Raw genomic sequence first — 113212 nt, forward strand, 5'->3', positions numbered from 1 at the left:
CCAATAAAATTTCAAATTAACAAACTAAATACAAAGTATGATCAAGAGATCCCTGAATACGATGGGAATAGTGATTACCCTGACATGACCGAAACATAACATGTATGATAACCATGACTGGTAAAGGTGAATCAACTACAGTGAAATCCAGGAACCAGAGACACCCTATATCTGAAGCCATATTTTATTACTCTTACCCTTTAGTCTTGAGTTTATAAAATGTCAGACTCAAAATTTAAGGAAGGTGAAGGATTAATACAATTATAAACGCATCTTCCAAAATGATGGGAAGGTCAACTTTCTAATCAGCTAATCAGCATCAAGTCCTCTAATATTTTTGTACATGGGGCCAAAGCATTATTTAGGCAATACTGGTATTTTGTTAAGGATGTACACATATGTTCTTCTAAAAACGTAATTTATGAATCAAAATATTGAATAAATGTGGCCACCTTAGTTTAGGAAGGTAAGTTTAGGCTAAAGAATGCAGACATCGATTTAGTCTGTGTTGACCAGGTGAATTAGATGTGTAAGTAGATCTTGAAGCCGAGGTATCCTATCAGAATGGAATCATCTAAGAACCATATCGGGTTGTAAAAAGTGGTTTGTATAAATTTCAAAGGCAACACCTACTGTATTTGCCATACGACAATCTTCAAGGATCAAGTAGTAGAAGACAATTATACTTCAAACATTGATTAAACTACTGTTTCAATAATTGTTACTGGGCAATTATATATTCATTTGATGTGAACAAGAAGAGACAGATTGTACAATGGGAATGAATTCTCTTTGGCTGATATACAATACTATATCTTCAACAATTTGATAAATGACTCTCAGCTTCATCGCTTCATCCTGGCAGGAGAGTGACGGACACCATGTTGTTGGAACACGCATGACATTTGGGTCTGATCAGTGATTATAAAACCACATCATCAGACATCCTTAATAGAGTTGTGACGATATATCGTAGTATCGATAATCGTGATACTTTTTCTGACAATAAATATATCGATACTTTTTTCCGTATCGTGATATGTATCGTTGACCTTTAAATTGTGAATTTTCACCAGAAATTGACGGTTATGTCAAAATTTACACTGTTTCTTGTTACCAAGATACACTTTTTAAAGAAAATAACTAAAGATAGCATATCGTGATATGCATCGTATCGTTCTATGATAATGCGATACGTATCGTATCGTAAAATGTCTGTATCGTCACACCTCTAATCCTTAAGCTATGCATCTGTGTGCCATTGTACAAAGCAACCTTAGCAAAAAGGTGATCATAATTCCCATACGTTAACATAGACTTACAACTTGCGTACACTAAGGTTGCTTTGTACAACAGCACGCAGGTCAAGGAATCTGGAGTCTCTGAGATATCACTGATGTTGCTACACAGTTAACCAGTCTTTACCATAAAGAATTACTTGAACGTCTACATAGGGAAAACAGTTTCCTGTATACTGAAATGAGCTTCATATGTAAGTCAATAAAAAATATATGCATATCAACAGAAAGATTTCCAAAACTGTTTTGAATATTACACATGTATACAAAGCAGCCATTTTATTCACAATACAAATCACTGGCAGACACATGAGATCCAGGGATTATTGCAACCACTGTCTTCTCCATCCATTCAAACCTGCAACCATCAATTCTCTCTATAATCTCGTGAAACTTAAACCTTTTGTTGAAATTTGATTTCTCTCTTGTGTGAAGATCTGACAAATTCATAAAATCAGCATGGAGGCTTTTAAATTCAGAGCAGAAATCATACTTCTGTATCACAAAAGCTGACCCAAATGGGCAGTTCTGAATGGGGATAATAATGACTGTGCTATGTTGTGAATATGCTTCATTGTGTTAATCAATTCAATACAAGACTTTCTTGTAGGTGTGGTTCCATATTTCCAACTCAAAACTATCAAAGGCTGCCAATGCTAAAGCAGAGCTTTAACTTAGCATGATAAAGAGGAGTATCAAACAGAAGTATGACATCAGATATTTATCTCATTCTCACCCATCTGTCAATATAATGGGTATTCATTCAAAACAATAATATAAGTGATACATTATGGATAAATAATTTACTTACTGCATCACCTTTGCATCGATAAGAGATGTGTGCCATTCATAAATATTTTATTTAAACTGCACTAGATACTAGAGCTAGATCTATTAAATAACTACACATAAATATGGGAAAATCTAGCAAAAAACAATTTACATTACTATTTTAAGATGGTAACTATTATTGATAAATATTTCTTCCAGGAATTGCCTTTTTTCTTTCTTAAAAAAACAACAAGCATTTGTATTTGTTAATGCTAAACCCACATCCGAAGTCTTATAAACCTCTTAATGAGATCAAAACTGACACTGACAATGTAATGGTTACTGCTACTGTGTAACAAAGATATTCAGGTATAATGAATAAATTAAGTAAATATCGATTTTTCAACTTCTCTACAAACTGTGAGGCTGGAAGCATTCTATTTATATTTATGTTGGGGACAGACTATGATAGTCATCTTTGTACATCTACAGTCAAAGCATGCGACAAATGAAGCATTGATGTACACAGAGTAGTTCGTCCAGTAGAAAACTATGGGCAACAAAATAATGTGAGGCAAAGCTGTTTGGTAATGAGATGGGCAGTGGTCATCGTTATATCCTGGGCTATTATTTAGGTAAACCTGCACCCTAGTCTCAAGCTCCATCTCCAAGGTTCTTTACAAATTACCTGCCAATTACCTGATTATTGACGGTTGTTTTGGAGTGTGTCAGATTTTCAAGACTGAATTTTAAGATTGATGCATATTAATACCATACTCAAACAGATAAATTCTTCACGTGTTCAAGTGGTAGTTAACCTAACAATTTGTTAATAATAATTATTAGGTAATTGTATACTCCTTCTAACATGCTGTTTTCCGAGGACAAACCAGTAATACTGTTAAGAAAATATGGAAATTACAGTGTAAACCTGATAAGTAAAATTTCAAGGGACTCGCCAAAATTGTTTACTTATCAGGTATTTTACTTATCCAAACTTATAAAAACCTGCAAATGACAACCAATATGCATGTATATGTATGCATATGTAACAATGAACAACTTATCAGGGCTGGCCTCCAGTTGTCAGTGTATTGTCAACTGCAAAACGCCAGCGGGCTGTAAGTAGGATGTTTTTTTGACTGGAGACTGACACGACTGCCCCTCGGATTATGTGGTGATCGCTAATTTAGTTATCCAGTCTCTTTTGTTAAGTAATTTACTTCCAGGGACCATGAGAAGACGTTTAGTTAAGCGGTATTGTTTACTTATCCGAGTATAGTTAACCAGACTCTAATAGTGATAATTAAAGAAGAAATTTGCCGTGACCAAAGAAAAGTGTTTACTTATCAGGTCTGTTTAGTTAAGCGGTTTCCACTGTATGTAAAAACAGGTCATGTTTTTTTAAATTAAGACATCCTTTCCATCCAAAAGATTATTGAAGGTTGGCATATGTAAGTTTTTTAAGATTGAATTTCTCTTTAACTCACTGGTTTGTTTCTTAGATCCCTTGCTACGTAGCCAAGGAATCCAGTGGGTAGAAAGGTTTACTAAAATGTGAGCTATAGAGATAGAGAGGATGGATCATGGTGAAACTCGGACACTTATTTTGGGTTAATAGTGAGTGAGTTTAGTTTTACGCCGCACTCAGCAATATTTTGGGTTAATATAAAACATATATTGTGACCAATGACCCCAGCCACCCAACATATTGTCAGGTCCTATATGATATGTACCCTCAACGTGGTAGTGTCTTTCACTTGGCTAAATCATAGCTGCACAGTCTCATGAGATTCTCTCTCCTTACGTAGAAGACAAAATGAGTGTAACATAAATCACAGCATATCTTGCACTGGAGGTGGTGACTGTTTATGAAATTATATAAAGGATGCCCATTGCCAGTCTTGACGTGTCATTTGTTTGTAGAATATTAGATACAGTCTACATTACCTGCACCAGAATGATATACAGTCATCCCTCGTCATAACACGAGTTTGGTGGTCCATGGATAACCCCCCCACATCATACACAACACAGAATAAAGGCCAAGTAAAATCGTATTTTCCATGTGCATGGCATAACTGCTATTTTGTGTATTGTGCCCAGCCAAAACTATGTCGGATCATTGGAGGTGAACAATCAAAAATGAAAATAGGAACTTTTATTATGAGAGCCACAGATTACCATGCGGTTTAACCACGGCATCGCAAAGAGCATTATTACGAGGGATGACTGTATGCTGAAATAATAATCAATACATATAAACAACATTTCTAAAGTGGTAAAATAATAAATATTTAAACAACATTTTATAACAAGTGAAATAATAAACACCTTTTAACAATATTTCTCAAGAGTAAACAATACTTTTTAACAGTTTTTTCAGATTCTCAAGGGAACAGGGTCAGCGTGGCCTGGAAACTGACCTGTTTTCTGAGCAATTTGACTCCCCTAAAACTGATATCTTGCTCCTATGTCAATTTCACATATATTATGTACCATATACACTGTAATAAGCACCATGGCCTTTTAGAAAACTGACATTGTTGAATGCATATTAAAATCAAACTCAGATACATTTGTAAGTGATCGAGTAATAATTAATCTAACATCTTGTTAATAACATTTAATAGATAATTTTATACTCCTTCTAAGCTGGTGTTTTCCAAAGACACACCGTTACATTATCAAGAAAATATTGAAAGTTATGTAAAAAAATATTTCTTTTAAAAATGTTCTTACTGATTAGTCTAAAACTTGGTCAGATGAAGCATATTGGAACAAGAAGCCTAATGAAGAAGCTATGGCAATATAAATTTCCCTATAATACTAGCAACCTTTGCTGAAGAAATCTGATCAACGTTACTTTTAATGACTAGAAATTTCTGTTATAAGTGCCCTTTAATTATCCCTGTTTATGTCAATATTTGTTGCTTAATCCTGAAATTCCAGGTTCGTTTATTGTTAAACGCTGCACTCAACAATATTCCAGCTATATGGCAACGGTCTGTAAATAATCGAGTATGGACCAGACACTCCAGTGATCAACAGCATGGGCATCGATCTATGCAGTTGGGATCAAATACTGGACCAAGCTGCCTACGATTGATGCCAAGTCATCAGTCCTTATCAGTCACCCTTTCAGAAGCACAGGTTGCTTGGGATCATCTTCCACAGGCAACTCCATAGTTCCAGTCCAATTTGGCAAGGGTTAATATCAGTTATCTCCCTTACCTTGGGAAGATGGCTGAAGACCTACTGTTATCTTGAATCAGACAAATCAGCTGTCATCATAACCAACATTGACTCAACAAATATTGAACAAAACCCTACAAAAATTAACACTTTTTAAAAGTTAACCACTAACATCAATTCTATTCAAAAGAAATAAAATAACTGTATTTACACGTATCATGTATGAATCACAAATAACCATCTGCATCTAAAAGAAATGTCCTGATACAGATATCAGCAAACAGTAACTCATAAAAACAATCTATAATACAACTGACTGACCCACATACCAAATCCTTTCAACCCTGTACACTGCAAAACCACTCAAATAGCAACAACAGAAATGCATCAATTAACAAATTAAATTTCAGAAAATTGAAACTATTACAGAAGCAAACAAATTTTGTTTACAAATGGAGCATATAAAAAAATATTTCTGTTTGCAAAATGTGTGAAACCTAACACCCTTTTCACCATGCAAAGACATATATATATATAGAGAGAGAGAGAGAGTGAGTGAGTAAGTGACTTTGGTTTTACGCGGCTTTTAGCAATATTCCAGCAATATCACGTTGGGGAACACCAGAAATGGGCTTCACACATTGTACCCATGTGGGGAATTGAACTCAGCCTTTGGTGTGGCGAGCGAACGCTTTAACCACTAGGCTACCCCACTGCCCTATAGAGAGAGAAGCATTAAATGCAGAAAGGCATATCATTTCATTATTTTAATTATTATATTATTTTAATATTTTAGATTTTGTTTTCACCCTGTGTTTTGATATTAAGAAACCATTGCGGACCCTGTACATTTTGAATCTGTATCTATACAACAGGCTCAGTGTGGATAGAACAAAAACATTTGCAACAAAGTTTCTCAATTTCATAAAGGAAGCATACAATATATAATTACAACTTTCCACTGACAGAAATTGATAACTTTAAAATAACTCAAAATGATTGCAAAAGTATATAAATGCAAAAAAATGAAATGGGTGGCTACATATCAAACATCATCCAAGTTTCATACAGAGTTGGTGAAGGAAATCTCCCCAGTTGGAGTCCACACCATTGGCAATGTGGCATATATAAAATATAGTATATATATAGAAATCCCAGGATACATTTGGACATTAAAGAGTAGTGTCTTAGCAATATATACAGTGTACATGCTTAGAATGAACTCACGGTTATAACAAACTCTTTTGGTGGGTTCTCAGCGACTTGCTGTATATTCTGGTCGAAATGTGTAAAACTATAGTTCCAACATACTAAAATTAGTACTAGAATACTAGAATTTCAGTTCGTTATAGCTGTAAATCTGGAAACATTTCAGATCCATGCATGCAAATGTTTCAGAAATCATGAACAAATTCATCACTGATCATACTCTGATTCACAGAGTTACAGCACTATGCCACGGAAGTCTTTTCTGATAGTATATATACTACTCAGAAGACGTTAAGGAGGTCCGATATTGTCATGACAGACTAACTATATTCACATGAAAGAATCATGTGTTCCTGGACTTTCTTTAGCAGGATATGTGATTAATAATACATGAAGACATATTCCTCTGTTTTGCACCAGCCCTACACCTGTATGTCATAATCAAACATGACATCAACTCTTGGAATATTCAACATTAGCGATAAGCTTTTAATGTTGCACACTTCACATATGTACAATAATACTTAATATTTAACATTAACAACGTCTGATGTCAAACTAAGTAACAATGATCATGTTTATGGACAAAACATCACAAAACAAATAACCCTTTCATTACTTCCATTCCAACTTTTGTTCATAAAGGCAAAGGCCATAAATATGGAGACCAGTATACAAAATAGAAATCTGTACAAGGAAGGCAAGCATGATGAAACAAAGCAATAATATCACATTTCCAGCAGTAGCAAGGACAACATCCTCCATTATCGAGTGCATCATCCAGTCCATTAGGCTGAGGGAGAAGCAAAGTTTCCCCCGACAAAGTTTTCAAGAAGTGATGAGGAGAGGTGAGACCTTTTTGAATTTTGTTACTGAAGACAGAAGCGATGATGGAGAAAAACACTTATACTTTTTGCCAAAAATACCAATAAAGACAACTGGGCACACAATGTACTCAAACTTTTAATATAATTTCAGTTGTCAAGCATGGATATCTGTGTCTGATTCCATTGGATGGAAGAAGTTTGAACAAGAAAAATTATTTTATTTATGACACGCAAAACTATGATGCATCCCAAGAAAAATGTCCTTTCTTTACTGTTATAATACCCTTGGCCCAATCGCCAGCAAAGGTTTGTTTCAGAGGCGTCATCATCATCTGAATATCTCTCATCGATCATCTTGGACTTGTAATTTGATTGGATGCTATTTATAGCACAGTGCAGTTCTGGCTCAAAATGGTGTTGACTGGGTCCAGAATATTTGTCCTCAATGAAGAGAAACTGAATACACTGGATTGTCAAGTATGCCAGGTGTACTGCTCACAAGGTTAATGTACATTCAAAATACAAGGCAACTTCAGAAAATCATGCCATACTGTGCCACATCTATTTACAACAACTTTCGGCAGTGTGCGTGGAGAATGATATTTGTCTTAAATGCATTACGACAATATTTTGGGTAACAGGGTAACAAAATGGCCAATACTCCTTGTACTAGCATTCTTAGTTTCATCTACAAGCATCATCACTTACTAGTATTAAAGCCATCAGCATTGGAAGTTATGAGCGGACCACATACAAAGAAAGCTTAAAGCCTACTAAATATAGTTATTTAACAACAGCAGTGAAGAACTGTTAACTTAAATACCTTGTGATAGTAAAATAATGTCATGTCATCTGTACTTAAGTCCTCATATCAAACTACAGTGTCCATATTAAACCTTAGTACCCAATTTAGACCATAGTGCCTGTATTAGACCATAATGTCCAAATAAGACCATAGTGCTACATTAGACCTTATTGCCCATATTAGACCACGGTGCCAATATTAGACCATAGTGCCCATATTAGACCATAGTGTCCAATGAAAACAAAGAGTCCATGTTGGAGCCACAAAATGTAATTTTCTGAGTAAAATTGATATTTTATACTTATCCTGACTCATGCTCTTTTGCTTGTCCCCTTCCTCTTGCGAACATAGTGGAACACTTGTATCTCCTTAATTGAAGCTCCCTTCAATGTAAAATCACTAATTGGTACTCACCCACGAGTTACCTCCCCTGCCGTAAGCGCGGGAACAGGTGTCGCCACCCTCTGGCCTCATGCTTCACTCTCTCCTGATTTTGCGAGCCCAACACTTGAATTTACAGGGAAATCCAAAGTGTTATGTGGGAGGATGGAGGGAGCATTCATGAGTCAGGATAAGTATAAAATATCAATTTTACTCAGAAAATTACATATTTTCCTTATCCTGACTCATGCTCTTTGCTTGTAGAATCCACCGAGAGGTGGTGGGTAAACAGAATACTTTGGATTAATTAGTGATTTAAGTAAGTGATATTGTAATAATTTCATGGAACTTCATAAGGCATTGAGACTTAGGATATTTCCTTATAATAATCCATAGATATATACACTATAAGTGGGGTATTACCTTACTAATATACTGATATATCAATATATATATATAAACTGCTACTCTAACGTAGCTGTACACTGAATATAACTCAGTATGAGCTTAAGGTTGAATAACCTAAGCTAAATATGTACATAGCCCTAGAACTCCATGGAGTTATAAGCTAGTGAATATATGTATCATATATCTAATAATCTCATGGGGTGAATATTAACGCTTTCACGAGGGACTGTCAATTGCTGAGCTGGACCAAAGGACCGAAATGATGAATGCCAGAGACGCCCTCGGTGGTGATATCTCTGAGATAGTGATTAGCAAACACCATGTTAGATTTCCAAAAGCATCCTTCCATAATTGTATTCAATGAACAGTTACCATGAAGGGCGAGGGTGGATGCCAATACCCTGATTTCATGGGGATTTGATGCTGTTGGAGGGTCCAGTCCTGCTGCCTTATAGGCGTGCAGAAATGACAGTTCTTATCCATATTGATATGGTGGTACGAGACTTCTGTCTGATTTGTAGGCTTATAACGGGATGAACAATCTTCTGAGCGATCTTCGCCTTTGTTTTGGAACGACGCGTAAATAGATTATGAGAGCTCTGCACTGGGCATAGAGATAAGTCCAATGTATCTTGAGATCCAAGAATTGAGGATAGCGCTTAGGATGTGAAATAACCTGTCTGGTTGACCTGGTAGTTGATTTTAGCGATGAAATCCCATCTTAATCCCAGGTGTGCTGTCTTTTGATTTTCATCAAACTGTATCCTCTCATAATCTAGAGCATGAATTTCAGATATTCTGGCTGCCGTGGCGCTTGATAACAGGAAGACTGCTTTTCTGTGAGAGAAATTCAAACGTTGTCGATTCCAATGGTTCGTAATCCTCACTTGTGAGGTGTCAGAAAACTACATTCAGATCCCAAGCTGAAGCGGAATTTCCGCTTTTGGTCCTCCAATCGGAAAGCACGTAGTAAAGGCCAGTAACTCTGGTGTTCTTGTTAATTTAACACCCGCTCTCATAGAAATCACAGAACTAAGCGGCAAGATATGTTGACAATGTCGAACCTTTTAAATGTTTGTTTTGCCGTAGTAAGTAACACAAATAGTCTGCCACTTGAGGATGCGTAGCATCTCGCTGTAAAACCCTTGTTTGTTGCATAATTTTGAAACTTTGCCACTTGTCATCGCATACAAGCCACTGGCGTTGAGTATCGTAAGGCAAGCGTGACCGCTTTTGCGCCTCTGGTAGAATATCCTCTCTTGTTTAAACACATTTTAATACAGTCCATACGTGAAGTTTGAATACTTCTGGGTTTCTGTGCACCTGTTTGGTGTGAGGATGTATTAACAGGTTTGCGGCTTTGGGTAGTTCTAGTGCCGGTTGACCGATATCTTGTATTAAGGCTGGAAACTGACGCTCTGGCGGCCAATAGGGCTGACCAAAGTGAGTTGTAGGCTCTGCGTTTGGTTGATTTTCTGTAATACTAGAGGTATTATTGCTGAAGTGAAACGCGACGCATTGAGGCCTTCCCATGAAAGCTTAGAGCCGCCTGTTGCCCATGCTTGTGGGTCTGGCACTGGTGACACGTAATGTCGGTAGTTGATTGTTGAACCTTGTGGCTTAATAGATCTACTAGCGCTCCTATTTGCTTGATTATCTGTGCAAATATCTCTGTATTGAGCATCCATTCTGTCGGCGGTAGATGTGGCCGAGAGAGTCGCCTGCTAGTATATTCCTGGCTCCGGGAATGTGGCATGCTTTGACATGTAGATTTAGATCTTGGATTAATTCAACAGTTGAAAGGTTAAATTCAAAGGTTCGGCGATCTCGTTGAGCCTTGTCTGTTCACATAAAACGCCACTGTCGAGTTGTCGGTATGTATCATCAGGTGCGCATTCTGTAGAATGTTGCTCCAATGTCTTATGGCGCTGATTACAGCTTTCATCTCTAATGCGTTATGTGGAGTTTGCTTTCTAGCTGAGTCCATAACCCTGATGCCGTCCGGGTTGGAGAGATGAGCTCCCCAACCTTGGAGCGGCATCGTCCTACATATAGATGGGTCTTGAATTCCTGCTCTGCTAAACAAATCCCTTCGCAGACATTCGATTTCTTTGTCCACCATAATAGATGAGGTCTGAGATGTATCGGTAGACTGAATGGTTGTAGGTCGTCGAGATGTGTATTGATCGAAGACCTGTAACGGACGAATTGTAATCTGCCTATGACTGTCAAGTCTTGGGCTGATGTTAGAAGACCTAGTAAGCTCTGCCATTGTCGGCGGTAGCGGTGACAGTAGAGCTGGTGGAATGATCTGTTGGATCTTGAGCCAACGGTCTTCTGGTACGCACTATACGGTTGAGATTGGTGATAAATCGGATTCCTAGGAATTGCAGATCTTGGCGATGGTACTAGGTCCGACTTGTGTAAGTTTACTAACCATCCCAGCTGTGTTAGTAGCTTTATGATGTAGTTTAACTGTAGTTTGAGATGCTGTGGATCTTGATCTACTTGTATCCCGTCGTCGAGGAAGAACGCGACTGGCGAGTCTCTTGACGATGTAGATAGATAACAATCGGTTTCGTTATCCTCGTGAATAACCATGGGGCTGATGCTATTCGGAATGGGAGTACTTTCCACTGGTAATGTAACCCGCCTAGCGTAAACCGGGCGTATTTCCTGGATTCGATGTATTGGGATGCAGATAAGCATCTTGTAGATCTATACTGCCCATGTAGTCCATGGGGCTTAATCATCTGCGTCAGAAGGCGTAGATGTATCATAGTGAACCTGGGTGGTTTGTTTAAGTAAGTCTTGTTGAATAAGCTCATGTTGTAAATGAGTCTGTATTCTCCTGGAGTTCTTCTTGGGTACTAGGAAAACTGGGGAGTAGAAACCTGGTTCGATGTTTCCTTGCTCTATTACTTCTATGGCCTGCTTGGTTAGGAGTAATGTAACGCCTCTCTTAACTTTAGTAGTTGTTGTGCCTCTACCTCGAACTTGTGAGGGTTGACTGTTAGTGGAGGCTTGGCCTGTAGTGGGATCACGAAATCTGCTGCTGAAGAATGTTGGAGACATAGGTGTCTTGAAGTATTCCCCAGTTTCCCCAGTGTAGTTGAAGACGCCCACCCACTTGTGACGGGTTGTACTGGAACGGCTGGGGGTGGAAGACTCCAGTCGTTCGAACCTGTCTTTCAGCGCTTATAGTTGCGGGAACCTCTGGGTGTCCTGCCTCGTCCTGACCCTCCTCTATAGTTGCCATATGGGCTTAATTAAAAGAATCTCTTCCCTGGAACTGGCAATCTTCCTGTCTCTAGCTCTTTGTAGGCCCGTGAATTTAGATCTCCCTGAGTATCTTTGTAAGTCTGTCGAATGACACTGGCTAAGCGTGTCCATCGATTTAATCATCAGGACTTCTCTAGAATCCTTGGTGACTTCTTTGGAGACTGTGTCTATTCCTCCGTCAAATATGGATGGGGAAGACCACGGGCTGTATATAGTGGAGCTGTAAAGTTCTCACCCCAGTTGCAGGAAGCTAGGAGGCCCTTGACGACGAAGCTAAGGTCAGTGCTGCTGAGACAGACGTCCAGATGATCTGTTAAAACTGCTGGTCCTTCTTTGCATCAGTAGGGCCGAGTAAATCATTCTGTCATCTTCAGAGGTCGTGTGTTCAAATCTGGAGATAAGTGTCTCATTTATTGTTCTAGATCTATTTAGACCGAAGAACATACCTCGCCATGGTTTCTATCTGAACCAATTTCCGATCATCAATCTTGTAGTACTTGTTCTTGGCATCGGAGATCAGCTTATAGTTCTCATCGATGTCTTTAAGCTTTGAAGAAGGGTTCCATATTATGCGGAGAACTTCTTGGCTGAAATTTGGCAGATGTGGCGCCTGAACCTTTGTGGCTTTGTTAAATGCTGTATCTAGGTTCTGAGGTACCGCGCGCCATCGGTCGATTGGGGGTAGTGTAATAGCATCTGCCATCTTCTTTCATCAGATAAGTCTGCGCCTATTGCCACTCTTGGAAGGTGATGAGAGATCTAGATTATTGACCATCCAATATCTTATCTCTGCATCTGAGAAAATAATTCCTCCATCATCTTCCATTCCATCATCATAGATAAGAGGTTGTTGCTCTTCTGATGTAGGGCTGTGTGGCTCTATCTCTATATCGCTTGGACGCTTGTGGAGATCTAGTTGTAGGCTTATGTGCAGACCTGTGAGGTGATCGACGCGGTGATCGGGCGCAGGTGATCGCCTTGGTGATCTATATCGAGATAGGTTGACCTTCTTGGCGATCTATGAGGGGACTGATAGCTTCGCCAAGCTCTTGTGTAGTCCCTTGCTGATCTTTTAGATGAAGACGATCTGTTCAGGGTGTCGCTTCGCTTCGAACGCTTCTCGCTTCTTAGACGCGCGCCCGGGTCCTGGGGAACGATGATATGACCTTCGCCGAAGGCTTGCGGTGGTCTGGTGATCAGATTCCATATCTGAGTATGACGCCAAGAAGGTGATGATTCTTCCCGCGCCGGCTGTACATCTGGGTCCTTCGTCGAGGTGGTCTGTGACTTCCTTCGCCAAGGCTGCATTGTCGCGGGCTGCTACGTTGACAGATGGTGCCCCTGGGGTGTTGTTCACGCTTGGAGCCTTCGCCGGCTTCGGACCCTGGGATGGCTGCTTCTCCAGTCTATAGTGGCCTTCCATCATAATCATGATCTGTTTCATAAGATCGCTTTGGGATGATCTGCGACGTAGTAGATGGTGCCCTTTCTGCTGTGTTAGCGGTGGGGCCCTCAGCGATCTCGGCCTGACATCAGTGTAGAGGCATCAGGCTGCTTGTTGATCTCTGCTGGACGCCACTGTCGCTGTCACTGGTCAAGCTTCTTGTGGCGTATGTCGGGTATGATGATCGGCTGGTCATCGTAGAGGCCCAATTCTGCTGCTGGAACGATCTCGCCTGAGAAAGTTCTCGATGACTTCTCAGAGATTTCCCTTTGGAGGAAGACGCTGCCCTGGGGTACGGTCTGCGTTGAGAAGACGTTGAGGCCCTCTTGGACTTTGTCTGCGATGACTGGATGTCTGGAGAGGCCGGTCGCTTAGAGGTGACGGACTGCATCCCACGTCCCTCTTCCGATGGGGTCTCAAGCAGAACACCAGACGGGGAGGGATCACTCGACAGCAGTTGACTGTATGGGCAATCCGGTCGTATCGGCCATGTCTACACCTAGTTTGCGTGACCTATCTGCAACACGCCTCAAGACGAAAGATGGTATTTATCAAAGGCAGAATTGGTTAAATTTATGCAGTAACTGCAACGTGAGTCAAACGCATAAGGTAGTACAACTAGGGCATACCACATGCGGATCCGCGAGCGAAAAACGTAATCTACAAATAGTACAGTTTTTCATCAATGTAAAACTAGCTGAACAATCACGAACTCACGTGAATAAACAGTAGAAATACGCATTAATTATTAACGCAAATAACTGAAGGATACTAGCTATACCTTTATAGTAAACTATAAAAGGTAACTAACTAAGAAAAACCAAAGGATATAGTGTGTAAGGAGACACAGGCGCTCTCACATCCTGCTCACTGGGCGAAGAAGGAGAGAGTGAAGCATGAGGCCAGAGGGTGGCGACACCTGTTCCCGCGCTTACGGGCAGGGGAGGTAACTCGTGGGTGAGTACCAATTAGTGATTTTACATTGAAGGGAGCTTCAATTAAGGAGATACAAGTGTTCCACTATGTTCGCAAGAGGAAGGGGACAAGCAAAAGAGCATGAGTCAGGATAAGGAAAAATTAACGATTTCAATGGGATCATGAAGAATAATAATTTTAAATTAAATATGGTGTTTCAGTTAACATGACTTCACTGTAGTCTGTACATATAATGTACAAGGTTCTGTTATGAAACTTCAAGCCATGTTTAACTGAACTATTTTCCATTACAGGACAATATTCTGCTGACATGTGTTTTTGAAGAATCAGGCACGGAGACCAACACAATACCAGTTCAATATGATTTATAGATCAGGATCTTTTAATAACAGGTACGAGTCTAGCATTTATCAAAGATGAGGTGAGGTGAAATTGGGTTTAACGTCGTGCTTGAGAATATTTCGCTCATATGACGACATGCATGCATGTGTATGTGTATGTGCAGCTGCTTGTACTAGCCCAGACTTAAGCTGGTTTTATAGTGCTAGCTCACTGAGATACCATGCCGCAGTGAAGCATGAATACCCCACTCAGACACATTATACTGACTCCGAGCCGACCAGTCCTTGTTGTACCCATTAATGTCGAGTGCCAGGCAGGGACCAACAAGTACCATATTTTAACGTCTTTTGGTATGACATGGTCGTGGATCGAACCCGTGACTTTCCACTCTCCGAGCGGACGCTCTAACCACTACACCACGGAGGCAGTCTATCAAAGATGAGTGTGTGATAGCAGACAGGGGTGTTGCCATGCATATGTCATGATATGGTCGACGTATCATTACTTTCTTACATGATATGACACAGAATCTTACTCCTTGGGAATGACTTTTCATGACAATTTCTTATTACATTTGTATGGATGAATAAATAGCGCATGTGACCAGCTGTTAGTAATTAGAATAAATATCAAGATTGCAACGGTGTCAAAATTTGACATGGAATGAATGTTTCACAAACCTGTCTTGAAATTGGTACCTTTTAAAAATAATTTACTATGTCATGGCTAGGAAAAATACGTAAAACTACCCCTTCCCCAAAAACTTCAGATGTGTCTCTGTATAAGTCTACTTGGACTGGTGTATAAAAAAGTAAAGTTAAGTATTAAACCCAACTAATATACACTATACTTTTGTTGGAAACTTTTATAAATCTTAATGTATTAAACAAAACCTGAAACCAATCTCTATGAGAAATAATGTATCTGGACTCTATGCTTGTTATCTTTCTTGTTGATAACAGAACCTCTCTTGTAAACATCTAGCAATTTTGAGAAAAGTATCAAGACACTTTCAATTTGTTCTGAAAATACTGAAAGACCCTGAAAGGACTAGGTAATGGCCACTCGTATTGGTTGGGCACCACTCCGTCGCACTTGGACTCAAAGAATGCAAACATGGGGAACCAGACTCGGGTGCGGTCTGCGTCCTGCTGCATGAGGGAGCGGTTGTTGGCGAGGGTGTGGTAGTACATGAACAGCCTGGAGCTGAGGTAGAAGGAGATGAACACGTCGATGGAGTAGTGCTCATGGGCGGCCAAGATGAAGAATATCCCGAAGACGTTCAATACCCATGACAACATGTGAAGAAGGTAGGCCTTCTGTTGGGGTGTGTCTGAAACAAACAGGTTCTGTTTAAGATTTCATGCATTTAGTTCCATAGTTCTGGATAAGATGGGGTGTGGGTAGCCTAGAGGTTAATGCATTTGTTGAGGAACTGGGTTCGATCCCTACATGGATAAAAAAAATGTGTGCAGCCAATTTCTAGTGTCCACTGTGATATAGCTGGAATATTGCTAATAAATAAAAAAGTTCATATATCGCAGATTTTGTTAATCAAACTGCAGATTTTCTTAATCATGCTGTTGATTTTCTTAATCATACTTAGGATTTTCTAAAGCATACTGCAGATTTACCTGCAGAAAACAGAGGCATGGAAGTGGAATATAACTGCCAAGTAACCATTACAGACAGATTTTCACAAAAAAGATTACTTAAAAGTCACATGCAACGTAAAACACAACTTTGCAGATTCTGATACCTTTTGGTATTGACTTACAGATACAAATCATCAAAAATGCAAATTCAACTTTGAAAATAACGCGTTGGAAACCACCACCCCACCCCCCCCCGAGAAATCAGAGTTCAAACTATTCACTACATTCACCCCAGCGCTTGGAGTGAAAAGTGGTTTCAACAGCTGGGATGCGCTGCACTCATAGCGCATGCGCAGTGAATAGGTTCGCACAGCTTGAAAGCGGGATGTCCGGATTATAAGGTAATGAGCAGGAGTAGTCTAATCAAAACAAATAGTAAATAATCTACTCATTACAAAAAAAGAACCTCGTTAGGATCTAGATCTACTCAGCTATGCGTCAACCAGTGAGGCGTTCGACATTACAAGGCGGACAAAACCTTCGCTGGCGGTGAGTACTTGGTGAAGGCTTTGATGTGAGCTATTTTTCTAATGTTTTGTTGATATTTCACAGGCACGAGCTTTTTTATGTGTTATGACAGTAGATTGCCGATTAAACTGTTTATATCATTTCATTTGTCTATTTCACTACACGTTCTTCTTACTTAGTCACTTTCTCAGTTCGATACTAAACAGCAATGTCATTATTTAGTGTTGACAGTATGTCTAACTGTGATATAGATATGTCTTTGTCACAAACATAACTCAATGTCTGTTTTATTGACACCTATGTGTCTGCCTGCCTGTCTGCTAATGACAATATGCAATACACAACTTCCATCACTGACCACATGCAATTAGAACTTAACACCTATCAGGCTATACACCATAAACAAAACACATTGAAGTATGACTCGTGCACCAAGTTCGGTCTCTGTCACATTATGCAATTACACAGACAAGCACGTGTGATTCTTGTACACATGACATGTTATGATGTCTGTTGATTGCAAAATGTTATACACAAAAACTGAGCATGTATTTACAAAACCCAACATCTCTATATACACACACACACACACACAATGAGCTGCGAGGGCATTGGCAAATGAACCAGCCAATGAAAGACTTTGTTACACTTGAGTGCACACCCACCCACTCTGACTGGGTTCGGTATCCTGGGTGCTTCGTTTCTAGGGAAGTGAACCCAAGTACAAAATATTGCATTTTTGATTGAGATTGCACGCTTATAATTTTGTTTATATGTTTTTTCATAATCAGCAATGTCTATTATATGTCACGAATAAGTGATAACTGTGTTTTAACCATGTTTAATTTTTTGGTTGCATGTGACCTTTAGAAAAAATGGTCAATACCTACAGAATATGCTGACAATAGGAACATGACCCACAAGACTTACGAAAAGGGAAATATCTTAAACATTCTGTTAGAATTTGCTCCATGATATTTTTCTACAGCTTAACACAAATGACCAGGTAATGGTTGTCACTCAGGAAGGAACTTCGTCTGTCATACAGACCCTGAAGCAAATATATCCAAGAAATCCCTTGCAAGTCTAGAAAATGTGGCAAGTCTAGATTTCCACAGCTTCAAGAAAGTCTCAGGGCTCCTTTTCATCATATTTTATTTTTACTACTAAGAGCTTTTTTGTGTGTTAAATATGTTCATTTCAGTGACTAGTTGTTAGTCTAGAAGTAACTGTCCATTTACATTAAAAGGAAACTGTCTTAAGTTCATATGTAGACCAACAAACCATGTATCCACACAGTCAAAATAGAAATATTTACACAAAGGATTTGAGATATTATTTTCCTGTCAAGTTTGTGCGTTAATCAGAGGCAATGAGTATTAATATGATATAGACAGGCCTTTCATCATTCTTTTTGACAGACTGTGAGTGTCCGGGTAATGAGGGCCCATTGAGATGACAAACACAAATTTTAACAGTGATGCTCTAAATCATTTCAAAACCCTTAACATATATCTCTAGCTTCCAGATGAGGGGCTAAACAAAAAACATTACAAAAAAAACAACAACTCGAGTTTGGGTTATATGAAGCAGATAGATCAGCAGAATTACAGCCAATCTATTTTAATATCTGAACCATTTTTATCTGCTTACTGGCATGAACAAATGAAAACAGTTTCAATGATTTAAGAAAAACACTTACAAATGGCTATGTTGCACACTCTTCTGATGACAAATTGGACATAAACATAAATAATAACCCTCTTTTCCAATGCATTATTAAAAAACTGCAAGAAATATTCTCTGAATAAACACAATAAAATGACATCACAGTACAAGGATGATGGTATATGCTTCCATGACAACAGAACAGTCAGGTTAAATATTTCAATGCAGTTCAGGGGATAGAAAACTTTTAATCCCATTTAAATTTTCTTAACAAATCAAACTTTGAGCCCTAACTCTCATTCAAATCAAATACAGAATATCAACTGTTGGCGAGAGGGTTTCTCATTCACTTTTGTCAAAAAATAGCACTAAGCTGTTTGCTCACAGCCATTCAGTGTTTGATGAGTCACACTGACATTGCGTTGGATGATGTATACTGGAAACTAACTTGTTGTTGCAACACATCCACATGTATTTGTAAGGCAGAAACAAAAGAATTTTGGAAGTATTTGTACTTCATGTTTTCGTTTATACTACTCAAAAGACGTTCAGAATCTCTTGATTTTTTTCATATTGTCAAAGTTTATCTCTCGCAATATGACACATTAAGTTAATAATCGAGTCTGGGCCAGACAATCCAGTGATCAACAGCATGAGCATCGATCTGCGCAATTGGGAACCGATGACATGTGTCAGCCAAGTCAGCGAGCCTGACCACCCAATCACCTCTTACGACAAGCAAAGTCACCTTTTATGGCAAGCATGGGTTGCTGAAGACATATTCTACCCCGGAACTTCATGGGTCGATTTATCCACTAACTTGGGGGAACTAACTGCAAACCTTATGCAGATGAATTGCACGAGGATCATGCATCAAATTGCTGAAAGACATGTGCAAATATCATGCATGTGCACAGCTGTGTTTTGGTGTAAAGTTTTGATAGGAATTTGCCTATTTTCACTAATTTTTATCATTTATTGAACTCATGACAATAATCTTTTCAACGTTACAAATTTGTTTTACAATACATCAGTTCACGTTTTATGGAATATTTTGCAAAATTAAGTTCAGAACATCTGCCTGAAGTAAGTGGCTATATTTACACTAGTGAGTCTTACACCTGGCTTGTTTTCTTACACCTGGCTTCCGCTTGTAGAGTGCTATAGTATTTATGACTATACACAACAGTGATTTGTTCCTTTATCTGAATATGTATTCATTTCAATGATGTCTGTATTGAAAATTCCATGTTATCTTTTACATGTATTTTGGGAGACAAATGAAGTATTATCTTATATTCTTTTAAGTGGCATATGGTATGGTGTGTTAACTAATAAGTGATTACTTCCAGCATATTTGGTAATCACTGGAGCAAAACACAATTGGCACCTTTTGCTTTATGTCTACGTGCTCATTTTATCATCTGCATTGAGCCTTCAAGAGAATCAACGCTAAATTCAACCCAAAGCTTCAAACTGGACATGCTCTAAACTGCACGTAATAGCTTAAACAATCATTCTGATCCCTGATGCAATAAATTCCACACACAGACAACCCCACTCCAGATGCTGCACTTAAAGAATTAATGAAAAGTGCTGACAAAGGCTTCATGCAACATCAAGCCATCTTGCAGTGGAGTCTTGTTGAACACAATGGCCACAACACGTGTTCCTGGTTCCTCTGAATACCACAACACAGAGGCAATGACATGTGAACTTTAGACTGAATCGTCTTCACATCTGTTGCCATGGGAGCATAAAGGGCAAAGGGAGAGAACTCATCGAGGATTACCTTCTGCTAACATGTGTTCCCCATTTGTAAAGCTTACACATTCAATGGAATGGTGATGACAAAGCATACAGAATTTTCTGCTTGCTTACTCACATTAACCTGTTTATATACCTGCTGGTTACCTGGCAACGTAGAGATACTCTCAAATACATGTCATTCACAGTACACTGCAGCTATTCTTGCCCCAATCCTCTAACCCCTAATCATAAAAACATCTAGTGTTTTGTTTTCTAACAACTTGCTTTGTGGACCGGACTGAACTAAACCAATTTACCCTTTAATTTGCTACTCTAGAGATGAAATGATCTTCAAAGTAGGCCAATTTTGAATATGAAGTAAATCTTTAACCACACCAACTTTGAAAAACAAAAAAAATAATACCAGAAAATTGCTTTGGATATTCAGATTTTGTTAACTTTCAGCTTCTAGTCCACAAATCAGAGAACAAAGTAACTAATAAACAGGACTTGTAGTTGTATATATCTTCCATCTTAACTAGAAGAGGACATTACGGATGTGATAATCTCTGATCATGTTCAATGAATATTGTATTATTACTATGATTACTAAAATTATGTTAATAACCATGACTGCACAGAAAGTTTAATAAAGAAATTGGCCCTTTTCTAAATGAGATTTCTCTCATTGTCCATGACATGGTCAAGTTGCTGTCCATCATCTAACAGATGACTGGTAGGGCCACTGCTGTAACCTTGGATGCTGCTGACTGATAATAACTGTAAACAATAAATAATGAATACACACTGTTATTTAGAAAGTGGTCAAGTGTAACGTATGTTATATTTTGGGATTACACTTTCTTAGCACACACTGTTGTCACCCGTTAATAAGGTTCTCTGTATACACTTACATTCAGTGATGAAAAAGTTAAGTAGAGTTATGATGGCCGTGTGTCCACTGAACATATAGTCTCCGCAGGTCCGGACTCCCTGCAGGGTCATACCACATCCCTTCCAGATCTCAAAAGCCCTCTCCAGCTTTGTCCAGAAGCTGCCGTAAGTCTGAAAGGGAAAGATCAATTGGTAAGAGTGGGAATCACAAGTTGCTGTTCTGTTTGTACAGATCCTGTAGTCATCAATATTGCATATAACATAACAGCCTGTAAGTAATTCAGGCAAACAAGGGATTGATATCATGAGGGACATCACACTGCTGTGACATCATCATGATCATTCAAACTCTTTAAAGTTGAGTGAAGTATTCCATGTCCAGTGAGTGAGTGAGTTTAGTTTTACGCTGCACTCAGCAATATTCTAGCTATATCAATTATCATGTATATGGTGGCGGTCCGTAAATAATCGAGTCTGGACCAACCAATCCAGTGATCAACAGCATGAACATCAATATGCTCAATTGGGAACCGATGACATGATTCAACCAAGCCAGCAAGCCTGACCCCCTGATCCCGTCAACATCCAGAGATGCCAACCCCAAAGTGTTGCAAATAGTAGTTTCAAGGATCAAAATTAGTAGTTTGACCATAAAATTAGTAGTCAACTAAATACTTAAAATCATATGAGAGTAATCAAGAGTGAAGCTTTCATTTCACATTTCTCCAACAGCAGATTTCCAAATTATCAGCATTACATTTCGTCTTGTCGCCTCTTTTTGCCGAAAATGTATTTAATCGACGAAAAATGTATGTTCTTGTCTATATATCCGAATCTTAATGAATTTTTTAAAAATTTTGTAGAATTTTTAGTGCAATCGTATTGGCATAGTTTGAGGCTAAAGTTCATAGCGGCTACGATAAAAGCGTAGAGGTTGGCATCTCTGCAAGTCTTCAGACAAATTAGACAAGTTGTTCAAAGAGCCCGAAATATTATTACCGTTAGCTACCAGATCAATCTTTAAATCAGATCTTTCACTCTAATAAACTCCTCGTTGTGAGTTACCTTAAAAATATTTGTTTCTGATTGCTTAATTGTGATTTGTTATCATGGATTCCACTGACATGCAAAGTCAATGAAATATACCCTGCTTTGAAATGCCAAACTTTTACCAGTGCTAATAATATGATTTTATTACCTTAACCCTGAGAACCAAAAAAATACAGTTTGGTGAACCGAACCATGTTAAATGAACAAATCCATCAGTAGTGAGAGAGTGAGTTTAGTTTTCTGCCTCACTCAGCAACATTCCAGCTATATGGTGGCGGTCTGTCATCACTAGTGTTGGGAATTGGTTGAAATCTCACAATTGATCATTGCTTCATTACCAACGAACAATCATCGATCATCGCAAAAACTTGGTTAGCGTCATTTTTCAGATTTTCCTATCCAGGTTGTTATTGCAGAAAAGCATAACATGATGCAACTTGCTACTTTAAAGTGATGACTAATATATCATGAACATAGACTTCCTGGAGTCTTAGAGAAATATTCAGTCATGACTTTTCAGCTAGTGAAGTGAGTTTTCTAAGAATTAAACATGTTTTCAGGCCCTGACAACTTCTAAGATATGTTCCATTGTCAAGTATTTCAAAGACTAAAACAGTAGTTCCAAAATCGTTTCTGTTCGATTATGAGAAAATGTGATCGATTGCTTGGTCGTTTGGTCACTGATTATTTCAATTAATCGGAACACCACTAGTCATCACAATCTAGTGATCAACTGCATGAGTAACATTCTACTCAAAAAAGAATCAATTGGGACATGATGACATGTGTCAACCGATTCCTTAAGTCGCCTCTTACGACAAGCATGGGATCTTCACGGGTTACATCCATCAGTAATGCAATGGTGGCAACTAATAACTAATACAGCTGAATGAGCAGGATGTGCTTACCTTGCCACTACATTGAAGGTGTGTTCCAGGTACAGACAGGGAGGTGATGAACATTGTAATACATCGCAGTAGGAAGATTGTACCAGCCAATGAAAACATCCTCCTCATCAAGATGAATCTAGTAGAAAAGGAGATAAGTGAATATCAACTGAACATCATCATTAAGCTTCAGAATGACCTTGACACGTGACTCATTCCATTTGAGAGTGAGATTCAGGGAAACAGATCAAAGGGGCTTAATCAATGTAAAAGATTTGTTAGTTGTTCAGTACCACACCCTGATATATTCCAGCTATATGTCAGCCCGTAAGTCTTGGCCATACAAACCAATGAGTCACATAACTATGAATATCCAACACGGTGAGAGTACTATGACATATCATGAACCACTTGATCAAAACTGATCATCCAATCCATTGGTTGCCTTGTTCGACCAGTATAGAATGTTAGGGATCATATTTATCCTGGCAAACACATCTCGGGCTGTATCGTTTAGAAATTGAAGACCATTAATGTTTTCTTGTTTAACGCCACACTCAGCAATATTGAAGCAGTATGGGGGCGGCCTGTAAATAATCGAGTCTGCACCAAACAATCCAGTGACTGACATCATAAGCATTGATCTACAACAATTGGGATAAGGGGAGGTGAGGTGAAATTGGGTTTTACGTCGTGCTTGAGAATATTTTGCTCATTTAACGACGTGCATGCGTGTGTATGTGTATGAGTGACTGCTTGTACTAGCCCAGAATTAAGCTGGTTTTATAGTGCTAGCCCACTGAGATACCATACCGCAGTGAAGCATGAATACCCCACTCAGGCACATTATACTGACTCTGAGTCGACCAGTCCTTGTTGTACCCATTAATGTCGAACGCCAGGCAGGGACCAACAAGTACCATATTTTAACGTCTTTTGGTATGACGCGGTCGGGGACGCTCTAACCACTACACCACGGAGGCGGTCAACTGGGATACGATGACATGCATCAACCAAGTCTGTGAGCCTGACAACCCGATCCCATTAGTCGCCTCGTACTACAAGCAAGGGTTGCTGAAGACCAATTCTAACCCCGATCTTCACGGGTTTGGAAGGTTACTAGCCTATTCTGAAGCCAAAATGGTCAGTGAGTAAGGCCCCTATCAATCTGAAACAATCAAGTTCATAAGATCAAACATAAGATAATGTATGAATGCTTGCATTAACCTACCTGTGTTTGTGGAAGAACAGGATTGAACACCACATCAAAGACAGAGTTAATCCAACCAACTCGCAGGCTTCAAACGCCCATGACACGTACGGCATATTATCCAGGAAGAAGTCTGGTAAAGGTGGAAACTTCTGCATGTCAGGGACTCTGTCATGCACTACCACCATCACAAACGATGTCAAGAGAGTCACCGAAAACACATACACAAAACTCAGAACAGTCTTCCAGATCTCAGGGTCAAGGCTCTGGGAGCATCTCCCTCGAAGATTCGGACTACCCATGGCACTCTGGGCATATTCCCAGTCACTGTTGTTGTTGCTGATGTTGAGACGAGGAGGGGTGTAGATGTTGCTGCGGTTGTCACCAACTGAGCCATTGAGATGTACAAAACTGCGGAGCTCAGCCTGGTTTTCCTGATGAAGAATGTTGATCTTGATGACAAGTCGTTTGACGTCACCCAGTACTGGGATGTTGAGGGGGAGGCCGTCTCAGGTCATCTTCTGTGAGAGACAACAGCGCCAAACCATCGATCTTGTGTTCTTCGCACAACAGTTGTCTGTAGCGTGTGAAGTTGTTTGCCTGCAGCCAATATTCGACGTCCTCACAGGACCAATTGACTACGTCCGTCATCACACTGTAACAAAACAAGTTTTCGAACATTAAATGTGAGGTGAGGTGAGGTGAGGTGAAAGAGGGTTTAACGTCAGACTTAGGATTATTTCGCTCATATGACAACGTGCATGCGTGTGTATGTGTATGAGTGACTGCTTGTACTAGCCTAGACTTAAGCTGGTTTTATAGTGCTAGCTCACTGAGATACCATGCCGCAGTTTGGCATGAATACCCCACTCAGACACATTATACTGACACCGAGGCGACCAGTCCTTGTTGTACCCATTAATGCCTAGCGCCAGGCAGGGACAAGTGAATAAGTACCATAGTTTAACGATTTTTGGAATGACGCAATCGCAGGTCGAACCCGCAATCTCTACACCACTATACCACGGAGGCAGTCAAACATTAAATGTACATGAGAAGGACAATATCATGCAAATCTGAAATTCCAGTGGCCAATAGTGGAGAAATTATACAACAAGATCACACTACGATAGGTATGGTTTGATGTGTATTGTGATCCAAATATTTGCATTAATTCATCCAGAGTTTTTTCCTGTAAATAATTTTTGAGCAGATAACCAGATTCTCCCATCATACCTTGAATAAAAACTCAATAAAAATTCTGAAATTGTCTGCAGTACATTTGAAAATATTTTATGGTCCAGTTTCTTCTATGTCAGGTCATAACATGTACACAAACAGTACAATGTACACTATCTGGACCTTGTAAGTGAGTGTCTTACTGAACAGTACATGCAAGGGGAATTTTAAGTTCTGTAAGTTTATTCAGCTATGTGCTTTTTAATTTGTTTTACAACCGTAATGTTTTACATTGTGACTGAGGGTTCAGCCCCCACTAACTTTTGGCTGTTTAGCAATCTGACCATGTTGACATAATCATAATAGCAGGGAGCATAAAAAGGGGTCCCACATGACAGTTGATGGCTGTTCATATAACATACATGTCATTGTGGACAGATATTAAGCCATAAATATGTCATGTGTTGATGGAGGGGAGAGCAAGGGCGAGGCCAACTGGTTAAAGCTTTGACTTGACTTGCCAGAGATCCTGGATTGATTCTGACATTGCAACACTGTGTGAAGCCTGTCTCTGGTTTTCCTCCCAAATGATACTGCTGGCAGATTGCGTATCAAATTATCTACTTGATTTTCAACTCACTGAAAACAAAAACTGCAATGACAGTTTCCTTCTTTCTTTACTTCGGGCAAAACACCATGTACAACATGTACAGTCTTCCAGGACATTAACACTGACTGACTGACTGAGTTTAGTTTTACGCCGCTTGTAGCAATATTCCAGCAATATCACGGCGGGGGACACCAGAAATGGGCTTAACACATTGTGCCCATGTGGGGAATCGAACCCGGGTCTTCGGCGTGACGAGCCAACGCTTTAACCACTAGGCTACCCCACTGCCCCCCAGGACATTAATAGTTCATTGGACTCACATGCATCAAACTTAATGTGTCAGCATGACTTGAAAAGTTTGTTAAAAACATAATATCAAAAATATGCTAATCACTCACTTTATTCTTAACATTGGGTAAAAATGTAATGAATAATTGATTGTGGTCTAATCATACTGATAGTTATTGTAACTGCAGCTAATTTGACTATAGTAACTAAATCAATGTTTTTTAATTAGTCTTGTAAAGAATACTTTGTGAATGTCTACAACATGGTGAGAGTATACCTTTTAAAATGTTCATTTTCATAAACGATACATACACCACATAAAACACATAAATCATGTAAATGTAACGGACATGTGGATGAATATTATAGTCAAGTATTATTACATACATACATACATACATACATACATACATACATACATACATACATACATACATACATACATACATACATACATACATACATACATACATACATACATACATACATACATACATACATACATACATACATACATACATACATACATACATACATACATACATACATACATACATACAAATAAATAACACAATCTGCAACCAACCAGTGATTCTCAGCCTTGTCGACTACAATATAGTAGAAACCATCACAAAGGTCATGTTGCAATCAAACAGCTTAGCCGAACATAACATGTTGATGAATATGACGAGATATTTCCTGACCTTTGGACTAGCCTATAAAATTGAGCTTCAAACCACCTTTGACCTTACTGACCTTTGGGCATAGGATCTACTGACCAGGTGAACAACACCTTCACTGTACAGGAATGTGGGACTGGGGTATTGATAAAGAAATGGCCTTCCAAGTCTTATTACTGTCACACTGGTCAGATTGCTTGGATAAGATTTCATCAAGCATAAATAAATTCATACCTTACAAGACAGTTATCTCTCATTGGGGTTATACATTATATACCTGTTTCTAGGCAGACTTGTTCATTTGTTTCACAGCTTACATGGTTGAGAATGTGTTTGATTAAAAATAAGCCTTTTTTACATTTATTGTGGCCTTTTTATTATTGTCATACTGGTTAGATTACTGGGATAAGATTACATCAAGCATTAATGACTTCATACTTTACATGACAATTATCTACCACAGGGATTACACATAACATACATTGTGTCTAGGCAGACTAAGTTTGTTTATTGGGTTCACAGTTAACGTGGCTGATAATGTGTTTGATTAAAAATAAGCCTTTTCACTTCGTTTTTCAAGTGGTTAGTTGTAATATTTTTATCATGCGGATAGTCAAGAGATGTTTTTAGCAATTCCTCCTATCATTTAGTATACTGAACAAGTACAGATAAAAAAGAAACACTGGTCTGATGTTACCGTTATGAACAAGGTTCATTTACCGGTTTAAAAATTGAAAAATACCACATGGATATTCAAATATTCATGAATATTCAAATATCCATAATATTCAATATTCAAATATTCAAGTAAAATCATGTTTAACATTACCATTTTAATGATTTTTGTTACGGTAGAACAAGGAGTAAATTAAAATTAATTCCATTAACTATATTGTTGCTTTTGGCTCCTGCTGGCCAAATCTGTAAAAAGAAAATCTAATAAGTGTTGTCTAAAGTCATGTTGTTTAACAGAGCCCAATAAGAACAGGAAACCCAACAGCAACAGTAATTTCCTGCACCAGATACAATCCTATTACTAAGTCGTAAAAGTGAAGGATGTTTGCTGTTACAGAGAGGCCTAGAATTGCACAAGTCCCTACGGCAATAATGAGTTTAAATAATAATTTCTAGATTATAAAATAGATAAGCCCAAATTACCCATATATAAGACTTGCATCCTTGTACTGTTCGTTTATCTAGTCTTGCCTATCTTAAGGACAGAATTACAACACATCCACCGACTTATCACTTAGTACAGCCTTGAAGCAAGGCTGACAGAGCTGCATTGATTACAAGGCTCCCAGAAAACACCACTGATGGAGATTAATACACTGGGTCCATGCTAGGTAATTGATTGGAGGGCTTGGAGGCAACGTGTTTTGGTCTCAGTGGTGGGTGGAACCAGCTGGAAGAGCCACATGTTCTACTACATTACCAGGATTATCCAACACAAATAATCCTTATGTTGGAAACTGACAATATCAGATACCTCTTGCATGAAGCCTTTTGGGGTTGTAAAATATTCTTTATATATATGGTGGCAAACTTGACCAAAGCTTGTGAAATCTGATGTTTACCACCACTTAAAGATCTACAAGTCAGATACTGAATAAACTGAGATGACACTTGCCAAAAAAAAACGAGAAAAAAAATACTTTTACAAACTGATTATAAGTCTTGACTGTCACCTGTGGACATTGATCAAATGTTAGTGACAATTACATAGTTATTTCAAATAATTTGAATTGCATTTTGTTAATACAGTGTTTGCCATGAAGCAGAAAACCTGCATCTCCCTCTCATGACACAAGGAGTCATGATGACTCCTAAATATTTATGCATGGATGCAGAAAACCTGCTTATTTGACTCTCCAAAACATGTCCATGTCATGATGACTCCTAAATTTTTATGCCCAGGGCAAACACTGTTAATGACATCTGAACATGACACACAGTAACTGAGTGCATGTAATATATATGACAACTCATTTGCTTATTGACCAGCTTGACTACTGGACTCAATCTGTTCTATACATAATGACATGTCTCTTATATCAAGCCATTCTGATCGTTGAAACTTCAGCATATTATTTTATTTGTTGTTAGTGCAACACTCAGCAATATTCCAACTTTACAATATAAAGATGTATATATATATATATACATAATTAAGTATGGACCTAACAAACCAGTGATTGATATTGTGATCAAAACTCAGCGACACCTCGGTAGGATCACACACTATCAACCAAGTCTCAAAATCTGACCACTCAACCCGTTAAGTTGCCTCTTCAACCAGTCCCCTTCAACCAGCAAAGGCTGACCTACTGAACACTTAATCCATGAGGGGATGATAAATCATCATGTGAAACAGATACTTGTACTTTGAAAGGCATTTAATCATAAATACAGGCTTAACACACAAACAGTACTCACACTGATTAAACTGAGTGAGTTTGGTTTTACACCACTTTTAGCAATATTCCAACAATATCATGGCGGGAGACACCAGAAATGGGCTTCACACATTGTACCCATGTGGGGAATTGAACCCAGGTCTACGACGCTTTAACCACTAGGCTTCCCCACTGCCCCCTGATCATGCTGATTAAAGTGCACTACTACTTATTACATAACACAAACATTGATCAAAAAGGACTTACATATTAGCTTGCCACATGAATTGTCAATTTTAAAGACAAGGTTATGTGTACCACCATGATCAGGAGTATGTTTGTCCCAATCATAGGCATGATAGAGTTAACCAAATGCAAGGTAGTGTTGCAGGTACACAGCAATAATCACTAAAGGTTGACATGGTGAGATGATAAATGTGTGAGCATCAATAGTAACTGTACAAAGAGATAAAGAGTTACTATGGTAACCAACATCAGTTGCTGAAACAGAAGATTCCACAGAAGATTGAGAGGCAGTTTGCACAGCATGTGATAAAGCACACCTTAATATCAATGGCAGATGCTTTTATTCTGAATCCTATGCACTTTATATTGACTCCAAATTGTCCAGAGAATATATACAGTTGTCACACAAAAATAATTTCTGTTTGTCGCTTAAAGCTTAAATTTTTCAGCTATATGATGGTGTTCTGTAAATATCGAGAATGGGCCAGGTAATTCAATGACTGAGATCATGAGCATCGAACTAACCATTTGGGATACACACACATGCACCAAACAATAATAGGCTTGCGTTGCTGAAGACCAAATCTAATCCAGATCTAATCCATGAGAAATATATAGACAAACAGAACTCAGCATTATGTAATGGCATCATGATGTAACAAGTCAAATACACTGCTAGTCATTTGGGTTGAACACAGTATTTCAGTTACATCACAGCCATGACACGGATTTAAGTGTTGTAAAGCAAAGAGATATTGTTTGAAGATGTTCCCCACTTTGATGAAACTTATGACCCTGGCAGATCTAAGGAATAGATTTCTGCACAGGGCATGGGGATCCTTTTCATTGCGCTTACTGGCTTGGGCACTTATTATTGCAGGGATAGAAATGAAAGGTTTTTAAAGGGTGCCATGGGGCACTAGATACATCATTTACGTGTGCCTTTATAAAAATAAGTATGCCCATAACTTTCGATGAGCCAATTAAATATTTAAAAATCACAACAATTATGTCATTTCAATTTATTGTTTAATAATCAGTAAACATTTAAACCTGTAAACTTGAGAACTGTATTTTGTGAACACTATCATGGCCTGCAAGAACAGTTCAGATTCATTTGTCCTGAACCTATAATCTAACCCATAATCAACCAAAAGGAGATTTCCTGTTATGTGCAATGGCATTCAAAATGGCCACGCCCATGTAGTCCCATTTTAAGCCCTGTACTGACTGTATGGATTGGTGACCAGTGGATGTCAAAATGTAAAAGCAGATCAGTACACTCGTAGGTATGACCTCAGAGCTCACTAACTCAAGCTCACAACTAACACTTGGGATGAGATGCCTACCCTGTTAAGCATGCTGACAATGAATGTGTAAAGGGGTGTCTTTAAAGCAGGGGGTGCCAAACCCTGAGAATAGCAAAAGGTGAAAGCTGTCATATAGCTGTAATATTGTTAAAGGTCACATGCAACCAAAAAATCAAACATAATTAAAACACAATTATCACTTATTCGTGATATACATATACATTGCTGATTATGAAAAAAACATATAAACAAAATTATAAGCGTACAATCACAAATCAAAAGTGCAATATTTTGTACTTGGGTTCACTTCGCTTGAAACGAAGCAGCCGGGATACCAAACCCAGTCAGAGCGGGTGGGTGTGCACTCAAGTGTAACGGCTGCTTCATTTGCCGATACCCTCACGGCTCATTGTGTGTGTATATATAGAGATGTTGGGTTTTGTAAATACATGCTCATTTTTTGTGTATAACATTTTGCAATCAACAGACATCATAACATGTCATGTGTACAAGTATCACACCTGCATGTCTGTGCAAATACATAATGTGACAGAGACCGAACTCGGGCCATAAATCAATGCGTTTTGTTTATGGTGTATAGCCTGATTGGTGTTAAGTTCAAATTGCATGTGTTGTCAGTGATCGAAGTTGTGTATTGAATATTGTCATTAGCAGACAGGCAGGCAGACACATAGGTGTCAATAAAACAGACATTGAGTTTTGTCTGTGACAACAACATATCTATATCACAGTTAGAAATTCTGTCAACGCTAAATAATGACATTGCTTTTAAGTATCGAACTGAGAAAGTGACTCAGTAAGAAGAACGTGTGGTGAAATAGACAAATGAAATTATATAAACTGTTAAATCGGTAATCTACTGTCATTACATATAAAAAGCTCGTGCCTGTGAAATAACAAAACATTAGAAAAATAGCTCACACCAAAGCCTTCACAGAGTATTCACCGCCAGTGAAGCTTTTCCGTCTTGAAATGTCGAACGCCTCACTGGTTGACACATAGCTGAGTAGATCTAGATCCTAACAAGGTTCTTTTATGTCATGAGTAGATTATTTACTATTTGTTTTGATTAGACTACTCCTGCTCACGACCTTATAATCCGGACAACCTTCCAAGCTGCGCGAACCTGTTTCACTGCACATGTGCTATGAGCGCAGCCCAGCCCAGCTGTTGAAACCACTTTTACCCCAAGCTCTGGGGGAAAATTAGTGAATTGTTTGAACTCCGATTTCGCGCGGTTTTTTCATCGCGTTATTTTTCCACTTTATAAGTTGAATTTGCATTTTTGATGATTTGTTTCGGTAAGTCCATACCGAAAGGTATCAGAATCTGCAAAGTTGTGTTTGTGACCTTTAAATGTGGTGTTAAACAGTAAACCTAAGCAAACAATACTGGTGCTCAGTCGCAACTGGGATCCAAGGCTTAAAAGGAAAAAAACACTCAGAAGTATAGGAATCTGGATTGGCTTATATTTACCAGATTCAGAAATTGCTTTGGACTTGATTTCACATGTGTTTGGCGATAATATTGCTGCACCATCGGAGGAAGTTGAGTGAGAAACCTTGTTATCATAACAAAAGCTATAGAATACGGAAATAAGAGCTGCACCACACCGTCACATGCTATTATTGTTGATTAGTGTATCATGTGTATTGCTGATGCTGTCGTCAACATCATATCATGGGAAAAACTACATCTGATCTCTTCAGAGAATTTAGATTATGGAACAGGTGATAAAAAACAAAACTTAACTATAATCCTCTGGATACCCGATTCTACTTGTGGACTGACTGACTGAGTTTGGTTTTACGCCGCTTTTAGCAATATTCCAGCAACATCACGGCGGGGAACACCAGAAATGGGCTTCACACATTGTACCCATGTGGGGATTCGAACCCGGGTCTTCGGCGTGACGAGCCAACGCTTTAACCACTAGGCTACCCCACCGCCCCCCAGGACATTAATAGTCCTCTACTTGTGGAAGATTGCATAAATAAAGCAGTAGCCACACAAAGAAAGACATTGTTGAAGTTGTGTGATAAGCAAATAGCCTATGTATCTATGCATAACCCCAAGAATCTAGAACTTTTCCATAACTTTAGATAAATGTTCTATTTCAAATGCTGATGTTAAAATGAATTGAATTACATATGGCCAACAGGGTGCGATTTCGCTATTTACAACCTGCACTGGTGCATGTTCAATATGGCTTCTGCAGGTTATCTTCAGTAACGGGTTGCATATATCTGGTGCAGCCAACAATAAATCCTCCAACATCTTATAGCTGTAATCATGTGCTTTAATTATGAAGTAAATAACTGGAAGTAATCGTTTCTCTCGAAAATATTATTGGGAAGTAAGTGACTGGAAGTAATACGTTTCTCTCCATGACTGGTTACAAGCAGAAACCTTTGTGTACTCATTAATCAGTTACACAGCACATTCTTGTGTGTGTGCTGACATGGTAGTAACATTTTTTCTCAACTACAGGAATGATAAGGTAATAAGTAGATCTAAGCCAGTCAAAACTTTCCAAAAACAAGTTATTTCTTGAATGGAAAGAATCACGAATGTGAAAAACAACCTCGCTGAAATCATTTTTCACATCAGGTGCAAGCAATAAATCAACCAAGGAAGCACCTTACAGTCTCACATCTGCCGATAATGTTGGACCCTAATAGATCCAGTGGTGATAAGCATAAATAAAACATACACAAAATCATAGCATTTTCCTACAACTGATTGCTATTGCTGGTTATTTTGGACATTCTTGAGGTCTCACGTTTTTATTGTTACTGAAATAAATGAAATTATAATGCAAATATCATAGTTTCAACCTACAGATATTGTAATTTGTAGGTGTTCATCTTACCCTGTTTTGTGAATGTATCCATCCATATCCACATAAATGAAAAAGTCACATACATCTAAAGTTGTATTAATACTCTTGATGGTCTATCAAATGATCACATAAGGGGTTTTCCAAGTGTTATACAAAGTTGTCATATCTTACTGGTCATATGAGCCCATGTAACAACTATCCTCGGAAAGAGTTCCTTTCGTTCCCCCATATTTGTTTGGTAACATTGCTGTGTGTGGGGCCCATTATCATACAATGTGGTTCAACCCTATATATTGTTATTAATTTTGGGACTTTTAGTTATTATTGTGAGTTCTCTAGTAATTGTTGTGTTAGGTTTTGTCAATAGATTTAGTATATATTAATTTATACATATTATTTGGGATGGAGGAACGGGAGGAACTCTTACCCAGTGGAATATTGTTCAGTTGGTCCCCGTTCAGTTTTGCCCTGAATTATTCTAGTCAAGGCATTGAGGACGCTTGCGTACATGTGTTATAATGTCATAACAGCTCAGTGTTAGGGCGTTGAACAACTTTGGGATGGTTCAGTATTGAAACTGCTATTCCTGTTCGTTCTCTAGATTTATCAATGAATATATATCCAAATATGCCTTGAGGTCAATAAAGAAAGTGTACTTGTTTAATCATGATAAATACATCGTTTCACCAACTTCAGGAAGTTCTCCATACGTTGAATATGGTGAACTAACATAGGCATGGCGTAGGCTGTAAAGTCACATTGAGAGTGGGATCAAATTTATCTCGTTAAGGAGAGAGTGTACTAAAACTAAATATACAAATTGTCGAAACTAAAGACAACTTGTGTCGATATACCAACCGAATTGTCTACTGAATGTTCACAGTCCAAAATGCTGTCAACATGTGCCACACGAGTGTATCATCACTGTCATGTTGTTTTCATTGCTCGTGTTAACCGGAAGCGGAAGTTAATGCTGGTATCATGGGCATTGATATATACATTTTTTAGTCTAAAACATTTATTCGAAAATAATTTCACCAAACCATATCATACTGAATAATAATGAAAATACGTACTTACATACCGGCAACAATATATTTTGTAAATAAGAACACCCTGGTGACGTAAGAGACACCCCCAGTCCTTTTGCAGTGGTGACCTTGTTGGAAGCTTGCAAGATCAGGTATGGACCTTATGATAAATGGAATGTTAATGCAAATTCATTTAGTTTCGTTAAATGTACTATGCGTGCGTTAGTCTGCCACCAACGTTCGACTCTGGGGCAAAATTGATTGAGCCAAGATAACTGAGACAGCAAAATTGTCACGTCGGGAACAACATGGCAGTGTTGAGAAAAAGCAGGCATTGCGTTGTTGGATGTGGTAACCAGCAGGCTTATTCCAACATTCGTGTCATTTTGCCTTCTAGTGATGTTCTGTTCACTAATATAGAATGAATGGTGGCAAGTGACGTGTCATTTTTACTATGCGATCTGTCACTGCTAATATAAATGATCTTCCGAAGCCTTCTGTTCCATGCTTGATGCAGGATCCATTACAGGTGACTCGGCTCCGCCGGCTTGGAGTGTCGTTAAAGGGTTATATTTTTCTTAAATATATCGGGGTGTTGCTGTTGAATTTCTCTGATGATAGTACACTGAATCAAATATTATCAATCGTCTTTATCGCCCCTTGAGTTGCATGTCCTCAAGTATGACATTGGAAAAGCCGACATGGTTGCCTTTCAAAGGGAGGGCACTCTAGGTAGGCCCATTGAGACAAATGGCACAAGGCATTTGAACTAATGTTGTACGGACATGGGAAAGACGTCTGCCCGTATTCCCCCTGAATTTTAACGGTGAGGGAATAGAGTTATACATATTTAGGTAATATTATTTGACTTTAAGCCATAAAATACGTTTTAAAATGACATTGTGCATACAGACATTAAATAATCAGGATTAGGCTTAGTGTTAAGAGGGGATACTGGCGGATCTTTCCAAAACCAGTGGTTACTGGCGAAAATCTTTCCCAAATAGTTACCCTGATGGTCAGGCTGAAGTGACTAAAAATGAAGGTCAAGCAAAAACAACCTGTCAGGGTTACAACAGCTGGAAGTTTGCTGAGTGCAGCGTTTAAGAACAAACAAGCAAAAACAACAGCCTATATATGTTCTGCATTTTAGTAGGTGCGCTTTTTTTCTATTTTGAGTTATGCTTATCTTCACAGGGATTCCTGACACGAAAATTAATGCTAGTTAATGGCAACTAAATTAATTCATGATGAGTTCTTTGCATGTTCTCATATTCCAATTCTAATAACAATAACATGAATGTTTGGTCAGGAGTCAATTATTTACATTCCTCTATCATGTTTAAGCAGACATATTGCTGAATGTGGCATTTTAGCACAAAATGAAAACAGTCCATTCAGTTTGTTCATTTATATTATTATATTTATTTTTCTGAAAAAATCTGGATTTGTTTGGCTCATCAAACACCCTTAAGTTGGCGTATTAAGTGCAGTCAAGTTTTGCAGAGCTCAGGTATTTATCTACAACTGTACAAAAGCGAATATTCGGCTCAAGTTAAATGTCAGGAAAACTTACTGTACATGACATTGTATTGTCAGTAAAAATTCACATTTTAAAATAAATATGTCACTAGATCAGGCTACTACAGTAATAAAATTTTTGGGTTCTAAAAGTGACTTGTGTTGCACTGATCACAGGACCAATGAACCAGAGGAGGCTTTATTACTTACTATTTGCCTTTTTCCTTCGAATGAAATATTGAAATGCCCAACTATTTTAGATAGGACCTTTCACAACAATCCCAATTCAAAACAAAGTTAAATTTCGCCACGTTTGTCAATTGAGGGGTATATATTTGGAAGCCAACATAAAATCCTGTATTTGTTAAGCTGAAAAAAACGCCTCCGTGGTGTAGTGGTTAAAGCGTCCGCCCGATGAGCGGAAGGTCGCGGGTTCGATCCCCGACCGCGTCATACCAAAAGACGTTAAAATATGGTACTTGTTGGTCCCTGCCTGGCGCTCGGCATTAATGGGTACAACAAGGACTGGTCGGCTCGGAGTCAGTATAATGTGCCTGAGTGGGGTATTCATGCTTCACTGCGGCATGGTATCTCAGTGGGATAGCACTATAAAACCAGCTTAAGTCTGGGCTAGTACAAGCAGCCGCACATACACACGCATGCACGTTGTCATATGAGCGAAATATTCTCAAGCCCGTCGTTAACCCAATTTCACCTCACCTCACCTCAGCTGAAAAAGCTGGAGACTAGAACAGGAAAATATGCTGTTTTTTTGTCTTTATGAATACAATTAACTTCTTATTTGTGTTCCATTGCAGATTACAGTAATGGCTCCTCCCGGATATTCTGACCTTGGAAAATCAGCAAGGGATCTTTTCTCTAAAGGCTTTAGTGAGTACTTATGGGCTGATATTAGGCAACAAGTGGAAATATATTCTCTTGAGATTAAATCTTGAATATTTGTCCCTGCTGAATTCAGTAGCCACTGTGAGTTTAATATATTCTGCAATCACATTGCACTAAGTTCTGTGATGTTTTAGTTTTATTTATAGTGGTATTTTGTTTTTAGTTATGACTGTAAATGTTATTTTTGTGTTTGCATGTATCAGGGTTCCCACAAGACCTGGAAAACCTGGAAATTTCACCCCCCATCTTCTACTTCCAGCCTTTAAAAAAATCTTGGGATTTGAAAAAAAATGGATGAAATCATGGGAAAAGCATGGAATTATCTTGGGGTTTTTTTTATCACAGAACTGTCTATCTTACCAGTACTACAAGGGCCATCAGCATATTGGTTATATGTCAATAAAGATAGATAGTGAATAAAAGAAAAAATGTTACACTTGATGTTTGATTTAGGTTATGGGAGATAGGAGGCCATATTTTAGATATTGTTCTGTTTCGGACACAGTAATATGTGTTTAAACGTATCAAAATACCCTAGGACTATTTTGTGTCTGGAAGAAGTACTATTTGTCTGGAAAAATCATGGAATTTCTTGTCACAAAAATGTGGGAACACTGATTTGTAAATGTTACTGATTGTGTGTATGTGTCTTGTTACAGACTATGGGTTCTGGAAGCTGGAGGCTAAGACCAAAACCGAAAGCGGTGTCCAGTTCACAACCAGTGGTAGCTCCAGTAGTGACACAGGCAAAGTTAGTGGCAGTTTAGAGACCAAATACAAGTGGAATGAGTATGGTGAGTTTAACGATCCTTATGTCTTTGTTATATAGAGGTTTTTCTTTCTGAAAACGTTGAAGCTGTATTTTGATTGGAATAAGATTGAAGTTGTTTGTGACAATATTTCAGGATAAATGTTGTTTCAGGTCTGACATTCACTGAGAAATGGGACACAGATAATGTACTGAAGACTGAGATTACGATAGAAGACCAGATAGCTCAGGGATTGAAGCTTGCATTTGACACATCCTTTGCTCCACAAACAGGGTAGGAGCTTCTTCCTTTTGCCATATGTTTGTCTCTTAGAATGCCCAATGTGCTTTCCAGGTCAGGAAAGGATCTCCAGAACCTCTTGCTTGTCCAAGGAGCCTACTTAAATATTGGTGACTTGTGAAACGACAAACAATATGGTTATTTATTCACCACTGAACAATTTATGCTTTGGTAAACAAATTTGCACATTTTCATATATAAGGCCATGTCTTCAGGTCCTCACACACATTGTGTATTTCTTACATTATTAATGCAATCAAATAATTAACATTCCAGTCACATTTTACAGAATTAAGGAAAGAGATTTTGAAAATAATTTCTTAATCTGTGATAGATTTTCATCTAAAATGATACTAACGGGATCGGGTAGTCAGACTTGCTGACTTGGTTGACACATGTCATCGGTTCCCAATTGCTGCAGATGGATGCTCATGCTGTTGATCACTGGATTGTCTGGTCCAGACTCGATTATTTACAGACCGCCGTCATATAGCTGGAATATTGCTGAGTGCGCGTAAAACTGAACTCACTCACTCGCTCTAAAATGATACGTGATATTTTTTGTCAACCATTAGGCTTTTAGACATCTTTTACTAGACATACCGTGCTTATGCAAAAAAATACTGATTTATGTCATCATAAATAACTTGTATTTATTTTAAGTCATGTCTGTAAAGAGCTTTGTAACAACATGAGTTTTTTCAGTTTCTGTATGACTTGATGTCTTAGTTTTTAGCATTCATGTGTTGTATTTCAGGAAGAAGAGTGGCAAAATAAAGACTGGCTACAAGATGGACTATCTGAATTTAAACTGTGATGTAGACTTTGACTTTGCTGGTCCTGCCATTCATGGAGCTGCTGTTCTTGGGTAGGGTTCAAACCCTGCAAGGTTTTGTAAATTAACTTCACCAACCAGAGTGACCTCTGCCCTTTGTATCTGCCCAGTGATGGGCTACAATTGGTCCTTTGCTTGTGATGAGAGCTGGCTAAGTTTGGTCGGGTGATCAGCCTTACTGACTTGGTTATCTGCATGTCATCATGCCCGTATGGTCTTTGTCACAATGTTCACCCCTGGTTTTTCATTTCATTATTTACATGCTGATGTAGCTGAAATTGTGCTGACTGTCATCAAACAAAATTATTTGCCTTGTTGATTCACCTGGAAAGAAGGGATAGGGATTCAGTTTGTTTGCATTATGTGGGGTTTCTTTTGGCATTTTCAAGATGGAAGTTCTCGTTTAACATCTGAATTACAGGCTAACTAGGTCTTGTATTTCTTGACTCTTCTGATGTATAACTTTAGGTATTCACATGAGTAATGATTTATGAAAAAGTAGAACTTTCCAATATTGAAATATGTATAGTAGAGTGTTTGAATTTGAAGTTAGTTTTGATTGACTTGAGAGTATTCTGTTTAATATGGTGTTTTTAACTTTAGCTACCAAGGATGGCTTGCTGGATACCAAATGTCATTTGACACTGCCAAGTCCAAGCTGACAAAGAGCAACTTTGCCGTTGGCTACTCAGCTGGTGACTTCACCCTTCATACGAACATGTAGGTTTTGTTTCCTTATTTAGTCTTATTTCAATGATAGTGGCTTAGTCTTGGGAGGTGTCACTATTACATTCACTCTTGTCTCAACTGTAACTTTGAAAATCTTTTAAAGGTCTGAACCAGAAAGTAAAACTTTTCATACTGAAATCAGTTACCTAATTTTCTCAACTAGTGTGTTACTTAGTTCATTTAGTTATTGCAGTTTGTGTTCTCAATCAGCTAAATGTTCTAGAGAAAGCAGTAACAAATGTTTATAATCTGATGGCAAGAGATTGCTGCAAAAATGTAATGTATAGAAGTCAGGGGTGGAAATAACCCATTTGTATATCACACTGTACCTGTGTCCAGTTGACTTTCCAATGTAAATTATGTTGTTTATTTAAAAAATCAACAAGTAAATGGCCGTTACAGTGGAAAAATTATCAGGGCAAGTGATATTACATGTGCCACTGTACCGAAGTACACTAGCAATTTTAAAGTTATTTCCACCCCTGGAAGTGTTGATTATTTTGGATTACGTCATTGGAATTATGTGTATATTTTCTTCCTTTTAGCAATGATGGCCAGGAATTTGCCGGGTCCATATACCAGCGAGTGAATGATGAACTCGAAACTGGAGTAAATCTGTCCTGGACATCGGGTACCAATGCCACAAGATTTGCTCTTGGAGCTAAATATACTCTCGACAAGAACTCATCCCTAAATGTAAGCATGTTGTAAACTGTGTTAATAGTTGAGAGTGTTATCGGTTTCGTCTCGGTCATAGCGACTTACTGTCAGTGTGTATAATATTCTACCATGTCTATATTCAGAAATTCATTACAAATGGTACTTGGTTGTTCGTTGCCTTTGGCTTAATGGATCAGCATGGTGATTAGTGGGCCCTCTGCTGGCTTGAGAGTCTTCACAGCTGTCGCTTAAGAGTTGAAGTTCATTGATTGCATTATTGCTGATGTGGCACTAGCAGTATTCGCTCAATCCTTGGTTAATTGGCTGGATGTGCGGGGAAAACCCGTTATTTTGTACCCCATTTTCTGCCAGCTTCATATATTTTATTTGTTATTTAATGCCACACTTGACAACATTCCTGTTTGATGGATATTAAATGTTTGCAAGAAGTCTCTGCTTGAGTTTTGCCCAAGTTTTGAATTTTACCTATAAAAGAAATGAAAATTGGTCATGTGATAATTTCTGCATATTTGAATGATTTATTGTTATGTATTTCAGGCTAAAGTAAATAATTCCAGTCAGATTGGTCTAGGCTACACTCAGAAACTTAGGGATGGTGAGTTTCACTTTTCATATCAGTCCACCCGTGAAGATCCGGGTTAGAATATTGATCTTCAGTAACCCATGCTTGTCGCAAGTGGTGACTAACGGGATCGGGTGGTCAGGCTCGCTGACTTGGTTGACACATGTCATCGGTCCCCAATTGTGCAGATGGATGCTCATGCTGTTGATCACTGGATTGTCTGGTCCAGACTCGAATATTTACAGACCGCCTGTCATATAGCTGGAATATTGCTGAGTACGGCATAAAACTAAACTCACTCACTCATTTCATATCAGTCTCCAACAATTTGTAACATGTAAGGTTACAATTAATGGAAGTGAAATCTGAGAGAATGTGTAACAGCACAAGATCACTATTTGCTAAAATAGACAAAACTTCATTGCTATTTCTCGGTGTTTATTGCATATAAATATGCCTGAACATTTTCAAACACTATGTCATGACAAAACACGACATGATATACCCAGTGTGGCCCTTTCAGCTTTGGAGCCTATGTTTTATGGCATATAAATTACAATCAAATGCAGACACTCACAATATGTACTGAAAATAAAAATAAATAAATGAACAGAGGCACTATGTATTAGTTGCATAATGAACACTTGAACAGATACAAAGTTGCAAGTCAGCTGAAGAAGGATTGTATTAAGAAAGTTCTGGAAACTGGTTTCATAACGCTAGATGTACTGGAACCACGGGATCTTGGCCATGTTGCAGGAAAGCTAACTGATCAAACTGAAACACAGTCACTGGATATGTATTAGTGGTGGTCCGATTAATTGAAACAATCGAAGATTGGTCGCAGTGACTAAACGACCAAGCAATCAATCATGTTTTTTCATAATCGAACACAAACAATCCTGGAACACTTGTTTATCAACAATATTTTTCACAAGGTTGGGTTTGTCTGTTACATTTCATAAGCACTACAAGCTTGTTCCAAGTCATTATTAAATTTATCCTTAAAGACACCAAGAAATTTATGTTCCAAACATACTAGTCATCCTTTAAAGATGTGAAATTTTGCCAAAAAGACCAAAAATAACTACGTGGTTTTTTTCATATTGTTTGTGCATTAAAAATTTCATAAGTGACGCTAACCAATTATATTCGATGATTGATCGGTGGTAGTGAACCAGTCATCAATTATGAGGTTTTAACCAATTCCCAACACTAATATGTATGTGTTAAGGTATTTTGCCTTCTCCAAAAATTCCCTCTGTTTTAGTTACCTGGCAGTGGAATGTAACTTAGGAATTGTCTTTCACTGTTTGAACTTTTTGTTCCAGGTGTGAAGCTGACCGTTTCCTCTTTAATAGAAGGCAAGAACTTCAATGCTGGGGGCCACAAACTCGGTCTTGGCCTTGACCTTGAGGCATAGCATCTCCACCCTGACTGCCTTGTATAGAAGAAAGCTCTTCTTGCACCTTACACCAGAGACAATTGAGCTATTTTGTTTGTGGAGCATGTTCCGTCGCCAGCAGCTTTTCCAAGTATTTCTAGGATTATGGATCTTGAGCCAAACAATTGTTTTGATTCTCCCAGTTTTCTGTCAGAAAGATTGTTTGTGTGAGACTGAACGAAGTGAGAATAGTCAGTACACTTGGTCTGTAGTTAGTTAATGTTTGTGATAAATATAACATCATGAATAACACAGGCATCACGTCTTGAATCTCGAACTACTCCCTTACAGGACTTTTGTTTCCCTTTAATGCTGTGTGCAACAACTGGGATATATTGTGAAATTCATGTATACAAGAATAAAAGATTTATTATATACTCACCAATACTCTTGTAGTGCTTGAATGAGAACACCCAAAATCAGTGACAACAGAAGAAAAGTTGAGATCTGTTGACAGTAACAGAAGCTGGTTTTCCAGTTAGCAGACAATAGCATTAAAAACCGTCCACAACAGTGTAGTATAGATGGGGTGTAGTTGGTTTTCTTTAATATTTCATTTGGCAGTATCCAAGCTAAATGACTGAAAAAACTGATTAATATGAGCAAATTGTCAAATGTTTGTCTGCTAATATGTGAGAAAGGTCAGGCTATTGTGAGTCTCCAAGTTATTCCTGTTGTTCCTGAAACAACGTACCAAACAATAAAAAGAAAATGAAACCCAGTACAGGATATGGTTCTAGTGCAGAGTGATCAAGTGGATGTACTTTAATCTGGATGCAAAATTTCTTCACTTTGTCATCAGTTCTGCCAAGTGATGAAGTAGTCTCCCTTTAAACAATCATTTACCAATAATCCTTTAGTTCTGGTGTAAATAGTTTTGAGGACTATGGTCAAATTTGTCCATTTTAATGATGAGTATGATAACTATACTGTTTCTGTGTTGCTTAAACCTATATAAGAGCGGTCTGTGAATGATCAGGAATGGGAACCACACAATCCAGTGACTCACATGAACATCGATCACAATCTGACAAGCCTGATCCCTTTAGCCTCACAGGGTACCTTTACTGGACTTGAAGCACCTCAAATTGTGAAAGATCACTCAACACAGTCCCAATGAATGACACAAACAACCAATTTGTTTTTCCGTTTTGGGGGTTTTGTTTTTCAAACAGTAAATAAAAGAGGTTTGTGTCTCACTTTTTATCTTTTTAGACTTACGTTTCAACATTTTACTCTGAAGACATAATCAGAAAACAACTTGGGCTTATGTACTTCTTTGAGTGGCATTTTAGAAGTTGAGTTGATGAAGAATGATGAATTTTTTTTTATGGATATACAACTTCTTTTATTCTGCGAAGGGCGATGTTTCGACATAAATTCTGATGTTGTTGAAACGTCGCCTTTCACAGAATAAAAGAAGTTGTATATCCATAAAAAATTGTCATCTTTCTTTGGCTTATGTTGTTAATATGTATTCAATTTCTGCCTTGCTAGAGGTAGGGTTTGAGTTAGTAAACAAAATATTTGCCGTACCGCTAAGGCGTCGTTTGTTGCAGTAAAGAAGACAAGCTCTTTGCTTAATACAAAAAGGAATTAATGCGGCCATACCGTCTACAGTATGCAGTAGAAGGTTTGCGTGTTTAACGCCGCTCTCGGGAATAATACAGCTTCATGGCGATCTGTAGTCAAGACAAACGGTGTTAGCCTGTTAGGTTCGTCACCAGAATGATACAGGGGAAGCAACTCCGGTTGACAACCCGTCCATAGTTCCTTGAAGTTAGTTCGAAACATCACATACTAATTACATGGCTGGCTGAGAAGGTTTACTTTTAAGTGACCCGTGACTGTTCGCTCAAATATGATTCATACATTGACCAGTACTTCAGACAGTATGTGGCCTTATCCCAGTACCTAAGGGGATGCTGGTAACGGACGGCAGACAAGATCGCTTGGCGATTATTCCCTTCGAAATAGCAGTCTTCCACGTGTATACAATCAACATTATTTAGCACACTGATAAACTTTGATGGTGCGAATACATTGAATGCACTGAATTTGCTTATTAATGTCTATGTGTTGAAGAGTAAGCATTTTTAAAATCGCGCGAGGATGTCGGTAACTCAAAGTCTGGATGTCGGGATATTCAAGCTTCAAAATTTACCTCCACTCCACTCCACTGCTCTTTCAGCATAGTTATAATTCACATTGTACACGTTATTGGTTGGACTTTGGACTCATCTGAGCATTTGTGCAACATGTTGAAACGCAAATAACTTGCATAATATAATTCCTGAATAGCAAAGAGTACAAAAAGATTACCGAGTTTCATATCAGTAGGAAGCGGTTGTCTGGCCATTCAATAGTCACTGAAGCATTCGTACAATACCTTCATGAATTTCGTTTCAGCTGTAACGGGCTTAGTCCGTACAATTTCGTTATGGTTTGTGTGTTTAATGTTTGTTGCCAAAAATTACACTCTCCTGTTGCAAATTTTGTCTATGTCTTGAGAGAATATTAGCTACCAAATTTTTTTTAAAATCCCCTCTTACGGTAAACGCGAGCCACACTTACATTATTCTCCTGTCTGATGAAGGAGGATTCCGGTTTCTGTTTTGCCTAAGGGACGCAACTCTTCACACTGAATTGCCGTGTTATGTACGAGATACCTGCCCACGGTTTCAACCCGAGTGTCTTTGTTTTAAACTTGTTTTATTCACAATAGATGAGTGAGTTCGGTTTTACGCCGCTGTTAGCAATATTCCAGCAATATCACGGCGGGAGACACCAGACCCGGGTTCGATTCCCCACATGGATACAATGAGTGAAGCCCATTTCTGTTGTTCCCCGCCGTGAGATTGCAGAATTGGTGCTAAACACGGCTTAAAACTAAATTCACTCACATATACAGACCTGTGCATATTTGAAAATTATCGTGTGCTGTTTAATCCCATATCCATTTGATTTAGAAATCAATCGGTGTATACTGGACTGTGCTACATATATTCCTAAGAAACGTGTCTATTTCTACTTCACATTCAAAGGAAAAATTATATGCATTTTCATATTTACGTCCACATTAACATTCATCTGTGTCTTTAATTCCTAGTCCGCATAATTCACCTTTTAACTGACTCACCTTATGAACCAAGTATATGTGCTATTTATAGTTTTCTGTAGCCAAAGTAGGTTGTGGCAATGTGATAGTTTTGATTTATAAGCGTAATCCTCGGGTATTTATCAGAACAGGCTAATATGAAATATAGTGGATTAGTGAGTGAGTATGGTTTTACGCCGCTTTTATCAATATTCCAGCAATATCACGGCGGGGGACAACAGAAATTGTCTTCACATATTGTACCAATGTGGGGAAACGAACCCGGGTCTTCAGCGTGACGAGCCAACGCTTTAACCACAAGGCTACCCCACCGCCCCTATAACGGATTAAGGACGATGTCCTCAATGACTTGCCATACCACTAATAGTCATCAAAATGATTCTGTGACGTCTTTGAAAGGCATTTAGAAGATGGGATAACGTGAATCCACGCCACTTTTTGATGGATAACAAATCCTGTCACGACATTTCAAGGATACTTCTTGCTCCGCCGTCAGGTGATTCTTGAGAAGTTGTTACCGATACAAAGTGCCATGTATTTTGGAATTCTACTGTTGCTACAGGTTTTATTCTCTTAATGGTTATCTTATAAAAAAATAATCCCGCGAATGTTATATTTTTGTGGCAATTTGGAGCAATGCCATATTGTAATAAATGATCGCAGAATCGTCGGTGGGAAATCATCTTATATTCATACTCTTGATGATCATTTGTGCATATAGTTGTTCGGTTCCACGTGCTTACATACAAGGCCAACATGGGGCTAGACATTGTGTCCCTTTGACGTATAAGGATATCTTCTTTGAGTGGCATGTTTAGAAGTTGGTGAATCAGATAAGGACAAACTTTATGGATGAACAACTTCTTTATTCGGAAATAAATTTACTTGCTTGACAACGATACAAGAATCTGTATCGAAACGTCGCATCATCCGAATAAAGAAGTTGTCCATCCATAAAGTTGATCCTTATGCGTATAAGGATATATTATAGTCATTACTGACTGGAGTCTGCAGATGTCGGGTTCGCTACACGATTTTGATTGGACGATGCATAAACACTTTTAGTCCAGCCACAATGTACATGGGCGGATCCAGGAATTTTAAAAAGGGAAGAGGTGTGTGTGTGTGTGTGTATGTGTGTGTGTGTGTGTGTTTTTCGAGCCCCCCTGAAGCCCCCATCGCCCCGCCAACACAAAAAATCTTCATTGTGGTCTTATGTCAATCTCAAAGGTGTGTGTGTGGTGTGGTGTGGTGTGGTGTGGTGTGTGTGTGTGTGTGTGTGTGTGTGTGTGTGTGTGTGTGTGTGTGTGTGTGTGTGTGTGTGTGTGTGTGTGTGTGTGTGTGTGTGTGTGTGTGTGTTGTTGTTGTTGTTTCGAACCCCACCTCTGGATCCGCCAATGATATAACATACTCCAAAATTACAGCCTATTTCGACAGCGTGGAAACTGGACCGCGTATTGTATCTCCCTTGCCTCGGGAAGTTGGTCCTCTACAGCTATGGCCTCCTCCTTAGTGTATTGACGGGTTCACTATCATTTAACACAACTTATCAATTTGGCAGCTTGTACTCGACCTCATCTGTTGCCAACCCTTGCTTGCCTCACTCCAGCTATATGGCATCGGTGTGTAAATAATCGAGTCTGCACCATACAATCCAGGGATCAACAGCATGACTATCTATCTGTAAAATTGCGACACGATGACATGTGTCAACCAAAGCGAGTTTGACCACCCGATCCCGTTAGTCGCAACTTTACGACAACATTGGTTGCTGAAAATCAATTCTAACCCGGATCTTCATGGATCAATGAACCCAAGTGTCAACGAGAACAACTAAGGGGCAGATAACTACGACATTTCTTGAAACTCTTACTTCTGAACAAGACGTGCGTGTGTTAAACTAAGCGAATCATAAATATACAAGAACGTGTACTTCTTAGAGAATGGATAAAAAGGGGTGAAATAAGATAAGTTTTCGCAAAGTAGTTTCACTTTTTCACTTACTGAGAAAGTGTAATCCCAAATATAACATATATTATAGTTTCATCCTCCTATAGACATCATATGTACTAATGAGGAAGAAATACGCTTGCCAAGGTTTACTAATCAGTCAATCAGTACTGTCAGTCAAATACATCAATTTGTCTGGGATACACAGTGGGATACACATAGGCTCTGTTCAGGCGAACGTGAAGCATGTGCGTTCGTTACGACGGTACAAGTCCGTTATACATTCCATATTTTCGACTCTATCCAACATTGGCTGGCTTGCGCATCTCGCCTCACTCGAAGCAGCCGCTAGTGGGTGACGGGCGGGGTTTCAGTCCAGCAGGCATGGTTTCAGTTTAGTTTGGAAGCTTGTAACCCTTATTGTATGCATAACGTGCCGCATTATAGAGAGTGAGTGTGTGTGGTTTTACCCAGCTTTTAGCGATGTTGCAGCAACATCACCGCGGGAGACAACAGAAATGGGCTTCACACATTGTACCCATGTGGGGAATCGAACCCGGGCCTTCGGCATGACGAGCGAACGCCTTAACCACCAGGCTTCCCCACGCCCCCCGTATTAATTATTATAACCAGGTAAACGACCGGCAGTTAGCCTGAAAACAAAGACTACAGACTCATACGATAAGGATGGTAAATAAGAGAGAGACACTCATTAACGTCAACTATTTTATTATTTAAATGTCTTCTTACACAACATTCCACGCCGAAGGGAAGTACGTACGTACACACATGAATGAGCCTTCACTTCAGGTTATAGAATGAATACACCAGGGAAAGACTGAGAACACTTTAACATCTCGTTGGCATGCTTTGTACAATTAACACAAGTCTTTAGGGAACAAGACCCTGTTTATAACCTGAATTCTAATCCTTAGGATTCATTACAATAATTTAAAGATATATTATCACAAGCTATGGAACAACTTTAGTGGTAAATGGGAACGCATGTCATGCAAAACTCACGGCAAATCTTTATGTACATTACATTATGTTAATAGGCCGGTCTCGGCTAAGTAACAACATGCATATATGTGACACATCACAGATAATTCTTTGAGAGAGATGATGGCAGTTTGAAATGTGATATGGAAATTCGCACGTTCAAATATGAAGCTGAATGACGGAACAGTAACATTTCTGCCGGAAGACGGTGCATGGGCTTGGGTTCGGGGTTCGGAAGGAAACTATAAGGGTCGGTGGTCGTTTCGTGGCAGGGGAAGGCTGCTAAAGGTCAAGGACGTGGGCGACGTCTTCCACCAGCAGAAGCATCAGAAGTATCTGCTCATGTGCTGAGGTTGAAGGGGCTGCCGGGGATATCATCATCACCCCACTTGATCTGCAGAACGTGTTCGCCGATCTCCACCACCTTGTAGCTCACCTGGTAGGTGGTGTTTGTCATCTTCTTGACAGCAAGCTCGGGTTCACACAAGCCGGTGGGTCCAATCATGCCCACGCTAAGCATGGCCTGGCCTGCAATGCAATAAAACATCATGTTTAAGGACTGACTTTTTAGAACAGACTCATCCGAGTCATGGTAAAAGACTGAGAAACAAACTTGGACGGTTTCGCAGAATGAAGAGTTTATGAAAAGGCAAAGACTAACATTTCCGCTTTAAATCAATATATTAATTACATTTTACAACACCACACAAGGACGACAAACTGAATTGTTTACATTACTATTTATGTATTTCCACATTTGTTGATTGTACTGTAGGAAGGAAGAAAACAAAATATGCTAATCGAGACATTGAAAGTGAGTGAGTTTGATTCAAAATGCCGTTTTGAATAGTATTTCAGTTAAGTAACGGCGACATGTTACAGGTCACGAAACCTATGGACAAACAGTGACAAACTGTGTAGGAACAAATGAATCGGGTGATCAGGTCCGGTTACTCTGCGCCATCATACTCCGGGAGCGTTGGACACAACCTACGGCGTTCATTGGTTGACATGTCTCGAATGATTTTAAGACTTCTGCTATAGGACCCGTAAGTAGGTTACGGCACTTCGCGAGACATGAACACTTCCGGTGACAAACAACGTTTCATACCTTTTCGAGTGGTCTCATGGCTGCCAGTTGATAGTAAGGAACCTATAATCCTTGCAGGAATAACAAATTTCCGATCTAACTATCCCCTAAATTAGCTATTACTACTGTCAACAGCTGTGACAGCCAAGCATGGCTGTAGACTTGGTCCGGTCTAGTAAAGTCATATTTGGCGGGAGCGCAATTTGGAACCAGAACTGGTTCTTGAATATACGCTTGTCACTGGAAATCTGGTACCGGAAGTAAGCTGGGCCCCGTCTCGCATATCGCATAGCCGGGAACCAGCTTAGTACCGGAAGTATCGCCTCGCGAGACTTGCAGGCTTTATATATAGCTGTAAATGCGCAATTACAAACAGCAGACTACATACACAAACAAATACATACCAGCATCTCTGACGTCTACAGTGATGTTGAGAAGTCTGTTGGTGAAGCATTTCTTCAGACCATTCCCCTTGCACGTGACCTTGCTGGCGTCCCCTCTGAACTTCTTGCTGGATTTGGCCCCGGGCTTCTTCTCAACGGTCTCCACCACCATAGAAGACTGTTCGTTGCCGGGAGCTGCTTTGCGGCCAGTACCTGTGATATACTAGAGTGGTTAGACACTGGTATCATCACGCCTAGTTCACCTTGTGATCTGTCACTTTGCTTTACCTTGAGTGTTTTACAAAGTGGCACATCGACATGTTTGGATAATCCTGTCAGTGTGATGCTATTTGATTACCCCGGACCAGAACAGTATGAATCATTTGTGAATTCACGACCATGTCACATTATCGTGATAACTTTTTCAGGTATGATATCATCTGACTAGTAATTTCAGTACTGGATGTGTATATTAATTCTAACATCGGACCAAAAGTAGCAAACATGAGAAACGTTTAATCTCATGAATCTGTCACGCATTTGGTCCATGCCCAATCGCATTGAAACGTGAGATTTCGAAGAAAACATTTCTTTGCTTCAATAAGATCCAAGAATGCATTTATAAGACCCCAAACCAGTTTAGAAATCACAATGACCACATTTTCAACCAAGTATATGTCCAAGAATGGGTTATACAGCACAGTGAGAAAAAGAACCAGTTTGGGGAATAACGGCGAACTCTGAATGAAGTTAACATTGCTTTGGTCAGTTCCCCGCGCGCGCCACTTTGTCCTCTTAAAGGTAAACCAAGGTTTGAAGTCAGTGTATCTCTTTATGTTTTCCCTCTTAGACACCTCCATGTCCATCCTGTACTAAAAAGGGAGATAAGTCTAACAACGTGTGGGGAAAAGCAGTGTTCAGAAATGTGTATTGGTACAAAAAACATTTACTTAAAACAAAAGCGTAAGAATGGAGGACACACAAAGTATTATATTTAAATAATTATCAACATAGCTTAAAACCGGTTAATTATGTAATTGATTATGAAAACGAATGAATAATTTTGGTAATTAGAAATCTGTTCAGGAAAAACGTCTCTTTTGCCTTTGGTTGCGAAGTTCAGTTATACCTTCAAAAGACGACTATTGGTTCGGTGATGTCCTGTGATTAAACTGTGTAATTTGAAACTACAAGCATTGAACATGTTAATGAAAAGCCGGAAGCAGCACTAAATGCGAGCTTGAATTAGTTATTCGTCTTATTCAGAAAATGTGTAAAACAGCCAATGAAACATTCCGCTTAGCTGCATGATCTGAGAGTTGACGATGACATCTTTGTAGAGAAGGAATTAATTATTCTCTTCAATGTTCCCCCAAAATTAGCTAAGTATTATTGTCGTTCGTGTGTCAATGAAGCATTATTCCGGACAACTGCAGCGCGTGACACCGAATATGCTCTATGCATTGTATTCATCACATATGAGTCTTCATCGTGACCAGTCTGTGCTTGTGCTACCAATCGACCCAGGTTATCTCAATCAATCCATATGCTACGGGAAATTCTAACAGATAACCCTATCTTACCTCTAGGCCTTCCTCTTAGCGTTTTACCATCTGGTTATCTCAATCAATCCATTTGCTATAGGAAATTCATACAGAAAACCCTATCTCACATGACCCTTCCTCTTGGCGTTTTACCAACTAGTTATCCCAATCGTTCCATTTGCTATAGGAAATTCATATACAAAACCCAATCTCACACGACCCTTCCTCTTAACATCTAGCATCTGGTTATCCTATTCGTCCTATATGCGACAGGAAATGCATACATAAAACCGTATCTCCCACGACCCTTCCTCTTGACGAGTCTGTACTTCTACCATGTTATCCCAATCGTTCCATTTGCTGCAGGAAATGCCTACTTTAACCCTTGTGTACTGGTCTTTGCCACAATATACCTGATTATACGTTTGGGTTGCAAAAGGAATGTGTACATAAAGACTTCCTTGATGTACGTTATGTTCTTATACCCAGAATCAAAATCGAACTATTTCAGCTGTACGGTGTAAGAGAATTATCATGGAAACAAACATAATTACTTTGGATCCATACTTTACAACTGTTAATGTCGTTAATAATAATCCTGAACGTCCAAGAGAAAAACAGAACGTGTGAGTCAAACACATCCTGGGGAACTGTCCCGAAAAACTTATATACAATGATGACGAGAAGTAAATTTGTCAGAGTGAACAGATGAACAAACTTATGTCACGTTTCCGCTTGCACAAATCACCGCGTCCCTATTTTCCACTCCTGTGCTTTTCCACGCTGAGGATTACTGGTAGAAAAGCATCGGTAGAGGTGTGTGACGTCATAGTAGGTAATGGGCTGGGATGCTTGGTGCTGTGTGAAGATCTGTGATGTGTGGTACCTTGATGAGTCGCTTGGTGTTGTTTAGAGATGTGTGATTGGAGGTACATGTAATGTGTTGAAGTGTGTGATGTTTGATCTTGTGTGATGACGCGATATTCTATGAGTGAGTTTAGTTTTACGCCGCACTCAGCAATATTCCAGCTATATGGCGGCGGTCTGTAAATAATCGAGTCTGGACTAGACAATCCAGTGATTAACAGCATGAGCATCCATCTGCGCAATTGGGATACGATGACATGTGTCAACCAAGTCAGCGAGCCTAACCACCCGATCCCGTTAGTCGCCTCTTACGACAAGCATTGGTTGCTGAAGATCAATTCTATCCCGGATCTTCCTGGGTAGATATTGTGTGATGATGTGTGATATTGTGTGATGATGTGTCATATTGTGTGTGTGATATTGTGTGATGATGTGTGATATTGTGTGATGATGTGTCATATTGTGTGGTGATGTGTCATATTGTGTGATGGTGTGTCATATTGTGTGATGATGTGTCATATTGTGTGATGATATGTCATATTGTGTGATGATGTGTCATATTGTGTGATGATGTGTCATATTGTGTGATGATGTGTCATATTGTGTGATGATGTGTCATATTGTGTCAAATTGTGTGATGATGGGTCATATTGTGTGATGATGGATCATATTGTGTCATATTGTGTGATGATGTGTCATATTGTGTCATATTGTGTGATGGTGTGTCATATTGTGTGATGATGTGTCATATTATGTGATGATGTGTCATATTGTGTGATGGTGTCATATTGTGTGATGATGTGTCATATTGTGTGATGATGTGATATTGTGTGATGATGATGTCATATTGTGTGATGATGATGGGTGTGATGATGTGTCATATTGTGTGATGATGTGTCATAATTGTGTGATGATGTGTCATATTGTGTGATGATGTGTCATATTGTGTGATGATGTGTCATATTGTGTGATGATGTGTGATATTGTGTGATGATGTGTCATATTGTGTGATGATTTGTCATATTGTGTGATGATGTGTCATATTGTGTGATGATGTGTCATATAGTGTGATGGTGTGTGATGTTGTGTGATGATGTGTCATATTGTGTGATGATGTCATATTGTGTGATGATTTGTCATATTGTGTGATGATGTGTCATATTGTGTGATGATGTGTCATATATTGTGATGATGTGTGATATTGTGTGATGATGTGTCATATTGTGTGATGATGTGTCATATTGTGTGATGATGTGTCATATTGTGTGATGATGTGTGATATTGTGTCATGATGTGTGATATTGTGTGATGATGTGTCATATTGTGTGATGGTGTGTGATATTGTGTCATGATGTGTGATATTGTGTGATGATTTGTCATATTGTGTGATGATGTGTCATATTGTGTGATGATGTGTCATATTGTGTGATGATGTGTCATATAGTGTGATGATGTGTCATATTGTGTGATGATGTGTCATATTGTGTGATGATGTGTCATATTGTGTGAAGGTGTGTGATGTTGTATGATGACGTGTGGTGTTGTGTGATGATGACGATGATGATAATGATGATGATGATGTTTTGTATTAATGCTTGACCATGTGTGATGGTGTGTGATGATGATGATTGATGTGTGTTAATGTGTGATGTTAGACAGGACTCGTACCAATAAGAATACAGGACTCGTATTCACAGGAAAGCTACAGTATAAACGGGTTTCTATTCTTTACACCGGGACCCAAAGACATAAACGGACTATACTTAACAAAAGACAACTGTACATTGAAATATTCTTAGTATTAATCATAGCGGGGCAGTTTAGTGCACACCCTTCGCGTGTTATTTTTTGTCACGTGACTAACATATTATGGACAGGCACACAATTAAATATCATGCATTCGATTGTTATCAGATTCGGGCTGGGGTTTTATCACCAACTGGTAATTACCATCGTCCATGTGTTAAACATTCGAAGGGGGAATCGAAAGGCGGTGAAAAGGTACAGGACTGTACAAAAATGCATTCCGACTTCAATGGAATGTTTTTAATAATAACCGGTCGGGATACACAGGTTTGTTCATGGGGAAACAAAAAAACGTCAATATTTATATCGACAGTCACTAATCTAGAGAATCTAGGAATATTTTTAAATTTCGAACACACCTCATCAAGTCACGGCATTGCCTAATATGAGCTACGTAAAGAGCACAGATGATCTATCAATAATATTTTCAAGAAAATTTTTCACAGAGGATATCTAGCAACAGATTCATTAAAGTGACCTGTTCATGTATTTCTGTTCATGTTCATAAAATGTATTACTTAAAGGCACAGGGAGCCTTATTTGCAATACAGATTAAGTGAAATGAGCAGTTATTCATGTACTACAACAGCTACGTATTAATATACTTGTTGTACAGTCATGCCTACAGGGATTATAGAGAGAACATGCTGTGGTCAACACGGGTTAGCAACCGACGTCCACCTTGTTTGGATCGGCTCTTGATGTTACCTTTGCTGAAAGATCCATCTGGAAAACCAGATAAGCTGGGCTGTACATAGGTTCAGAGTGGGTTGGAAGAGGGGAATTGTGAATCCTTAAAGTCACAGAACAGGGCGTCTGTATGCTGCAGGCGTGCTACAACGCCCTGCTATTTTGAATTGGTGTATGTGCTGAATTTGTTTTCAAAAATACTTTAGTTGACAGTTTTCTATTTGTTCAGGTCGTGGGCTAATTCAAAATGAGGATGGTGCTTAAGATGTTCACGAACCAGAGCCTTAACTGGTAACTTCGTAATTGGGTTGTTTTTCTCATAGACATACAGAGGCTGCCTGCAATGTGATAAGATCGGTAACAGAAATTATCATAGTCACTATATACAGACCATACTTACCACACCTACTGATAGTTATGTAAGAATATTAATATAAACGACACTTATATTTTCCAATGAGTTACATTCGCAATCATTTCCTGTTTTTCAAACGTTAAAACCTATCTACATTAGTTGTTGTTTATCTTACAATGTACGTGAAGTAAGCCATGCCGCTGTGAGCATCGACGCAGGTATGATGCAGATATTATGCAGATGTGATATCTATCTATGTCATATCGTAGAAAGATATTTAATGTTAGATTTCAGGCATAGAAGAGACAGGAGGTTAATAGAAAGCCGTATCTATCCATGCATTTGTCGGTATCTATACCTGTATCAAGGAGGCGATGATAATATAAGAATCTGATTGTTTTTAAGCAAATCGGAAAGATAGAATAGAAAAAGATAAGCAAAAGCGATATATCGTCTATGTGTGTGTCTGTTTGTTGCAGAGTTTGAGTCTAGCTTGCGAGAGAAGCGTGAGATCACCGTAGAGACACTTTGGATGACCTTGAACCAAGAGAGGTTATCATGCAGTGATAAGAAAGATATTTATAGACTGTAGGACCACGCAGTTGTCCCCACAACCGCTACTCAAGAATATTAACGTATACAGAATGGTACTAACTCACAACCCCTTTCTTGGTGTCTGAAAAAGAGGTTCGTCAAACAATATATGAATTAAATAGTTACATCTCACAATAGGAATGATCTTACATTTTTCACCCTGATGCTAACTAATCGCCTTGATTTGTGGTTGACTGGATTGAGATTAATATATTGTGATGTTCGCAACCTAATTACAGATTTTTATGTATAGAGTAGACATTTAAGCCACTATAGATTTACATGTTAGGATATTGGATTGATGGGGAATGATTCGTTGTGAATTATATGAACAAGGAAGGGTGGTTGAACTTAGACCGTCTTTACTATTTAGCATGTTTCATCTCCACACACAGCTTCAGAGCGAAAGAATTGCTGACAGAAACACAAACATATTTTTCTTTAAGAATAAAAATAATCAAAGATAACTATATATAAAAATAATGGAAAAAAATGTGGTATCGGAGTTTACAAAATAAAAATTAAATTGTTCACTTGATTTGAATATAAGGGATGTTGTGCCCAAAATTATACAGCTTTAAAGAAAGAAATTGTCGTATGATTTTTAACATGCTTCAAACGGGCTTTTCTTATACATGGAAAACGCCATGATCTGACAAGATGGAATAAATATTTCCAAGAACTGAATTTGAACACAATATTGCTGTTTATTCAACGAGACATTCATCATTTTCAAGATAATTATTAAGGAGGGCGAATGGGAGGGTATAAATGTAGTTATATTTGAATATGCCGATAATTTTGGATCGGCGGGAGATGGGGAACATGTAAATGATACTGACGGCCATACATTAATACGGCACCGGGACAAGACGATATGTACAACACAGGTCATGCTGGACAGCACTGGTACTATTGCATGTCACTCACATTAATAGACAACACAGACAAAAGACGCATAACGGTTGTTTTACAAAGACAACAATAACCAACCCACGTCCCTAGCAGCATACGGTGTATAAAAATACAGGAGTATTATAATCATGATCTTAGTATCATTTCAAACATTCTCAGACTCTAAAACAACAAAAACAAAATGAATCTGACACAATTTCGAGAGTGAACACATTGAAATCGGGCAATTCTGGCTCACTATTCAGTAAATATATTTCACTTTTTATACTTATGTAACAGTTGTATGAATTATATGAGGTATCAGTTGAACTGTTTTGAATAAAAGAACATATTATTTTTTCCCAACATTAAAAGCGAATTGGCTGTAAGTTCCTGGTATCGAGTGTACCCCAGCACCAATTCTTCATACAGTGTGATCAGTGTTTACCTGTAGCCACTGCCTTCCACGGGCTGCCAGCGATGGGGATGTTGCCGTACTTGATGGTAATGAGGTAGTCCCCAGCGGAGAAAGGCGTGTATACAAACTCGTAGCCTTCGTCAACCTCATGGCAACTCAGGGATACCTTGGACGGTCCGTCGATGAAGACGGCCAAGAGGCCGGAGCCGGCACCAGCGGTCCTCACGACGAATTTGGCCTTCTGACCTGAAACAATCATCGCGTGTCTATCCTTTGTTCTTTCAGATAAATGTTGATTCACCTGATATGCACAGTCTGTCTCACAGTTTGAAGATCCGCGAAGATCAGTTTTAAAACTTATCTTCAGCGACTAACGCTATCAGATGGTAAGACTCGACTTGGATGATACATGTCATCGTATCCTAGTTACGTAGACTGATGGTCATGACATCAATCACTGGATTGTCTGGTTGAAATTCGATTATTTTCAACCGCCGTCATATAGCTGCAAAAATGCTGAGTGCGGCAAAGAAACAAGCACAGCCCATAAGCCATATCGTTTTCCATTCCGCCCAGTGATTACTGTAATGTTAGATGATTAGAATTCCCATCTCATTTCCCGCCATATATAGCTGGAATAACGATGAGTGCGGCGTTTAACAACAAACAAACACTTTCATTACAATTCCCAACTCCCGGAGCTTACAATTCCCAACTCCGGAGCTCATATTAACTCCGGAGCTTTTAATTTACCGTCAAATAGCTGGAATATTGCTGTGCGGCGTTAAACAACAGACAAACACTTTCATTACAATTCCCAACTCCCGGAGCTCATATTAATTTACCGTCAAATAGCTGGAATATTGATGTGCGGCGTTAAACAACAATCAAACATTTTGATTGAAATCTAGTTACTTGACTCTTTTAAAAAAAACATCAGAGACAAAGCGGTGTACATATACATACTGCACTTGCACACTTCCAGTCCATCTCCAGATCCGGTAACCATAGCTGGATCAGCTGCGGTTGACCCTACCATGACGGCGAAGGGGCTGTCGGGAATGTGGGCATCATTCAGTTTTACGTCGACGTAGTGGACGCCGTTCTCCCTTGGGATGAAGCGCACGGCGAACAGTCCAGTGTCCATCTCCTGGATGAAACAGTCATCGTGACCACCAGAGGGCGTTCTGATTATTGCATGAAGGGCACCCTTGGCGCCATTGAAGTTCACGGTGAAGGTCGACGCCCGGTCAACCTAAAATGAAAGAAGGCGAGGAGGGATAGAAGAATGAGTGTCAGCGTTATTAACAACTTTACCAATCTTATTATAAGATTATTTCATTAACCCTGTGTGCGTGCGTGCGTACGTGTGTGTGTACCGGTTTTCTAGTATTAGCCTACTGAAATACCATGCCACAATTGAACATGAAGGCCCCACTCGTATCGACTTCGGACCGACAGGTCCTTGGTTTAGTCCTTGAAGATCGGGGTTAGAACTGATCTTCAGCAACCCATGCCTGTCGTAAGAGGCGACTAACGGGATCTGGTGTCAGGCTCGCTGACTTGGTTGACACATGTCATCGTATCGCAATTGCGTAGATCGATGCTCATGATGTTGATCACTGGATTGTCTGGTCAAGACCATTATATACCGACCGCTGCCATATAGCTGGGATATTGCTGAGTGCGGCGTTAAACAACAAACCATCCAACCAACCGTACCTGTAGGCCTCTATCCTTGAGAGAGTGAACGGTGACTTGTCTCGTCGCTCCGCTGTCGGGGGAGACATTCACCATGAAGGGGGAGTTGGGGATGTGTTTGTCTTCATACTTGATGTGGACACCATACATGCCTAAAGAGATAAAGAAATGTGTTGTCATAGCAACAGCAGTAGCAACAGCAACAGCAACTGCGTTGTGTGATAAAATGCATAAAGTGAGTGAGTGACTATGGTTTTAGGCCGATTTTAGCAATACTCCAGCAATAGCACGGCGTTGGACGGCAGAAATGGGCCTCACACATTGTACCCATTCGGGGAATCGAACCCGGGTCTTCAGCGTGACGAGCAAACGCTTTAACCACTAGGCTACACCACCGCAAGTGTGTTTAAATCATTCTCTATGATGTAACCATTAAATCATATTTTTGTGGTAGTGACAGCTAAATAACATGTCACATTTTTGTTTCGAGGAACAAATCATATATTCCAAGTGGGCATTTTCTCTTTGAGATGGGTGTGGGTGGGGTGTGGTGTGTGTGTGTGTGTGTGTGTGTGTGTGTGTGTGTGCATAATTATTATCCCATGGCGCCCACTAGCATTGGAAAATTAGGCCAATAAGCCGATATTCCGACATGTACTTTCTTCAGCCAGAATGAAAAGAAATGAGCCACGGTTTACAGTGCAGGCGTTTAATCCTCACACCCGGTGGTATATATTGTGATGGAAACCCTATTGACTACAGAGCAATATTAATGCTATTACGGATATTTGGTCGTTGGGCTAGCCTTGTGGTTAATGCGATCGCTCATCACACGGAAGACCAGGGTTCGATTCCCCACTGAAGTACATTGCGTGAAACCATTTTGTAGTGTCCAGTGACGTTGCTGGAATATTGCTCACAGCGGTCATAAGCTCACTCACTCACCATAACTACAAAGCTGTTACAGTACTTGTTTAGTTTTCCTCCGCCGTTATTCGAAATACTAGTATATAGGGGTTTTGTCCATTAGCAATCTTTTGGCCGAACTATTTTGTATCGCCTCGGATTGAATTTCCAACTTTGTAGAAACTCGAAATATGCTTTTTCTGCCGCTACATTTCTCTTTGTATTTGGTGGGATAACAAACTAGGTTATATCAATCTGAAATCTGATGTTAAAAGGTATATAGCTAACCCACCTGGGTAGCCCTGGAGACCCATGTTTCACACAGTCATGCCACAGGCCCTCGTGTCTTTGCGAAGATTAAAGATTAAAAAGAATATTTTTTTTAGATGACCCCCGACTCGAAATGCTACACAGTACAATACATTATGACATAATGCATTGTTCTGTGAAGCATTTCGAGTCGGGGGTCATCTCAAATGTTTTATGTGTTTTTAACATATTTAATCCTCGCAAACACACGAGGGCCTGTGAGTCAACGCTGCCCTTTCTATGTTTGTCGTTCGCTAATGAGTGACCTAGTGGTCTGTATGAGTGACCAAGCTGATTGGTTGTCACTGTGCCAACCGGTTCTTGACACCCTCACTTCACTCTCCTTTTTTATTGTCCTAAGAGATGACTAAATTGGATCGATCAGGATGCCGAAGGCCCGGGTTCGATTCCCCACATGGGTACAATATGTGAAACCCATTTCTGTTGTCCCAATACCTGATATTGCTGGAATATCGGTAAAAGCGACGTAACTTACTCACTCTTGAAATGTGGGTTATTTCGTGTCAGAGGGGCGGTCGGATAGCCTAGTGGTTGAAGCGTTCGCTCGTCACGCCGAAGGATCCGGGTTCGATTCCCCGCATGGGTACGATATGTGATGTCCATTTCTGTTTGTCCCCCGTCGTGATATTGCTGGTATACAGCTAAAAGCGGCGTAAAACCAAACTCACTCACTCACTCGTGTCAGAGTTCCACAATGGTGTTGAAGGTTCCTATGGTTTCAGTCGCTGGTTTAAGTGGTGAAGACTCGATGATTTAAAGATCATCATTAAAACCTGCAGTATTGCCTAGAGAAGTAATCAGTAATTCATGTGTACCTGGTTTGGTAACATTGAAACTGCATCCAAGGAAACCGTTATCCCTCGGTTCCAGCTTGATGTCTGCACGAGAATTGCCTTCTATGGAGACGGTCAGTGCTCCCGGGCCGGCTTCTCGTGTGTAGATATTGAACACATCTAGAAACAAAAATAACAACGTTACATCATGTCATCCACAATTATTGGTATGTGTTATAAGCTTATTGAAAGTTTCAATTCCCAGTTCATTCGGGTCCACTCTGGTGCAATCGGCCAATTCCGTTACCTCGAATCGAAACAGCATTCGTGACCAACAAGTGTTATTCTGGGACAAGCCGGAAAGCTAGTTACGGAAAAGTGCGAGGCGTGACGAATGCCGACTCGGCTAGTTCCGCTACCTGCCTGACACTATCAGAAATGCATTCGTCACCGCTCGCCCCTTCCCGTAACCTCCATCGCTATTCGGCTTGTCCCGGAATAACACGAGTGGGTCACGAATGTCAGAAATGGTCCAAAAAATCTTCTTGTGAGAGCTAAAGAACAAGATCTATAAACTTTCATTTGGAATTATAGAGAAAAGCAAAACTAAAGACTTTTAACACTCAACACTAACTATATATAACTGTCACATTTGTGTTCGGGGTGCAGTGTGCGATCTGATAAAACGAAACACTCCATTTGGATTCCACATCATTGCCAGCAGATGACAGAAAGGAGCAGATTTTGTAATGGAAGCGTTCGTAAATAACCTTTGCCCCAAATCTTCTGCACCTGCGATGCCATGTTTCGGATACATATATTTCATGAACGTAATAATTTAATCATAAAAGCTTTCAAACACACAAAGCTTACAGAACTTCGAACAAGAATGATTTCATAACGACAGAAGTATTCCTGGAAAACGCACTCCCGAAGCTTGAAGAATGTCGAAAACGGCGTTGTACAATGTGTTTATTTGTATAACTTATAACTTATATTATAGTGCTTACAGAGCCCATAGGACACCCAAACAACGCCATCAACGTCAAAACAGGACGCGTAGTATTGCGTGTGTAGAACATGCATGACGTTTTGAGTACATACAATGAAAGTTGCATCATACCAGTGTATGAAATAAACTAAAAACCCAGCCAGACATCAGGACTGGTAACAAAATGTTACTCAGCCCAATCTGGATTTGACCAGACACCAAGATATGGTGAATTTACTCAGATGTATGTAACATCTGAAATTTTTACCAGACCATCGGGCTGGCTAGCTGTAAATGTAGACCGTCGGACGGGCCTTATTTCATACACTGATCAGACTTCATATACTTACTTGGAAGCCCGACCTCGCCTCTCTCCAACCCAGGTCCGCCGACCTGAACCTTATGGTATCCGCCCATATTCAGCTGCCCAATAGAGTACGTGAATGGACTTCCTGAAACACAGAAACAAGACAACGTGATATGAAAGCAGGGATCACAGAGTTCGTGGACGGACGTCCTGAAAACACGAGACTTCGTTATATGAAACTGGGGATTAAGTAGTCTTCAGGGGTGCTGCAGTGCAAATTCAGAAGAATTCAGTGATCACACAAACTTGTCAGAGAGCGAACCCAGCGGTTATAATATTCTCAGAACTATCTGATCTCTACTGACACAACGAACAACATTATCTAGTCCAGATTTAAAACATCTATATTGCATTTTGATCATACCTGAGATATGCATGGACTTGTGTTTGACACTGAGAATGTGGGATCCCTTAATCTTGGGTGTGAACTGTATCTTGTAGTGGAAGTCTTCGAGATCCATTACGTCACACAGCTCAGTGGTACCGTCGGGGTCAGTTACCGATGCCTCCATATCGAAGGGGTTTGTTCCTGTGAGGGATAGGCAGCAGTATATAGAGGCTGTTCTAAGGAACACTTTACAGCCAATCGTAAAACATAAACCCGAGTCCCAGATAAATAAGTTGAAAATTCAGCATTCTTATATTCTTTGCAGTTATGAACATGTATAAAGACTTGATTTCACCATTTCCAAGACATTCTTAGAACCAGGTGTCTTGCATGTCAATATATGTATACACCCCCAACCATATCTGCAAGAGAAATACTTGTTTTGCAATTCTATTTTCATTTCTATAACTACCTTGTGATTTTAGGAGGAACTATGCACGCAAACCAAACAATGAAAAGTGAGGTCGAAAGGAATGGTGATGGAATAAAAAAAATTAATACGCATGTCAATGGAACTTATGACATCAAATAGTCATTTTTTGTTTTCAAGAATGTGCGCCAACATCCCATGGCATTTATTACGTTGTGGGTGTGAATTCATGGGTCATTTGAGTTTTAACAACCAGTTGAACAGTATTTCATGTATACCATTGGAGAACCAGACATCCATATGTGACGCATGTGCAGAGAGAGAGTAGAGCCATCTAGGAATGATTTCATTCATGACGTGGTAGGTAAGGGACGTAACTCTTCACGCTGCCTGTGTACCACTGACATTCCCTCCTGTTCGATGTAGAGTGCCGTGACGGAATCACTAACACACCTTTTCCAATGGCTCCTGTATAAGAGCGGACTCACCTGGAATCTGGAGAATAAATGTACACATGTTCCCGGGTTCGCTGGCAGAGGCTGCCTCCATTTGTTTTGTGACTGTCTCACGCACACGACCGGAAGGATTGCCGCCGACATTGAGAAGAAAGGGGCTACCTATATCACAAAAAATATGAAAAAGAAAACAGTTTATACTTGCACACATAATTTCTGAGTGACTCTACCATGTCTCAGTATAATTCCAATATAATAATACTCCATTTATCATGCGCATTTCTCCATGCACAATGCATGCTCGAAGCGCCAAAACAACCTGATTATTAATACCCCGGATAACCCAAGCTGCCTGTGAGGCGTTAGAAGGTTAGTGGTTACTTATCCAACCGGGTACCCATTTTCTGCTGGGTGAACAGTGATAATTATTTACATATATTTTATATTATATGCCACAACGGTGGACCTGCATGCTACAGTATATTTTCTTTATGCCACTGCGTGGGGCGTTGTGGTAACCCAGCGGTTAAAGCGTTCCCATGTCATGCCGAAAACACCGGTTCAATTCCTCATGGAAACAATGTGTGAAGCCCATTTCTGGTGTCCCCGCCGTGATAATGCCAGACTATTGCTTAAAGCGGCGTTTACATTTGGTGAACATAATAACCCGGGTGTAATGATAGGAGCCTGGTGCTATTAACGGACTGAACATGCTGTAGACTTAGACCATCCGTGACCACGCTAGTCTATATGTATATAGTTATTAGTTCAGTACATACACATAATGTTTTCTTGTATGCGATAAAAGGTATAATCAGTACAACTCACTCACTCACGATGTCATGTTTAAAAGTACTGGCTACAATATATACCCCACTGTACGTACTGTTAAAAGGAACCGCCTCCGTGGTGTAGTGGTAAGAGCGTCCGCCCGGAGACGTTAAAATACTAGTATGGTACTTGTTTGTCCCTGCCTGGCGCTCGGCATTAATGGGTACAACAAGGACTGGTCGGCTCGGAGTCAGTATAATGTGTCTGAATGGGGTATGCTTCACTGCGGCGTGGTATCTCAGTGGGCTAGCACTATAAAACCAGCTTCAGTCTGGGCTAGTACAAGCAGCCGCACATACACAGGCATGCACGTCGTCATATGAGCGAAATATTCTCGACCACGACGTTAAATCCAATTTCACCTCACCTCACCTCACCTCACTGTTTACAAAACCCTGGCTATATAACAGGGTATAGTGGTCACTCCTTACAGTCACCCTGCGTATCAAACTGGGGCGGTCCTTCAGTCATACGACCTTTTGTTCAGCTGTGACTTAGGTAGTGTCAACACATCTCCTGGACCCCTCCCTATTCTGACCTGAATGTACAACGTACCTGTTACGTGATCGTCGGCGAACCTGATGTTGAGGATGTAGATGCCTGGTTCGTGAGGGCTGTAGTGGATGACGTATTGTCTGTCGGTCCTCTTCTCTATCAGGTTGACGTCGGAACGGTGAGGGCCTTCAAGGTTGATGCTCAGACCTCCGTATCCTGGAAGGAGTAGACGTTCAGTAAAGCGAGAGAGAGTAGTATTGTGTGTTCGCTTGCGTGCGTACGTGCGTACGTGTGTGCATGCATGTGTGTGATGTGAAAAACAGGGGGGGGATATTCAACCTTCAGCACACTAAAACAGTAGCCTTTGCTACCGAGTCTCCCGTCTTAACGATGCCACTGTGAGCACGATTCTATTGTCAATGTCTAGTCTCTCCAATTCTGAGTTCCTTTACGAGTTATTGACTAACACACCGTAATATAACTGAAATATATAAATCCAAACCGGAGCTAAACCCAAACCGCTCATTCATTCATTCATTCATTAATTGCAACAGCAACGAGATGTCTATCAAAAATACACACCGGAGTCCGTTGTGTCAACGATGAGTTCGTTTTCGCTGTTGGCGGAAGCATCGCCTGTCGCACCGCTGACCTTGACCTTTGCGGCATGCGCCAATTCTTTGTCCCCAACGTTGATAGTGAAGGGCGATCCCTTGATGTTTTTCTCGTTGCTGCACACGTACACAGTGTATGCACCCTTTTCTCGGGGGTTGAAGGAAGCCACACCTGCAATCATCAAGTTGTGTGTGAAGTACAAAAAGACATCTTTCACTGCCCAGGGTCCCGATCCACATTGCGTTCATAACATTACGACCTGTCGTGACTCTATAAGGTTTATCACAGGGTTACGAATGACGTAACGCTGCGAACGCTCTGTGGGTCGGGACCCTGGTAACACCAGTCTGTCACACAGATCCTGAAATAATCATATTCAAGAAAGTCCATGCAAGTCTAAAATGTGTGGCAAGTGTAGATTACCACAATTTCAGGAAAATGAAGAAAGTCTCTAGACTCCTTTTCATATCTTTTATTATTATAATTTATCAACCGTTTTTTTCTGTAAAATATGTTCATTTCAGAGAAGAGATGTTAACCTAAGGTGATATGTATATATGGTCCTTTGAAAATGTAGGGCACCAAGGAAGTGATCGAGTGGCTACTGTATATGAAGCAACATTCAGAAACTGTCACTACGGGCTTCACCAGAAATGGGCTTCATACATTGTACCCACGTGGGGAATCGAACCCGGACGTTGGGCGTGACGGGCAAATGCTTTAAGCACTAGGCTACCCCACCACAAAATCAGATCCATTTTGCCCATTTATCCACAAACAGTATCTACTGGGGACTGATTCTACAACTGAATTTCCAAACGGCAGAATATTTTTTGAAACAACAGGCATGATGGCATACTTAATTAAGACGATAACATTGATCCATCTGCAGTGAAAATGGAGCAAGGAAATGGTTCGGATCCCATGACGAATAGGCAATCACGTCATTCATTAAAGGACCCGTGAAGATCCGGGTTAGAATTATCTTCAGTAGCTATGCTTGTCGTAAGAGGTGACTAACGGGATCGGGTGGTCAGGCTCGCTGACTTGCTTGAGACATATGTCATGGTATCCAAATTGCGCAGATCGATGCTCATGCTGTTGATCACGGGATTGTCTGGTACAGACTCGATTATTTAAAACTGCCACCTTATAGCTGGAATATTGCTGAGTGCGGCGTAAAACTAAACTCACTCACGTTCATATTCTTCTCACAGGACTTCACAATTCAATTACCTATTTTCACAGTGTCTTGAACTTTTGAACCTCGGTGTTATCATAGACAAACTACGCGTGGTGTGCGTGTTGTTTCCTCTGTTTCTTCACAAATAGTAACACCTGTCTTCTATCCATTAACTCATAAATATTACCCTACGTACCCACTATCGAATGCCATTCTTTTTTTTTGCTCCACCAACAACATGTGGGGGAAAGACAGAAACAATTGTCTATCTTAATAAAAAAATACACACGCCCTTTCTTAAACAGAAAATATTTACAAAGGCTATTGAAAAATGAGAGGGCTTTAGATCTAACTAAGAAAATGGTCCAAAACATCTCAAAACGTTCCAGACACATGGCCCATGAAAGGCACCACATCAATTGAGCAGTATGTGGATGTGCTGGTTTTCTCTGTGAATGTTCTCGGGGGGTACACGAGGGTTGAGTGTAGTCTCGCGAGAGTTTCCGACGTAAAGGATAATTACACGCGACATATGATGCTCACCGTACCTGTTTTTGTTGTTATCTCCAAGGACTCCGGCACGCCTGCCGGTGAAACTCAACGGCAGATACAAGAGTTTAATTTAAGCTTTAACAGAAGGCGCCCTGTGCTGCGGCAGTTAGCTGGAACCGTTGTTGAAGGTTTACGGTTTTAATTACATTCTGAGGAGGGATTATGGTATATCTACAGCGCATCTGTCTGTGGAAATTAACGTTGTTGTTATATAAACTGGCATTAGCTGTGTAAGACGCGCCGCCGCAATGGAGACTGTGCGCAAAGGTGAAAGAGAACCCTTTGTTAGAACAGAATCTTGAAGTTGCTTTGTTTTCAGGATGTGTATATTCACGAGGTCAGGGGAAAATGAAGGGCTCAGGCTGAAAAAGGTACCGGCCATTTGATATTACGACATTCTAATATTTTTTAAAGGGGAAGGCAAACAATAGTTTGGGAGCGATAAAACAAATTTGCTTTGACTATTTGAATTATTTATTTTGTTCAAAATCTGAGGTGAATATTGCTATCAAGGGAACCAGTTCCTTGTTTCAAAACTAAAGTATGTGTGCAATGTCACTTTCTAGATTGCTAAGCTCTTGATACCGAGAGGATATAAAAACTATTAGAAACACATTAGACCCTTGTAGACTTGGCTCGTTGTGAAATTATTAGTATATTCTGGGCTCCTTTTACGTTTGATTTATTTATATGTAGATATATAATTTTTAATAACGTGACTTTATGGAATTGTGACTAATATCAGTCAAATGTCCATTCGGTTTACATGTAGGTATAAATAAGGGCTGAAAAGTGAGCACCATCAGTGTCAGCAGCCAGGCTGATGTATTTGTCGGAGCGTGGTAGTTAAAGGTTCTAGCTTATGGCGCTCTTAAGTAAGGGTATGGACGAGTAAGCCAGATTAAACACAGCCAAAACAACAAACACATGGCAAACTATCGGATAAGACAGGATAGTCTGACCATTTATTAAAGGGCTGAGGGGGCTAAAATATTTTGCCGCCTCCACCCCATTTAAGTAACCCTTTTCTTCCACTCCCCAACCCGTTTTCCCCTATAATAAATGGATAGTGAACTAATAATGTTCAATGTATATAAACGTATATGTAGACATACAAATGAGTCATCATTCTATGCCAACATCCTCACATCCAAACACTCGTGAAGATCCGGGTTAAAATTGATCTTCAGTAGCCATGCTTGTCGTAAGAGGCGACTAACGGGATTGGGGGAGTATGCTCGCTGACTTGGTTGACACATGTCATCGTATCCTAATTACGTAGTTCGATGCTCATGCTGTTGATCACTGGATTGTCTGGACACCACTCCTTCATTTACAGACCGCCGCCATAAAGCTGGAATATTGCTGAGTGTGGCATAAGACTAATCTCACTACTCACTCACATCCAAACACCTCTGTGATACATTTTGGGGACCTCTCTTTCGATGAGTCATTTTCTCGTTCACCCCTAACTATAACCACCACCCAAACTTAATGACCAAACCTCTATATGTTGAAGTAACATTTAGAACTTATCACTAGCACATGCATCGCGACGTCACATTGAAAAACAAGTTGAATTGCAGACATCAACCCTGTTTCCATATAGCAGCTTGTCAGTGGAACCAGTATCAGATGCCAAACACTTACTCTGCAGTAGGTAACAAGTAGCAGGTTACCAGATGCTATAGTTTCCCCTGAGAGCTATGGATGGCGTGAAGAGGTTCCAGACAGTGCCATCCCTCACATCCTGCCTTGTTATAATCCCATCCTCATCATGATAACCCCCACCATACCGCACAACAACAGACACTGATCTACACAACATGCTTTAGGATCATCCCAATATGCTATCATGCGTAATAGTTTTGGTAGACACAAATAACTTGGAACGGCGCCTAACGAGTATATTAATTTTGATCGAAACAAATAATTTTAAATTGAAATGGAGCCCCAGTGACCCAGTGAGGGCGGGATTTGGAACCTAGGGGAAATCTAGACTTGCTTCTTTTAGGGTTTTGAGTTTCAGTAAAGGCTGGATGGAACGGCGCCTTACGAGTATACATGTATATATATATTTTGATCGAAACAAATAATTTTAAATTGAAATGGAGCCCCAGTGAGATGGGAGATTCAAAACTGAGGAAATCTAGACTTGCTTCATTTAGGGCATTGCAGAAAGGGCTAGGCGGAAGGGAAAATAATGTGAGATAGGCTAACCAATCCACCGGCAATAGAGGCACTACAGTTCCTGCAAATGCAGCTTCAGTCAGCTCAACATACCTGCTATATTAGCAGCCACAATATCAGCAGCCACATAAAAGGTTGCCATGTACAGAAGTGTGTAGTCGTGTATTTATCACAGGTATGGACCATTATCAGACTGGAGATGGTGGAAATGTTTCAGATGATCTAAAGGTGTAACACCGAAACATACGATGACGTCTCTGTATGCATCAAACGAGCGTGCTTCCATGGTACCTACTGCTGTGAGCTGAAGCTTTGAAGCTCCAGGTCCAACACTCAAGTTTAAGTTAAGATGTGAAATTTCTCTGACGGAGGATAAAAAGACATACCTGATAATATGTCAGGTCTGCGATTTACATGACACAGATGACTCACATTTTGTTCTTGAATAGTTCTTGAATACATTCGTTAAACAAATACAAGAAGCAACAGTGAAATGAGACTAGGCACTATGTACACGCTTTCTAGCTAAGAATATAGTCATGCCACCCAATTCCAACACAGGAACTGTTTCATTGTTACCTGAGCCGAGGCGATTACGTGTACTCTGTAACTTTGTTTTTAACCAGCCGCTTTGAGATATATTATCAAATGAGTATTAGAGCATCATTAAAAGTAATCTTGAAGCATTACACGTCCGGTAAGTGATACTGAACCAAACCAATTACTATGGGGAATGAATTCCTGTTTTATAAATAATATTCTTGGAAGCACTAATCTATGAACTATTTTTGTGTAAACGGTGAGGTGCACGAGTCAGCTTGATACGGGATGCAAATAAAACAGCTGAATTCCACCATAACTTTATCCGGTAAACGTGGTGTGCTTAGATTCAAATATTCTGTTGTCAAGTGTAGAGCGCACGGGACACACACCAAATTAGGGGAAGTTCGGTAGGAGGGTGGATGGGTCCCGGTTGAAAGGTCAACGCCCTGGGAGTTCCTAGAGTTTTGGTTCTGTCCCACCCTGAAGCAAATGTGGCGCCACTTGGGCAAGTTGAGTTATTAGAATATAAGTGGGATGACTGTTAAAATTCTGTCGCCTGATAGCATACTCCCAAGGAAGTTGAGAGTTACGTTCGAGGGCACACACAAACACGCACACACAAACACCCACACACGTACATACACTGTATATATATATGTATGGTTAATTATTATCATAAATGGTATTTATTTACATGGTCGTAAGCAAGCTCCAGTATGTAATAGCGCTTTGCGTTTGTATCAATATGATTGATTTTTGCGCATGAATATTTTTTCGCTTAAGCCGACAGGTTGAAATATATTACGTTCACAACAATCCCGGTATATGTAATGGATTCTGTATATATCTCTATTACTAAGTATCAGTAAGACAGTGTTAAGCCACGTCATGCTATTCATGACACTAATTAAACACAACACAAGGTTTTGAATCAGAGGCTCGAAGGATGAATGGCAAGAATGTTTCCCTTCGATTGCCACCCTGACAACAACACATTCGCCAAATCGTGGAGGGGATTCTCCATTCATCAGCATCATTAGCGTTGCCGTAAGCCAGACAGTGTTAACCTACACGTGCACCACCTCAACGCTCATGTTTATATAACGAAAACCTGATCCTTCTGTCACTAATGGAAGCAATCTTGAGGAAAACGTACATGATCCACGCTTTATACCGCACCACATAGACTAACGCTTAGTCCCTGAATATATATATATTTTTGATAGTAACAAATAAACCCACTTAAATTGAAAAGGAGCGCCAGCAAGATGGGAGATTCAAGGACATCCTTCATGTAGGGCTTTTGCATTGCAGGGAGGGAAAGCTAGTAGGGAAATAATGTGGTTCGGGGACTATGAGACAGACTACCCACCACATTGCATAAACGTTTCTTTAAGTTCAACCAAAACCCCTTAAAACCATAGCCCACACGGGCATATTCTCGCGCTAAAATGGTTTGTGTGACTTAGTTACTTTTTCGACAAATATGTAATAAGTTTATGACAACAATTATGTTCTTAGTAAGGTCAAGGATGCGTTGAGTGTAAAACATGTGCTGTGCTATTTCCTGTGACTTTGTGGTACGTACACTCAAGCTAGATTCCAGACTAAGTGCGTTAACGTTGGTTATTTGCGTCAAGCTAACCACTTTATTGCTCCATGAACCCTGTCATCAATGACAGATAGGGTTAACACATTGGCGTCCTACCAAGTTCTCCATCGCCGAGCCTCTTAAGGATGCAGGGTTCGACGTTGCCTGAGGGGGACTTCATGGTGCCGTTGAGATTGACGATGTCAGGCTCGATGACCTTGAGGGAATAGACGCTGCTGTTGCCAAGAGACAACTGTGACCTCTTGCGGCCTTCACCTGCACAAAGGGGAGAAACGCCTTGTCAGTTCAATCCAAGTAACAACTTGTAATATTCTACAAACATTTCAGTGGGGGTCCCTTCAGAAATATGTTTAGATGAATAAATATATACATGTGCATTGAGCCGAGAGTCCTATTCAAGATTTACACACCTTCGAGATTTCCAGTTTTAATGCTCTGCGTTGGAAGTGTTTCAAAATAATATTATATTTAAGTGGTATCAATATATTAAACTATCTGCAAAGTAACCCGTGCACGCCTCTTTCAGCAATATTTTAGCAGTAATATCCCGGTGTCTGATCAAGAGAAATGGGTTCACATGTTTTGGAAATCGAAACCCCTAGACTACGTTACCGACTTTTGTCAATTTCAGAATTCTTAATTTTCGTGTTTTAAAACAAACAAAACATGTCAAACACATTATATTTCGTTAAATCATGCTTACATTAAAAAGCATATAACATAAAAAACTACATAAATTGTAACAATATATGGAGGCGTGAGCAGGATGTGGAAAATGAGGAAAAATAATAACCATGTTTTTCGGGTCATTGACGGGCTTTCAGCCTTCTTATCTACTTCAGTGAACAAGGCACTTGGTTATGAAAATATCTCTTAACTGTGCACAGATGGCTTCAGACCTATCTTCATAAATACACATCCCACATATTCTGTACATACATGAAGATGGGGATGAAGATGAGGATATGCTGTCAGCAATGTTCCAGCTACATCGCGCTGGCTTATAAGTAAGTCTGGATCAGCTCATTTAGTGGCTGACAGAATGGGTAAAGGCCTTTTAGAAGCAAGTGGCAACGACCATAGAGCAGAAAGGGCACATTAGGATCCTTTGTAAACTGTGATGTTCCGTACAAACCCTTCAATAATAATGATCATTTTGGGACATGAGAACATACTCTTCTCTCAGTATTTACGTTAACATCCGTGAACGTGTACGTCGTCTATAGGATCATGCATATCATGGTTGGGGATAACAACATTGACCGTAACATACTGAATCGAACCCGGTGCTTCAGCGTGACTAGCAAACGCTTTACCCAGTGAGCTACCTTCTAAATACTGCATCCTGTGATGGATTTAGAAAAGAAATTACGCGTTCTTGCTAACATTATTTATGATGTTTGAATATATCATATTCAGTCGTCCACATAACCAAATTATGAGGCTTAGTTCTTGAAATGCATGTTATGCAATTTCAGACCCGATGGAACACAATAAAAGCGGGAAGAACCATTTCCACAATGATATGAAATCTTTGCTGAAAACTGAGTACATTGTTGATGATCATGATATCATGAACACATGTTGATGAAGCTCTAAGTGATGATACCAGATGTTCCGAAACGTTAGCATACATTGCCTGATCAGTGGAACCTGTGGCAAACACATGCAGCACAAGTGTTCACCTTTAAAACAATAAATAGCTGATTTCGTTGTTAATATCACTTTAACGACATTCCCGTTACAAGGAAGCTCTATCTAAACATGCAACTCCGTCAACAGAACACAATTCGCAGACAGGGATAGAAAATGCTTTACTTATGAGTAAACCGCCACAAATGCATCCCTCAGAGATGGCAAGATGACCTACATGCTGGTTTGCACACAAGGGATTTCTTGCCAACGAAACCTTAATTTGGAGTTGAGACTAGAGCCCAAGACCGTACTCTATGTTGGTGTGGGCGTGGATGTTTTTGTGGTTTCTGGGAATCCGTTTACCTGAGACTTTAGCGTTGAAGGGGGATCCCTTGACGTGCTTGGACTTGTATTTGATAGTGATGCTGTAGGCACCGGGTGTCATGGGCATGTAGCTCACGTTGGTAGAACCGTCGGGGTTGTCTTTACGTTTCATGTCCACCTTGCTTGGGCCATCGATCTTGATGTCGATGTCCTCTGTGAAGAGAAACCATTGCTATTAAAATAGATCCACCGCAGAATATCTGGATATATTTATAGATGTTTTTGAGAAAGTAAGCATGCAAGTTACTGCAATACAGCTGGTATTCGTTATTCGTTGTTTTGGGACTTCTTCCTCAGTTAATGGAGCATCGCTTGATGTTAAAGCAGCGCTTACTTAATCACTGGATTGCGGTGTTATAGAAGGGCATTTTACTGTTATGACAACACAGTAATCATCTTAGAAATATCTCTATATCTCATCGTCAACACATTACCAGTATAATGTGGTTACAGGAACATATCTTACTGTTACAACTCTTATAAACATCTTGGAAATATCTCTATAACTGTTCGTTAACAAATTCATATATTATGGTTACAGGAACCAACTCTTATAAATTATCTTGCAAATATCTCTATAACTGTTCGTTAACATATTCCCAATATATGGTTACAGGAACATATGATTACGAATCTGAGTTCAAATGTATCCTTTAATTCTTAGTAAAAGATACAAATTTAGTTTAAATATCTCGTCTTAGTTAAATGGCCTTAGTATTGAGTGGTTACGAGTGCAACACTGTTACTAGTAAAGCAGTTGTTGGTGTATCACCCTGTTCCTTAGATACAGGGGGCGGTGGGGTAGCCTAATGGTTAAAGCGGGATAAAGACCCGGGTTCGAATCCCCACATGGGCACAATGTGTGAAGACCATTTCTGGTGTCCCCCGCCGTGATGTTGCTGGAATATTGCTGAAAGCGGCGTAAAACCAAACTCAGTCAGTCAGTCAGTCCTGAGATACAGATCCTCAGCTTAATGATTTTGTTCAGTTGTCCCTAAAGAGAGACCATCAGCCATGCTACAACTATACAAATATGTTCCCTTTCTGCACATATATAAGCACTATAGCGGAATGTCCAAACTCTTGTCGCTTAGCAACCAGTGAGGAGAAACCATTTGATTTTAAGAGAGAGAACACATGTTTTACAGTGCAACATTCTCTTTTGTAGATTGAATAAAAGTGTTACAATAACAATATTTAAATATCATAATTAAATACTTGATTGATAATGTCAGTGAGGTACTGATCATTATAAAATGCTGATCTCACCTGACCTACACGTGATATTATAATAAACAATATTATTCGGAGAAACTTCAGAAATGCATACACGTAGGCATCTTTTAGGGATTAGCAGGTCTTGGAATAAGACTTCGATTAATCTTTAATTATATTGGATGTAAATCAAGACAGAAAAAAACAAAGCTATGTAGGAAATACAGGTGATTTCTATTCCATGGGTCATAAATGTCCTGCCTTTAAATATTGTTGACTGAAATAGCTTGCTTGATATGCATTTTACTCGAAATATGGACGTAGCAGGTGGCCTGTTTCCACGAGAATACGGTTACTTCCCTTTAAATCATGACCGTGGGCATATATATATACCATATTTGTTATAAGTAAGACATTGCGAGCTATTGTTGCACATGTGAGGAAGAACTTGTATATTACATTGTTGATGTCAAGAGTTTCTCTTGTATTTTTGTATCGATGGCGGGTATTTGTAACGTAAGACAAGTCTTTCACATTGGAGAGTCAGTGTCAGGAAGACGCATACGTACTTGCTGTGCCTTTCGCGGCAACGACGGTGAATTCCTCATTCGTGCCGCAGTTTCCACCGACAAGTCCGACGCCGAACGCTGTCACAAAGCCGCCTCCAACGCTGTCTACGATGCAGGAGAATGGGCTTCCTGGAATGAGTGAGTGGGAAGTGAGTATTATTTTACGCCACAGTAATCAATATATGTCCTAGATTAAGAGTGGACGCGAGAGAGAGAAACGCGCGACGATTACCAGCGCCATAGGCAACCGGACAATCGGTGCTGTCGTGATGTTCATTCTTTGATACATATTTGATTGAAACAGTCATAACAACATTGGTGGCCTTCAACTGCAAATATACAATGAGAATGTCAACAATCCGTACACTACAAAACAACAATATACTGATAGAATATAGCGTAAACCATTCGCAATAATGTGCGTGTATTTTGAAGTACAGAGTGAGTGAGTGAGTTTAGTTTTACGCCGCACTTAGCAATATTCCAGCTATATGACGGCGGTCTGTAAATAATCGAGTCTGGACCAGACAATCCAGCGATCAACAGCATGAGCATCGATCTGGGCAATTGGGAACCGATGACATGTGTCAACCAAGTCAGCGAGCCTGACCACCCGATCCCGTTAGTCGCCTCTTACGACAAGCATGGGTTACTGAAGATCAATATTCTAACCCGGATCTTCACGGGTAGTTAGTACAGAAGTCTACCAGCATTAAAGAAGAGTATTACATGGCCGTAGGAGAACATAGCCCGAATTTTATCATTATTTTCACTCGGTCCTAATTTGGTGAACGATGTGTACCCAGCTTAATGAAGACATGGTTTAAACTACTGTTGCAAATGGAACACATTTGGCAAAGAAGTGACGTGCCACTTTTGTGAACGTAACTGACACCCCGACTGTGTGTGTGTGTGACTACAATGAGTGCAAGGTGCCTACAGACGAGAATTTATAGAGAAACTAACACAAAGTCGCATACCAATCACGGAGATTGCGTGCTGAGTCAAGCCACGAGGATTCCGGGACGGAACAGACCTTAAGCACTTAATGCATCTGGTAAGATTTGATTAATTGTTGTTTAACGCCGCACTCTTCAAGGTATATGGCGGCGAATTTCGACCAGAAGATCCAGTAATCTGGGCAGAGCCCGCGTAGTTCTAACATTATGACAATTGAAAGCGTGTGACCTGGCTAGTTGTGTGATTGTGGGTTGTTGTTCATGGTATCGACCACTGGTTTGCCTGTCACTGACGCGATTATGTTCAGTCTCCCATGCTATAGTTTTAGTATTGCTGAATGTCCGTGAAAGGATACTGATTACTCGCTACTAATATTAGTTCAACTGTTAACTCAGAAAACCCCGATATATTCCGATCAATGGAATAATGCGAGGCGTAAAGTAACAGTCACTCATTCACTTAATCAAAATGGAAAAGGCGTCTAGAGAGACAAAATTTGTCTCAGAGATGTGTCCCATCCACGATTTTTTCATATTTAGGATTTGAATCGCAGATTTACCCTGATTATAAGCATCAGCTGGTCAACACCATACCCGGGTTCACAGTGAAAGTGGTGCACGTCTAAGACTTGTATCGTTCCTGTCACGTTATGCTGACACCGTAGTGCTGTAAAAGCCGGGTTTAACCCAACACACACTACTAAAGTAAATGTGAAGTCGTCGTTTAGCTACAAATACAGTCTCAAAGCATCAGCTGGTCAACACTATACCCGGGTTCACAGTGAAAGTGGTGCACGTCTAAGACTTGTATCGTTCCTGTCACGTTATGCTGACACCGTAGTGCTGTAAAAAGCCGGGTTTAACCCAACACACACTACTAAAGTAAATGTGAAGTCGTCGTTTAGCTACAAATACAGTCTCAAAGCATCAGCTGGTCAACACTATACCCGGGTTCACAGTGAAAGTGGTGCACGTCTAAGACTTGTATCGTTCCTGTCACGTTATGCTGACACCGTAGTGCTGTAAAAGCCGGGTTTAACCCAACACACACTACTAAAGTCAATGTGAAGTCGTCGTTTAGCTACAAATACAGTCTCAAAGCATCAGCTGGTCAACACTATACCCGGGTTCTGAAAGTGGTGCACGTCTAAGACTTGTATCGTTCCTGTCACGTTATGCTGACACCGTAGTGCTGTAAAAAGCCGGGTTTAACCCAACACACACTACTAAAGTAAATGTGAAGTCGTCGTTTAGCTACAAATACAGTCTCAAAGCATCAGCTGGTCAACACTATACCCGGGTTCACAGTGAAAGTGGTGCACGTCTAAGACTTGTATCGTTCCTGTCACGTTATGCTGACACCGTAGTGCTGTAAAAAGCCGGGTTTAACCCAACACACACTACTAAAGTAAATGTGAAGTCGTCGTTTAGCTACAAATACAGTCTCAAAGCATCAGCTGGTCAACACCATACCCGGGTTCACAGTGAAAGTGGTGCACGTCTAAGACTTGTATCGTTCCTGTCACGTTATGCTGACACCGTAGTGCTGTAAAAGCCGGGTTTAAGCCAACACACACTACTAAAGTAAATGTGAAGTCGTCGTTTAACTACAAATACAGTCTCAAAGTAACCCACCACGTGGACTCTTATTGTCAATGGAACAACAATCAAGACCAGAAAGTATATGCCTGAAAACTGATTCGCTTAGCTTTGATAGTTTAGTTAAGCAATGGTCAACACTGAAACCACCTCATTGCCTTTCCTTAACTTTGAGTAGAGGTATTTACTTAGTGGAAGTAAGATATCAATGTTCCATCCTATCTTTTCCAAGATCACAAGTAAATCAAGAGCAGACCAACAGCCAATTAGTTGACCTGGGGCAGATGGCCTTGAACCCGTATCAGCAATCGACAAGGGGTAGATAACTCTTAGGGCTCTCTAGGTCAAGACTGTTTAAACGAGATAGCAACTTAGCATATCAGATGTGCCTTCCGCCATATAGTAGATTATTTCTGAGTGCGGCGTGAAACAACCAACAAACAAAAATCTTGTAACTGGAGTAGTTTTCAAATGTATTCAGTTCGACATACGAACTCCAGGATTTATTTTATATATTTACAGAAGCAGAGTGAAGTTTAAACACCACTAAGGCCGTGTAATTCCAGAGATTTTGGCGCTGTAACTGTTGCAGCGGACTAGTTGTGACTTCGTGTGTGAACATATGGCAGAGTCCCGAGCGAAGCACGAGCGATATAATAATGATGATAACACACGTGCTATCTGTGATTACCCCCAGAAAACCTTGAGAAAACCTCAATGCTGTATGTAAGTAAGTCTTCACCCTTCAGGAGAGGGAGGCCAGGTTACAACGTTCGCTTCCCCACACGGGTACAATATGTGTTCTATAGACTAACAACTAGTCTCTGAAATGAACATATTTTACTGAACAAAGTTCATAGTAAAATATAATATATATAATGAAAAGGAGCCCTGAGACTTTCTTCATTTTCACATTTAGCTGAGGAAAGCTAGACCTGCCACATTTTCTAGACTTGCGTGGGCTTTCTTGGATATATTTGCTTCAGGGTCTGTACGATTGTGTGTTCTGACTATGTGTTCTGTGACGATACATTTACGAAGAACATTGCTAAAACGGAGTAAAGAGAAACCTAGTCTATCATACTCTGAAACAAATATAACCATTGCAGCCGATTCCTGTCTAGAATATGCGAAGTCTAGAGGTTTATGAGCTCCTTTTTACTATATGCCAAGAACATAATAATTTTTAAGACACCGTTTTATCTGTAAAATATGTTTATTTCTGTGACTAGATGATAGTCTAACAGAAACCCACCCACTCAATACCAATAAAAGTAAAACGGTTTAACTCGTTTAATTTGAACACATTTACAACTATTTAACCTTTGAGAAAAAATAGTTTAGTTTCATCCAAACTGAAAGACGTACAAAATGTTATGTACATATGATATTTGAAAGCGAAAAGCATGACTCGTAACTTTTTTCAGAGGCATTTTGAAGATGTAGAGCCTTGCTCGAAGGCTGTACTGAATGCTAAGCCGATGGATGTATAGTAATTCTATTCTTTAAAGTGGCAAGTCTAGATAAGGGAACAGTTCATAAGGACGGATATTTATATTTTTTAGAAATTAACACTTAAAACTATTACCTACTACCATAGAGACTTGTGCAAGTCTAGAAGATGTACTAAGGAAGGGTAAAATATATGGATGAACAAAATTTTCATAACAATTATTGCAATAAGGTTGTTCATCCCAAAACTTTATTAATATCAACTTAATTACATGGTTACGCATGACTACTTTGTGTCATTTAACTTCGTCACAGATAGGAATTCAAATCAATTGGCATATCATTTGGTTCACATTCTTAGAACCTCCGTATCATCGCATCTGGTATTTGCGTCCACAATACATTCCTCCATAGTTTAACGTTCTTCACTGACAAACAGCAGACTGGTAGCCTGACATCCCCACACCCTGAACCTATAACTCGGTGGAAGTGTACTTCCACTCTCCCATTATCAGCATTGCTGTATTCTACAGCTACTGCCAACAGATTGCCAAGACCGACCCACGTATCCGACGATAATCACCACCTTATAATGTATCTTCCCCAACAGCCGTATGTGCATCAAAGCGATCTTTTCTCCTCCGTTACACCATGGCTATGGTCTATGTCAAACGCGGACTTTTCGACATATGCCGTAAATCGTCGAAAACTGGCACTAGGTGACCTCTGACCTGACCTTGGATGCACGTAATGGCTGACTGATTAATGCCAGGAGGTTTCTGCAACATGCAATAACTACACGATGTCGTTTGCAAGCATGTATCCAGAAGGTAAATGCGTTAGTAATGACGTTTTGCTTGTTTAATGTCAAGCTCCAGATTGTGGTGAAGGAAAGGATATGAAAATATAACACGCAGTGCTTGCACGTAACAATAATAGAAACAGCATGTGCTGATGTGGAAAGTTACGTCCCTTGGGGACGTCAGGAAAATATGAAACCAAAAAGTATTGGGGCTGATAGCGGTAATGGCACACTGACACAGACCAGAAAGTACATGTCGGAAACCCGATTCGTTCGGGTATGGAAGTTAATATAGGCAACAGTATTTACATCAGACACCTCATTGCGCCTTAGCTTTAGGTGGAGTTCATTACTATTGTAATCTAATCTCCAATAAGTGAGTGAGTTACTGAGCTTAGTTTTACGCTGCTTTTAGCAATATGCCATCAGTATCGCAGTAGTGATGGATTCCCATATTGTACCCGTGTGGGGAATCGACGCCGGGTCTTCGGCGTGATGAGCGAACACTTTAACCACAAGGCTAGTCCAATCAGAGCAACACATGTTAACACTTTTCTGTCTGGCGAAGATTAAACTCATATCAAAAGCAAATAGATTCGTTCATGTACGCTGATATACCTTTACTCCTGATCTCCAGTGGTGACGTTTACGGTTAAAATGTTATGAAGGTCGACAGATATTCAAATTACGTCACTCATTATATCTGCTCTTTGTTTCTCTGTTTATTGTTCGGGGCGGTGGGGTATCCTAGTGGTTAAAGCGTTCGCTCGTCACGCCGAAGACCCGGGTTCGAGTCCCCACATGGGCACAATGTGTGAAGCCCATTTGTGGTGTCCCCGCCGTGATATTGCTGGAATATTGCTAAACACGGCGTAAAAACCATACTCACTCACTCACTCACTGTTTATTGTTCGCCCGTATTTAAGCACAGTATAAAGAAGGTGACGTCTGACAAATTGAGGCGATTTCCAAAATGTTTAAAAACATAACAACAGTCCCCGAAATAGACTTTCACAAGTCTCTGAGGTAACAATTAATAGTTTAAATTATTGTTTCTAAAAAATATATATAACAGACTGGCGTCCACTTATCTTGACCTGTTTAAAGGATAGAATTACTATACATCCATGGGCTTCGCAATCGGTATAGCTACCACTGAAATAACGTTAACAGGTTTCAATGAAATATTTATATTTAGGAACCAGAAAGTGCGCAAATGTCAAGAGCTGAACACTGAACAAGAGCTGAAAAAGGGATGGGAACGGAACAGCTTGGAATGGGAAGTGGTTAGAATGAGATTGCTGAAATAATATATATGCACAGGGACTGTCCAAAAATGTGGAAATATCCGCACTGCCAATTCTCACTGCCAACATCCAACTAACGCCAATGGCATGCCGACAAACAAATGTGCAGCAACGTGTCAAGAAATGTTTGGTTTTCCTTTCTGTGCTAAAAAGCTATTCTGCACTTTTTCCAACAATGTAAGCGCATGACAAATACTCTTCCCGTTGATGTGATGAAGACATGGCGAATTTTCAGGCCTACAGACAGCAGAAAATTTGTCAAGGACAAGCATAATTATGCCATGGTACGTTCTGTCATGTATTACGTGGGAACGCTGAAGGGTGGGTTCGCTGCAGAATCCAATTCATAGCAAATTCAGATCAAATCGTTTTTTGTCAAGTCAATGTAAAACTGTATAAAGTTATCAAAGAGTATTTAGCTTGTAGATAAACATTGTATTATCTTCATCAATGAACTTATTCAAATGAGACTAAGTCAAAATATCGCCACAAGACGCTAATACTATCTACACCAGCAGTTAAAGGGGCATTCCCATATGATGTATTTCGTTTGACCACAATGATATATCTACAATCCGCAGTGTTGCGAACACAGGGTGCAGCCTTAGCAGTAATCTAATAATGTTAATTTTTTTTTATCAAACCTAACTGAAATACAACTCATATCTAAATAATACACATTCATATACTATGATGTCATAGGTATGCGTTTGTACGTATTAAGGCGTAAACGCCGAGCGCCAGGCAGGGGACCAACAAGTACCATATTTTAACGTCTTTTGGTATGACGCGGTCGGGGATCGAACCCGCGCCCTTCCGCTCTCCGGGTGGACGCTCTAACCACTACACCACGGATGCGGTTCCTTGTAAACAGTACGTACAGTGGGGTATATATTGTAGCCAGTACGTTTAAACATGACATCGTGAGTGAGTGAGTTGCACTGATTATACCTTTTAGCGCATACAAGAAAAAAGTATGTGTATGTACTGAACTAATAACTATATACATACAGACATTGCGAGGTCACGGATGGTCTATGTCTACAGCATGTTCACCAGGCTCCTATGATTACACCCGGTTTATTATGCTCACCAAATGTAAACGATAACACTTGGTTTGGCACCAAGATGATGTAACTGACATACTTAGCTGTTGAACAAATGTGTCTACGATAAAACTGTTTTGTGATCTTTTTTGTCTCTTAATATAGTGAGTGAGTGAGTTTGGTTTTACGCCGCTTTTTTAGCAATGATCCAGCAATATCACGGCGGGGGACACCAGAAATGGGCTTTAAACATTGTACCCATGTGGGGAATCGAACCCGGGTCTTCGGCGTGACGAACGAACGCTTTAAGTACTAGGCTACCCTACCGCTCCTTTCTTATATAGACAGGAACTTGAAGATTATCTTAGCCTACTTGATGAAGCGTTGGCTTGCAAGTGACTTTCAATTGTTGTATCAGGTTTGGCATGAAATACTCCAACTCCGTTTCTATTTACTAAAGGATGAACCATATTATTCGAAAACATTTACAGAGAGTCTCTCAGTAATGGCATTTCATCATTTTTATATCAAACCGCCAACATTTGACATTTCATGAAAACCCAACAAACGAGAAAATCAACAGAGAGGTTTAGTGTTTTAGCTCCAAGGTATATTTTCAAAGACTAGGCGCTTGTCGACACATGGATCTGTATGTGATAGGTGACAGGCGGCCAGGTAATGTCTCTATAGACTGGTTCCAAGGCTGTACTAAAGGCCCATCCCACAGATGTATAGTAATTCTATCCTTTATAGAGACAAGTCTAGATAAGCGGATAACACTACGGCCGATAGTGTGGTACAGGGGCAACTTGTTTACATTCATAATTTCGAGAAATTATGCTTTAAATGTTTAGTTATTGCCTTAGAGACTTGTGCAAGTCTAATCTCCCCCCTTCCCCCCCCAGCAACACAACACCCTGCCACCCACGATTCTACCAGGGATAAGCACGTAGCCCAGCGTCAGTTTGCACACATGGCGCACAACCTCACGTGCGCGCATTGCATAATCATGATATACGACGTAAACATGTTGATCCGCTTCAGAGCCGGGAATTCTTGTAAACAAATGCCTCATTGTTTTCTGATGCAACTGAATGCTTCTTTCTGGAGACGAAAGTTGCCAGCATTCTCCAGTGCGACCTATGACTAGATATAACACAGTTGTGTGTCTAGATATAACATGGTTGTGTACTTGAGACACGAAGTGCTGAGTCTGTTATTATAAACATATTACAGTTATTTCCAGACTGTAAATATGACGGTCAGACCCCAAACAATACGTACAGTACATGTACTTTTGTGATGAAAAGATGAATTGAAGTGTGTGAAGCCCATTTCGGTGTCCCCCGCCATGATATTGCTGGAATATTTGCTAAAAGCGGCGTAAAACTCACTCACTCTTTTGCTTCGTTCGCTCGTAATTACCACTCGAGAAATCAATAAGAGGGCAGAGTGAGTGAGTGAGTATGGTTTATTTCGCTTTTAGCAATATTCCAGCAATATTACGGTGGGGGACACCAGAAATGGGTTTCACATATTCTAACCCTGGGGGACTCGAACCTTGGTCTTCGACGTGACGAGCGAACGCTTTAACCACTAGGCTACCCCACCGCCTCTTGGACAGATTAAAAGTTTTTGGTTTTTGGTATCATTGTTTATAAGCATAAGAAGCTGCTTCCGTAAATGAACCTGCTTGAATGTATACATGCACATTCTTCAGGCCAAACGTGAACCATCAGTTCCACGTATGTACAAACCAAAGCATACCGGTGCGGGACCTTTTCATGTGGCGCCCAGCTGGAGTACTGGGCTGAGCTATCCCGGAAACGTGGTAATGTGCCCAGCTTCTAACTGTGAAATCACGGAAACGTGAACGTGATAAAACTACCCCTCGGCATCCAACAACAACGCTGTAGGTTTCAATTGGTACAGTGGGATGGGGGAGACGATGCATATCTCACAGCGGACTTAATCCATGCTTTTAACAAGTAACAGAACATGCCGTCATTTGGTCATATGATTCTTGTCTCCTCTGAGACCACCAGGTTGAAACAACTTGGTTCGAAGTAAAAACAGACGTTCTACCAAGGTTCAAGACGAACGACTAATAACATTTTACTTATCTAGCTACGCGGGGCTGTCGGTTGTAGTGTATTTATTCAGCTGTTGTGTGTTTGAGTAATTAAGTTTGAGTTATCTGAGCAAACCTAAAGGTTTCTAACTCGGCTGGACTTCGTCTAAGCAATGCAGACACCTTAAAGGTGGTTTGGATCACAGCAACCTTTGAAAGGTGTTTTCAGTGTAAGCTGATTAGTCTCAGCACCAGATTAGCTTCATTCGAGTTTCCTCGAAAGCGAAACGCCCAAGGTTTGAAATTTCCCTATCTCTATATTTTCAATGGTACGCCAAACACATAGTCTGCAAGCCAAAAGATGTTGACAAAAGAAGCAAAAGCATGTATATTATAGCGCACTGGGAAATGCCGTGACGATGGAGACTTCTAACATGATGCCGCGGAGCAATACTCCGTTCAGCCGTCTCGATAAGATCTCGCGAAAAAGGAACGCGATTCAATGCAGCAGGCGCTTGGTGTCAAGGTGCCATGTTCTTCGACGGATGGGTACGCCGGGAGCTAGCAGTAAAGTGCACACTTGCCTCCCTGCCGTAAAATATCTCTTGTTTCCCCATAAACTGATCAAACTGTAATTCATCTTCAAGTTCTATGTCCCTTCATATACAAGTAGCAGGGTAGGTGGGAACTGAGTGTTTCAATACGTCTCTTTTTTACAGCTAAGGAAACACCTTCAAAGCAGCGTATTATTTGCTTATGTGTCTGGCGCTTGTGTTTGGATTACAGGAGTGCAATCAAACGCTTTATTCTGATGTAACCGGCACCACACCTGGCTGTGAAGATCAGCACACACGTACGCGCGTGCGCACGCACACACACACACGCACACACACACACACACATACACTTATGGTCAATGTTGCAGGTATACTAAAAATATTGCATTAGCATCGCGTGGTAAATATTTACAGCATTAGTAAACCCAGTATAACATGGATAATAAACAAGATTAATGTGGCTCTTTGATGGTATCGTTCTGATACGTAATACCCGAAGAAGCTATTGCTCCTTCCGAGCCAACAGTGATATCAAACCAGGAATTCTCATCATCTGAATTGCGAATAGGGATTTCCAAGCACAGACACTCATGCATTCTGTAAAACAGCACAGATCGCCTCATCATTTTATTTGGTGTGAGTGGGTATAGGTCTACGGAATATTCATACAATGTGGCGGCGAAATGAGAAATGTGCAACACACATTGTGCCCACGGAGGGAACTAAGACCGGGCCCACCCGTTACTACTCGTCGTTGTAGATATTACATAACTGAATGAGGTTTTAGCACAATCATAGCAATATTGAAGGGGTGTCTCTTGAAGCGTTCGATTGTCACGCCGAAGACCAGGGTTCGATTGCCCACGATTACCCACATTGGTACAATGTGTGAAGGACATTTCTGGCATCCCCCGCCATGATATTACTGGAATATTGCTAAAAGAGGCGTTAAACTTAATTCACTTAATGCACCTGCTTGGCAAATTTTACTACTATGAATTCCAAAACAGAGTAGATACCCAGCAGTACCTTGACCAAAAACAAGTATTTCGTAATTTCAATATCCAATAAGGTACATCACCACTGGTTTTGAGGCTGAAACGTATCAACTGTGTCAGTACTCGTGACAGGCGTAAAATCACATTCACTGTTTCTCTTAAAAACTGAACGAATGTTTTCCGTTGCTTGAAGACGACCCGCGTTTAGGTCTACATTGAATTATCTTTCTTTAAACACAGCCACCCACTAACTTAATTTTCTACAATCGGGGATCTCAATAAGCTGTCTCTGAACAGGACAACATAATTCACTACTTCTGTACATCTTCGGAGCTCCTCGCGTAAACAATCAACGAGGCTTCTTTAAGTAACATCTGGTCCTGACTCGTGTGGTAACACTCTCTCTCATCTTTGTGGCACGCTACTTTGTGGAATAAATATTAGTTATCCTTGAGATTTGTGTCTGGCGCGTTGCTTTCAATAGACATTAATGAGTGTTAATATAGACAGTTCAAATATTTAGTTTATGAGCTATGCAGCTATTTCCACAAAAGTGCTTTCAATACGAGGAGATCAGTATGCAAGCGACTGAGTGAGTGAGTTCGGTTCAACGCCAACTTTTATATCATCGTGTTTGCTTGATACGTGTTCAAAGTTAGAGGCAGAGGTTCATTCCCATACCCAGAATTAAATGTGGAGCGAAGTTCATAATAAATGTACTAACTATTATTTTTCCACATGTTATACTGTTTTCAGTGATTTTGTTGCTACTTGGAATGGATGAATGAGTTGGGTTGAACGTCAGCTGTTGCTCTACTCGGACGTTAAGCAATCCAAGCACATGATGCTAGTGATTCGATGATTAATAGGGTGTGATCAAGGTCACACATTCCATTAGAAATATTTTAAATATTGGATCGTTGCGAAAAAACGAAATAAAAAGATCATCTTCAGTGAAAAATTTCAACAGTGGTTCGAGACAGACAGAGTGTAAATATTCGAGCTATGAGCAGACATGGATTAACATCACACATAAACTAACTACCATTAGTTGATATATAATCCTAAACGATATACATGTATATCGAACTAAAAGCATTCGGGTTTCACGTTATGAGCTACATGGCACGTGTTCTACTTTGGCCACCTGACGGTTCCATGGTTCCAGTAGCTATGTCTGGGGAATCGGTAGAGGTGATAAGACTACTTGAGAAGGCGTTACCCTACACTCTGAGTATGGTGTGTCGATAGATCCCCTCGAACACCAAGCGTCTGCTTGCAGAGCGACCTATGGAAGTGTGTTCACAGACAACACAGAAACTGTCTGGTGATGGAACAACAGTTAGCTCCTTATCAAAGATGTTTTGAAAATGTCAAGCAGTCAGGTAGCCTGTATTTATGTTGTTTTCCTAAACATTCAGAGAAAGTAGCTGCTGTTGAAGACAGTTGTCGAAGATGCTGTCTCAAATAATCTTTGATGAACATTACACCCCATAAATTCAATCAACAACTACTTCAGAGAGGGTCCTCTGTTTGACAATATTCAAAACTGCTATTCGATTAACCATGCTCAGTTTGGACATAAGAAGATTTCAAATAAACACTGTTTTATCTCCGATGTGACAGAGAAATTACACACAATGAAACATGCTATGTGCCCGTTATTACTTGTTAACAGTAGGTAAGGTTATATAACCGTCCGTAATAACACATGTCCGGATTAAAGAGAGTGTAAGTGAGTATGGGAATCGAACCCGACCTTCGGCGTGCCAAGCGAAAGCCTTTGCCACTGAGCTACCAAACCGCCCCTCCGGATAATAGAAGCAGAGAGTAGAGATCAATGTTTATGTTAATTATTTATAGAGGAAGTGTGGTAACCTGGTGGTAAAGGCGTTTAAATTGCTCTTCAGTCCGAAGACTAAGTGAGTGAGTGAGTTTGGTTTTACGCCGCTTTTAGCAATATTCCAGCAATATCACGGTGGGGGACACCAGAAATGGGCTTAACACATTGTACCCATGTGGGGAATCGAACCCGGGTCTTCGGCGTGACGAGCGAACGCCTTAACCACTAGGCTACCCCACCGCCCCTTCAGGCCGAAGACCAGGGTCCGATTCACTATGTTGGTACAAAGTGTGAAGCCCATTTCTGGTGTCCCCCGAAGTGATATTGCTGGAATATTGTTGTTGGAATATTGTTAAAAACTTCAACACTCACTCATTCATGTTTATATGCATATCAGTAATCGTCTCGTAGGAATTTTCCTTGGCGAGAGGCGTTTCAGTACCTTTGCATAAAGGTCGTCAGTGTTTGGAGACTCGTCTATCTAGGATCTTAATCAAATGAAAAAGACATCTTCACAAAGGTCTATCATCAAGAATATATATAAAATAATATTAATAATGAACGGTTGATATACTTGTCTAATATATGCAACTCTCAATCGATTCCAAGCAAATAAATCAATCTTTAGGGCTCCGTTCCAAAAAACCATCTTAGCACTAGGGTGGACATAACTCCCACCCTTTGACAGGCACGATGGCTTCTCGGAACGTAGACTAAAGGTTAGTTCCTGAATATATATAATATTGAGAGTAACAAATAAACCCATTGAAATGAAAATGAGCCCCAGTGAGAAATCTAGACTTGCTTCATTTAGGGTTTTAGCATTGCAAGGAAGGCTAGGCAGTAGGGAAAATTTTGTGGTTCAGGGGCCGTGAGACAGACTACTAGGAACGGTGCCCTGGTCCTTTCGAAACCCTTCTAGCAACAAGGCTGACGTAAGTTAGTACTGAGGTCATCAAATACGAATGGTGGCTGCCGTCACAGCGTGAACTGTTCACTAGGACTAGAGTATGAGTATACTAACATAACATCAGTTACGGAGAAGCTTTGATAAACCGGGCTAGGGTACTGAGCGCCTGTCACCACTGCCTAATGAAGCTGAAAAGCCTCGTGTGGGCTTATCATCGTTCCAACCCGTCACAAGCAGACATACACATCAAAATGGCTTTCTTTTATGACAGTGCCTACGCTTGCAAAAGTAAAGTCCTTTAACGTTCATTTACCTTCCCACTTTCCCACTGCAGTGCATCTCAATATCATTACCATACAATGCAAGCTATGTTGGTTAAAAGTCCCCACCAGTGATATATGTAACGTTAAAAGAAACGTGCATCTGCTGCAATAATCATATACGGAATGAGGTATACGTTAGACGGCACCAAGCACCAGCACTTCACGTTATCTCTGCAACACACTAGCAGATACATTTCATTGTTGGCATGGCTCCAGTCAAGATTTCCCTGAAGATTCCAAACCCAAGGCCACTGTACAGAAGAGACACACCTATCACCTTCCTGCTCCAATGTACTGCTATACACAGACGGAAAACCGTTCCCCTAATTACACCACTATTCATCATCTTCCAGATGTATCGGGTTCAAAGGTGCACCTTCTATCCTGATATTTCCCAATGACACAATGTGGTTGCCTCATTATTTTCCCGAACGCTTCACAGGTTGGCTAAAGGGCTGTTATACAGGTATTGAGAAACGTACCACAATCCTCCGAGCAAAAGGAATTTGCATTTACAATACCCCTGTTTCTTATGTAACCATGATGTATGCTTTAAGTAAATATTTGTGTTATGTCATAAGATACTGAACGATGTTTGGATTTCTTTGTGGTTCCTTTTGCCATACGCCATGTTCGCATTTGGTGATTGTATCGCCATCGGGTACAATGCACAATGTAAACGTGCCTGTGGTTTAAATAAACAAGCATTTACAATCACGTTTATATTTTGACATCGTGTCATTTGATAAGATTATATATCTAGAAGTTCAAATAACAGTTCTGTAGCTCTATCAAGTACATGGGTTCAGGCTATGTTTTCTATGATAATAAGCAACATGTTCCGGTAATTTTTATTTCACAGAATAATCTTAGACTGAGTTTTATTCTCTCCACAATGCAAGGCTTGTTCAAACGGTCCACAAAGACTCCTTCTGAAACCCGAATCAGTGCGTAGTGTCTGAAACTATATATCTCTGGAGAGCTACTATATCTATACTGAAGAGGTGAGAAAGACGGACTCTTCCCCTGTGGGACGTACTTAAAGGGTTAAAACATTAAAATAAGAGCTAGTTGAAAGGTACTGTGAGACTAACTGTAATTGCTCGTAATTACTCAGGGACTGTGAGACTAACTGTAATTACTTGATCTTTGTCGGTTCTTGTGACAAACGGTTACTAGAACCAGGGACCCAAAAATAATATTATTAATATTAATTATATGGTTTCTGCTATAGGACGTATAATTCTGGGACTCTTAGGAAACTATAACGAAGACCCATGCTCCTTACTCAGTTTTACATAACTAACAGATAACCCTTCCGAAACCATGCTACCGAAATCAAATGATTACTCCTCTCTGTGTAGAATTGCTTTTTCTTAGATTGTAACGTTAACGTTGGCTCCTATTTAGGAATTCTTTCGTCCTAAACTTATGTATTTCTCTCTCATACAAAATTACCTGCTGATTATACTTATTCTGACCTTCAACACCAAGATGCAGCAAGTGTTTACAGTTTACAGAGCCATATTTGCCCAACTATAGCATGTAGCCTTGAACATGATCTTGTTTGCTGTTAACAGTGTTAATATTGGTACATACAAAATCACCTGCTAATTATACTTATTCTGACCTTCATCGCCAAGATGCAGCAAGTGTTTTCAGAGCCATATTTGCCCAACTATAGCGAGTAGCCTTGAACATGATCTTGTTCGCAGTTTACAGTGTTGATATTGATACATACAAAATCACCTGCTATCTATACTTATTCTGACCTTCGTCACTAAGATGCAGCGAGAGTTTACAGAGCCATATTTGTCCAACTATAGCGAGTAGCCTTGAACATGATCTTGTTCGCAGTTTACAGTGTTGATATTGATACATACAAAATCACCTGTTATCTATACTTATTCTGACCTTCGTCACTAAGATGCAGCGAGAGTTTACAGAGCCATATTTGTCCAACTATAGCGAGTAGCCTTGAACATGATCTTGTTCGCAGTTTACAGTGTTGATATTGATACATACAAAATCACCTGTTATCTATACTTATTCTGACCTTCGTCACTAAGATGCAGCGAGAGTTTACAGAGCCATATTTGTCCAACTATAGCAAGTAATCCTGAACATGATCTTGTTCTCAGTTCACAGTGTTGACACTGATACATGTCATGGCATTCTGTTCGTGCCTTTACAGATGGTTCCGGAGTAGGTCATTAACTAAGGACATTAACAGCATGTATATTAGCATTTCCAGCGCTCTGGTCAGAATGGCCACATATCCAGCAGTGTTTGGGGAACCCAATAGCCCACGTGTCAGTTCACACCAAGAATAACAGGGGTCCTTAGTTCAGGGGTGATTTACTTGAGTTACAAGACTTACCTTTTACGGTGTCACCATTACAGGTCATCTGGACCTCGTGTTTCCCCTCCGCCTGAGGCTTGTACTGAACACAAATGGTCCCATCGTTGTTGTCCTGGACAACGGGTCCTTGTGTCTGCTCCGGCATGGCTAGCTGAAACCCAGCATGAACTTCTTGAAATAATAGTAATAATAGTGATGGCGATGATGAAGACGATGGTGATGGTGATTACAATAACGACAATGATGAGGATTATAACAATAACATATATGAAGAAAATGTGAAAGAAGGACGATGACGGCGATAGCGTGTTAAGAAAGCATCATCTTAATGATGGTGTTTTGTATTAATCAGAAGACTTGCTGTGTATACGTGTGTGTGTGTGCGTGCGTGCGTGCGTGCGTGCGTGCGTGCGTGCGCGCGCGCTTGCGAACTAATGACAGTTGTACAGTGTTAACCTAACCTCCTGACACCAAGCCGACCAGCTATCCCCTAATGCTGGTAGGTATCAATTAGCACCATCTTTAATACTAGTAGTTATTATTTACTCAGGGATCGCACCATCGACCTTCTCCGTGCAGACATTCTATCTACCAGGAAGAGGACAGGGAGCCAGTCAGTGGAGTTGGACATGATTTGGTGTGACTGGAGGGCAGGGCTACTTTAAATCTATGATTAAGCACACTACAGAAAATAACACCTTCACCCAATAAGAATTTACTGCCAGACAGTAAATGAAAAAAATCATCATAATGCCAGACAGTTGATGAAAAAGTCAACGTAAAGGAGAATAAACAGTAGACATTCATGCCTATAGAGTCATCTGCTCAATGACCTTCTCCAAGCTGAAAATGTCACAGTGACATAGGAGAGTGCATTTATACTCAGGCCAGAGACCATGCACTGGTGTATGATGACTGCTCAAGCCAGAAAGCACGCACTGGTGTATGATGACTGCTCAAACCAGAAAGCACGCACTGGTGTATGATGACTGCTCAAGCCAGAGACCATGCACTGGTGTATGATGACTGCTCAAACCAGAAAGCACGCACTGGTGTATGATGACTGCTCAAGCCAGAGACCATGCACTGGTGTATGATGACTGCTCAGGCCAAGACCATGCACTGGTGTATGATGACTGCTCAAACCAGCACTGGGTGTATGATGACTGCTCAAGCCAGAGACCATGCACTGGTGTATGATGACTGCTCAATCCAGAAAGCGCGCACTGGTGTATGATGACTGCTCAAACCAGAGACCATGCACTGGTGTATGATGACTGCTCAAACCAGAAAGCACGCACTGGTGTATGATGACTGCTCAAGCCAGAGACCATGCACTGGTGTATGATGACTGCTCAAACCAGAAAGCACGCACTGGTGTATGATGACTGCTCAAGCCAGAGACCATGCACTGGTGTATGATGACTGCTCAAACCAGAAAGCACGCACTGGTGTATGATGACTGCTCAGGCCAGAGACCATGCACTGGTGTATGATGACTGCTCAATCCAGAAAGCGCGCACTGGTGTATGATGACTGCTCAGGCCAGAGACCATGCACTGGTGTATGATGACTGCTCAAACCAGAAAGCACGCACTGGTGTATGATGACTGCTCAAGCCAGAGACCATGCACTGGTGTATGATGACTGCTCCAAACCAGAAAGCACGCACTGGTGTATGATGACTGCTCAAGCCATAGACCATGCACTGGTGTTTGATGACTGTTCAAGCCAGGGACCATGCACTGGTGTATGATGACTGCTCACACCAGAAAGCACGCTCTGATGAAAATGTTAGCATGTCTTCATAGTAAGGTAGAACGCCATAATACGTGAATACCATACACAAGAGGTATTTTACTTTGGTCGATAGGGTTGAGTCATTAAGAAGCAGGTTGTAGGCATAAAGTAAATATCAATAATGTGTCAGAGAAATTAGTCTGGCGAGGAAGTGCAACACAAAATTACCAAGCCTATTTCAGGAGTAAGTATCAGTTTACACAGGCGCACGCATTAAACTTTTTTAAATATTACGAGTTTTGAATGTTATCACATATTCTGGTGGTTACATGGTGTAGGTTGCTAGGGTATTAGATGTCAGCTGCTGTCGGAACGGCCAGTCGACGGTTGCAGCAGTAGTCAAGAAGGAATGCATGGTTCGGCTGATAGATGGTCAGTCGTGGACAGCTGGTAGTTAGCTGGACGTTATGTATGACCGGTGGAATGTTCAGTGGCAATTTGGAGTGGGTTGATTGGAAATGGATATAAGGAATGAGTGTAGGTTTGGTGTAGGGAGGGATGTGAAAAGAACAGAATAGAACGGAATCTACATACAAAACGTAACCCACAAATACATACATTTCTACAAAATAAAATTGTTAAGAATACTTTACTTGAGCATAAATGCAAACAACACATTTCCTTTCCTTAAAGTGAACATTTCAGAGATAGTTTTTGCAACTCCGACTACACATTCTTCTGAGGATCCATTGTGGATTTTAGAAGGGCTCTTTTGTCATGTAATTCCGGGCTGTGAGTCTCTTGTGTTGATTATGATATGTTTATTATTATAAAAATAGCACGTCTGCAAAAAGATTCATTCCCCGGTCGGTTGAATCAGGAGCCTGCACATTCACAAATCTCCCTATTTCAATTGCAATTGAGTGTAGTTTCATGATGTAATGTGTGGTGAGATGGTTTGATTGTATAATGATGTTGTTGTGATAGCGTTTGATAGCGTTGAGAGATACGATGAGGTTTCACGATGTAATGTGTTGTGAGAGGGTTTGATTGTATAATGATGTTGTTGTGAGAAAGTTTGATAGCTTTGAGAGATATGATGAGGTTTCACGATGTAATGTGTTACGGGGTGTTTGATTATATGACGTGTTGTTGTGAGAAAGTGTGATAGCGTTGACAGATGCGATGATGTTTCATAATGTAATATGTGGTGGGAGGGTTTGATTGTATACTGTGTTGTTGGGATAGCGTTTGATAGCGTTGAGAGAAATGATGAGATTTCAAGATGTAATGTCTTGTGAGGGGGTTTGATAGTGTTGAGAGTTGGTTTTTGATGATGTAATGCTGGGAGACAGTTTAAATGTATTGAGTGATATGAGATGGTTTGGTGATGTAATGTGTTGTGAGAGTGTTAGATGGTGAAATGTGATGCTGTGACCTGGTTTCACAGTGACCATACGCCATCGGTATATGTTCTCTGGGCTTCACGACGTTCTGTGTTGTTGTGAGAGTGTTTGATGGTGTTGAGTGATGTGAGGTGGTTGATGAAGTTCTTTCAACTCATGGAAGCCGCTGTGTTGGGAAATATTAAGATGTGGTTTGATGGGCCTTGGTTAAATATTGTGACCTAATAGTCCCATGTGGTTCATTATGTTGCGTAGAGTGGGGGGAAGGTGTGGGTGTGGGTGGATTTGGGTTTTGTTTGTTTGTTTGTGTGTTTTTTTGGGGGGGTGTTGAGGTTTTTTTTGTGGCAAACTAAAAGGTAGCTTAGTTTTGTGATATACTAGGAACGATGTTATGTTGACATGTAAACCGATACTGTCTTATCATATTGTGAGGGGATTTGCCGCCATTATGTGAGGTGGTTCAGAAGGTGTTAAGGCAGTTATGAGGTGGTTCTGAAGGGAATGTGGGACAATTGTGAGGTTCTTGTGAGGTAGATTTCACGGGTATGATTTTGAGGTGGTTGTAGGTTGTAGGATGGTCGTTGTGGATAGTTGTTGTTGGTTGGCAGATTGTTTACTGTGATGGCCGTGGATTAGCATGTATGACTAAGATTCTGTCAGATATTTGTTTTGATTTTTGATGGTTGTCAGGTGGTTGTAACGTGACTGAATATGAGATAATCTGCTGTCTGGCTGTGTCTTAGGAGATTGTTTACTTGACAGTTGTGAGATGTTTGAAAAGTTGTTTACCAAGATTGTTGTGGATTGACATGTATGACCGTGAGACTGACTCCGATGTTTTTCGGATGATTGTAAGATCAATGGATGTGAGGTATTCTACTGGCTGTGTGGATGGCTTGGGGTGGTTTATTTGAAAGTTTCGATGTGGCGGATAGGTTAACGCTGAAGGGGTCGTTGTCGGCACGGGCACTACAGATATGTACCCCGGGTACGTTTCTGTATACAGACATGTACCCTAAACAAAATCAGAATACAGAAACGTACCCTAGGACGATTCCATTCTGCATTTTGCCGTTTTCTTGATCAAAACTGTCATACTGTTGTATTAGATGCATTTGATTCCGTTATATAAGAGCATACACAGTACCGAATATTTCCCGGTGCACAACGTACACCACTCGCAATCAGCTTAACGGGAATAACTACATACGGTTTCGGTATTTGGTTGCTGAATATGGACTCGTCCGTCGTTTAGGGTATGGGGTACGTTTCTGTAGTTTGACTTTGTTAATGGTACATATCTGTATACAGAAACGTACCTGGGGTACATATCTGTTGTACCTGTGCCGACAACGACCCCTTCAGCGTTATTAACTGTGCAGGGCTCTGTCGGATAGTATTTCCGATGATTTTAAGTTAGGTGGTGTCATGGTGTATTGTTGATAAGTTGTTCTGATGTAGTTTTGAGTGTGCAGTGTAGTGAGATCTTAGTTTCGTTGTGAAGCATTATGGAGTTGATGGTGGATTTGATTGTGGAGGGATGGACGTCGAATCAGTATGAACATTAATTGTGTTATAAAACTATATTTTCATGAATTGTCCTTCACTGCATGCTGTGTTAACAGCAATAGCTCATGGGTGATTTAAATTTGTCATCCTGGAAGGATTTATCATCGGAGCAACTGCCAGGTAGGGATAAACATCACTCCACGTTACAAAGTAACTATCTGACACTACCGCGAGCAATATCGCAGTTAAGCAGATAAAAATCTCTCATGTTACTCCGAGTATTCAAGTTAATTATACCCCCACAGCAGGATATAAACTCTTCGTCGGCTGATAACATTCCGACTGCCTTCATATGTTGCACAATAACCCCTTTCATCAACCTTTACCGAAGGTGCTCGATAAACTTCACACAGAGAAGTGACGCAATGCACAGAGTAAAGGCACCAGTAGCCAGAGTAATCAGCCAGTGAGTAATTAATCTTATTGGACGCGTCTAACCCTAACGACCACGCTTGTCTGTTACTGCTGTGAGTTCTGGCTCCATAAGTGCCACTGCAAACTATGAGGATAATATATCAAGCCACGTTAGGCCGTCCTGTAGGTATGGACACGACCCTGACCTTCAAAGTGCACTGATTTACGTCAAAGAAAGATATGATATTACATTGCAGGAACATACATAGACTAGCGCAACAGACTGGGGTCCTTCGCTTATCTAGACTTGCCTGTTCGAAGGATAGAATTACGATACATCCATGGGCTCAGCGTTCAGCCCAGTCTTGGAGCAAGGCTAGACCATACAGAGCATACACTCACGGCCAAAATTAAGTTAACACTTGAAAATGGGATTTGACAAAATAATTCCAATGTGGTCAAAACGTTATAACAGTCGCCGAAACACTGCAAATCAAACGGTCCAAAACACAACTATTGTACTCCCATCAAACAGATCAGGATAGTCTGTCTCACAGTCCATGAACCACACTATTTTTCCTCAGCCTAGCCTTCCCTGCAGTGCTAAAGCCCTAAATGAAGTCCAGATTACCTCTAAATCTCTGGTCTCCCTGGGGCTCCTTTTCAATTTATATGGGTTTATTTGTTACAAACAAAATTATATATATCTAGAGACTAAGCGTCAGTCTAAGATCAGGGTAGAATATCCAGTTCTTATCTGTTTCATTTTCATCTTCCACCTAATGATGGTTCCTACTTTCCTTAAAGAAGAATCTGTTTCACGACAGAAAGTTTGATGGTTCACAATTATCACGTGAAGTATCTTTAGCGTGAAAAATATACAAGGACATTTACTTTGAAGGAGACGCAATCGGTTTAGAGAGTGTCAGATATGTCCAATACTATTTCTGCGATTTTACTTCTTGTACCGGTTTTGGTTGAGTCCTATCCGGGGTTCGAACCAACAATCCTCAGGATCAGGCGCGCAAATTCAGTTACCTAACCAACGACAACGTGGGTTTAGTGTTATGCTGCTTTTAGCAATATTCAAGCAATATCACGGCGGGGGACACCAGAAATGGGCTCCACACATAGTATTCATGTGGGGATTCGAACCCGGTTCCTCAGCGTGACCAGCGAACGCTTTAAGCACTAAGTTAGCCCCCGCGCCCCCGCAGTAGTTCCCTGTTATGAAGTGTTAATGGTTTACTTCCAAACCATTTCATTTATTCGAAAAAAAAGGGATAATTTTATTAATAATTCTACGAGAAACGGGATAACGCCAAAAGGTTTAAATCTATCAATTTGATAATAAACACTTTGCTAGTCCTAGACTGAAGTGAGCGACACGTGTCTCTTGTGAACCCAAACTATGTATGCGTTGCAGTGCAGGTTACCAAATGACGGCAGGCTCGGGTCGGGTTCCATTTAAACGGTCTACCAGGAACAGCTCGAAAACAAACTCTGGATGAATTTACAACCACTGATTACAGTCTAATGCTGTGTCTATTTCCCATCCCTAAATCGGACTTATCACTGAAAATGCTATATGTTGACAGAATTCAGCGTTGATAGGTGCTATATGATCAGGGGAGTGGTAGCAAGCATGTGTATAAATGCACTATGTCGAGCAACCTGGATCCATATATGGTCATCCATCTCTCACTCCTATCAACATCCGCGGAAGAAAGTTCCTGATACAAGATACCTTCATGGAATATGCCATGTATAAACTTATTCATTTCCAAGATCATTTGGGTGGCATTTGGAACAGAGTTACTTTCGTCGAATGGAATCGTGCTATTTGATATGTGAGAATGCGCTGGTGATTAGTTCTTCAGATGTTTGGCGCAGGGATACCAGGAAACAAGTTCAGACGCTACCTTCAAGGAACACGATACTAATTGCTTCATTTCAACCGAAGAAGAGTTCCAACAACTACCGCTTGGTCCAAATAACCTTGCGGCTAAAAAGATGACAATAAAGTGTTTCAAACAAACTTCCCTTGACAAAAATACAAATTAACACTGATAAGACCATTCAACCTAATAGTTGAACACTAATCCGAGATTCATATTATGGGCATGTTTATTACAGTCTAGAATGCAATATAAACACATCAAATAAACATATACGAGCCAGATCGTATATTAAATAGACACTTTAGAGAGAAACAAATCTACAAAGATAAGTTATATTGAAACAGGTTTTTTTCTGAAACGGCCAAGTGTATATTTCGTGTATCTTCCAGTCACTGCGCTGTCAATTCGTCAAGATTTTAACAAAAGTGTCAAGATGTGTCTTTTGACGTTTTTATGACGCCAACTTGAGGCAAGGTCACCCTGGAAGGCCACGCGAGGCGTTAAGTTCAAGGTTAACATCGTGTCATATTCATTAACACAAAACATATCATTGCCTATATAGTAAGCTGTAAGTGAGGCGTTGTCTCATATAGACTATCTCCTACCGAGGGAAACGTCATACTAAGAGTGAAGGAGCCAGTTGGAGATGGTGAGCTTTGCACCGAAATATACCTTTCAATAAAAGGAAGCGACAAAACATCTACATGCACTTTTACTTATGATTTAAGCACATTATGAAAACAAGCACATCCAAGTCTCCATTAACAAGATTCGCTGGAAAACATCTTCAAGTTAATAATGGATTTGAACGCATGTGTTTAATAAAGTGAATTAAAATAGATCAATTAAATTCATTAAAACATCAAAATGATTAAATAAGTTAAACGTATTAAGTAAGTTAGGTATTAGGATGGTAGAAGGTCTTACCAACAAGGTAGGGTTTTGTATAGAATCCCACTGAGCGTGTGTCCTGCCCGATGCTTTGAGGAGTATCTTCTGTCTTGTCGACACAGCACACAGACAAGCCGTATTCCAGCGGGTTTATAAATAGGGTCGGTGTTTCTGTGGATGTGCAGCACGGCAAGTTTGCCTCACCACGAAATCCCAAAGTAATGAAAACAATTACTACAATCTGATCTGATGCAAGACTATAACCTCCGAGTTGACCGTTAGGTGCAAGCAGCGGGAATGGCACGACTCTCCGTTTTGGAAAGTTTAATGTCTTTAAACGTATTCTGTTTCCATGGAAACAAGTTTGTTATCACTATACTGATGATGAAGCAGTTGCAGAGCAGTCAAGCTAGACACTTGGTATTTATAGTGAAGATGGGTCTGGTTGAGTGTGTAATTTAATGCACGTGATATTGGGCACAGCGGGTGACCATTGGTCACATGTTGAGCAACGGTCCTTTACATATAAGGTATGATGCAAATCCCGCTGCTTACATCATCATGGACTTATGCTTAGTCTATGAATATATATAATTTTGATAATAACAAACAAGCCCATTTAAATTGAAAAGGAGCCCTAGAAGGACCAGAGATCCTGAACCTGAGGAAATCTAGACTTGCTTTATTTAGGGCTTTAGCACTGCAGAGAGGGCTTGGCAGTAGGGAAAATAATGTGGTTCAGGGACACAGACTAACATCATCATCGTGCCACGTATTTTGGCTTAACGTATTGTAACGAATGTAACATGTAATTTAATTACATTTAATAACATATCTCATGTAAGTGTCATGCTTTTCAATATCAACCAAATGTAGAATTAAATGATATAATTTAAATAATGAAAATACACCAATAACCATTATTGATCGGAGTTTAAACAATACAGTTTTGTATTAACAGTTTTGTGTGAATAATATTGTCTAACCCAATACAACAGCGTTTAATATTAGGGCATGAGATGCGTTTTTAAGGTAACATAGACTTAACCCGGTAACATTATTACATAAAACATCATTTTCGTTTATGTATTTTTTTATAACTAAAAACATTGCAGCTGACCATTAAAATATATTGTTATTGTTTTGCACATTTAACAACAATTTGTCATTACCTGCTTAGAGTGAATTTAATTTGAACGTACTATAACATGACTTATTATAAAGTCTAAACATATTTTTGGAAAACAGAACGTGGGTTATGACAGAGCATATTTCATTGCATAATTCATATGGTAAGTTAGAGTGAGTGAGTGAGTTTAGTTTTACGCCGCACCCAGCAATATTCCAGCTTTATGGCGGCGGTCTGTAAATAATCGAGTCTGGACCAAACAATCCAGTGATCAACAGCATGAGCATCGACCTGCGCAATTGGGAACCGATGACATGTGTCAACCAAATCAGCGAGCCTGTCCACCCGATCCCGTTAGTCGCCTCTTACGACAAGCATGGGCTACTGAAGGTTCACGGGTTGGTAAGTTAGAACGGTACGGTTGTATTCATATATACATGATGCCTTCCGGTTGTGACGAATAACTTATGTTTCAGTTAAGGGGCCAATAAATCTGAAGATGTGTTTTCACTGTGAATGGAAGTTGATTAAATGGGTGTTAGATACCATGCTTTATAGTTTTCTGGTGCGTATTCAGAGATTCTACTGAAGAAATAAACATTTACACCTGCTTCTCTAGTGGCGTTTATTCGTATAAATGTACGTTTTAAAGGTTATACCTAGTTATGAATGTATCGCCGGCATTTATGGGACATCAGAATGCTGAACAGAAAATGGCAAGATAAAATCGCACTTTCTACATATGTAATGGTTATTACGATAGGGGCTTTCAGTTCTGTTTATATACTGACGAAATTATATTACGGAAAGAATATTTGATAAATGTTGCGCTTGGAAAGCATTGTTCTGGCACGATTTTAGCATGTGACTTTTTAGAAGTATTGAACATTAATATTTCATTGTTGAAAAAGACGTTAAAGGGATAAATAGATCGTAGTTCTATATGCTAATTTGTTTCTTGTAGTCGCTTTCTTTTTATTTCCATTGATCTCAAAGATGAGAGACTGAAAGGAATTCTTTGATCCGATGAAACTTAAACCACTATTTTAGAAGAATTGGAATTTCGGGTATGAAACTTGATCACTGTACTGTCAGTACCAATTATCGTAATCGGCGGCTATCTAATTCCAGACTGTCTGAACGCATGTTCTTATAGCCAGCCAGTCGGTGTCTAGACTATTGGGGTTCCGGCGGTCCCAAGACGCTATCAGGACGGCTGCTCTCTTCATCCGTGGAGGATGTTGCTGCTGCATGAGCGAACCATGGCACGCCTCATGGTGCTGAAGATGTCGATGGTGTTGCCGGTGACAGCAGGGGCTGATCTGGTTCAGTGCAAGGCCACCACGGATGAGTAAGCACACCCCTCCCCAACGTCCAGCTCCATCCCCGGGCTCCCAATAGCTTTGGATCTTAATACTGATACTGTCAGCTTCTTAAACTGACGCTAAGTATATTCGTTGAAGAAAGGAATAACTGTACATTAAATTAACAGGAGTAGCAGTGAGCTGGGAGGTTGAGAACCTATGCAAAATCTATACATTGCAACACCTGGTTGGAAAGGGAGATGTTTGGTTCATGGACTGCGAGGCTGACTAATTGTAATCAGCCAATATTTTTTTTGTTCTTGTGACAGGCAATCAAAGTCAAAGTCAAAAGATGTTTATTGTATGAAAGGCCTCCGGCCCATATACATGAGAGTTACAGTGATAAAGGAATATTCTGGATATTTACATATATATTTAAGGGTATACAATTCGCTTTATAAGAAGATCTCTTTTAGCTAATGCATATTTTATATATAAGGACAATTGAGCAAGAATATTTTCATTATTGGTTTGTAACAAAGATATATATGCATAATGGGGCTGCTTTGCAAGAAGATGGTGCGGTATATATTTCTGTCTTAATTCGTGATAACAAGGACATATCAGGGTAAAATGAATTTCATTTTCTATTCCAACGTTACATAAAGGACAATATCGACGTTCTTTCTGGACAGAGGTTTTTCTACCCTCATTAATCATTAAAGATAACAAACCTAAACGATACTTTACGAACATTGTTCTTAAACTATATGTTGTAATTATTGATAAGTATTTTTCTGGCTGGAGTAACGTTTTAAAGGTCCTGTAATATTCATATCGTGAGCTTGAATCTAGGGTGGATTTCCATTCTTGATTGAACATATCTATTGATCTAACACGAAATTCATTAATAAACCAGTTCACATCGCCAATTGTTTGGCTCAACCATACGAAACCGAAACCGTGAGAAAATAATAAATTTCTGATATCAGTTACCCAAGTGTGTTTTCCCAAATTATCCAGATTTAAAAGCATATTGTAAGCTAATTTTGGCAGACGTTGTTCGTGCATATTTAGAACCTTAAACCAATATTTTAAACATCTTATGTGAGAATTGATATACAAAGGAAATCTGCCACATTCGCCATATACCATGCAGTTAGGTGTCTTTGAGCTTACATTGAGGTACTTTTACAGGCTAAAAGATGCACTCTCTCAATACAATCAAAACGCTGAAAACCCCATATTTCAGATCCATATAATAAAATGGGTTGAATCTGAGAATTAAATATCTTAAAAAACACATTGGGTGACATAGTTCCAACTTTGTATAAAACCGATAAAACTTGTATTAAAGCCTTTTTCCACGTAAAGTTAAGTTATGTGCACATTTATTCAAGTTCATTCTGTTTGAAAACAAAAACCCTAAGTAAGAATATTGATCGGATACATTAATCAACTGACCATCAAAAAACCAGCGTTCGTTTCTGGCCACGGGACCGCCCCTCCTAAATATCACAATTTCTGTTTTGCTTAAATTTACTGTTAACTTCCATTCTTTAGTATAACTTTCTAAGATATTTAATTGATTTTGTAAACCGACCACAGTATCCGAAACTAAAATAACGTCGTCAGCAAAAAGGAGCATTAGGACTTCTACAAGATCTGGGTACATTTGGATTCCATGTTTTCCAGCTAAATTGATATCGTGATATAATTCACTAATGAAGAAGGAAAATAGGAGTGGACTTAAGCAGCAACCTTGTCTTAAACCAAGTGGGCAATCGAAAAAATCTGTAACCCCGTCTTTGCAACGCACACAAGATCGAACGTTAGAATACATTGATTTGAGAATGCTAACCATTTTCCCTCGTAAACCTGCCTTGCGTAAACACTGCCATAATTTAAAACGATTGACTGAGTCGAATGCCTTTTTAAAATCTACAAATGCTATGTACAACTTATGTTTTCTTTTTGATAGTGATTTTTGGACTAGTGCATACAGAGTAAATATATGATCAGTGGTAGAATATCCCTTTCTAAATCCTGCCTGGGATTCAGGAATCTTATCACGCATATTCGCCCAGTTTGATAGTCTATTGTTCAATATCAACGTAAATACTTTCCCCAAGATACTCATTAATGATATACCCCGATAATTATCTGGATCGTTTCTGTCGCCCTTTTTATGAAGTGGATTTATTATAGAGCTTGACCAACTGCAGGGAAAAATTCCATGTTCATACAGCTTATTGAAACATTTCGTAAGGAACGGCATAATTTCGAATTTAGAACACTTTATCATTTCTATTATGATAAAGTCAGGTCCAGCAGCCTTCCCATTTTTAAGATGATTTATCGCTTCTAGTATTTCCTGTTCGGCAATAGGACTGTCTAGTACAAGTTGATCTACTTCTGTATAATAGTCATTATTGGAATCTATAGTGTTAATTTCATCGTCGAATGTTGAGTCTAATATCTCACCGTTTGAAAATACATCTTTGAAATGATTTAACCATTGAGTTTTAGTTATGCTATTTCCGGACGTATTTCTTTTTTGTAAATGGCGGATACTTTTCCAAAATGCAGACGGGCTGTTTATAGATCTTTCTAACCTTTCTTGTCTGCGGATTCTCAAATCAAACTTATACTTTCGACAACAAGCTTTATACTTATTTCTACTTTCGCAATATTTCCGTCTATCATAATTACAACGAGTCACTCTGAATCTACGAAGATGTTTACGAGCATTACGTCGCGCATTTCTACAATCTGTATTTAGAGTATTTGTTCGGTCTTTGCGATTGACATTTTTGAGCATACAATTAGCTGAAGTCGATAACAGTTCCACAAAGTCATTTATGGCTCCATTTACATCTGTATCAATTGTTTCGAGTAGAATTCCTCCAAACGAAGTTATGTTTTCTTTCGTTCGATAAGAAAGTGCTTGCAAAATTATCATTCCACACAAGTCGTTTGATATTTGTGGACCCATTATCATCGTTCATGCTATGATTAATATTGGGGAACTTACAAGTTAATTCAAGAGGTAAATGGTCAGATTCATGCCGATCCCCAATATTCAACCTGCCTATGTATCGGAAGAAATCGGGTGAGCATATAAAATAATCATTGACACTAGCACCTTGATTCGCACAAAATGTATATTCCCCTTGTAAATCGCCATATACTTAGGAGATAAACCTACTGTGTGGGAAAATCAGAGGTATATAACGAAATTATAATAGCTCTAAATTTCATTTAAAACCGAACGCGTAGCGTGAGGTTTTAAATGAACAATTTAGAACTATTATAATTTCGTTATATACCTCTGATTTTCCCACACAGTAGGTTTATCTCCATTCTACCATGACAATTTTATGAACAATTTCAGGTGGAGCTCTTTCTTTGGTTACGGGTCAATACGTGAAGCGGCCTCGCATTCCAATCTCAAGTGGCATCGCCCGAAACGGGGTGATTGGTGGAAACCGTCAATGACTAACAAACTCCAGATTCAGTAATAACAAATCACGTTTTGTTTTTTCAATGCATCAATCACCAATCATTAACTGATAAGTTGGAAAACATATATCAAATAAGTTTAAAAAGCTTGGTTCACATTTGAAAATTCCACAGTAGACCCTTACCCCACCAGAATAATGGCAGCAACCTCATGGCCTTGACCTTTTCTCGGAAGTCATTGTTTACATTTACGTGCAAATTTTGAAAGATGCGACAGGAGAGCCTCTGACAGTTTGCGCTAGGTTAACCTGATTGTATGACTGAGATAGTCTTTGATATCTAATTACTGGTACTGGTACAAAATTTAAGAGTGGAGGCGCTTTTGCTGTAACGAGGAGTCCGTGTTGTACCGAATTTAGATACTGTTGAATTTTGCGCCCTGTCAACTTGACGATTTCACGCACCTCTACGTCTGCGTGCGACAGCTGTGATGACTCTTACACTCATGTGTGTACTTTGTGCTCAAATTCGATTCTACGGATATTATTTTCTACATTTTGGAAAGTGTTTTGTGACCTAGTGGCTTCAAAGTGTAGTGAATTCAAATTGAATCGGATTCGCTGGCATGTTCGCGAGTCTGTTGACAAAGAGACAGATTTGTGGTGATATTTCCGAAAGGATGGATCAGGACATGAGGGTGTACCTCTGGCATAAACACGGTAAGGTAATTAATTATACTTTAGTAGACTACTTTAGATCAAGCAGTGTAATGGATAAGAGGGATCATGACTAAGCTAAATAACTTTTCAATGATATTATACTTTTAGAAAAAAAATATGTTGGGCTAAACAGAACGGTTTGCAGATACTGTAATTGTGTTTTACTACCGCTAAATTTGAAACAGTACAAATTTCAAAATTATCATTTTGTTTGAATTGATAACCCAACTGTTTATTTATGTCGACGGAAGGCATTAAAATTTCTTCGGCGTTCGATGTTAATGCATCCTCCGTTACCGGATCAAGATCAGTGGCGATATCGTTGACGAAAGCTGATAATAAATTTAACACGGGAAATTATGTAGCAGTCTATTGCTGGATCTATTCTGACATAACATAGAATCAACGTAAACATATTTGTTTTTGCTGAATTTTTATTCGGAAAGCAGACGATGTTTTGATCTTGGTCGACTGAATATTTGTTTCCATGCTTTCGAAGTACTTTTGTATGTATAAACACCTATTGCTGTGATTTACGCAAGTAGTGAGTCGAGCCCGTCATCGCTAAATCCATTAAAGACATGTGTGTAATTTCCGACAGTAAAATCGCCGTAATTTATCGATGCATCGGTAGGTTGTTTGGTGTCCGCCATGTTAGTGAGCAGACAAAAATAGTGCATTACCATAAACCATGTATGATTGCGCACGGAAAACAGAGACCTGTATAACGTGATTATATACCTCTGAATGACTTTAATTAACCAATCACAATCCAGTGTTTACTGATGTCATGGTAGAATCTCCCATTAACGATAAACAATTGCAATGCGTAACATATATCTAAAAGTTTCTGGCCAAATTTGTTTGTAGATGTATCGTGAGACTTCCGATTTTCAACACTAACATCATCATCTTCATGAAATGGAAAGTATCTATGTAATATATCATCACGTGAGGGTGTTGAAGGGTTATTTGCATTACCAGTTCGGGAATTTAGATCACCACACAAAACAGTATGTGAATCACTAAGTTCCGATTGTATATCTAATAAAAATTCCTCAAGTTTATCTAGACTACAACTGGTATCAACATGGTTGTAATAAGGAGAGCCTTCAGGTGGTATATATGTGCATATCAAATTAACATGCTTATCAATAGCAAATAAAGCTTTTGACATGTGTATACATATCAAATTGTCGATATCTGTAGTTATGAACTTACAAAACTTGCTAATAGACTGATGTATACACACGCACACACCTCCCGAAAGTCTGCCATAATCAGACAGTTTCACAGCTGAACTTGAAAAAACTTGGTAATCAACCAACCAATTCATGTCGTAATCAAAGTCAACAAAGGTTTCGAGAAGGCAAATAATATTAAATTTTCTAATATAATCTATAAAGTCATCATCTCCTGATTTATTACGAAGTCCGTTTATATTCCAAACACAGAAATGAGAGAGTTTCGTTGCACAAGCTCGTGTTCAGTGGGTGTAATGCAGGTGTCATTGTGAGCAGTACCCTGTGAGATACGATCCGGGCCTCGGCCCAAATCCTACGGCAGGGTTGATTTCGGCCTCGCTTTTGCCGTTTCCTCGTTTGGGTGAGAACTCTGGTATCCCGTACGTTGGTGGATCCAGTAGCTCCACTGGCTGAGCGAGGTACTGTCACCAGCTGGCCATTCTTGAAATAGCCGAACATGTTTGTCCCCTTCAAAGCCTGAAGTTGCTGACGTTGACGTGACGTTAGGTCACTGGAGATACCAAGTCCCGCTGCCTTGAATGCCGGTCTTGCTTTCAGGCAGCGCACCTTATCGTCAGAGACATGTGCAGCTTTACAATCATTGGTCGAGGTCTGGTAGCATTAACCCGCCTAACGCCGCTTCCATGTGCGCGATAACGTCAGACGTTCCCCACGTCTTGAAAGTAGCGTGCTCGTTAAGAGTGGATAACGATGTTCGCTTGCATGTCATAGACTTCTCCTCGCCGTCAGCCTCGGGTATACCATGAATTATGATATTGTCACGTCTGCTGTAAGATTCCAGCCGGTCTAGTTCGGTATCTACGTTGGACATGTTTTCGATCAAAGAATCGACTTTCTCCGCGAGGGCATCAATGTCGTCGTTCACAATATCATGATTTTGTTTGATGATATCTATATCTCCACGAATATCTGTTACAGAGTGTTCGAGGTGTTCACACTTGAACTAATAGCACTAATGTCTTCCGTAGAGAGGAGATCTGTGAACTTAGGTCATTTTGGCGGTAGCTAATTCTGCTTTCATGTTTTCAATTGCGCTGAGTAAGTTATCTTGAACTTGTTCAAGTGTGACGGGTCCCGGTTTGTCTCAACATCATTAGAGCACAACAGTCGCTGAATGACGACTCGCACGGGAAGCGTGTCGTCCCCAAGTAGACACAAAGCCCGTGCATGGGCAGCATGAGAGGCATGGTATATAGACAGGATTAGGTCACAGTTCGAGTTGGTGACGTCACACGTAACACAATAAAATGTTGTTTCTTTCGGCACAAAATTATCAAATGAGTAATTGAGAATAGCCTGCTGGTTACATATGATGAGGGCAGAGAGTGACAAATGCACTGTGAAGATATTCTTGGATATATAGTCTGTCGTACAGACCCTGAAACAAATATATTCACTACAGTCCATTTAGACTAACGCTTAGTCTATGAATATATATAATTTTGATAGTAACAAACAACACCATTTAAATTGAAAAGGAGTCCCAGGGAAACCAGAGATTCAGAACCTGAGGAAATCTTGACTTGCTTTATCTAGGGCTTTGGCACTGCAGGGAGGGCAAGGCAGTGGGGAAAATAATGTGGTTCAGGGACTGTGAGACAGACTATCAGCTACATGATTGATTCTCTTAGTGTCTTCATTTTCGCGAGGACCTCAGATATTGTGGCTGGTTTTGTTGGCAATACTGAAAACTATTGTGTATCACTCGTAATACCTTTGTAACAGCATGGGTTTCGAGATATCAGGTGAAACGTTCAGATAAGTAATTAAATTGTCATTTTACCTGTAGGCTTTCTGTTGACCATGAGTGAGTGACTGAGTGAGAATTGTTTTACGCCGCTTTTAGCACTGCCCCAGCATTACCACTAGTATACTCCACCGCCCCTGGGAAAAAGGGATTGTTAACAATTTGTCATAGTGAAAACATATTACATATTTTGTTTCTTACAGAAACAATGTGATTCTTCACCGCATTTGTCTTGTTTTGTTAAAATATTCTTTGTTTATTTTAACAAAGCTCAGATTAATCTGGATAAGAACTTGACCTTGTGGTAAACACGTTTTATACGTCTTTATACCCTAAACGCCTAAGATAAGAGTGAGTGAGTGAGTTGTTTGGTGAGTGAGTGAGTGAGTGAGTATGGTTTCACGCCGCTTTCAGCAATACTCAAGCAATATCAAAACGGGATACACCACAAATGGGCCAACTTATACAATAAGGAACGCACGTAGGTTTGTGTTAAGGATCTAAATATTTTTAGTGTACAACTCATGACTGGGAATTGTGGCATCATCTCAGTGGATATGCATAGCTTCCATAACATTTGGTATTGATACCGCGGTATGACAGGGGAGTGTAATAGCCTCCTCCGCGGCTCGGCAACCCAACGTACCGTGTTGCATCAGATATACTGACCTTCAAGGATGATGCCTTATGCAATCAACACTTACTAAATTGTTCATACATCTAAATAAATATCATCAACGATCAGCAACACCGGAACAGTCTCTCAATTCCTGGCGGCATGGGCGGAATGTCCAATACGGCGAAACAGGAACCGTAAACACAGGATGTGAGCTGATATGATGTCTGATGGGCGCGGATGCTGGAATATCCCACGGGAGGAATATTCCGATTTAAAAAGTTTTATTTGTAACAGGTGAAAGTGATAAAAAATGTGAATGTCTGTGTTTCTAGCTCTGTCGGACCGTGCCTGGGGGAATCAGAATAGTTGGTGTCCTGCAAACTTACAACATGAGGAATACATGGATGTATGCGAGAACGAGTGAGTGAGTGGGCGTGTGGGAAGTTGGGTGAGTGAGTGAGTGAGTGGTGAGTGTGAGACGCTGCGTGGATGGGTGAGTGAGTGGTTGGGTATGAGACGCTGGGTGGTTGGGTGAGTGAGTGAGTGGTTGAGTGTGAGACGCTGCGTGGATGGGTGAGTGAGTGAGTGGTTGAGTGTGAGACGCTGCGTGGATGGGCGAGTGAGTGAGTGGGTGTGAGACGCTGCGTGGATGGGTCAGTGAATGAGTGGTTGAGTGTGAGACGCTGCGTGGATGGGTGAGTGAGTGAGTGGTTGAGTGTGAGACGCTGCGTGGATGGGCGAGTGAGTGGGTGGGTGTGAGACGCTGCGTGGATGGGGTGAGTGAGTGGTTGGGTGTGAGGCGCTGCGTGGATGGGTGAGTGAGTGAGTGAGTGAGTGGTTGGGTGTGAGACGCTGCGTGGATGGGCGAGTGAGTGAGTGGGTGTGAGACGCTGCGTGGATGGGTCAGTGAATGAGTGGTTGAGCGTGAGACGCTGCATGGATGGGTGAGTGAGTGAGCAGTTGAGTGTGAGACGCTGCGTGGATGGGCGAGTGAGTGGTTGAGTGTGAGACGCTGCGTGGATGGGTGAGTGAGTGGTTGGGTGTGAGGCGCTGCGTGGATGGGTGAGTGAGTGAATGAGTGAGTGATGTTTTATTAAATAAAAGAAGGCAAGATTAGTGTGCATGGTGATGGGGAGATTGTCGGAGTCTGGGATAAGTTTAAATAATAATAAAACACCAATAAGTATGTTAGGAGACGATTGAAACAATGCATGCTTATATGAAACATCTAAGGCAATGGATATTGCAACTTTCATTTTTCCCGAAATGGGTAAGCATGTCCCATTACAAACTGAAGGACCCGATAAATTTTTGCCATGCAAAACAGCACGCCTGGATATGAAGCCATGCAATTTGTTGTCATGGCACCAGCTACGTATTGAAACAGAGCGCCGAAACAAAAAATAAACATACCAACAAAAAGGATGAGCCTATTGGCACACATATTCCTACCTAACGCATTATTATCTCTGCGAATGTTAGCAGTGGTTGCTGTGATATTTGGATGCATGCATACGGAAAACCAAACACTATGTATGAAAATAGAGGAGAGAAAACCATTCCGATGATCGGGGGAAAGCTCTGCTGAAAGGGAGATCACTTAGAAAGACAATCTGACTGGAAGGAAAGGGACATGTGGCACCCATCCTGGCCTTGACCGATGAGTAGCATTGCATATGATTGATGATCAACTATAATGGGAATGCATGATGGAAATTCCTGTTCTCTTCTTATTGTGCTCCTATCAGCAGATTGCGGAGTTTGTATGATGCCAGTGCCAGCATTGTTACTCTGGAGCCTTCAGCAAATCCCTGGAATTGGCTTACCGTATCTGTTTGGTTGGAATGGTACCACATGGTGTTGTGACTGGACCTAATTAATTGCTGACTTCATCACTTTGTCCCCGAACAGCGAAGAATGTCCAGCATCACAGCAAGATGCTCCCTTATGTAACGCCCAGACTAAGCAATATTGCTTGAGCAATATACAATGTGGCTTAAGATACCGTTAACGTTGATGATGTTATTGATGTTGATGATGATGATGATGATGATGAAGAAAAAGAGTGAGTGAGTGAGTAAGTATGGTTTTACGCCGCTTCTAGCAATATTCCAGCAATATCACGGTGGGGGACACCAGAAATGGGCTTCACACATTGTATCATTGTGGGGTATCGAACCCGGGTCTTCTGCGTGACCCCACCGCCCAAGAGAAAGAAAAAGAAGAAGAAGATGATAATGATGATGATGATGAGGAGGAGGATGGTGATGGTTGTTGTTGTGGTTTGGGTTGTAGTGATGATGATGATGATGATTATGGAGTCTAATGTGGGACTAGCGCTATTCATTGTCGCTACACCATAAACTGTGATATAAAGTCATTGAATTGGGAAAGTTTCCAGAGACAATGCATGTCTTAAACTCTTTTGAATATTTCAATGGCAGGTCGGAATTCACCGTAGCTAGGGGGCGATGGGGTAGCCTAGTGGTTAAAGCGTTCGCTCGTCACGCCGAAGGCCCGAGTTCGATTCCCCACATGGGTACAATGTGTGAAACCCATTTCTGGTATTGCTGAAATATTGCTTGAATACTACTGAAAACGGCGTAAAACACAACTCACTCACTGTAGCTCCACAGTAATTGTTCCACTTGGCAGGGGTAGCAGTAGTCTGTCTCACAGTCCCTGAACCACATTATTTTCCCCACTGCCAAGCCTCTCTGCAGTGCCAAAGCCCTAAATAAAGCAAGTCTAGATTTCCTCAGGTTCTGAATCTCTGGTCTCCTGGGGCTCCTTTTCAATTTAAATGGGCTTGTTTGTTACTACCAAAATTATATATATTCAGAGACTAAGCCTTAGTCTAGGGTAGCAGCAGAGAATGATTTGTCTCTCATTCCTGTAACAGTGACTCGTACGAGGAGCTGTCACTGATCTAAATTGCGTAATGACATATATCGTTCTTAACAACCTTTTTCAGAGAGCATCTGGACCATTAGGTTGGCATTTGCTTGTAACTATTCTTTCTGTTGGCTTCTGTGACCATTGGAAGAGTTCTGTGGCACCGCCGTTGAATTTACTGTCAGTTTGAACTCTCAGATATTAGCAATGGCGCTGGAGCAAATATTCTTCTGAAACTAAGAAGGACCACCACCTTCTGACAAAGGTAATTAAGAGCCCGAATGAGTAGACTTCCTACACTGAAATGGAATAATCAGCATGTTTCTACACTCGCCCTTCACGTCAGGCGTTCCGGTA

General features: G+C 40.0%; 3 protein-coding genes and 1 long non-coding RNA gene across 7 annotated transcripts; 2 read left to right on the top strand and 2 right to left on the bottom strand.

The window, feature by feature from the left end:
- Window positions 1-15239: 15239 nt before the first annotated feature.
- On the bottom strand, window positions 15240-34998 carry LOC124261387 (sphingomyelin synthase-related protein 1-like). The gene is given in 7 exon segments (XM_046695698.1): window positions 15240-15779; window positions 15840-16231; window positions 21353-21503; window positions 23291-23408; window positions 24501-24979; window positions 24981-25134; window positions 34910-34998. Coding segments are annotated over 5 exon segments (1230 nt in total). The 5' UTR covers window positions 25131-25134; window positions 34910-34998; the 3' UTR covers window positions 15240-15779; window positions 15840-15899.
- An 88-nt stretch (window positions 34999-35086) lies between these two features.
- LOC124261422 (voltage-dependent anion-selective channel protein 2-like) lies at window positions 35087-43190 on the top strand. Its single transcript, XM_046695740.1, has 9 exons — window positions 35087-35234; window positions 37422-37494; window positions 38169-38303; window positions 38432-38552; window positions 39316-39426; window positions 39997-40113; window positions 40668-40818; window positions 41341-41398; window positions 42697-43190. Exons 2-9 carry the CDS (start codon window positions 37431-37433, stop codon window positions 42786-42788), a joined length of 849 nt encoding a protein of 282 aa, XP_046551696.1. The 5' UTR covers window positions 35087-35234; window positions 37422-37430; the 3' UTR covers window positions 42789-43190.
- Window positions 43191-48591: 5401 nt separating this feature from the next.
- LOC124261417 (filamin-A-like) lies at window positions 48592-100023 on the bottom strand. Of its 4 annotated transcripts, none has more exons than XM_046695732.1 (17): window positions 99752-100023; window positions 91873-92005; window positions 75626-75754; window positions 73821-73994; window positions 71919-72077; window positions 65710-65913; window positions 65188-65343; window positions 63835-63963; window positions 62953-63117; window positions 62572-62673; window positions 61273-61410; window positions 59243-59373; window positions 58487-58775; window positions 57551-57766; window positions 56270-56290; window positions 50374-50565; window positions 48592-49407 (listed from the first exon to the last, which is right to left on the bottom strand). In XM_046695732.1, the coding sequence occupies exons 2-17, from the start codon at window positions 91997-91999 to the stop codon at window positions 49220-49222; spliced, it is 2520 nt and encodes an 839-aa protein (XP_046551688.1). In that variant the 5' UTR covers window positions 92000-92005; window positions 99752-100023; the 3' UTR covers window positions 48592-49219. The 4 variants fall into 4 exon arrangements, with proteins under 4 accessions (XP_046551688.1, XP_046551690.1, XP_046551687.1 ...); XM_046695734.1 differs by lacking the exon at window positions 56270-56290 and adding an exon at window positions 55278-55295 and having other exon boundaries at window positions 99752-100022; XM_046695731.1 differs by lacking the exon at window positions 56270-56290 and adding an exon at window positions 55251-55295 and having other exon boundaries at window positions 99752-100022.
- LOC124261418 lies at window positions 61669-69815 on the top strand. Its single transcript, XR_006894318.1, has 3 exons — window positions 61669-61750; window positions 62692-62696; window positions 69802-69815. It is a non-coding gene; the product is annotated as an uncharacterized LOC124261418 (long non-coding RNA).
- Window positions 100024-113212: the final 13189 nt, after the last annotated feature.

The sequence above is a fragment of the Haliotis rubra genome, unplaced genomic scaffold (assembly GCF_003918875.1).
Source record: "Haliotis rubra isolate DU_JTF1 unplaced genomic scaffold, ASM391887v1 Scf8, whole genome shotgun sequence".
NCBI lineage: Eukaryota > Metazoa > Mollusca > Gastropoda > Lepetellida > Haliotidae > Haliotis > Haliotis rubra.

Excerpts from the sequence above, each read along its gene's own strand:
- LOC124261422 (XM_046695740.1), top strand. The coding sequence starts at position 37,431 with ATGGCTCCTCCCGGATATTCTGACCTTGGAAAATCAGCAAGGGATCTT. Across the intron at positions 38,553-39,315 it reads TCCTTTGCTCCACAAACAGG|GAAGAAGAGTGGCAAAATAA; the intron begins GTAGGAGCTTCT and ends GTTGTATTTCAG. Across the intron at positions 41,399-42,696 it reads CACTCAGAAACTTAGGGATG|GTGTGAAGCTGACCGTTTCC; the intron begins GTGAGTTTCACT and ends TTTTTGTTCCAG.
- LOC124261417 (XM_046695731.1), bottom strand. The coding sequence starts at position 91,999 with ATGCCGGAGCAGACACAAGGACCCGTTGTCCAGGACAACAACGATGGG. Across the intron at positions 58,776-59,242 it reads TCAAGGATAGAGGCCTACAG|GTTGACCGGGCGTCGACCTT; the intron begins GTACGGTTGGTT and ends CTTTCATTTTAG. Across the intron at positions 50,566-55,250 it reads CAAGAGCCGATCCAAACAAG|GTACTGGCCGCAAAGCAGCT; the intron begins GTGGACGTCGGT and ends AGTATATCACAG.